We start from the raw sequence: 142,869 nt of genomic DNA on the forward strand, positions 1-142,869 counted from the left end.
TGCACCAAGAATGCATCCGCTCCCCAAGCAATCTCTCGTCTTGCCTGAATCGCCGATATAATCATTGGCCTTTCTTTTAATCTACTCCCCGCAAATTCCAGACAATCACCATCTGGAAGCTGAAAGCTAATTATCCGACTTCTGCAATTAATACTCGCAGAATATCGGTATAGCCAATCCATCCCGAGGATGATATCAAAACCCAACAGCTTGAACACCACCAAATCAGCATCCAGGAATCTTCCCTCAAAATTTAACGGGCATCCCAAAGCAACCTTGGAACACCACACCATCTCGCCATCGGGTAGAGCCACTACCATAGCCTTCGGCAACAGTTCCGTGACCAAATTACACACCCGAGCAAACGTGGAAGATACAAACGATCGTGAAGCACCGGAATCAAACAAAGTACAAGCATAAAACTCATACAAACGGACTCTTCCTGAACCAAACACACAACCCATGAAATCCAAAAAAAAACAACGAAGAAACCAAATGCACCAAAAATTAAATCCAACTTAAAAATTAAATTAATCCATACCTGTGATTACTCCAGCATCATGGGTCGCTGGTGCCTCATCATCCACCTCTCCGGGTGTAACAGCATAAACCCGGGCTTGCACTGCTTGTCTCGGGTTGGTTCTTCCACCGTGTCTACCTCCACGGCTTCCTTGAACTCTGACGGGGCAATCCCGAGCAATATGTCCCACTTGGCCGCACCGATAACACTGGGGTCCGCTACTCGTCCGACACTCGCCCTCATGAGCTCTATTACAAGCTCCACAAACAGGCACACGTCCTCCCATGCGAACACTTGAGGATGCTTGAGGTCGAGTTCCGGTCCGCTGAACGAATTTCTGGGGCGAACCCGAGCTACTTCCTTCACCCGAGAAACTCTGCCTCTTATGCCCTGGAGGGGAGCCCATACTCAGATTATTTTCCCGCTCTATAAGGGTGGCCACATCCACTAACTCCTGAAAGGTGGATATCCGATGGCTGACCACCATACGGCATATGTCATGACGCAGCCCCTCCTGGAAACGATCTGCTCGCATCTCCTCAGTGGCGACAAGGTGAGGAGCAAACCGCTCAAGTTCTATGAACCTCCGAGCGTATAGTTCCACTGTCGCACCCCCTTGGACCAGATTGGAGAACTCTCTTGCCTTTTGCTTCCTTACCGATGCGGGAAAGAAGCGGTCATTGAACTCCTTCTTGAAACGCTGCCAGGTCACCGCAGCGAAAGATCCCAGTTCAGATTCCAACAGCACCCTCTTGGTATCCCACCAATCAGAAGCGGTACCTTGCAAGAGATAGCTGGCGTAAAGTACTTGCTGCGCCTCAGTGCACCCACACACCTCAAAAGTCTTCTCCAGATCTTTGATCCATTTTCCAGCCTGAAGTGGATCCTCATTTCCAGTGAAGTGCGGAGTCCTATGCGCCAGGAAGCGCTCATAGGTGCATCCGGCTTGCACCATGCTACTGGACCCTCCTGGATACATCCAAGGCCCTCCCTGATATGGCCAGGGACCTCCTGGTTGTGGCCAATACCCTCCTTGTTGCGGACAAGGCTCTCCTGACGGTGGATAAGGCCCTCCTGATGGTGGACAAGGCCCTCCTGATGGTGGCCAAGGACCCCCTTGTGGTGGCCAAGGTCCTTGTGGTGGCCAAGGCCCTGCCTGTTGAGACCTCGCACTCTGTTGCATAAACTCCGTCATCTGCCGAATTGCTTCGGCTATGGAGTCATCCCTGGAGGTATTGTCCCGTGGCTCCTGAGTATTTTTCCTTGGTCTCCCTGGTCTCCCCATTTTCCTGTCACAACACCACTCTTGACCCTCCTTTAAGAAAACAAATAAAATTATCATAAAACCAAAAAAAACAAAACAACGCTACACAGCAAGAGATAAAAGAAACCAACATGCCAAAACATAACTAAATAAATAAAAACAAGCAAATAAGCCCAAACAGATAAACAAATAAAACAAATCAAATAACAACTTTACTTAACATAAATTTTAAAACACAAACTTAAAAAAAAACATTCCGGTACTACCTACGGGACACGTGGTTTTACCCAGAGCCAAACCGCTCCGATACCACCTGTGACGCCCCCAAATCTCCACGCCCGAACATGGGGAAATTGAGAAGTCCGGATGGTGACAACCCGGGTCACCATCCCATCGACTGGTGCCGAGTGTGTGCAGGGCAACATATGTGTACAGAGAAACACGCAGCGGATAATGAAGTCATAACTAAGTACCAGAATTTTTTCTTAACGTAATACAAGTTGTTTAAAACGTACATAGATAAAATATTACAAAACACCACTACAGTTTTAAACAAATATAAAACATAGCATTAGCAACCCGGCGGAGCCGCATCCTCGGGCTCAGCCTCCTCCTCTTCATCCTCCAACTCTGCACCAAAAGCTACGGAACCAAAATGGTAACGCAGGTAAGTAAAACCCAAACACTACCAGATAAAAACACATAGAACTCAAACAAAATGCATGAAACATGCCCGATGCACAAAACCCAAAAACATAATTTTCCACACACGCCAAAAACCCATTTGGCCCAAAAACACATCCTTTCCAAAAAAACACGCCAAAAGTCACATTTGGCCTTTATCCGACTCAAATCATTATCCATATTAACCGCATGCACCATGACCTCCCCTAGTTGTCATCCGCACACCCTGGCTCCAGTGCCACACCGTAGAGTACCACCACGCGTGTGACACCTAACAAGCGATGCCCAGTTCCGCGCCCCGCGCGTGCGTAGCCAAGTATCCTCTAGCCCTCACCAGCGAAGGGCCACGGAGTCGGTGCGTAGGGCGATGCCCGGTTCCGCGCCCGGCGCGTTCGTAGCCAAGCAACCCCTAGCCCCCTCTCCATTCGTCTAGCGACAACTCAGGGGACATCACTCAGTTTATTCCGCTCCCGAGTGACCAGAGGAGCTCCACCGGGATAATACCCCATCCCGGCTTAGGGTCGTGATACACACGCACCCGTAAAACCACTCACGCCAATACACAGGCTTTTCACACAATTCCACCAACACACGTGCATGCACCATGCAATGCCATAACCATGCATAATAAAATAATCAAACAACATAAAACAATTAAACAGACAACTCCGTCCTCCATCCATCCGACCCCCGAAACTCCTCGGACTCAGTCCGGAATCAACAACCAACAACAATAAATAAATTGAATGAGCGATATATATTTAAATCTGAAAATAGGGTTTGGAAAATACTTACAGCGCTATACGGTAATTTTAGAAAACAAGCGGCGTTGCAAACGGCGGCGGAAAAGCAACGTCACAGTGAAAATTCACTGTGGCCGTGGGTTTGGAAAACCCACTTTCGAACGGGGACAAACTAGGACATGAAATTGGTAGGGAATGGTCTAGGGATGGTTGTGAAGCTATTGGAAGTGATGAACGGCCGTAGGTGGCGGCGGAATCGCCGGAAAATGGCCAAAAAAACCCAAATCGGAAACTAAGCTCGTAGGAGCTGTTCCGGTGGTCGTTGGAGGCCGGAAATGGGTGGGTTAGGACGGCAAGGAGTTGGTGATGAAGTGGTGAAGAAGTAGTGGCCGGAGGTGGAGCGACGGCGGCGGATCGGAGCAAAATCCGTGCGCCCTTCTTGGAGCTTTTCCGGCCAAACGGCCGGCCGGTTGGGGGTGGGCTTTGGAGGGGTGGTGCGCCGGAGGGAGAGGAAGAAAATGGGACCAGTGGCGAGCCGAGTGGTGGCCGGACGGTGGCGGTCTGAGCTGTTGAAGGGACGTCCGGCGTGAGGGAGAGGGAAGAGAGAGAGAGAGAGCTCGGGGGGGGTTCGGACGCGGGGGAGAGAAAGAAAAAAAAAAAGAAAAAGAAGAAAAAAGAAAAAGAAAGGAAAAAGAAAAGAAGGGAAAAAGAAAAAAGGAAAAAAGAGAAAAAGGAAAAAGATGTGAAAAGAAATGAGGTCCAATCCTCACTCCGAGAAAACGAAACAAACCGCCGAAAAAGATTAAAAACCACAAAAACAACTAAAAGAAATAAAACACAACATCAATTAAATTAAAAACCAATTTTAAAACGCAAATAAATTAAAATAATTAACTGATATATTAATTAAAATAAAACAACCATTTCAGCGAAAATACACTCAAAAGCGGGTCATCACATCCTCCCCTCCTTAAAAACAATTTCGTCCTCGAAATTGCAAATCAACCACCATCTTAAAGCAAGCCACAAGAAAGCACGTAAACCAACTGTGATCAAGATTAAGACACATACCTTCCTTATTCGAACAAATACGGGTACTGCTCCCTCATGTCCGCTGCTCGCTCCCAAGAGAAGTCTTGTGCCAACGGATCTCCCCAAGCCACTTTAACCAAGGTATCGTCTTAGACCTCAACTGAACCCAATCCAAAATCTGCGACGGAACAACTTCGTAAGTGAGATCCGGTTGCAACTGAATACCTGCTGGGTCGACGAAGCGAGGCTCTTGCTGTCCAAAGCTCTTCTTCAGGGATGATACGTGGAAGACATCATGAACATCCCCAAAATAATCTGGCAAAGCAACTCTATAGGCGACGGACCCTACTCTCTCCAGAATCTGAAAAGGGCCGACGTACCTCGGATCCAACTTCCTCTTCTTACCAAAACGCTTAACACCTCTCATGGGAGAGACTTTAAGGTAAACCCAATCACCAACTTCAAAAGACAACTCTCTCCTCCGGGTGTCAGCGTAGCTTTTCTGGCGACTCTGAGCTGCCGCCATTTTGTCTCTGATGATCCGGACTTGGCTTTGCATTTCTTGAATTATTTCGGGTCCAATTACCCTACTCTCCCCAACTTCATCCCAACACAAGGGTGACCTGCACTTTCTCCCATAAAGAGCTTCATAGGGAGCCATCTGAATGGTCGCATGAAAGCTGTTATTGTAGGCAAACTCGATGAGCGGCAAATGATTTTCCCAACTCCCTTGGAATTCCAGGACACATGCTCGCAACATGTCTTCCAGGGTCTGAATGGTGCGCTCTGACTGGCCGTTTGTCTACGGGTGATAAGCAGTACTGAACTTCAACTTAGTACCCAAAGCTGCCTGCAAACTCTTCCAGAACTGCGACGTAAACCTCGGGTCTCGATCCGACACTATACTCTTTGGTACGCCGTGTAGTCGCACTATCTCTTTGACATACAAACGGGTCAACTTAACCAAAGAGTCGGTGTTATTAACAGGCAGAAAATGAGCACTCTTCGTTAACCGGTCCACAATCACCCAAACAGAATTCTTCCCACTAGGCGTTCTCGGCAAACCCACCACGAAGTCCATCGTGATGTCATCCCATTTCCACTCAGGAATAGGGAGGGGTTGGAGCATACCTGCAGGTCTCTGATGCTCGGCCTTCACCTGACGGCACGTGTGGCATTTCTCCACATATAAGGCAACGTCCTTCTTCATTCCATCCCACCAGTAATTTTTCTTCAAGTCTTGATACATCTTTGTACTGCCGGGATGAACTGAATACGGGGCCGCATGAGCTTCCGCCATGATCCGTTCTTTGAAATCTGAGTCCTTTGGGACCACTCTGCGATCTCGAAACCGAAGTATCCCATCATTATCCATGCTATAATGCAACGGCCCTCGAGATTTTCGGACTCTTTTCCTGATGTTCAGCAGCTTCGAATCCTTTCTTTGGAGAGTTTTCAATTCTTCAAAATCAGTTACCCGAATATCAAGAACTGAAGACAAAATCTCTACTTGCTGCGAACTCTCTATAAGGAGCCTTCTCATCCCACAAAGCAACGATTCCAATTCTGACGGCTCGGCTTCATCTTCCAAATGTGACTTCCGGCTCAAAGCATCAGCAACTATATTAGCCTTCCCCGGATGGTGCTTGATCTCACACTGATAGTCACTGATTAGCTCCAGCCATCGCCTCTGCCTCATATTCAAATTTTTCTGGGAAAACAAATGCTTCAAGCTCTTATGATCAGTAAATACCTCGCAAGCTTCCCCATACAAGAAGTGTCGCCAGATCTTAAGGGCAAAAACAATCGCAGCCAATTCTAGATCATGCGTCGGATAATTCTTTTCATGGTCCTTTAGCTGACGAGATGCATAGGCTACAACCCGTCCTTCCTGCATAAGGACACAACCCAAACCAAACTTAGACGCATCACTGAAGACTACGAATGGCTTATGCGGTTCTGGGAGTGCTAACACTGGTGCCGTTGTCAACCTGTTCTTCAATTCCTGGAAGCTTCTCTCACACTTCTCTAACCAAACAAATTCTGTATTCTTCCGAGTCAAAGCTGTGAGAGGTCCGAATAGGCGAGCAAAACCCTCTACAAATCTTCGGTAGTAACCGGCGAGCCCCAAGAAACTCCTGATCTCACGTACTGTAGTCGGGCGCTGCCATGACAAAATGGCTTCTACCTTACTAGGATCAACTGCCACTTCGCCCCGGGAAATTACATGCCCAAGGAATTTGACTTCTTCTAACCAGAACTCACACTTGCTGAGCTTGGCGTATAGCTAGTGTTCTCTCAATCTCTCAAGTACCAGACTAAGATGATACACATGCTCTTCAACATCTCGGGAATAAATCAGTATATCATCAATAAATACTACCACAAAGGAATCCAGATAAGGTCGAAACACTCGATTCATCAAATCCATGAACGCTGCAGGGGCATTAGCTAACCCAAACGGCATCACCTTAAATTCATAATGCCCATACCTCGACCTGAAAGCAGTTTTAGGCACATCCTGGTCTCTGATTCTCAGCTGGTAGTATCCCGACCTCAGATCAATCTTAGAGAACATGGCTGCTCCTTGAAGCTGGTCAAACAAATCATCAATCCGCGGGAGAGGGTATTTATTTTTGATGGTCACCTTGTTCAATTCCCGATAATCAATGCACATACGGAGGGTTCCATCTTTCTTCTTAACAAATAAAACTGGTGCACCCCACGGCGACGTACTAGGCTGAATAAATCCCTTCTCTACCAGTTCTTGCAACTGAGTCTTCAACTCTTTCAACTCAGCCGGTGCCATGCGATAAGGAGCTTTATGCACAGGAGCCGCTCCAGGTTCCAAGTCTATGACAAACTCCATCTCCCGAACAGGGGGTAGTCCGGGCAAGTCATCCATAAACACATCGGGGAATTCTTCCACAACTGGAATGTCTGCCAAAGACTTTTTCTCAGACGGCGTGGACACCATCTGCACCAAGAATGCATCCGCTCCCCAAGCAATCTCTCGTCTTGCCTGAATCGCCGATATAATCATTGGCCTTTCTTTTAATCTACTCCCCGCAAATTCCAGACAATCACCATCTGGAAGCTGAAAGCTAATTATCCGACTTCTGCAATTAATACTCGCAGAATATCGGTATAGCCAATCCATCCCGAGGATGATATCAAAACCCAACAGCTTGAACACCACCAAATCAGCATCCAGGAATCTTCCCTCAAAATTTAACGGGCATCCCAAAGCAACCTTGGAACACCACACCATCTCGCCATCGGGTAGAGCCACTACCATAGCCTTCGGCAACAGTTCCGTGACCAAATTACACACCCGAGCAAACGTGGAAGATACAAACGATCGTGAAGCACCGGAATCAAACAAAGTACAAGCATAAAACTCATACAAACGGACTCTTCCTGAACCAAACACACAACCCATGAAATCCAAAAAAAAACAACGAAGAAACCAAATGCACCAAAAATTAAATCCAACTTAAAAATTAAATTAATCCATACCTGTGATTACTCCAGCATCATGGGTCGCTGGTGCCTCATCATCCACCTCTCCGGGTGTAACAGCATAAACCCGGGCTTGCACTGCTTGTCTCGGGTTGGTTCTTCCACCGTGTCTACCTCCACGGCTTCCTTGAACTCTGACGGGGCAATCCCGAGCAATATGTCCCACTTGGCCGCACCGATAACACTGGGGTCCGCTACTCGTCCGACACTCGCCCTCATGAGCTCTATTACAAGCTCCACAAACAGGCACACGTCCTCCCATGCGAACACTTGAGGATGCTTGAGGTCGAGTTCCGGTCCGCTGAACGAATTTCTGGGGCGAACCCGAGCTACTTCCTTCACCCGAGAAACTCTGCCTCTTATGCCCTGGAGGGGAGCCCATACTCAGATTATTTTCCCGCTCTATAAGGGTGGCCACATCCACTAACTCCTGAAAGGTGGATATCCGATGGCTGACCACCATACGGCATATGTCATGACGCAGCCCCTCCTGGAAACGATCTGCTCGCATCTCCTCAGTGGCGACAAGGTGAGGAGCAAACCGCTCAAGTTCTATGAACCTCCGAGCGTATAGTTCCACTGTCGCACCCCCTTGGACCAGATTGGAGAACTCTCTTGCCTTTTGCTTCCTTACCGATGCGGGAAAGAAGCGGTCATTGAACTCCTTCTTGAAACGCTGCCAGGTCACCGCAGCGAAAGATCCCAGTTCAGATTCCAACAGCACCCTCTTGGTATCCCACCAATCAGAAGCGGTACCTTGCAAGAGATAGCTGGCGTAAAGTACTTGCTGCGCCTCAGTGCACCCACACACCTCAAAAGTCTTCTCCAGATCTTTGATCCATTTTCCAGCCTGAAGTGGATCCTCATTTCCAGTGAAGTGCGGAGTCCTATGCGCCAGGAAGCGCTCATAGGTGCATCCGGCTTGCACCATGCTACTGGACCCTCCTGGATACATCCAAGGCCCTCCCTGATATGGCCAGGGACCTCCTGGTTGTGGCCAATACCCTCCTTGTTGCGGACAAGGCTCTCCTGACGGTGGATAAGGCCCTCCTGATGGTGGACAAGGCCCTCCTGATGGTGGCCAAGGACCCCCTTGTGGTGGCCAAGGTCCTTGTGGTGGCCAAGGCCCTGCCTGTTGAGACCTCGCACTCTGTTGCATAAACTCCGTCATCTGCCGAATTGCTTCGGCTATGGAGTCATCCCTGGAGGTATTGTCCCGTGGCTCCTGAGTATTTTTCCTTGGTCTCCCTGGTCTCCCCATTTTCCTGTCACAACACCACTCTTGACCCTCCTTTAAGAAAACAAATAAAATTATCATAAAACCAAAAAAAACAAAACAACGCTACACAGCAAGAGATAAAAGAAACCAACATGCCAAAACATAACTAAATAAATAAAAACAAGCAAATAAGCCCAAACAGATAAACAAATAAAACAAATCAAATAACAACTTTACTTAACATAAATTTTAAAACACAAACTTAAAAAAAAACATTCCGGTACTACCTACGGGACACGTGGTTTTACCCAGAGCCAAACCGCTCCGATACCACCTGTGACGCCCCCAAATCTCCACGCCCGAACATGGGGAAATTGAGAAGTCCGGATGGTGACAACCCGGGTCACCATCCCATCGACTGGTGCCGAGTGTGTGCAGGGCAACATATGTGTACAGAGAAACACGCAGCGGATAATGAAGTCATAACTAAGTACCAGAATTTTTTCTTAACGTAATACAAGTTGTTTAAAACGTACATAGATAAAATATTACAAAACACCACTACAGTTTTAAACAAATATAAAACATAGCATTAGCAACCCGGCGGAGCCGCATCCTCGGGCTCAGCCTCCTCCTCTTCATCCTCCAACTCTGCACCAAAAGCTACGGAACCAAAATGGTAACGCAGGTAAGTAAAACCCAAACACTACCAGATAAAAACACATAGAACTCAAACAAAATGCATGAAACATGCCCGATGCACAAAACCCAAAAACATAATTTTCCACACACGCCAAAAACCCATTTGGCCCAAAAACACATCCTTTCCAAAAAAACACGCCAAAAGTCACATTTGGCCTTTATCCGACTCAAATCATTATCCATATTAACCGCATGCACCATGACCTCCCCTAGTTGTCATCCGCACACCCTGGCTCCAGTGCCACACCGTAGAGTACCACCACGCGTGTGACACCTAACAAGCGATGCCCAGTTCCGCGCCCCGCGCGTGCGTAGCCAAGTATCCTCTAGCCCTCACCAGCGAAGGGCCACGGAGTCGGTGCGTAGGGCGATGCCCGGTTCCGCGCCCGGCGCGTTCGTAGCCAAGCAACCCCTAGCCCCCTCTCCATTCGTCTAGCGACAACTCAGGGGACATCACTCAGTTTATTCCGCTCCCGAGTGACCAGAGGAGCTCCACCGGGATAATACCCCATCCCGGCTTAGGGTCGTGATACACACGCACCCGTAAAACCACTCACGCCAATACACAGGCTTTTCACACAATTCCACCAACACACGTGCATGCACCATGCAATGCCATAACCATGCATAATAAAATAATCAAACAACATAAAACAATTAAACAGACAACTCCGTCCTCCATCCATCCGACCCCCGAAACTCCTCGGACTCAGTCCGGAATCAACAACCAACAACAATAAATAAATTGAATGAGCGATATATATTTAAATCTGAAAATAGGGTTTGGAAAATACTTACAGCGCTATACGGTAATTTTAGAAAACAAGCGGCGTTGCAAACGGCGGCGGAAAAGCAACGTCACAGTGAAAATTCACTGTGGCCGTGGGTTTGGAAAACCCACTTTCGAACGGGGACAAACTAGGACATGAAATTGGTAGGGAATGGTCTAGGGATGGTTGTGAAGCTATTGGAAGTGATGAACGGCCGTAGGTGGCGGCGGAATCGCCGGAAAATGGCCAAAAAAACCCAAATCGGAAACTAAGCTCGTAGGAGCTGTTCCGGTGGTCGTTGGAGGCCGGAAATGGGTGGGTTAGGACGGCAAGGAGTTGGTGATGAAGTGGTGAAGAAGTAGTGGCCGGAGGTGGAGCGACGGCGGCGGATCGGAGCAAAATCCGTGCGCCCTTCTTGGAGCTTTTCCGGCCAAACGGCCGGCCGGTTGGGGGTGGGCTTTGGAGGGGTGGTGCGCCGGAGGGAGAGGAAGAAAATGGGACCAGTGGCGAGCCGAGTGGTGGCCGGACGGTGGCGGTCTGAGCTGTTGAAGGGACGTCCGGCGTGAGGGAGAGGGAAGAGAGAGAGAGAGAGCTCGGGGGGGGTTCGGACGCGGGGGAGAGAAAGAAAAAAAAAAAGAAAAAGAAGAAAAAAGAAAAAGAAAGGAAAAAGAAAAGAAGGGAAAAAGAAAAAAGGAAAAAAGAGAAAAAGGAAAAAGATGTGAAAAGAAATGAGGTCCAATCCTCACTCCGGGAAAACGAAACAAACCGCCGAAAAAGATTAAAAACCACAAAAACAACTAAAAGAAATAAAACACAACATCAATTAAATTAAAAACCAATTTTAAAACGCAAATAAATTAAAATAATTAACTGATATATTAATTAAAATAAAACAACCATTTCAGCGAAAATACACTCAAAAGCGGGTCATCACATCCTCCCCTCCTTAAAAACAATTTCGTCCTCGAAATTGCAAATCAACCACCATCTTAAAGCAAGCCACAAGAAAGCACGTAAACCAACTGTGATCAAGATTAAGACACATACCTTCCTTATTCGAACAAATACGGGTACTGCTCCCTCATGTCCGCTGCTCGCTCCCAAGAGAAGTCTTGTGCCAACGGATCTCCCCAAGCCACTTTAACCAAGGTATCGTCTTAGACCTCAACTGAACCCAATCCAAAATCTGCGACGGAACAACTTCGTAAGTGAGATCCGGTTGCAACTGAATACCTGCTGGGTCGACGAAGCGAGGCTCTTGCTGTCCAAAGCTCTTCTTCAGGGATGATACGTGGAAGACATCATGAACATCCCCAAAATAATCTGGCAAAGCAACTCTATAGGCGACGGACCCTACTCTCTCCAGAATCTGAAAAGGGCCGACGTACCTCGGATCCAACTTCCTCTTCTTACCAAAACGCTTAACACCTCTCATGGGAGAGACTTTAAGGTAAACCCAATCACCAACTTCAAAAGACAACTCTCTCCTCCGGGTGTCAGCGTAGCTTTTCTGGCGACTCTGAGCTGCCGCCATTTTGTCTCTGATGATCCGGACTTGGCTTTGCATTTCTTGAATTATTTCGGGTCCAATTACCCTACTCTCCCCAACTTCATCCCAACACAAGGGTGACCTGCACTTTCTCCCATAAAGAGCTTCATAGGGAGCCATCTGAATGGTCGCATGAAAGCTGTTATTGTAGGCAAACTCGATGAGCGGCAAATGATTTTCCCAACTCCCTTGGAATTCCAGGACACATGCTCGCAACATGTCTTCCAGGGTCTGAATGGTGCGCTCTGACTGGCCGTTTGTCTACGGGTGATAAGCAGTACTGAACTTCAACTTAGTACCCAAAGCTGCCTGCAAACTCTTCCAGAACTGCGACGTAAACCTCGGGTCTCGATCCGACACTATACTCTTTGGTACGCCGTGTAGTCGCACTATCTCTTTGACATACAAACGGGTCAACTTAACCAAAGAGTCGGTGTTATTAACAGGCAGAAAATGAGCACTCTTCGTTAACCGGTCCACAATCACCCAAACAGAATTCTTCCCACTAGGCGTTCTCGGCAAACCCACCACGAAGTCCATCGTGATGTCATCCCATTTCCACTCAGGAATAGGGAGGGGTTGGAGCATACCTGCAGGTCTCTGATGCTCGGCCTTCACCTGACGGCACGTGTGGCATTTCTCCACATATAAGGCAACGTCCTTCTTCATTCCATCCCACCAGTAATTTTTCTTCAAGTCTTGATACATCTTTGTACTGCCGGGATGAACTGAATACGGGGCCGCATGAGCTTCCGCCATGATCCGTTCTTTGAAATCTGAGTCCTTTGGGACCACTCTGCGATCTCGAAACCGAAGTATCCCATCATTATCCATGCTATAATGCAACGGCCCTCGAGATTTTCGGACTCTTTTCCTGATGTTCAGCAGCTTCGAATCCTTTCTTTGGAGAGTTTTCAATTCTTCAAAATCAGTTACCCGAATATCAAGAACTGAAGACAAAATCTCTACTTGCTGCGAACTCTCTATAAGGAGCCTTCTCATCCCACAAAGCAACGATTCCAATTCTGACGGCTCGGCTTCATCTTCCAAATGTGACTTCCGGCTCAAAGCATCAGCAACTATATTAGCCTTCCCCGGATGGTGCTTGATCTCACACTGATAGTCACTGATTAGCTCCAGCCATCGCCTCTGCCTCATATTCAAATTTTTCTGGGAAAACAAATGCTTCAAGCTCTTATGATCAGTAAATACCTCGCAAGCTTCCCCATACAAGAAGTGTCGCCAGATCTTAAGGGCAAAAACAATCGCAGCCAATTCTAGATCATGCGTCGGATAATTCTTTTCATGGTCCTTTAGCTGACGAGATGCATAGGCTACAACCCGTCCTTCCTGCATAAGGACACAACCCAAACCAAACTTAGACGCATCACTGAAGACTACGAATGGCTTATGCGGTTCTGGGAGTGCTAACACTGGTGCCGTTGTCAACCTGTTCTTCAATTCCTGGAAGCTTCTCTCACACTTCTCTAACCAAACAAATTCTGTATTCTTCCGAGTCAAAGCTGTGAGAGGTCCGAATAGGCGAGCAAAACCCTCTACAAATCTTCGGTAGTAACCGGCGAGCCCCAAGAAACTCCTGATCTCACGTACTGTAGTCGGGCGCTGCCATGACAAAATGGCTTCTACCTTACTAGGATCAACTGCCACTTCGCCCCGGGAAATTACATGCCCAAGGAATTTGACTTCTTCTAACCAGAACTCACACTTGCTGAGCTTGGCGTATAGCTAGTGTTCTCTCAATCTCTCAAGTACCAGACTAAGATGATACACATGCTCTTCAACATCTCGGGAATAAATCAGTATATCATCAATAAATACTACCACAAAGGAATCCAGATAAGGTCGAAACACTCGATTCATCAAATCCATGAACGCTGCAGGGGCATTAGCTAACCCAAACGGCATCACCTTAAATTCATAATGCCCATACCTCGACCTGAAAGCAGTTTTAGGCACATCCTGGTCTCTGATTCTCAGCTGGTAGTATCCCGACCTCAGATCAATCTTAGAGAACATGGCTGCTCCTTGAAGCTGGTCAAACAAATCATCAATCCGCGGGAGAGGGTATTTATTTTTGATGGTCACCTTGTTCAATTCCCGATAATCAATGCACATACGGAGGGTTCCATCTTTCTTCTTAACAAATAAAACTGGTGCACCCCACGGCGACGTACTAGGCTGAATAAATCCCTTCTCTACCAGTTCTTGCAACTGAGTCTTCAACTCTTTCAACTCAGCCGGTGCCATGCGATAAGGAGCTTTATGCACAGGAGCCGCTCCAGGTTCCAAGTCTATGACAAACTCCATCTCCCGAACAGGGGGTAGTCCGGGCAAGTCATCCATAAACACATCGGGGAATTCTTCCACAACTGGAATGTCTGCCAAAGACTTTTTCTCAGACGGCGTGGACACCATCTGCACCAAGAATGCATCCGCTCCCCAAGCAATCTCTCGTCTTGCCTGAATCGCCGATATAATCATTGGCCTTTCTTTTAATCTACTCCCCGCAAATTCCAGACAATCACCATCTGGAAGCTGAAAGCTAATTATCCGACTTCTGCAATTAATACTCGCAGAATATCGGTATAGCCAATCCATCCCGAGGATGATATCAAAACCCAACAGCTTGAACACCACCAAATCAGCATCCAGGAATCTTCCCTCAAAATTTAACGGGCATCCCAAAGCAACCTTGGAACACCACACCATCTCGCCATCGGGTAGAGCCACTACCATAGCCTTCGGCAACAGTTCCGTGACCAAATTACACACCCGAGCAAACGTGGAAGATACAAACGATCGTGAAGCACCGGAATCAAACAAAGTACAAGCATAAAACTCATACAAACGGACTCTTCCTGAACCAAACACACAACCCATGAAATCCAAAAAAAAACAACGAAGAAACCAAATGCACCAAAAATTAAATCCAACTTAAAAATTAAATTAATCCATACCTGTGATTACTCCAGCATCATGGGTCGCTGGTGCCTCATCATCCACCTCTCCGGGTGTAACAGCATAAACCCGGGCTTGCACTGCTTGTCTCGGGTTGGTTCTTCCACCGTGTCTACCTCCACGGCTTCCTTGAACTCTGACGGGGCAATCCCGAGCAATATGTCCCACTTGGCCGCACCGATAACACTGGGGTCCGCTACTCGTCCGACACTCGCCCTCATGAGCTCTATTACAAGCTCCACAAACAGGCACACGTCCTCCCATGCGAACACTTGAGGATGCTTGAGGTCGAGTTCCGGTCCGCTGAACGAATTTCTGGGGCGAACCCGAGCTACTTCCTTCACCCGAGAAACTCTGCCTCTTATGCCCTGGAGGGGAGCCCATACTCAGATTATTTTCCCGCTCTATAAGGGTGGCCACATCCACTAACTCCTGAAAGGTGGATATCCGATGGCTGACCACCATACGGCATATGTCATGACGCAGCCCCTCCTGGAAACGATCTGCTCGCATCTCCTCAGTGGCGACAAGGTGAGGAGCAAACCGCTCAAGTTCTATGAACCTCCGAGCGTATAGTTCCACTGTCGCACCCCCTTGGACCAGATTGGAGAACTCTCTTGCCTTTTGCTTCCTTACCGATGCGGGAAAGAAGCGGTCATTGAACTCCTTCTTGAAACGCTGCCAGGTCACCGCAGCGAAAGATCCCAGTTCAGATTCCAACAGCACCCTCTTGGTATCCCACCAATCAGAAGCGGTACCTTGCAAGAGATAGCTGGCGTAAAGTACTTGCTGCGCCTCAGTGCACCCACACACCTCAAAAGTCTTCTCCAGATCTTTGATCCATTTTCCAGCCTGAAGTGGATCCTCATTTCCAGTGAAGTGCGGAGTCCTATGCGCCAGGAAGCGCTCATAGGTGCATCCGGCTTGCACCATGCTACTGGACCCTCCTGGATACATCCAAGGCCCTCCCTGATATGGCCAGGGACCTCCTGGTTGTGGCCAATACCCTCCTTGTTGCGGACAAGGCTCTCCTGACGGTGGATAAGGCCCTCCTGATGGTGGACAAGGCCCTCCTGATGGTGGCCAAGGACCCCCTTGTGGTGGCCAAGGTCCTTGTGGTGGCCAAGGCCCTGCCTGTTGAGACCTCGCACTCTGTTGCATAAACTCCGTCATCTGCCGAATTGCTTCGGCTATGGAGTCATCCCTGGAGGTATTGTCCCGTGGCTCCTGAGTATTTTTCCTTGGTCTCCCTGGTCTCCCCATTTTCCTGTCACAACACCACTCTTGACCCTCCTTTAAGAAAACAAATAAAATTATCATAAAACCAAAAAAAACAAAACAACGCTACACAGCAAGAGATAAAAGAAACCAACATGCCAAAACATAACTAAATAAATAAAAACAAGCAAATAAGCCCAAACAGATAAACAAATAAAACAAATCAAATAACAACTTTACTTAACATAAATTTTAAAACACAAACTTAAAAAAAAACATTCCGGTACTACCTACGGGACACGTGGTTTTACCCAGAGCCAAACCGCTCCGATACCACCTGTGACGCCCCCAAATCTCCACGCCCGAACATGGGGAAATTGAGAAGTCCGGATGGTGACAACCCGGGTCACCATCCCATCGACTGGTGCCGAGTGTGTGCAGGGCAACATATGTGTACAGAGAAACACGCAGCGGATAATGAAGTCATAACTAAGTACCAGAATTTTTTCTTAACGTAATACAAGTTGTTTAAAACGTACATAGATAAAATATTACAAAACACCACTACAGTTTTAAACAAATATAAAACATAGCATTAGCAACCCGGCGGAGCCGCATCCTCGGGCTCAGCCTCCTCCTCTTCATCCTCCAACTCTGCACCAAAAGCTACGGAACCAAAATGGTAACGCAGGTAAGTAAAACCCAAACACTACCAGATAAAAACACATAAAACTCAAACAAAATGCATGAAACATGCCCGATGCACAAAACCCAAAAACATAATTTTCCACACACGCCAAAAACCCATTTGGCCCAAAAACACATCCTTTCCAAAAAAACACGCCAAAAGTCACATTTGGCCTTTATCCGACTCAAATCATTATTCATATTAACCGCATGCACCATGACCTCCCCTAGTTGTCATCCGCACACCCTGGCTCCAGTGCCACACCGTAGAGTACCACCACGCGTGTGACACCTAACAAGCGATGCCCAGTTCCGCGCCCCGCGCGTGCGTAGCCAAGTATCCTCTAGCCCTCACCAGCGAAGGGCCACGGAGTCGGTGCGTAGGGCGATGCCCGGTTCCGCGCCCGGCGCGTTCGTAGCCAAGCAACCCCTAGCCCCCTCTCCATTCGTCTAGCGACAACTCAGGGGACATCACTCAGTTTATTCCGCTCCCGAGTGACCAGAGGAGCTCCACCGGGATAATACCCCATCCCGGCTTAGGGTCGTGATACACACGCACCCGTAAAACCACTCACGCCAATACACAGGCTTTTCACACAATTCCACCAACACACGTGCATGCACCATGCAATGCCATAACCATGCATAATAAAATAATCAAACAACATAAAACAATTAAACAGACAACTCCGTCCTCCATCCATCCGACCCCCGAAACTCCTCGGACTCAGTCCGGAATCAACAACCAACAACAATAAATAAATTGAATGAGCGATATATATTTAAATCTGAAAATAGGGTTTGGAAAATACTTACAGCGCTATACGGTAATTTTAGAAAACAAGCGGCGTTGCAAACGGCGGCGGAAAAGCAACGTCACAGTGAAAATTCACTGTGGCCGTGGGTTTGGAAAACCCACTTTCGAACGGGGACAAACTAGGACATGAAATTGGTAGGGAATGGTCTAGGGATGGTTGTGAAGCTATTGGAAGTGATGAACGGCCGTAGGTGGCGGCGGAATCGCCGGAAAATGGCCAAAAAAACCCAAATCGGAAACTAAGCTCGTAGGAGCTGTTCCGGTGGTCGTTGGAGGCCGGAAATGGGTGGGTTAGGACGGCAAGGAGTTGGTGATGAAGTGGTGAAGAAGTAGTGGCCGGAGGTGGAGCGACGGCGGCGGATCGGAGCAAAATCCGTGCGCCCTTCTTGGAGCTTTTCCGGCCAAACGGCCGGCCGGTTGGGGGTGGGCTTTGGAGGGGTGGTGCGCCGGAGGGAGAGGAAGAAAATGGGACCAGTGGCGAGCCGAGTGGTGGCCGGACGGTGGCGGTCTGAGCTGTTGAAGGGACGTCCGGCGTGAGGGAGAGGGAAGAGAGAGAGAGAGAGCTCGGGGGGGGTTCGGACGCGGGGGAGAGAAAGAAAAAAAAAAGAAAAAGAAGAAAAAAGAAAAAGAAAGGAAAAAGAAAAGAAGGGAAAAAGAAAAAAGGAAAAAAGAGAAAAAGGAAAAAGATGTGAAAAGAAATGAGGTCCAATCCTCACTCCGGGAAAACGAAACAAACCGCCGAAAAAGATTAAAAACCACAAAAACAACTAAAAGAAATAAAACACAACATCAATTAAATTAAAAACCAATTTTAAAACGCAAATAAATTAAAATAATTAACTGATATATTAATTAAAATAAAACAACCATTTCAGCGAAAATACACTCAAAAGCGGGTCATCACAGCTCGAGCAATGAGCTTCAGACATTTGCATACATTTTCTATTTGCTCCACTGCAGTTGCGTCCACCATAACAAAATTAAACATGTGATGTGGTTGTATCTCATTGTCCTAGTTTTACACCACATCTGACCCCAAAGGGCTCTCATTTTTTAAACATTATGGCAGTGCTTGATCATATAAACAAACAAACAATACTCAAACCCAAGGATGAGCAAACAATGCTCTCAGCCTAATGTGAGCAAAAATGCTCAAACTTAGGGTGAGAAATGAATGCTTGCCTGGGTGTGGCACCCTAGGTGGGTAAAGAGTGCCCGAATCCTAGGACAAGCAACAACATTTGATACACAACAAGCAACAACATCCGATACACAAGGTGAGAGAAAGTACTTGCATTCGAGGCGAACACCATGAAAGAAAACGTAGGCTCAACCAAGGGTCACTAAAATTGCTTGCTTCAAGCAAGGACTATGTTAGCCAACAAAAGTGTCATAACACCCTCTTTGGCAAGTATTATATTGATCAGAATTGCCCGCACCTCAGAACTCAAGCAAAAGTGCTTGGCCAGGAAGGGCAAGTAAAAGTGCTCAAACTACAAGCAAAGCAATAGTTCTCCCACTTGGCAAACAGAACAGAAACAAAAGTACTAGGTATGGCGAACATTATGTCAAGCAAAAATGGTCACCACCCTTATAGCGAGCACCATGGAAAGGGAATGTAGGATAAGATAATGAACTTAGAATAGAAAAATAAATTCCAAACAGAACAGTATGTGACCTTGGAAGAATAGGCCTATGGGCTTTAATCAACAAGGCTAGGGTCGAATGGATATAAGCCTGGCCAAACTGGTTCTATCTTAGGAATTAAGGCTGAAAGTCAAACTAGTCGATTTGGTTTTGGCCCCAAACCGAAACTGACCGACCAGTGGTTTTTCACTGTGAAAATAGGCCAAAATCGACTGATATAGAGGGGTGAAACCGGCTAGATCGGTTTAGGGTGGTTCTCGATCGGTTTAGCTGGTTTGGGCCACTTCTTTTGGGCCTTTATTTTTTCCCAATTCAATATCTTTTTGGGCATTTTTTTTTTGGCTCAATTCAATATCTTTTTAGGCTTTTTTTTAGTTGATTTCAAATTCTAATTTGCTAAATTTTTAAAACCCATTTTAAATATTCAATTTCATTTTAATTTTAATGTCATTTGTAATGCTAGCCTTAAGTTAAAAAAAATTAATTTACAATAGTAAAATAATAATGTCGTGAAGGCATAAGTACTAACTAGTAATTAATAAATAATACTACTATACTAATTACTAAATAATTTTAAAAAAATAAAAACTCTACTAGATATTTAATACAAATTATAAATAAAAACAAATTGTCCTAAGCAACAATGCAACTAAAAAAAATAAAATAAATAAATTGCAATAATTCTTTATCTTTTTTGGTTTTTAATTTTCAATAATTGTGATGCCTGATTGTGCTTCCAATTCTATATAAAAACATTAATAAGATTAAAACATCAAATATTATTGAATTTGGACGGTGAAAAATACTAAAATTAATTTATAAAAGCAAATGAATATTGAATGTGGAAAACATTATCAAATTCTACCACAAAATTCTCCACATTATCAATGGAATCTTGGATATCAATTGGTGTCGATAAATGTCGTAACTAATTATAAACATAAATAAGTGCTTCAACGGTTCTCAGAGTTAATGAACTCTGACAATGATCAAGTACATAACCTCTTGTACTAAATACTTGTTGCTCAAATGACTAACACAAAGGAAAGTGAATTGAGTTGCATTTAAAAAATTAATAATTATAAATCAAATACACAATATAAAATATAAACAAAATACGAAGTATCAATAAATATAAAGAGTAAGGATAAGAGAGAAGCAAACTCAGTATATTAACGAAAATCGGCTCCACTACCTATGTCCTCACCTCAAGCTACCAATTGAGGATTTCCAAATTCACTATTTAACCTCCTTCAGGTGGAGATAAAAATCTATTACACTTTTGAACAACACCGCTACAAAAGATCCATGTAGAACACTCTCTACACTTGCAATTACCTTACATATAGTGATTCAACTATTCCCTTTGTAGAACACTTTCTATACGCACAAGGGTTATACACACCCTTTTACTAATATAAGAGCTGATAGTAGGTAGGTTATTAGAAAACACTCATCAATGATTGAAATAAAAACAATACAGTGCAAACTATATCTCTCTCAAAATGAATAAGGTTTAAGGCTCAATGTTTAGACAATAGAGAATAAAAGTTTTGAATGAATATTGTATACTCTTGGTATTGTGAATATGAAGTTTTCAAATAATCTATTTATAGGCATATGAGACTTCATATTTAAATTTAAAAAGATTCACATGTCAAAAACAACGTAATTCATTTTTTCAAAAAATTCAAATAAAAGTTTCTTCTTTTTCATTTGTCAAAGACAACATCATTCACTTTTCAAAAATTTCAAACCTAATATTTTTACCTTTCGCATATGACAAAAATAGTATTATTTATTTTTCAAAAATTTCAGACAAAATCATCTACCTTTTGCATAAGTCAAAAAGAGCATCAATCACTTTTGAAAATATTTAAATAAAGCATGTGATTACGTCCAAAGAATAACGCGGTAGTTGTAGCACAGCTTTGGGGTGTCGATTCCACAGGGAGACAAATTAAAAGAATAGCAAGATGAACAAAGAATCTAAAAAAAATATTAAATAAGTAATAGAGAACAAAGATTAACTTTAAATGTAAATTAAAGTGAAGCAATGTGATTAACGGAAAAAGTATTCAAATTTGATGAAAAGTAGAGCGTCGGGAATCCCTTGCACAAATCTGGTATTTTAATTATTCTTAATTTATTGGATAACTCAATTAGGAACTCAATTCTCGAAATTCTCAATCGGAAGGTATATATTTATAAACCAGACTTAAATCAAATGTAACCCTTTGAAAAAGCATTCATCACTTTTAAAAAAATGTAAATTACTACCCCTATTGAGAAAATCCAATGACAACAATATACTCAAGGAACGATATTGCAGCAAAAAACTAAATCAATATAGATAAATAATTGATCCAAACATAATAAAAAAACTAATACATTCAATAGAAAAAGTATGACTGAATCCATAAACAGAATAAATTCTATGATTATTCGGAGAAGAAAACATCAACGATGAATTAAGAATGATAAAATAAAAGAGTTTTAACAATTAAAGATCAAATACATGAATTAAAAATAAATTAGAAATACCATCTAATGTGCAAGTTCATCCCTAACCCTACTTGAGAATTTAGTTACCCAAAAATATAATGGACAACAAAAATCTCCAGAGAAAACTGAAGCGAACGGTGGCCATGGAAGTGATTTTCTCCTCTCTTTAGATCTGCCTCTTGTGCCTCTTACTCCCCTCCATTTTGTGCTAATGATATGTTTATATAGGGTAAGAAAGAAACCCTAATGTTCTCTTGATTTCCGCATAAAAAAATCGCCTAAATTTTAGGACTTATCTTGGCAGCCACGTACACCCTCCAGGAGTTCGAATTTGGAAATTCTTATTAGAGACAAAGTTATAGCCCTTTAAGATATCTTTCTAATGTATCAAGAATTGCATCAATCCAATATGTGAGTAAAAGGATACAGTCAAAAGACTAAAAGTATGTCCAGACTGTCCCTAGCGAATTTCGGACTTGGACTTCTTGTGGTCTCATTTTGTGATCTTTTTCTTTTTCTTTTCTTCCAAATTGCTTTCAAACCCCATGAATGTCCTCCTTTGAATTTGACTGGGCTTGACTTGCTCTTTTATAAACTCTGAAATTAGACATAAAAATAAGCTGCTTAGTAGTATCCCAACGTAAATAGAAATTCAATTTAAGAATACACATTAATTCCTATAATTTCTAACCACATTTTAGCATTTTAGTCCAATAATAGGGTATATAGAGTGCACTTTCGCACACTCATCATACCCCCCAACTTACTCATTGCTAGTCCCTAGCAATTTTCATGTCAAAACAATGAAAAAGACCAAAGAAAATCACATATAAAGGCCATCAAGTTACACTTTCCAGATTCACATATCAAAACAATCTAAGGAATCCAATAACCCATCAAGATCAATCCACCTATAGCAATCCACAGAGTGTGTGTGTGTTCTCCAAGCCATAACCATTGTACCATTAACCTTGACACATGCAACATCAAGAACATCTCAAGCAAAAGGTTCAACTCCATAACTCACGGGTATAATAGTGTTTCGTATAAGGGCTCTCTCTATGGAGTTGACAATGGGTGTATACACACTCTCATGGAAAATTAGGCAATTATGTATAAGCAACAAGCAAACATTGATCTTATGATAGGAACACTAACAAATGAGACTTCCATCAATCTTTCCAACAGCTTACTTAGGATCAGAATGGTCAACACAAAAGGTTGTAATGTGGCTTGGTTTTAGAGTTATATGAAAAAAAAAAAAGATGAAAGGGATTCAAAAACTTCCAAGTACATACAAAGGGAATTTTATTAAATATCTCAATAGACCACACTTATCACTTGATTATACTCTCCAACTTTTCAAATCATCAAATAATAATGTTTTTCCTTCTCCTTCCTCTTTTTTTTTTTTTTTTAACAATTTGATGGACAAACACATGCCACTTTTGTATTCTTTCCATCTCTACCAACTTTTTTTTTTTTTTTTGGAGCTCACTCAATTGAACACTTTGCAACTTGTACTCTTCTCTTTTTTTCCGTCATCTTCTTCTTCTTCTTCTTTTTAATTGAAAATGATAAAATTAAAGAAAGAAAATACAAATTCCACACCTAGTATACACTTGGAAGTAAAAAGGGTAAGAAAATCTGTGTATAGGTTATATTCCAATGTGGAGAGGCATGGATGATATGGGCATATAAAAAGAAAAAGCTACAAGTATTTTATTGGCTCAAAGTTGACTACTAGGGGTCTATGATGGAAAGGATAGCTTGAAAGGCTCAAACATTAATCCTAAGTTGACCTTTGTCATATCCCAAGTATATCCACCATTGTACCGCAAATCATGTAATGATATTCTAAAAAAAAATGCCCAATTCAACAGATCAATGAACGCTTATCACAATTTACTGTATTTGTGTGCTCTCAATCCTCTTCAAACTCAAATGAATACTTAAGCAAAAGAGTTCTCTAGCTACATGTATCAAACCACCATCTTACCACAAAACTTGGATAAGTGCATTAAGGGTTCTGTGAATGCTTCAGTAAAAATGATTATGGTGGGTTTGATGAATTCACGAAGATGGCTATGAATGAGAATGAGTACACATGTGAAAATGATGCACGTGTGATGCAAATTAAAAAAAAAATTGACACATGAAAATATGCCACAGAGTTCCAACAAGCATTTTAAATACTGAATTTGCACCATCACCCCCAACTTAAATGAAACATTGTCCTCAATGTTTAAGAATCAAAATTGAATGGGGAGTAACTGAAAATGGTAGAATACACCTGATGAGTGACGTGGGTAGCTCACTAAACACCAACTATGGTAATTTGAAATGATGAAATGAAACTATCCTGTAATCAAAAACAAAGAAAACAACAACAAACAAAAAGGAAAAGAAAGAAAATAAGAAAAAACAAAAACAAAAAAAAGCAAAACAAAATAAATAAAAAAACACATACCTTGGTGGTGTGGTCAAGATTGATAGACTGGATCCACAAGTGGAATGTCTTCCACTTCCGGAACTTGCCTATCAATTAATATTTTAAGGCGTTGACCATTTACTTTAAAGATCCTTAGAATCTTCTATTTCTATCGCCCCATTTACAAAAACACTCCTTGCTAAAAAAGGGTCAGTCTACCTAGACCGAAGTTTTCTTGGGTGCTTATGGAGTCTAGAATCATATAAAAACACTCGATTATTAAGCTTAAACGTTTTTCTCAAAATATTTTTATCATGAAACGCTTTCATTTTAGCCTTATAGATTCTAGAGCTCTCATAAGCATCATTTCTCAACTCCTCTAACTCGGTCAACTGAAATTTTCTAAGCTTACCTGCTTCTCCCATATCAAAATTAAAATGCTTGATGGCCCAATAAGCTCGATGCTCGAGCTCCACAGATAAGTGGCAAGGCTTCCCAAAAACAAGCCTATAAGGTGACATACCTAAAGGAGTTTTGAAAGTTGTACGAGAAGCCCAAAGCGCATCAACTAGTCTTAAAAACCAATCTTTGCAATCTGGATTGACCGTTTTTTCTAAAATTTGCTTAATTTCCCTGTTTGCAAGTTCTACCTGTCCACTTGTCTGGGGGTGGTAGGCAGTAGAAATCTTATGTACCACCCCATATTTTTTCATCAAAGCCTCAAAAGAACGGTTGCAAAAATGTGTACCCCGATCACTAATGATAGCACGTGGTGTACCAAATCGAGATAACACATTCTCTTTGAGAAATTTGATTACCGTCCTATTATCATTGCTCCTGCAAGCTGCTGCCTCTACCCATTTTGACACATAATCTACTGTCACAAAAATATATTGATATCCAAAAGAAGGAGGAAATGGTCCCATAAAATCAATGCCCCAACAATCAAAAATTTCAATCACTAAAATTGGGTTTAAGGGCAACATATTACGACGGGATATAACTCCTAACTTTTGACACTTTTCACATGAGTGACAATAGATGTTTGCATCCTTAAATATGGTGGGCCAATAAAATCCACATTGCAGAATTTTTGCAGCGGTTTTCTTCATTGAAAAGTGGCCCCCACAAGCTTGAGAGTGACAAAATTCCAAGACGCTAGCAATCTCTTCATCAAGGATGCAACGCCTTAAAATTTGGTCAGGGCAGTATTTGAAAAGAAAAGGATCATCCTAATAGAAATTACGTACCTCAGTTATGAACTTCCTCTTATCCTGAGCGCTCCAATCCACCGGTATCTCACCTGCAGCCAAATAATTCACAATATGAGCAAACTATGGTAGAGAAGTAATAGATAGTAAATGCTCATCGGGAAAATCATCCCTAATTGGCAGGTGGTCAGAGGTGTCCTCAAATGTAAGCCTCGAGAGATGGTCAGCCACTACGTTCTCCACTCCTTTCTTGTCTTTGATAGTGATGTCAAATTCCTGTAAAAGTAAAATCCATCGTATTAATCGTGCCTTAGCATCCTTCTTTGTAAGAAGGTACTTAAGGGCTGCATGATCCGTAAAAATAATAATAGGAGAACCAATCACGTAAGCACGAAACTTATCCAAAGCAAACACTACAGCTAGCAACTCTTTTTCAGTGGTGGAGTAATTCATCTGAGCTCTATTTAGAGTTCTATTAGCATAGTAAATGACAAAAGGCTTTCCCTCCCTTCGCTGTCCAAGTACATCACCTACAGCAAAATCACTTGCATCACACATAATCTCAAAAGGTAAAGTCCAATCAGGTGGCTGCATTATGGGTGCTGAGGTAAGCTTGCCAATTAGCGTTTTAAAGGCCTCTTGACAATCTTGTGTCCACTCAAATGGGGCATCTTTAGTTAGGAGGTCACATAGTGGTCTAGATATGGTGGAAAAATTCTGTATGAACCTCCTATAAAAGCCCGCATGACCAAGAAAGGATCTCACGTCCTTTACTGTCCTAGGTGTAGGCAACTTATAGATTAATTCAATCTTAGATTGATCTACCTCTATCCCCCTAGAAGAAATAATATGCCCTAACACAATACCTGAAAGTATCATAAAGTGGCATTTTTTCCAATTTAAAACCAATTCCTTCTCCTCACAGCGAGTCAACACCTTCTCTAAATTCAATAAGCATGCATCAAAAGTAGATCCAAAAACAGTCAAGTCATCCATAAAAACTTCCATGCAATTTTCAACCATGTCACTAAAAATGCTCATCATGCAACGTTGAAAAGTAGCAGGTGCATTACACAATCCAAATGGCATTCTACGAAAAGCATAAGTATCGAAAGGACAAGTGAAAATGGTTTTATCCTGGTCTTCTAATGCAATTTCAATTTGATAATAACCAGAATAACCATCCAAGAAATAATAGAAAGGATGACCAGCCACACGCTCAAGAATTTGATCAATAAAAGGGAGAGGAAAATGGTCTTTTCGGGTGGCAGCATTCAATTTTCTATAATCAATGCACATCCGCCACCTAGTCACAAGTTTTATAGGGACTAGCTCTCCCAGGTCATTCTTCACCACAGTAACATCTGACTTCTTAGGAACAACCTGTGTAAGACTTACCCATTTACTATCAGTAATAGGATATATGATTCCTGCATCTAATAGTTTCAACACTTCATTTTTCACCACTTCTTTCATAGTAGGATTAAGCCTACGCTGGGGTCTCTACGAGGGCTAGTTCCTTCCTCCAAATTAATTTTATGATAACAGACCAGGGGACTAACACCTTTTATATCAGCAATGCTCCAACCTAAGGCTGACTTATGCTCACTTAGGATCCGAATTAATTTCTCACCTTGAGACTCAGACAATTCAGATGAGATAATAACAGGAAAAATATTACCCGGACTAAGGAAAACATGCTTTAAACCCTTAGGCAGAGGTTTCAGTTCAACTTTGGGTGCTTCCACACTTGAAGGATTTTGCTTTTCCTCTCTCTCAGGCAACTCCTCAAACTTCGGTTGCCAGGCCCGACTGCCATAATCCTGAGTTCTATCAAAGATAGCACAAATATCAACTACATCAGATGGATTACTGATAGAATCAAACTCAGAATTAACAAGAAAATACTCAAGGGGGTCAAAATCATGAGCTATAGAAACTCCATTTTCTATGAGTGAGTCAATCATGTATGTCTGGTGGCTCTCGTCATCATCTTCTGGCTGTCTTGCAATATGGAAAATATTCACCTCGAGAGTCATGTTTTCAAAAAAAAGCTTCATGAGCCCATTCCTGCAATTAATAAGAGCATTAGCAGTGGCAAGAAAAGGCCTACCTAAAATCACAGGAATTTTAGAAGTAGTATCAACAACAGAGCTAGTGTCAAGGATTAGGAAATCAACAGGATAATAAAATTTATCAATTTGAATTAGAACATCCTCTACCACACCCCGGGGTACTTTGACTGAACAGTCAACCAATTGTAATACCACAGTGGTTGGTTTGATTTCTCCCAACCCCAACTGCAAATAAATAGAATATGGCATTAGATTCACGCTAGCTCCTAAATCTAGCAAAGTTTGCCTAAACTCATGATTTCCAATGCTGCATGCAATGGTTGGACAACCAGGATCCTTGTACTTGGGAAGAATCCGCTACTCAATTAGAGCACTAACTTGCTCTGTTAGAAATGTTGTCTTCTTAACATGGTGCTTCCTCTTGACTGTACACAAATCTTTAAGAACTTTTGCGTAAGTAGGAACTTGTTTAATAATATGCAAAAGAGGGAGGTTAATCTTACCTGCTTGAGATTCTCCAAGATTTCATTGTTAGGATCCAAAGTTCGCTTATTCAGTTTTAAAGCTTGAGGAAATGATACCTTAACTGGGCTCTTTATTACCTCGCTTCTTTGGGCAGCTCGGCACCACTATTGCTTTGATCCTCTTCCACATCCTCTGATTTGTTCGTTGTTGGGATGTGTAATGACTTACCACTTCGTGTTACAATGGCATTCGCATCCTTCAAATTCTCTTGTGCCATGTGTTGACCATGGGGTACGGATTGAGCTTGAGAAGGAAACTTACCTCGCTCATTCATACTCAAGGAGCTCATCAATTTGGACACTTGACTTTTTATCTCCTTATTTTCTTGAACAACCTGCGTAATTAAAGATTCAAACTTTTGGTTAGTCTTACCTTGTGCCTCAATAAAAGCACGTAAAGTATCTTCTAAGGAGCTCCTAGAAGATGAAGGTGCATGATATGGTGTAGGATATGATCTAGGGGGTTGTGCAGGCGGCTGGTTTTCAGACTTCCAACTAAAATTGGGGTGATTACGCCACCCCGGATTATAGGTGTCAGAGAAATGTGTAAAAGGCTTCTACTACATACCTAAGGCATTGTGGGACACTCTTAGGCAAGGTGATCTACCCCACCACACACAAAACATGGTCCAAAAGACTCTGCATGATTAGCCACGTGTGTTGGCTTTAAGTCCTTAGTCTTCAACGCCTCTAGCTCTTTGGTGAGCATCTCAACCTTAGCTTTTAGCTTATCTTCTTCCTTGAGATGGTAAATTCCACCACCATTTAGGTTTCCTGCAGGTCGTGACCTATTTGTGCTCTCAGTAGCACTAGGTCCAGTCCAAGTGTGAGCTTTTTCAGCAAGCTCATTGAGGTATTCTATGGCCTCATCAGGATCTTTCTGTAAGAACTCACCATTACACATCATCTCTACAAATTGACGCTCTCTAGGTGTAAGTCCCTCATAAAAATAGCTCATTAAGTGCCAATTCTCATACCCATGGTGAGGACACATACTCAATAGCTCCTTAAATCTCTCCCAAGACTGATACAAAGTCTCACTGTCCTTTTGTACAAAGATGGAGATTTGCCTTTTTAAAGCATTGGTCTTATATTGGGAAAAGTATTTATTAAAGAAGACCTGAGTCATCTCATTCCATGATCCAATAGATCGTGGTCTCAATGAGTATAGCCAACTTTTAGCTCTATCCTTCAAAGAGAAAGGAAAGAACTTAAGTCTCACAATGTCATCAGTTGCATTTTGACTATGAAAAGTCGCAACTACTTCCTCAAACTCCCTAATGTGCACATATAGATTTTCATTTTCCAAGTCATGAAAAGTAGGGAGTAACTGTATCATCCCTGTTTTAAAATCCAATTGGCGAATATTAGCTGGAAACATGATGCATGATGGTGTGGCTGTGCGTGTAGGGTGGAGGTAATCCTGAAGGGTCCTAGTGGGTTGATCTTCGTGTTCACTCATTTTCTCAGAATTAGAAGAATTATCAAACAAATGATCAGAAAAATTAAATTCGGACTCTGACACAGGTCTACAAGCAAACCGACCCAAGGCATCTCTATACCTGTGCATGCAAGGTAGAGAAAACGCAACACTAAAAAAAACTATAAAAAGAAAAAGAAAATAAAAAAAAGATGCAGCAAGCTAAAATAGGGAACGAAGTTACCGCCTTTACAAACTGTTGAAAAGAAAAATTATCTCACAATTCTTTTACCGTCTCCCCGGCAATGACGCCAAAATTTGATTACGCCCAAAGAATAACGTGGTAGTTGTAGCACAGCTTTGGGTGTCGATTCCACAGAGAGACAAATTAAAAGAATAGCAAGAGGAACAAAGACTCTAAAGAAAAATATTAAATAAGTAATAGAGAACAAAGATTAATTTTAAATGTAAATTAAAGTGAAACAATGTGATTAACGGAAAAAGTACTCAAATTTGACGAACAGTAGAGCGTCGTGAATCCCTTGCACAAATCTGGTATTATAATTATTCTTAATTCATTGGATAACTCAATTAGGAACTCAATTCTCGAAATTCTCAATCGGAAGGTATAGATTTATAAACCAGACTTAAATCAAATGTAACCCTTTGAAAAAACATTCACCACTTTTAAAAAAACGTAAATTACTACCCCTATTAAGAAAATCCAATGATGACAATATACTCAAGGAGCGATATTGCAGCAAAAAACTAAATCAATATAGATAAATAATTGATCCAAACATAATCAAAGAACTAATTCATTCAATAGAAAAAGCATGACTGAATCCATAAACAGAATAAATTCTATGATTATTCGAAAAAAAAAAAAAATCAACGATGAATTGAGAATGATAAAACAAAAGAGTTTTAGCAATTGAAGATCAAATACATGGATTAAAAATAAATTAGAAATATCATCTAATGTGCAAGTTCATCCCTAACCCTACTTGAGAATTTAGTTACCGATAAATATAATGGACAACAAAAATCTCAAGAGAAAACTGAAGCGAACGGTAGCCATGGAAGTGATTTTTTCTTCTCTTCAGATCTGCCTCTTGTGCCTCTTACTCCCCTCCATTTCGTGCTAATGATATGTTTATATAGGGTAAGAAAGAAACCCTAATGTCCTCTTGATTTCCGCATAAAAAAATCGCTTAAATTTTAGGACTTATCTTGGCAGCCACGTACACCCTTCAGGAGTTTGAATTTGGAAATTCTTATTAGAGACAAAGTTATAGCCCTTTAAGATATCTTTCTAATTCATTAAGAATTGCATCAATCCGATATGTGAGTAAAAAGATATATTCAAAAGACTAAAAGTATGTCCAGACTGTCCCTAGTGAATTTCAGACTTGGATTTCTTGTGGTCTCATTTTGTGAATTTTATTCTTTTTCTTTTCTTCCAAATTGCTCTCAAACCCCATGAATGTCCTCCTTTGAATTTGACCGGGCTTGACTTGCTCTTTTGTAAACTCTGAAATTAGACATAAAAAAAAACTGTTTAGGAGTATCTCAACGTAAATAGAAATTCAATTTAAGAATACACATTAATCCCTATGATTTCTATCCACATTTTAGCATTTTAGTCTAATAATAGGGTATATAGAGTGCACTTTCGCACACTCATTAGCATGCATATGTGAAAGATGACAATCAATCATCTTTAATATTTTAAAAATTTTCAAACAAAATCATCTACTTTTTATATAAGTCAAAAAGAGCATCAATCATTTTTGAAAATATTCAAATACAATATGCACTTGTGAAAGATGACAATCAATCATCTTTAATATTTTTAAAATTCAAACCTTTAATCATGTCATGCACATGTGAAAGGTGACAATCAATCATCTTTCAAAATTTTTAAATTTAATTTTTAAAATATTCATGCATTAAATTTATTCATACACATGTAAAAAATGTATTTTAATATTTTATAATAAAATATTAATTTTGAATTTTAATCCTAATTTCAAATTTTTAAGAGATTTACAACATTACTCTATGATCTTTAATGTGAATTTATTCCCTTCTTGCTTATACTTGGTTCCTTGATGTGCTTGACTACATTGTGTAGACAACTTGAGTTTGAGACTCATTTATTCTTTAAATTCATTTGTTATCATCAAAATCAATGTGCAGATATATAATTGCATGAAATTTGAAACCTTAGGTTTAACAATAGTGACTCCAACGCAATCGTGGAAACAAGCATGGCCAACAAGTCTCATGTAATCCTTACAAGTATAGAATAGTTAGGCTCATTAATTTTTTACCAAATCAACAGGTCAAAAGTTGAGTTGAGTGCCTCATAGCCGTCTAATAAATATCAGTCCACCAATGTTTTGGCAACTGTAGATTCAGTGGCAAAAGATGCTTGATACCACTCATAAAATCATTTTTTTCCATTATTGTCTTTACCATCTTTTATTGTTGTAGATGTCGGAGGGGGCTCACATTCTCAGCTAGTTGAGGTAGAATTGAACATAACATTATACCCTACATACAAGTCTGCTAATAATTGTCTCAACTCGACTCTAACTCTTCAACACAAGTTTCATCGTGAATTTTCTTTAGGTGAAAAGTAAGAAACCCTAACTTACTATGTGGATTAAATATAACTGCAATCAATATCAACAAATTCATCCCAATGCTTATCATATTTTATTATCACGTTTATAGTCATGTTCATCAAACAACTACTATTATTCTCACTCGGCCTAACCAACTTTTTCTAGAGCATACAAATTTTCAAAAAACTGGTGTTGGCCATAATATATAAAGACCTAGAAAATCTTATAGTAGTATTATAAAATATTTTTAAAAAGTTTACAAAAACCCATACCATCTCCCATTCCTTTGCTTTAAGAGGCTCCATGTGTCCATCATTAAAGTAAGAGAGGAAATTGTGGTCCTCAATTTCCATCCACCTAAAAGCTTTAACAAAGTTTTTAGCCGCTTCTAACATTAAGTAACTTAAATTCCATCGAGTTTGTACATCAAGAGATAGAATTTTCTTACAATCAATTTTCTTTCTCTGCACATCTCTTAAATTTGCCTAATTTTATAGGAAAGCGCATATATCTAACCACATTCTTAACCATTATGACGGTGTCATTACACTTATTCACAACAAGGTTCAAAATATAAGCACAACATCTCATGTGTATATACTTTCCCTCAACACATTTATCATAAAAAACTATCACCAATATGAAATTACAGTATCATTTGATATAGCATTATCAACAATAATAGTAAATATCTTATCAATGTCCCAATAAAGGAGGTACAATTCAATATATCTTCTAATAGTGTCCCCTCGATGATTATGCATTAAAAAAATTAATAATTTTATTTTTTTTTTGCAATTTCCAATTTCTATCAATAAAATGTGCAGTTAGATACATATAATTAAGATTTTGTAATGATTTTCATGTATCGGTAGTCAATGAAATCTTCATGACCCATCTTTAAACAATTTTTTAGCTTCCATTTTTCATTGCAAATAATTTTATATAATATTTTGCAACCATGACACGACATGATACTTTAAATTGAAATTTAAGCAACCAACACATCTTCCTAAATCTTTACTTTTCAATAATTTTAAATGGCAATTCATTGATAATTATCATCCCTACAATCAATAACTTCATAGTTTCTTCACTATACTTGTGGGTTACAAGATCTTTTACTGTACTACCATCACTCTCTCCAACCCCCTCCTTGGTTATTGCCTCACCCACCAATATTTTTTAGTATCAATCCAAACGCTCACGTTTACGAAGATTTTTAGGACATGAAAACAGATTGTACATCTTGGCACAATAATTGCACTTAGCCTTAGGATCACCTAAGGGACATCTCTTCACCTTTGTAAAATGGCCTCAAACAATCGACGGATCCTTCCCCTTCTGTTTCTTAGGCAGTAAACAATTACTATTGTTTGGGGCACTAGGGTATCTTGGTGTTTGCACTATTTGGATCTCTTTCAAATTAATGGTTTGTTCATTCAAATCAAGATCAAATGGAGTTGACAAAGACTCCATCTAATATGTGAAAATTTAAATACACAATTAATTACAAAACATAAAAAGTTAAAACAAACAAATAACAAATATCAACACAATTACATAGTAGCTAGCTTGCAATATGAAAAATATCACAAGTTTAAGACTCTAATCTAGACTTTAGCTCACTCATCAACCTCACAATTTATTCCAAAATAATACTACAACACAATTTATGCAAATAAATAAATAAATAAATCATCACCCAATATTAATAATTTGATCTAATACTCACAATGGGAATTAGGTCTCGGATCACTGTTTAAGGTCCCAAAAATTTGATCCAAAATTTTTAAATCCTTGTACATACACAATAAAAAATTTAGACAATAAATAATATGAAAAATAATTACCAACAATGAAAAAAAGTGAACAGTGAACACATCAAATCCAATACATTAAAATGCAAAAAAATGCCACTGGCGTGCAGTATGGCCGCATGAGAATAAAAACCAACCTCATAAGAGCAAGAGCCACCAGCATGCGGTGAAGATTGCTTGAGATTTATTGAAACTTGAGTCATGGAGAGATGAGACAAGCTTGGGAGAGTAGACTCAGGAGAGGATAGAAGACATGCATCAGTGTAGGGTTAGTTTGTATTGATAACGATGGTTTCCTCGATTTTTGTATAGCCGTATTAGGAACCTCCTTAAAACTTAACCCATAGCAAAGATGTTCTATCAAAAGGTTACTGAGGCATATATGCAAGAAAGAAGAAAGAATGGTCTTTGCTATTTTTGTGAGGACAAGTGGCATGAAGAGCATAAGTGTCTTAAGCCAAGGTTGTACTTATTGGAAGGTATGGAGTTGTTTGATGGTAGTGGCAATGAATCTAGCTGAGAATATGAACATGTGACAAAATGTGTAGAGGAAGAAGTTGAGGAGTGTGGACAGATTGCCTCAATTTTACTTCAAGCTATTGTAGGCATTCCAATTTCTAAAATAATGAGGGTAGTTGGACAGCTGAGGAAGAAATTAGTAGTTATCTTGGTAGATACTAATTTTTATTGGCCTAACTTGAATACTAAAGTTAAAAAGTTTATTTAATAATATAAAGTGTGTCAGAGGAACAAGGTAGAGAATGTACATCTGATTGGTTTGTTACAACCTTTACCAACTCCACAACATATATGAACAAATATTTCAATAAATTTTGTAAAAGGCCTACATATTTCAAAGGGGATATTATGTAATTATGGTGGTGGTGATGGATAGATTATCAAAATATGCTAATTTTGATGGCCCTAAAACACCTATATACAATAGCCAAGGGAGCCTATCTCTTTATGGATAATGCTTTTAAATTGCATGGCATGCCTAAGAACATTGTTTCATATATAGAGCCCACATTTACTAGCTCCTGTTGAAGAAAGTTATTCAAGTTACAATGATTGAATTTATCTTATTCTCTTGCTTGTCACTCTTACAGTGGCAGACAGATTGAGGTTGTTAACAAATGTCTAGAGCATTTTTTGAAATGTTTTATAGGAGATAAACCACAACTTTAGTTTGATTGGTTGACCTTGGTTGAATGTTGGTATAACACCACTTTTCACTTCTCCACCAAGCTTACATCTTACGAAGTTGTCTATGGTATACCTCCTATCAAGCTACATACTAGAGTTGACACCTAATCATACAAGTGATGAATTGTTGAAAATAAGGAACCAAATTATGGCTACCTTGAAGACTAATTTGTTGCCTTCCTAAGAGAGGATGAAGTTATAATATAATAGACATTAATTGGGTTTATCTCGGACTTCAGCCTTATAGACAACATTCTTTAGCAGCTAGGTGAAATTTGAAACTTTCAACAAAGTTCTTTGGCCCATTACACATCACACAGGGTTGGTAAGGTAACTTACAAACTTAGTCGTCTTTCACGTACTCTACTTTATTATGTGTTCCACATTTCATGTTGAGGAAGCTAAGCCAACATGTCTCACTTCTCTATATACTTACACTATTTGAGTTGCAAGGAGAATTAATGCATGAGTTTAAGCAAATCCTCTAGCATCAAAGTAGGGAAGTAAACGACAGAGCCATGGTTGAGTTGTTAGTGTAGTGGAAATGTGTTGGTGTGGAGGATGCTACTTGGAAGCCCTATTGGCAGCTTCGTCAGAGATTTTCTCACTTTGTGGGCAATGTGCTTTGAATGGGAAGGGTACGTTATGGTTTGAGAACGGAGCTAAAGAGGGTGAGAATAAACAGTATAACAACGAGAATGAGAGAAAAAAATAAGGAAATGATAGTTAAATATATTAAACTTCGTAGTGTACAATGTTTTTTTTTTTTATTAGTAAGAACGATGTTGATTAGTATATGTTAATTCTGTAATAAGTGGAGAGGCATTGTTCTAATATGTTGCTTTTTGTAAGAATCAGATACTATGTCGTATAGCATAAGGAACGAGTCTATTATAAATGGAAAGGAAAAAGCTAGGGACATCTTCTCTCGAATTGCATTCAATTTGTTCTCTTTGTCTCAATCTCTAATTCTTGATTCTTAGACTTTGTTTGGATGCTAAGAGTAATTCAGATCATCTGTAAATAATAGTAAAATAGTTTATGAATAGTAATTAATAATTTGATCAACTATGTTCCTTAGGGACTGACTATCTCAAATTTAGTTACTTGAAGGGCCTATTACAAATTCAAAAGATGTGCGGTCTATGTTTGCTATTTTCAATTTTAGTCCATTTGTTGGTACACCATAAATCGGGAGTTTTTTTTTTCCCCTTATGCAAATGGAACTGTAAAGTGTATAATTTTTTTTTTCATTTTTCCTATCTCAGTACGCCTTTCCTCTATCATTTTTCCTCTTAGGTTCATATATTTTCATACACTTACTGCTCCACATTTTAGACAAGTTGATTTACTTATACATAGCAAAGTATACATGTTTAGTATTAGACTATGGTGATCTACAGTGTGATGGCCACACGCCTCTCTTTCTTTCGAAACCCTAGGCAGACCCTCTTGTCTTGTTCCTATGTAATTGAAATGGAATAGAATTCCATTTGGATTCTTTTTTTAGTCTATCATTTGTTAATCTGCTGACACCATATCCTAATTGCAAGACACCTATAAAAAAATTAAAAATATCCTAATTGCAAGATTTATTTCTATAGGTGCTCAACTATCACAGTTTCATAATGATTACAAGGCCTTAGTAACTAGTTTTATTTTATATGCTTGTTGGCCATGGGCCATTTATGTTTATATATTTAATTTTCATTACATGTTTGGGTCCTTGTTATTTAATTAGATATTATTTATAGTAGGTTGGGCTTGGGCGCTTTAGAGTAATTCTCATTTCAATTGTTTTAATGAGTTTTTAGTCTAGACTTGACTCACTCAAAAATGAGTAGCACTAATGCTATCCCAAGTGCAGGAGGATATCGTGTAATAATTAGGAATAAATTCCTAGATCGTCTCCTCAGGGAAAGTTGCTTAAAATTAAACTCGTTGAAAAAATGTGAAAAAACTTCACAAAGAGAAAATAAAATGATGGTATGTGCAATGGATGGAAAAGGGTACTAGTCATGGACTAGATTCATGTCTTTTGATTTTGATTGTCGGATTGAAATGTAAAAGACTAATAAATTAAACTCAGAAATTAATAAAACTAAATTAAGAATTAAACTAAATTAGAAAGTAATTGACAAAACATGAACTGAAAATTGAAAATGCCCAAAACTAAGATTCTAGAATCCATCTTTGTAATTAAATCACGAATTCTCAAAATAACACATAACAATTGTAATCACTATTAAATGAAAACTTAAAGAACTAAGAAAAATAAATAACACGAAATAAGTAAACAGAAACTCAAAAGTATTCTATAAACTTTAAACTGAAGTTAAATAAAATAGGGAACGAAAAGTCTAAACGAAAACTTCCTTTCACTATTCAATTAAAATTCAAAAGCAAAAAGGAACAATTTCTCACGTATCACTCTTGAAAATTAATCTCTAAACCTTTAATAAAAACTTTAGAACAATTCCTCTACTCTCCACGTATGATGTTTCAGAAAAATCAAAAACAAAAACAAAAACTTAAAACCAAACCTTTCTTGCAATAAATTAAGGTAACACAATTAATTAGAACTTCTAAAACAATTTCTTTTTGTTGCATGAAACAAACTAGCATACTTGATTAAAACTTCTAAAACAATTTCTTTTTGTTGCATGAAACAAAATAGCACACTTGATTAAAATTAAGGTATTACACTTAATGAAATAAAATTCTAGAACAAATCTTAATACACTTAATAAAAATGCTAAAACAACAAAGTATTGAAACTAAAAGGAGAAACAAAATTTTGAACACAAGAAAGAGCTAATTCTTTCAAGTACATAACAAAGAAATAACATAAGCAGAAAATTGTGTGTGTTGAGTTGTCTTTGTCTAAGTTTGAGTTGTGGCTTGTAAGCTTCGGACTGCACCCATTTTATAGCCGAACATCTTGGCTAGTTGCATCTCCATTCAATTGGTTTCACACTTCAATCTTGCATTCACACTTTAATTCTGCTACCTTTTGCATTCACGCCTTAATTGGTTTCACACCTCAATCTTGCATTCAATCTTTAATTGCCGTGTCTTGCATTCCTCCTCTCTCATTTTATTCAATTGGTTTCTTAATTCAAACTAAACAACCAAGTCCAACACGGTTTCTTCATGCCTAACTTATTGAAAATTCATTCAATCTGTTTTTGTTTCAATTCTGCCGTCCAGCCACTTTCCCACCTACTGCTCCCCTTTCTCTCTTATTTACGTACACTAATCCCAGCCGACCTCAACTCCTCTCTATCCAGCACACAATTCTCTCTAAGCATGCACCCACCGACTTTTCACATCATAAGCAGCCGACTCTCCTTAATACTTTTCACAAATCAACAACCTCAGCTGACTACTTCCCTCCAAAACAAATCCCAACCAATTAAATTTCTCCAGCACTTTCTTTCACTCACCCTCTCTATGGTTCTCAGCACAAAACTCCAGCACGTCTCTTTCTATTTATCAACTCACCTTCCCTCTCTTACGTAATCTGCCCCTCAACCCCTACACCGATTGCTCCCCACCTCTTGTTTTATTTACGTCCAGCAATATACATATATATAGCTGCTTCTAGTCGGTCCTCCTCACCATAATTCATTCACACGTCTCTCTCTATTTTATTCACCAACTCCCTCTCTTTACTTTCCAGCAACTCTCCTATTAGACTTCTCACTCAAACCTCACTCAAGTCAAACACGGCAGTGCATTTCTTCCTTCATTTCGGTGGACAGCAGTTGGTGGACAGCAGCAGCCTTTGTCTTCCAATCCATCACATGTTCCTCACCTTAATTTAGATTTATTTGGTTGGACGTGGCCATCCTTTCAAAATCCATGCATACTCCCGCATCATAACATCTTCTCACACTCTTGATACAAGGATGTTTGGGTGGTAGATAGGGGCTGCTTACAAAGAGAGAATTTGTTCTATATTTTCACAACCAATTATGAGTAACTTTTGGAGTTGAACCAAACTACTTGCTATGGGCACTGAAGATACATGCTTTAAACTCCTGCATGCAAATAATATGCAATATTAATTTGATGCTTTTAATCAATTAAAATCACAACTTTGATTTATCCTTATTAACCATTTTTCTATTTAAAACCAATAATAATGTCATGATGAATTTAAAATACATTGATTTTAAATAGCTAAAATGTGTAATATTTTAGCTCAATCAAGGCCTATATGTGGGCCAACCTTGTTAAGATTTTATTATATGTAAAGAGCCAGGGCCTCTACGAAATTTTATGCAGAAACATAATCAAAATCCTTATTTTCTTTTTCTCTCATAATATTTTTCCTCTCTTTTCTCTGGAGGTACTCCCTTAGAAGTGAGTGCTTTCAATGTATTTTTCTTCAAGTATTTTGAGGTATGTTGTAAAGTGGTATTAGAGAGACGCTAATCTCTATGTTATCATAGAAAAAAATTTTGTATCCCTTAACAAACTCAGAGAGTCTGCAAAACAAATATAAGAAAATCTCAAAATTCTCCACTAGTGTGTAATTGATAGTAGGAAGTATTTTTAAACAAAAATTTATCTATCTAGAGCAACAACTTTGTGCGTTACAAGAAGACAAAGAATATATAGTGACAATGGAAAAAAAAGAGAAGTCAATCCCAATGAGATTCCTTTTTCCTTTGTTCTAAAAATCTCTTCTATTCTTTTATTTCCTTTATTTTGAATGATTATACCAAGTAATAATCCGACAATTTTTAAAAATGGAGGAGACCCAGCATTCAAGACCATTCTTGGTGCCAACAACAAAGATTGCAACGTCTTTGATTTCCTGTTCACCAGTTGGAAGTTTGACCCTGGTGGTGTTTATTTTCCTTGTCTCTAGTCATTATATCCTCAAACAATTTTCGGGCCCATGAGAAAGGTAATCATTCAGATTTATTTCCTTTCGTATACTTTCTTGAGAAATAAACACATATTTTCTAAACTTTTCATTTTTTTACCCATGAAGCGTACCAATCATTTTCTCACCTTAGTAGCCAATAATGTCCCTCTATGAATAAAAGCCCCTAAAACCTTCATTCCCTCACTATTGCCATGACTCGGTCTCAAATGTGTTTTTTCAAGTGTAGAAGTGTCAAGTTGTATCAAGGATAAGTCCAAGATCGTATTCTACATTGACAAAGGGTTATCATAGTATTTGTGACATTTTTGTTGTAAAAGATATATCGACTACGAGAGATGAAAATAAATGTGAATCTATGTTTTTAAAATTATTAAGTACCAAGAGATTTAAGGAAAATGTGTAGAAGTTGAATTAAACTTGTAAGAAGTAATAAAACAAACACTTGGGATGCAATTTTTGCCCATTTCTAATTTGAAGTTGGATGTACCTCTAATTTCATATTCTCTCAACCATTTTCTTATTTCAATAGATTATGATTGGTTAATTAAACTATAAGCACACTTTTCAGTATAATCAAGGTGCTTGACAGATTTTATAACAAGTGTAAAAGTAAAAGAAAGCCATCAAAATCTTGTTATAAGTTCAAGCATCAATCGTGTCTTTATATCTACGATTGATTAAGTTCAAGAATATAGAACTTTAATCCTTCCTATAGGCAAAATGAAATACAATCTATTAAGTTAATCATTTAAAATTCCATAACCTTGAAGAAAATCCAACCCAAAATAGTCATGAGTTACTTATTAAATTCCAAACTAAAAATCTAGCTTATCATTTTTAAATTAGCAAAATGCCAAAAAATGATGAACCCTAACATTTCAAGTTGCTGTAGGAAAATAAATGCAGAAGAAAAATTAAATGTCGAATAGCCAATGATCGAAACCCAAAGGTCTGGAAAAGAAAGCGTAAAGCAAGAAATGAAAACTAGCCAAAAAAGTAAACTAAGAACCGAAAAAGAAATAAAAAACTGGGAACGAAAAGGATAGAACTTAAAGCAAGAAATGAAAACTAGCCAAAGAACCCCCAAGGTCTGGAACCGAAAACGTCAAATAAAAGATTAGAAATAAAATCTAAAAATGAGAGAGAGAGAGAGAGAGAGAGAGAGAGAGAGAGAGAGAGAGAGAGAGAGAGAGAGAGTGCTTCTACTGACTCAAACCAAAAACTAAAAACAAGAAAAGAAAAAAAAAATAAAGATAGCATCCGACCAAGAGAAAAACTCTCTTTCTTTGCCGTCTGAACCAAGTGATTCCCAATAAAAAGTCCCCCAAATGCTCCCTGTAGCCAAGAATCGAATTTGCCCCTTGAGTCTGTGTGATTCCTCTGTTGGCTGTGCCTCTGCCGTGCTGATTTCCTCTGCGTGACCTGCTCCACGTCCAGCCCCTGCATCTTCCTCTACCACCAATTTATTTGTGCATAGTTGGATATTTCCAAAAATACCCATTTGTTATAATATTTCTCTATTCTCAAATGGAGTGTAGGCAGCTCATGTATTTTTTTATTAGTGTCCTGCAACATTTAAGTAAAATACAAAATGAGTAAAATTAAGGTATTAATTCTAATGTGAAGTAACTATATTATAAATCATTTTAAGTGCAAAAATATTAGAATTTATCAATTTACTTAAATATCATAATCTACTTCATAATTAAGTTCTTAATTCATTTTGGTTAAACAATTTAGTCACTTTAGTAACTTAATTATGTAGTTTTGACACCTCATCACACTAGGATTTTTCTTCCCCACATATTAGGCGTTCACACACACACACACACACACACTCTCTCTCTCTCTCTCTCTCTCTCTCTCTCTAGCCATGGCAATTCATTCTTTATCTTGTATTCTCCCAAAAACTTTAATCTTAGGTATGGTTCTACATCCATCACCACCGATCCAATCTCATCCACAACAGTCCCATTCATCCATGGTGAACAAGGCAATCCCATCATCTTTTCCGTCACTTTTGTCGTAGCCAACTAGGGCCCTAAGCACACTAAACTTGCAGCTATTCTGGCTCCTAAACACAGCAACCTGTAGGAGCTCAATGGTCGACTGGCTCTCAAGTTACACAAAGGTGTCTTTCAACTTGTTGACTATAGAGATCACCGAGTGGCCCAAGGGATCAGAAATATGCACTCAGAGGCCGTTGTGCTGTAGTTGAGGCAGAAGAGAGGAAGTTAGACGGGATTTAGGTAGGGGCATCTTGATTTAGGCCAACAAAGGTACTTTGCAAACCTTGACCCTTCCTACTCCTCTTCATCCTAATGGAAATCTTGGCCCTCTTCCTGCATCTCAAGTGTTCTATGAGCAAAATGATGAAAAGCCATCAAACGAGGGATAGAACAAAGCTAGCTCAGCTCCTACAATGGTTGTAATTCATACAAGAACTATTGGAATTATTCGTCCTCCTCCATACATCAAAACTATTGTTGACAAAAACTTAGTTGAGGATTTTGGCAGCATTCTCAGTGATTGTGGAGAGGTAAAGAAGAGAAGTGCCATGAATATACTGGTACGTACCTATTTTAATTTCAAATTTCAATTAGTATCCAAATAAAGATTATATGTTTGTTGAGAAAATTTGTGAAAATTATTTTAACAACATTGGAAATATTTTTGGGATACTTAAATTTATTGGTGTTTCTCTTGTACTCTCTTGTGGTAAAGAGTGGAGACATTTTATGTGCTTGCAAATGCTAGAAGGTAGGGATATTGCACCTCAGTTGCATGATGAAATGTCACTTAGAGACTGTGTGGGTTTTGTTCAAATAGATCTCATCACAGTGGACCGTGCATTTGCTGAAAAGCATTATGTAAATCTATCTATAGATCCCTTTTCCCCTGGGTTGGTCAACTACATTACTTTTGGTGCTGCTGTTGTTATGGTGGGGGAGGGTAAGAGTGTAGTAACATTTGAGCAAACAACTATTGGAGTTACAAACCCATCGATTTCTGCCTTTAGAACAATTCGTGGTGATTTTACAGTTGAAATAGGCTGGAATGTTATTCACAGACGTGATGCGGTTGAAGGTTCAAGGAAAGAAATTTCTTAGCTTGTAGAGGTTAGCATTGGGGGGTCTTCCCAATGTTCATTTACAGAGTCCTTTCAACAAAAATAAAAAACACGAATCATAGACTTGTTCCAATACAAGTATGTTAAATGTGGAGGAGCCAATGCGATTGCATCTTGTACAAGCTTTATATGTGTCAAAGTTAGTTTTTCAAGTAGCATTGGAACGGTATCATTGGTCGTCACCCAAGTTCCAGTTGCTGCTGCAATTGTAATCTTGATGGAAAAATTGGAAAGATAACCATTTCTTATGATTTTTGTAACCTTAGTGAGCTTTTCTAGTGGCATACCCCATTAGATGATGGACTAGGATTGGAGAAAGAAAAATATACTTTTAGAGCTTGGATTAAGGCCACCTAATGTAATGTGCTTTTCAGAAGGTTAATAGAATCTTTGTGTAGCGCTGAGAGAAAATCTATAAATACGACTTGCTCCGAAAAAAGGAGCCGGAGTTGAATTTCATTATTAATTTTTTAGTCAGAGTCGGATTCAGAGTTAGAGGTATCGCTGGACAGACTCCGATTCCAATCTAATCCAACTCTGACTTTATGCTCCGACTCCGACTACGACTTTACCCTCCGACATTGATTTTGATTCTAAATCCGACTTCGATATTGTATATATGTTATAAAAATATGTATTTATCTATATATTTATCATATATACTAGTATAATTATATATTTATATAACTAGAACTTATATATACTTAAATTTAATAATATACTAGTATGAGCTAATTATTATAAAATAATATACTTATACTATAATATAAATAGACTAATGATAGTTTAGTATATGTAACCATTATAGTATTACTATCATACATAATCAAGTATAGAAATAAATTAGATACTAGTATTTAAATAAGCTTAATATAATAAGTTAATAATACATGATACTAATTTACTAAAGTATAATATGTAATTAGACACTAGAAAATCTAGTATATGATTGAGTAATAAATAAGTTAGACATTAATATAATAACATGTAATTAGACAACATAGTATAAGTCTTTTATAGAAATAAATTAGACACTAGTATAGACATAACTAATAAGTCTAGTATAATAAGTTAATAATACATAATACCAATTTATTAAGATATAAACATGTAATTGTGCACTAAAAATAAGTCCAGTATAGAAATAAGTTATAAATAAATTAAACACTAGTATAATATAATAGCATGTAATACTATAGTATAATAGCATGTAATTAAACACTAAAAGTAATATGTAATACTATAGTATGATAACATGTAATTAGACACTATAGTACTTGTCTAGTATAAAAATATGTTAGATATTAGTATATAAATAAATTAGCAGTGAATGATTTAGCTTTAATTTTAATTTTTTCAAAAAATTGATATTTGAAAGCCCACAAAAATCCCTTTTTAAATGGGATAAATATTGAGTTAAAAAAAAAAAAAAAGAACCCAAAGTTAAAAGTTCAAATCTGACTTTGCTCCAACAAGTTGGAGTTGGAGTCGAATTGGAGTCTGCACAAGTCAAAGTTGGAGAATCCAACTTTGACTAAGTCGGTGCTCACCCCTATTTTTTTGGATAGTCATAGTTTTTATTCCCTTGCAAATGAATGTAATGGTGTGAAAACCCATGTGGAAGATAAATTTTTAGAACTTGTAACAACTGCAACAGTAGTTGATTTAATCAAGGATAGTAACGTTAGGGAAAAAAGTGGGGAAGTTTTAGCTTCAGAAGCAAAGTTTTTGGACAATGATTTCTTAGATATTGAGAAAGGTGGGGGTGGTGAGGAGTCTCACAAGAAATTGGCTTATCTAGAGTGGCAATGTTGAACATTATGGCCAAAGCCTATGTTGAATTTGTGGAGGTATCTATTACATGGAATAACTATCAACATTGGATATCCTAATCATCTTGTATGGGTGTTTAGCGAAGAGAAATGAGCTTGAGAGAATTTGGAGTATTGTGCAAGAACTCTCTCATGTTAACCCCTGAGAGTAGTTGGGACGTTGCTTTTAAACACCTGGTACCAATAAAAAAAAAAAAAAAAGAAAGAAAAAAACTCCCTCATGTTAGGTTTAAAGGTTTTGACTGGCAATCGAAGCAATTGGTAGAATTTGACATCTAAGTCAAGTTGAAGAGCTTTGGTTAGAAATGAAGTTGGCAAATGAGGTTTTTGATCATATATTTTTCCTAGATGTTGTGTCCTTAACGCTATGGGCCTTGCCTCAATATTTGCTTAGTCTGGAGGGCTTGCCCATAGGGCACAATTGAATGTGAATGTTATATTTTTGGATCTCACTAAGAAACTAGAAGCTGTTTGTGTTGTAGCTATGGAATCTGGAAAGATGAATAGGGGTAGGAAAAAGAACATCTTTGTTTTTTACTCGGGTGGGAGCATACTTGACGTCAAGATCTTAACAATTGATGCCAAAATCTTATCCAAGAAGCATAACCACATCTTCTAAATAAGGTGCTTTGAAGGGGAGGGTTTGTCACAGTCCCAGAACGATTACAAGGTCTCAGTAACTAGTTGGAATTTATATACTTTTTAGGCCATGGGCCACCTTACGTTTATGTAGTTAATTTTTATTACATGTTTGGGTCCTTGTTGTCTAATTGGACGTTGCTGTAGTGGGTTAATGGGCTTGGGCCATTTAGAATAATTGCTCATTTCAGTTATTTTAGTGAGCTTTTAGTCTAGGCCCATATGTGGGATAGTCTTGCTAAGACTACACCATATGTAAGGAGTCAAGTGCTCTACCAAATTTTTTGCAGAAATTTAATCAAAATCCTATTTTCTTTTCCTCTCATTATCTTCTTCCTCTTATTTTGTTTTTGGAGGTGCTTTTCTCGAAGTGAGTGATTTCAGTGTATTTTTCTTCAAGTTATTTGAGGTATGTTACATCAGCGTGGAGTTAGGCTCTGGGTTCGGAATTCAATGTTCTTCTCTGCAACGCAGTTTAACATTCTCAATATATTATCGAGTGCATCTTACATCAAGTATGATTTAAAATTTTTGGACTCAAGTTGTAGGTAATACCTTGGACAAGTGTGAACCGATCCATATCAACCTTTTTAAACTCCTTTCTGGAGAGTCATATCTAACGGACGATGCATGTTTTTTAATAACTTTACTTGTCATTTCCAACAAATGAATTGGTGGATCTTTAGCTTAAATGATATACTTCATGCTGTTTTTCACTTGGAAACTATGTGCAAAACTAATGGACCTGGAACAGTTGCAGCTGTTATGTTTAAGACAAATCAGGCAGTCTCGGTCTTGAAGACTCACATGGCATGTAATTTGGATAAGCTTAATATTTTATTCAAACGGTAGTTAAATTAGGCCTTTTTGGAGCATTTTATTCTATTGAACAGAAAATTACTTTTGTGATAAGAGGATAGAATTAGATCTGGTGGTGACAAGGACAATTGTAGAAATGTAGCCCAAGGATAATGTCCATCTATTACAGGTAACAGATATGTATAAATGCATGGTTGGTGCCAAAGGCATCATTGTTGGTATGTCTTCAGCTCATTGAGCAACCCTCAGAAGAGTTATGTCGAGGCACTGGGGTTCCTTGTGACCGGCAAATTTCCATCATAAGTGCATTTGAGGACATCTGGTTTCCTCACTATCCTGGGCCCAACTGGAACCTTCTTGTTTTTAGGACGAATGTCCTGCACAGACACACAACAACATTTTTAAAGAAGCCAATGTACAAATTATCAATAGCCTAATATCTGTTAACTTTACACCACTATCACTCGGTTATATTATGAATTTTTTTTTAGTTGTAGAACATTTTCCACCCCCTCGATTAAGTTCATTTAGCTTGGCATAGTCATGGAGGATATTTTAGAGAAGTAGAACAAGAAGTGATATGGCCCATTCCTTGCTGCTTAAGCTTATAAAGTTTTGAGGATCATGTGAAGTAATAATCATAGAGTAGTTCCAATTAACTTTTTCTTTGTTCTTCTTTTGTGGGGGCAGGGGGAGGTGGTTCAGGTCAAAAGCATCTTGCCACTCTTTCTTATGGTTCAGGGGGAGGAAAGGCTATGCTTTCAGTAAATGTGTTTACGACTTGTAATTTGGCAGGAAGCTCGTGACCCAGTAACTCGTTGCAATAGAATCTTGATCAATAATTTGCACATTGAAGTTTTAGTAATCTGATGGTTACTAGAGATAACGTGATAAAAGTAGAATGAATATTTGGTTTATGCTTGTTGAAAAATTAAAGGGAAAGAGTTACCTGGTCAAAGATTGCTGTTGGGATTGCAAGGGTAGCACAAGCATTGGGGGAATCAACTATTCCAGAAATTCTTCCTTCACAGGGGCAGCATGAAAGCAGAAGATAAACCTGATAATGACCATAGTATCTGCTAGTTCAGTAATGCTGTTCAAACCTAATATACCCTATGCATGTATATGGGTACTTCACTGTGCGTGCATGGAAATGTAAGGGTTATAGGAACAATTCATATGTTATGGAGGGGCATTAAACCTGTTCTTTGGAGGACCCAAATTTGGAGAGGTAGTCAATGGCATTGAGGACAGCTCGCTTGTAAGCAACACTTGCATCAAGGTAGTGTTGCCTTCCACTCTCGTCAACACTAATGCCCTCAAATACCAGCCATTCTGAAAATCTTGGCTCGACTGGACCTATCTCAAATATTGGATTCACATGGAGAGGAGTAGGACCCATTGGCGTAAGGTACTCTTTCATTCCTCCTCTGATAAGTTCACACCTGAAATAACAAGATTTGTGCTAGATGACGAATAAGCTGTGAACAATGTGCTAGAGATGGAGATAGCTGTTTGATTCTTTTATTCAATAAATATGAGCCTCAAATAATGGAGTAACTAACGTATTCGTTTTACTAAGTAATGATTGACCTAAATATGATGAAAGTGGTTTTCAATGGTGAAATCATGCAAGTCTTAGACATTTGAAATGTTCTGTGACAAGTTATTTAGTTGTTGACGAGGCACATAAATTTATTTTCCAGGTTAGTGAGATGGCCCAACATTGTGATTGACATCAAAAGTGAAACATTTCAGTGTTTGGAAGGGATATTCTAGATGATGTTTAGATGGTTCTGCTCTTAAGATGTTAAAGAATCCTAATTGGCTTTAGAAGGAAAAACCATTCCAGGAGATAAGAAGTGTGGGATATATTTCTGTGATAGTTTGATTGGAGTATCTAACACGCGGTATATATATAAAGACAAAGAAACTCCTGATATTCTTATCTTTGCCACTATGGTTAAAGCGTTCAAGTGGTGGATCACGTTGTTGCAGTGGTATCTGAAATAGCTGCTTCTTTAGCAAGAGTTGTTAACTCATCACAAGCTTCTCAGCTGCACTCAGTCATATCTTTTACTGGACACCAGAGCAGTTGCCAGTCATCTCTGTTTAGTGATTCTAGAGGTCAACTTATAGGGTGGACTGGACATGTGTTCTGGTTCCTTTAAATATCCTCACAATTTCTCTCAAACTGTTCCTCTTATTTTAGTAAGATCTTGTAACATTCATACCAAGAGCAATGGGATTGGGCCCTCCCCCAGCCCCTTCCAAGGCCTATAATAATAAATAATTGGTATCTCTTCTACTCATGAAACTACCATCAATATCACTACAAATCAGCTGCTCTGGTCAATGTTATCAATGCTTGTTCAGAATCCTGACATGGAAACCTAAATGTTAAGAGATACGAAATATACTTGAGTTCTAGGAAACCACTCATCTCGATTGCGCCACAGAATGAAACTTCACCGTCACCCTGAGAGAAGTGCATGTCACCAGTACTGAGATTTGCTCCATCTACAAATACAGGAAGGTATATCTTTGAACCTCTGCTGAGATTTTTTATGTCACAATTGCCACCATTTTCTCTTCCTGGAATTGTTCTTGCAGCCTCCTTAGCAATCTTATCCCATTCTGCGGTGCCTTCTTCAATCTACAAATGTCAGTGACACAGTGAGTAACTAATTAGTCTAATTGATTCAGTTCCAACTCTGGTGGCTAACATTAGCTACCAGAATTATATGAAAGTTCTTTCATGGTCACTTGGGTACTCTCCTGAGTATTCAATGAAGCATACCTTTCCTAGGCGGCAGCCTTTGGGTGTTGGTAGGTTTGCTAATGGTCGTGAATGCAAAACCTCACATAATTTGAGATTTTGGAGCCCATTTTCTTCAACATCTCTTTCCCTTTTGTTCCATATGTCAAGCAGTTCCATTGAAGGGGCAGTTCCAATTACTCCCGGGTGAGTTAAGCCTGGAAATCGTACTCCTGCAATGCATGGCATAATATATGAAATAGAATCTATTCCTTTTCTCCGCAATATATTTAGAGAAGTACCCTATGAAGCTTTTAGGGGCATGCTGCTAGGGAGGTGGGAAAAAAAGGGTAGAAACTTTACCTGGTATGTGAGGAGAGTAGGCATATATTCCTTCAAAATACCAAATAGCTTTGGTTGCGCAAGGAAAATGGTCAGTCAGGAAACCACCTCCATTTTCTCTGTCAAAAGTTGCTGTATAACCCCATTCATCTCCAGGAAGAGGACCCAAGTTCAATATTTCAACCACCAGAAGATCACCTGGCTTGGCCGCTATCCCATCCTCACCCACAACCCTGATCGGCCCGCTGAGATAATGAACCTGTGCCAGTTTCCAGATCTTTAATCATTAACCTACTCAAAATGATCATGCTCATAGGATATGCTAATATGTCAGTCTCAATTAGTAGTTTCTTCTAATCAGGTTGATAGCAACAATCCCCTCTAGAGTCAAGTTTCTCCTCAGTAGATATGTTAAAGTTCATACTTACAGCTGAGAGGTCTATGGATTTTATATCAAGTGCAGAATCATCATCTTTAATTACACCTCCAGTCCAGTCGGACATCTCCACTCTAAAGAGCTCGCCAACTTTTACCTCTGCAACCGGGGGTATATAAGGATGCCAACGGTTGTGTAGAGGGAGTTTTTGCTCCCATGGCTTCTTTGTCAAGTCTATGGTCACCACTTGCTTTGGAGTCGGAGGAGCCATGGGTGAAGAAGTGGAAGAGCGGAGAGCATGGGATTATTGTTGTAGACTTGTAGGGTTAAGCTAATTGCATATTTGGACAAAGCTGGTTGGCGTCCGAGAATGGGGCCCAATTTAAAATACACGGTGGCGATGTGCAGGGGGGCTCCCTGATGACTGGTGAGGATCTTTGGCAGGATTAAAATGAGGAAATATTGATATACAAATTGATGGAGGTTGAGCACCTACATAGGTAGATGACAAATGAGCGTGACAATTTTTCCAAAAGGTCCCCGACGAATTTTCTTCTTAGGCTTGGTACTGGTACCAAGACCGAAGCAGCATCTCCAGTTGGTGGGGAGGTAGAAAACCATCCAAATATTGGGTTTACTTGAAAAAACAGAAGAGGGAAATGAACGATTAAACCCCTCAAGCTAAGATGTCTAGAGGTAATTTCCAACTGCAAGAAGCTGTACCCACCAACCTGATTAAGAATCCTTTTTTCATCTTCTAATATTTGAGAGAAAAATAAAAGCTATACAAGGGTGTTCATCAAAGAAGGTGTTTCATCAGTGTGCATGCAGTTTGTTGAACCAGAACTTGAAAAATTGTTCAAATATTGTACAAAGCTAAAGGGAACTCACAATAGATGGATCAGCATGCTTGATATCCTCTGCAGTGTAGTCCTGTGTGATACCACCTCCACTGAAGTCCACCATCTCTACTCTAAAAACCTCTCCTGTTTTAACCTCAGCAACAGGAGGTATGTCCGGGTGCCACCGGTTATGGAGAGGAAGTTTCTGCTCCCGTGGCTTTTTCTTGACATCAATAGGCACAACCAGTCTTGGACCATAGGGAGCCATGGCTGATGGTTCTGTCCAAGTTTTCAGTTTGGTCTCAAGGCAATGAAAGTTGGGTATCTTAAAATCAAGAGATTCTTTGAGGAAAAAAGCAGAGTCTTCTAAGGTTTCCCTTTTATATGGAAGTTTTGACACCCATGATGCGCACTATTGGGTTTTTTTTTTTTCGTCTCCGCTGTGGATGGACCACCTAGACTTGATTGAACTTCTGGCACAGTTTTCATTTTGGTCGTATAGAGCAATGTGCTTTGGTCCGTAATTTAAAGATATACTGATCTTACTGTATTTAATATTGAAATCCATAATATTAAGCAATAATGCGTGCACTTACTGCTGGAACTTTATCCAGATAATCAAAGCTGATTTAGCTGGTATCTGATCTGATCTGATCTGACATTATAATTGGTACTGGAGTTACCGACAGGTTAACGGAAGTAAGGATTTGGTTACAATCATCATTTTGGAATAGAAACTGGGTTCAAGCTAACCCAACTTGCTTCACTCAAGGACCCCACATATCGGAATGTTCAATATATAACCTGCAAATTCATGCTAGATTTTTATTAAAAAATGACTGGCTTACGGAAGATTTACATCAAAAACAAAAACTGGGGGGCAACTTTTTCCCTCTAGCTCTTGTTTGTTAGTTAGGGAGAGAAGAAAGCGCTTTGTTTTGCTTCACTCGAGGCATTTTCCCCAAAAGCTATTCATAGGCAGTGTTGTTACCTGATTGTTGTTGTTTTTTTGTGGGGAAGAGGGGGTAGGCATCACATGGTTGTTCATGTCATCCAGCTGTACTTATAGCCTGTAGGTGCTTTTGTATATACTAGGTTCATACCACTGAGTATTTTCAACCCATCTCGTACTCTTTTAATTAAGAGTCTTTTGCCTCGAAAAACCTTGGGAAAATAATGTCATTTTCCATGCTAAAAAGAAGTAGAGTAATTTAGAAAGGTGAAATAGTACATAAATGAGAAACTGTGATTGCAGAAACTTGGGTTGTCCATTTGGTTAGGCAGAATTTAAAAGGAATAAACAGAATTTAAAACGCTAAGATTAAAAAGGAATAAATAAGAACACAGCTGCCTTATTATGAGAAATCCATTACTGAATATGTTTTGTTGCTTACTACTGGGTTGGAGTTGTTAGTGAGAGAGAGATCCCGAAGTGTCTCTCATTTCATTGATTTGGAATGAATGGTATGGGTTCAGTCTGTCTATTGCGTGTGTGGGGCCTCTTGCAAAGCCTTGATTTGAGTGCTGCCTTTGGTGCTTGTACAGCTGCCTTTTGAGCTTGCCCCTCCTACGTTAAAAAAAGATTATAAAAAAAAAAAAAGATAGAGAATTTGTGTAGTGCTAGTATGAGGGAGAGCCCCACATTGATGGTAGAAGATAAGGATGCCTTATCATCTCTAAGTAAGACATTGTTTCATGAAATATATATATCTATCTATAATAATAAGCGCCTATCGCGCTTCTACAGGAATGAGCAGGAATGAGCAGTAAATTATTGCGTTCTATTTTTTTCTTCCGTTTTTATTGCATAGTTACCTTTTTAACCTTTTGTTTTCTTCCTTTGTGTCCGTTTATATCAGGATGTTTTAGTCTTTAGTGAGATTGTGTCATTCAAAAAAATTTCAGACCACACAAATCTTTCATTCTCGTCTTCGTATTCCTCCCAAGTTCTCTCTCTAAACTCAGACCCATCCTCTATTCTCTCTCTATCTCGCGACTCTCAATTTCTCTTCATCTTGTTGAACCTCTCTCTCTCTCTCTCCGTTTTTGAATTTATATATTATTTTGTTTATGAATTTGATTATCTGTGATTTTTGTTTGCAGAAGGAACATATCACTCCGATTGGCTTGAAGATCGTGGTAATTTCAACTCCATGTCTTTTTGCTTTTGAACTCCTCCTCAGGAGAAGAAAAAGAGCAGCTCTTCTTCTTCTCCTCCTCCTCTTCTTCTCCTTCGTCGATGAAGTCCAATATTTACCGGCTCTTTGGGAGGGAAAACCTGTGCATAAGATTTTCAGTGGTGGCAAACGTACGTTAAAAAACTCCTCTTTTCTATGATTGCCTCATGAAATGATATGGAAATTGTTTTCGAGTTCTTTTTTTTTTTTGTTTCTTTGCTTGTCTATTCTAATTTTATTTCTGGTGTGGAAATTGCTGTTGGTGGCGCTTCTGCTGCTGCTACTGTTGGAGCTACGGCTGTTGGGGGATGGCAAGAAAGACGGATTTGCGTTCTGAGTTTCTTGATATCTTGGAGAGATTGACTCCATCGATGCCCTCTAAGATGCTTCAAAAACACGCGGAGAGAGAGAGAGAGAGAGACAACACCAAAAACCTTCCGGGGTGACTGCAATTGGGACATTTCTGATCTTCGTCTGGCCTTGTTCTACCCTTGTAAGTCTAATTTCAGCCATATTTAAGAAGAATTCGCAGCAATATTCACTCAAGATGGGGCATTTACAATGAAAAATACACTGAAGCCCGGTGGATTATTAGAGTCACTCGAACTTTATAGAAGTGAATAAAATCCCGAGAAATTAAGAACTGCTTCTTTGACAACAAAACTCTTCTTCTCCAAAACAGCCTCGGTACCTTGTAAACACACAGATATGAAAACTGGAAAGCTGTGTTTTATGTTGACTCTAGGATAATAATTAGAGTGGTAGTGGCTCTTTAATTTGTAAAGTTCAAGAATTTACCGGAAGGATTCCCCTCCCCAAAAAAAAAGTGAAAGTTAAAGAGGCGATGGCTATGAGGCTGGTGTTTCCTACTGCTTTAGCAATTTGTCTACCTCTACTTTTGATGATTGTGGGATTGTGGGTCACCTAAAAAGAAAATTAGTCATATTAATATATTAATATTAAAAGTTTGATAAAATAAATAATAAATAATAAATTAAAGGTACACAAACCTTTAATTTAAGTCTTTCTTTTCTTTTCTAAGATTAACAATAATTTAAGTGAAAGATTTTCATAAAAATAATTTAAGATCAACTCAATCATATATATATATATATATATATATATATCTTATATGTATGTCCTTGTCGGAATAAAAATATTAATTAAGGAAACTAGGTACGAAAATAGTTGATATGTATGTCCTTGTCGGAATAAAAATATTAATTAAGAAAACAGGGTACGAAAATAGTTGGTCTACTTTTGATGATTGTGGGATTGTGGGTCACCTAAAAAGAAAATTAGTCATATATCGTTTTACCCCGACAATATCTATCCTACTTGTACACACAAGATATGAATGATCCTTTGCTTTTGATATTTTCACTATAAAGATATCCTAGCAAACCCATCTTCTCACTATTCTGGAGTTGATGCCATGTGAAGATGCTTTGTTCGGTTGCCGAGTCTAATCGCATCTTCTCACTTATTTTATTTTATTTGATGACAGAGAGCATCAATAGCTGGCACACACCCATGCATTTTAAATTATTGAATTAAGTTCTAATATATCAAGTTTTAATATATCGAAAGTTATAATCTATTACTTTAATATAATATTATTTGATCTCGAAAACGGGCGGTTGATTCTACAATGTAACTGCTGGCCTTGCCACGTGACAAGACAAAGAGCTGATATATATCGTTTTACCCCGACAATATCTATCCTACTTGTACACACAAGATATGAATGATCCTTTGCTTTTGATATTTTCACTATAAAGACTTCTTAAAATAATCCATGATAAGTTTCAAAATAATCCATGATATGTAAAAGCATTATTCTCATGCAAAAAATATGTTACATATAGATATAATAATAGTTATAAAAATATGGAATCATTATCATGATCGATGTTGAATTATTGCACTGCGTACGTACTGGCCTACCTTATAGGAAACAAACATGAAAAGCGACAAAAATTCATCAGGCAAATGTCATACAAATATGACTACAGTAATAGATTATAAGTCATCATGAATCCGTAAAGAGATTTGGTTGCAGCAGTAGTTTGACAGGATGATAGGACGTCTGGATGATTAAGAATAACAGGCACCTTAAAACGGTCTTTATGACATGATGATTAACAAAACTCTTCTTCTCCAAAACAGCCTCGGTACCTTGTAAACACACAGATATGAAAACTGGAAAGCTGTGTTTTATGTTGACTCTAGGATAATAATTAGAGTGGTAGTGGCTCTTTAATTTGTAAAGTTCAAGAATTTACCGGAAGGATTCCCCTCCCCAAAAAAAAAGTGAAAGTTAAAGAGGCGATGGCTATGAGGCTGGTGTTTCCTACTGCTTTAGCAATTTGTCTACCTCTACTTTTGATGATTGTGGGATTGTGGGTCACCTAAAAAGAAAATTAGTCATATTAATATATTAATATTAAAAGTTTGATAAAATAAATAATAAATAATAAATTAAAGGTACACAAACCTTTAATTTAAGTCTTTCTTTTCTTTTCTAAGATTAACAATAATTTAAGTGAAAGATTTTCATAAAAATAATTTAAGATCAACTCAATCATATATATATATATCTTATATGTATGTCCTTGTCGGAATAAAAATATTAATTAAGGAAACTAGGTACGAAAATAGTTGATATGTATGTCCTTGTCGAAATAAAAATATTAATTAAGAAAACAGGGTACGAAAATAGTTGGTCTACTTTTGATGATTGTGGGATTGTGGGTCACCTAAAAAAAAAATTAGTCATATATCGTTTTACCCCGACAATATCTATCCTACTTGTACACACAAGATATGAATGATCCTTTGCTTTTGATATTTTCACTATAAAGATATCCTAGCAAACCCATCTTCTCACTATTCTGGAGTTGATGCCATGTGAAGATGCTTTGTTCGGTTGCCGAGTCTAATCGCATCTTCTCACTTATTTTATTTTATTTGATGACAGAGAGCATCAATAGCTGGCACACACCCATGCATTTTAAATTATTGAATTAAGTTTTAATATATCAAGTTTTAATATATCGAAAGTTACAATCTATTACTCTAATATAATATTATTTGATCTCGAAAACGGGCGATTGATTCTACAATGTAACTGCTGGCCTTGCCACGTGACAAGACAAAGAGCTGATATATATCGTTTTACCCCGACAATATCTATCCTACTTGTACACACAAGATATGAATGATCCTTTGCTTTTGATATTTTCACTATAAAGACTTCTTAAAATAATCCATGATAAGTTTCAAAATAATCCATGATATGTAAAACCATTATTCTCATGCAAAAAATATGTTACATATAGATATAATAATAGTTATAAAAATATGGAATCATTATCATGATCGATGTTGAATTATTGCACTGCGTACGTACTGGCCTACCTTATAGGAAACAAACATGAAAAGCGACAAAAATTCATCAGGCAAATGTCATACAAATATGACTACAGTAATAGATTATAAGTCATCATGAATCCGTAAAGAGATTTGGTTGCAGCAGTAGTTTGACAGGATGATAGGACGTCTGGATGATTAAGAATAACAGGCACCTTAAAACGGTCTTTATGGCTCATTTTTGTTCACTTCTAACTTGCTCTCGCATAGCTAATTCGGTTTTTGTTTCAGAATTTGTGTTCACTTCTAACTTGGTCTCGCATAGCTGATTCGGTTTTTGTTTCAGAAGGTACGTATTTCCTTAGTTTTATTTTTTTTAATGGTAAGGAAAATCTGCCTACACATAATCTGCCTGTGTATATATATGTATATATATATATATATAATACAATTAAAACTTACGATGCCTTTTGTGTCTAAACAGGAATTGTCCTCATCAAGAGATCTAAATATATAAAAGACTCTCTATTGTTCATTTCAAGACCTGTAAGTGCCTTTATATATATATATATATATATATATATTATATATCTCTTTTTGCTGGTCCCTACTTATAATTTTTTTGTGAATCCTTGCTTTGAATGGCAAATTAATTTTGAGAAATATTTTATTCAAGAATTTTGATATGTGATATCGATCTACGCTTTTTATAAGTTCCATTTTCATGGTATTTTTCCATTTCATGTGTTATTTTCTTATATTCATTTCCTTGTTGATTTAAAGTATACATCAAACTTTCATTCAAATATATTTGAATACAATATTTGGATTACCATTCTATTGACTCCTCAGTATATAATCGAAATGCAATGCACGTTGATTAAGTATTATTATTAATAATTAATAATAATAGAATATGATGAAACATATGCTTCCCACCAAGGAGACAAGGGAGGCCCCCCAATCTTTGAAAGCTAGCTATTGAAATACGTCTCCAATATCGCATAAATGCAAAGCTTGAACGCTAAAAGATCTTTTGCTTGCTTTTGTTATGGGCGGGGTACGTAATTTCATTACTTATTTTCCATTAGGGATCATAAGCTTTGATTTTATTTAATAATATATGTCATAGAACTTCATGGGAAGCTAAGGAAAGGTAGAGGAACATGTGGTGGAGCTGTGGTGGCGAGGTGGTGGCCATACGGTGGCTCACGGCGGCGGGTCGGCCGTTTGAAGCTATTCTCGGTCTTGGAGAGTGAGGGAGAGTGACAGCTCTACATAGCTCCGTTGGTCATGCAATTTCTTGGGGAAGTTCGTGGTGATGAGAGGAACAAGGTGGTGGTGGTGAAACACCATGGGTGGCCGTGTACGGTGGTGCACGGCGGTGCAACCGAACATGTGTGTGTGGAGACCCATCGGAGAAAGAGTGAGAGTTAGGGAGAAAGAAGGACATGGAGAGGAAGCTCTTGACATGGTGGTTTCGTTGGTGGTGCTTGGTGACCGTTTCGGCCGTGTATGGTGGTCCAAAGAGGTGAAAAAGGGTTGAAGACCCATTTGTTTGGAAGAGAAAAAAGAGAGATCGGGTGGCCGGTAAAGCACACCACCGGTGAGGTTGTGTTCGCCGGTGAGGGAGGAACACGCCGGTGAGGGAGGTGAGGCACGGCGGCTGGAGGTGGCACCGTCTAGAGCTTAGACCGAACGGTGGAGGAAGTTCATGCACAGTGATCGGTTGGAAGCTTCACGAGGGAGAGAGAAAAGGGAGAAAGAAACAAAAGAAAAAGAGAAAAAGACTTAAGGGAAAGGGTAGGGGCCTGGGTATTTAATAAGAAAGAAAAGAAAAAGAGAAAAAAACTTAAGGGAAAGGGTAGGGGCCTGGGTATTTAATATCAGTCCTACGTTTCGGTATCTTCAAAAATATCTAACGATGAGTTTAAACACTGATTTGAAAACGAGTAAGTATTTTATTTAAAATAAACACTTTAATAAAACACTAAGAGAAATTAAGATAGAATATTATTTTATAAACTAAGGTTTATAAAATAATATTTTTTTCATCATTATATAAAATGATAAGGTATCATTAATTAATCAAAGTGCATAAAACACTGAGAGGGATTAAGATGATTTGAAAACACGTAAGTATTTTATTTAAAATAAACACTTTAATAAAACACTCAGAGAAATTAAGATAGAATATTATTTTATAAACTAAAGTTTATAAAATAATATTTTTTCCATCATTATATAAAATGATAAGGTATCATTAATTAATCAAAGTGCATAAAACACTGAGAGGAATTAAGATAGAATATTATTTTATAAACTAAAGTTTATAAAATAATATTTCTTCATCATTATCTAAATTGATAATGTATCATTAATCACTCAAAGCTTTGAGTGATTTTATTTAATAATATATGTTTGCCTTAATTATTAAAACCCTCCCAACTCTCATCAGCTTTTTCATATATATGGTCTTTCCCTCACTAAGAAATTAAACCCATCCGATCCTCCATCGACCATGTACGTAAGTGGTGGTTTGCAATTAGCTAGCTACTTCCATGATCATCATCACATTTTGGTGCTAAAAGTCAATTGTATATATATATATATATATAAGAAAAATATTTTATATATAAATAAATTATACAAAAGTAAACTTACAAGCTGATATAATTTGATATGATATATGAGATTGTAAAATTAATTTTATTATAACATAGATTTAAAAAATTATATTAATTTAGAAATTTATTTTTATGAAACTTTTAGACGCGACACTTCTCAATATATAATTCACCAACGGCGCCGACAAGCTCTTAATTTCGTGTACTTTAAATAATATCTTTCTCTGCGAGTATTGCAAGAAGATTAACCCTTGATTAAGAAAATCAGCCTCTAATAAGCCGGTCCCACAACACAGCATGTTGATTAGTTTTTTAATGGTGCTGAGTTGTGTTTGGGATTTTGACCCTATAACATTTTCTCACTAAATCATCTTCTATGTTTCAAAAGTTCCAAACAAAAATCTTTGTACAAGGTCTTCATTGAAAATCATTCTTTTGGTTGTGTGGAACAGTATCCAACTTTTGGAAGAATCATTTGCTTCGTTAACATAATGAGTAGTGGTAAGCTTGTGTTAATAAGTTATGTAGAATTTGTTTTGAAATAGTAATATTAGTTTTGTAAAAGTTAAGTTTGGAGACTATTTTTTTAAGATCAAAGAAAACAACGGTCCTGGTCCCTACTTATAATTTTTTTGTGGATCCTTGCTTTGAATGACAAATTAATTTTGAGAAATATTTTATTCAAGAATTTTGATATGTGATATCGATCTATGCTTTTCATAAGTTCCATTTTCATGGTATTTTTCCATTTCATGTGTTATTTTCTTATCTTCATTTCCTTGTTGATTTAAAGTATAAATAATTTGGTTGTATGTATTTTTCAACATATGAATCAACGAAATTGTTTATAGCATTTAAAATGCATCATGGACGTATGGATTTCACATTAAGCAATTATTATTTATTCATTTAATTTTGGTTGTGTGGAACAGTATCCAACTTTTGGAAGAATCATTTGCTTCGTTAACATAATGAGTAGTGGTAAGTTTGTGTTAATAAGTTATGTAGCATTTGTTTTGAAATAGTAATATTAGTTTTGTAAAAGTTAAGTTTGGAGACTATTTTTTGAAGATCAAAGAAAACAACGGGCGGAGAATATCCCGTATAAAGATTTACCAGAAGAGAAAAAGGAAGAACTCCGTAGAAAACGGAGAGAAATATATGCTAAAAAAAAGGCATCTAGCAGCGATTCTCTCCAATTAAAACATTCAACTTCGTTTGATGGTGATCAACTGACTATATCAATTGATGAACGTTCAAATGATGATGTCCAACATATAAACATCATTCAAGACTTTACTGTTCTACAAAAGGTGTCAAAGAGACAACGGATTTTCCATTCTGATATTGACATCGGTGAACTGATTTCATCTCATGAAGTATGTGTTCCTCCTGGTGTAAATCTCTGTGTGGTTGATTCAGAGGCAACTTCGTCATTAAACAATGTGACAGATCGTTCAAATTGTCCGAGTCATTCTATGGATTTTCTGACACGTAAATCAGGAAATATATACATAGATGAAACAACCGTCTCTAATCAGTTTCTGATTCAACAGGTTTTCCTGAAATTATTTTGTCATCTTTCGTATTCAAACATCCTTCTGTTCTTTTTCATTGAAATTTGGGAACATTCTATTCAAATAAGCTCCATGTGTTGTTCAGGAACAGTCAAGTTTTGAAACAAGTATATCGCCACCTTGTAGGGGTAAGAAACCAGTATAATTATATTATTCATTCTTGTGATTCCATTGTCAACTCTTGTCACTCTTCCAGTAGTGTTCTTGGTCAAATCATTCAAAAAACAATCGATGAGTTTACACCTATTGTCTTATATTCACTTTTGAACTCAATAGGTGAGGGGCATCGCCGCTCTGCTGGACTTAGGCAATTATTACAAGTCGTTCCATCTGAAGCATATTCTTTGCCGTATGTGCCTTGTTGCAGACATTGTAAAGCAAAGCGATTCTATCATGAAACAAACGGATTTTGTTGTGCTGATGGGACAATTTCTTTGGCCACAAATGCCGTCCCTGATCAACTTTATGATCTTTTCACATCTAACACAGATGAATCTGCGCATTTTAAGACCTATGTTCGGACTTATAATAACAAGTTCGCGTTTACATCTTTTGGAGTTAAATTCGATGAAGATCTTTGCAGACGGAATAGAGGAATTTATACCTTTCGAACTCAGGGACAGATCTATCACTATATCAATGATTTAATCCCTTTAAATGGTCGTCCTTCTTATCTTCAATTGTATTTCTATGATACGGAGCATGAATTAGAAAATCGCATTTCTGATTCAGACAGAATGAATCCATCAATTATAGCTCAACTCATCGATATTCTTCACATCAATCCATATTCTTTGTTCTTTCGATCTCTTGGTGATTTGTCAAATTTGGAAAATCAAGTAATCCATATAAGATCAGATGTTGGTCTAGATCAACGTGTATTCAATGTCCCGACATCTTCACAAGTTGCAGCAATATGGGTTGAAAATGAAGATGCAGATCAGCTAAGAGGACGAGACATTTATGTCTTTAGTCATTCTGGTGGAAGTCATATAGTTCAATATTATTTTGGCTGTTATGATCCACTTCAGTATCCGTTGTTATTTCCTCTTGGCGATACTGGTTGGCACCAAGGCATTCAAAGGGTCAATAGAGGAAGCACATTAACAAGTAACGAAACAACCCGATCAATAGATCCTCACCGATCAATATCAGCAGAAGAATTACTTAGAAGAGAACATCGAGGTTATAGTGTAATCTTAATCTTCTCATTTTGTACTTAGTTTATAGACATCCAATTTTATAATATTTCATTCCCCTACAACTTTTGCAGCATTGAACAGAAGAAGGAAGGATCCAATTGTTTCGTGTCGTGAATATTATTGCTACAAGTTACAAATTAGAGAAAATGTCAGATCAATTTTGTTACTGTCTGGTCGCCTATTGCAACAATTTGTTGTCGATATGTATGTTAAGATCGAGACGTCAAGATTAGATTATTTCCGTAGCAAACAACAACATATTCGATCTGAGTTATATCAAGGTATTGTTGATACTATTACACTTGGAGAAACTGATGCTTCTAATGTTGGAAAACGGATTATTCTACCTTCGTCATTTATTGGGGGTCCAAGAGATATGCGAAAAAGATATATGGAAGCAATGGCTTTAGTTCAGCGTTATGGTAAACCAGACATTTTTTTAACAATGACGTGCAATCCAAACTGGCAAGAAATTTCAAATGAATTACGCCTGCATGAGGAGAGTCAAAATCGGCCTGATTTGGTTGCTCGGGTCTTTCGTGCAAAATTAGAAGAATTAAAGGATCGATTATTCAAGCAGCAGATATTTGGAAAAGTCTCGGCATATGTTTATGTTATTGAGCACCAAAAAAGAGGGCTTCCACATGCGCATTTCTTAATTATATTACAGAGGAATTGGAAACTCTATGCGCCTGAATCTTTTGATGAGATCGTATCGGCAGAAATACCTGATAAAAATACAAATTTGCACTTGCATAATGCTGTTATCAAGCATATGATGCATGGACCATGTGGAGTGTTGAATCCAACAAATGTTTGCATGAAAAAAAATGGTTGTTGCAAAAGCCAATATCCAAAAAGTTATGCATCAAGTACGACTGTTGGAAATGATTGCTTCCCAATATATAAGCGTTCTGACAATGGAATAACTGTCAAACTGAGAGGCCATAATTTGGATAACCGTTGGGTCGTTCCATATAATCCATATTTGCTTGCAATATTTGACTGTCACATTAATGTGGAGATTTGTTCTACGATAAAAGTAGTCAAATATCTTTATAAGTACATTTACAAAGGGCATGATCGTGTTGCTTTCAATTTGGTTTCCAAACAAACCAATCAACAAATTGACGAAATCCAACAATTCCAATCGGCCCGATGGATTGCTCCACCTGAAGCTACGTGGAGAATATACGGCTTCATTGTTAATGAAATGTACCCATCAGTATATAGCTTACATTTACATCTTGAGGATAAACACCAAGTAACTTTTCGAGCAAATGAAGACTTAATCAATGTTCTCAACTCTGATCGATCTGCAAAATCAATGTTAACAGAATTCTTTGCATTAAACCAAGTAGATGAAAATGCCAGGACATTGTTATACAAAGAATTTCCAGAATTTTATGTTTGGAGCCAACAATACAAAGAGTGGACTCGTCGGAAAAAAAAAACTGTTATAGGTCGAATTATTACAGCAAATCCATTTGAAGGTGAGAGGTATTATCTGCGGATATTGCTAAATCATGTAAGAGGACCTTTGTCGTTTGAAGATCTTAGAACAGTTGATGGTGTCGTGGCTCCAACATTTCGTGAGGTAGCAACTATGCATGGTTTGCTAGAAAGAGACAGTAGCTTACAAGATTGTTTACATGAAGCATCTCTATATCAAATGCCATCCAGTTTGAGACGACTATTTGCAACTATTTTGGTTTATTGTAATCCAACCAATCCGAGAGAGCTTTGGGAACGTTTTGAGCAAGATATGTCAGTTGATTTTAGGTCGACTGAAAATTCTATGTCGGATGTAAGAATGCAAGTTTTGCGCTTAATCTCTTTTACACTTGAATCAATGGGGAAAGACATTAATTCGTTCCATCTTCTTGATGACAACATTTGTTTTGGTGAAGACCAACTCGAATCTAGGGAAATCGATGATGAATTGGCTGTTGAAATTCCAGAAGAAGATATTGTTGCATCAGAAGCCCTTAATAGTAAACAACGACATGTCTATAATTCAGTTTTGGAAAAGGTTTTTTCTAATGAAGCTGCTACATTCTTTGTCGATGGCCCTGCTGGGACGGGGAAGACATTCCTGTACAAGGCACTTCTTGCCGCAGTAAGATCAAGAAAATTAGTCGCACTTGCAACTGCTTCATCTGGTGTTGCTGCATCCATCCTTCCTGGAGGTCGAACAGCACACTCGCGCTTTAAGATTCCACTAGATACTGATGAACATAGCATATGTTGTGTCAGTAAACAAAGTGCCATCGCAAAGTTACTACGTGTGGCAAGGTTAATTATATGGGATGAGGCCCCTATGTCAAGAAAACAACATATTCAAGCATTAGATAAAATGCTACGAGACATTAATGATTCAGAGTTAACATTCGGTGGAAAAGTTGTCGTTTTTGGTGGAGATTTTCGCCAGGTTTTACCTGTGGTTCGTAAAGGAACAAGACAAGAACATGTTGACGCCAGTTTGGTTTCTTCTTACTTGTGGCCTACATTGATCAAGTTTCATTTGACTGAAAATATGCGAGCAAGATTGGATCCAGTCTTTTCAGAATATGTGTTAGAATTGGGCAACGGAATGCCACCAATCACAGTTGATGAAACTATAAAAATTCTTGATGGCATGCTTGTTCCTTACGAAGATGACTGTACTTCTTTGGATCATTTAATAGATGCTGTTTTCCATGATATTCATGAATATTCAATAAATATTTCAGCTATGATGAATCGGGCCATATTAACACCAAAGAACAGCTATGTTGATGAAATAAATGCATTGCTAATTCATAGATTTCCTGGTGAGCTTAAGCGATATTATAGCTTTGATGAAGCAATAGATACATCTGAACAGTCAATTATGGAAGATTTTTTAAATACTCTAACCCCAAATGGACTTCCTCCTCATGAATTGTTACTGAAGATAAACTGTCCTATCATGCTGCTTAGAAACATTAATCCTTCAGAAGGACTATGCAACGGAACACGTCTAATTTGTCAGGCTTTTGATCAAAATGTCATTGATGCAAAAATCGCAGTTGGGCATCACAGCGGAAAAAGGGTCTTTATTCCAAGGATCCCATTCTTACCAAATGTTGATGAAAATAGTGGCTTCCCATTCAAACGAACTCAGTTCCCTATCAGATTAAGTTTTGCAATGACTATAAATAAGTCACAAGGGCAAACATTAGATTTTGTTGGAATATATTTACCTCAACCTGTTTTCTCACACGGTCAATTATATGTGGCTTTATCAAGGGCAAAGACTGCATCTACAGTAAGGATTTTAATACGGCCAGTGTCAACTGAGCGATCAGAAAAGAACTGCACAAAAAATATTGTCTATACGGAATTATTAAGATTAGCATCTTCAGATTAATGTTAAATAGGTAATGATTCGATTGTATAATTTCAGTTTAATTACTTCAACAACATTGTGCACTTAATAGAATTTTCTTTTCTGTATATTTAGTATTGTATTTTTTAATTTATTATACTCTTAAATTCTCTTTGCAATTTTTTTTATTTAATATTGCGTTGACTATACTTACACATTTAATATTTTTGTGTGTGAACAGCTTTAAAGATGCGGACGGTTTATACATCAATAAAAGATATCACTCCAAGTACAAGAGACTGGAAAATCAAAATGATTGTGGCAGAAAAGTCACCCAAACGAACAGGCCAACGCTCACCAGTGAAGTACCAAAGCCTAACATTGATTGATCCAGAGGTATAATATTTATTTCTATCTATTGTTCTATATTTTTTTTAGTGGATTAAAAACTGGTAAATGATTTTGTTATTTTTGCATTCTATCTATTGAGTTTTGTTTTTATTTTTTATTTTTTTACTGCTAATTTGTTGGGTCTTTTGATGTTTGACTTTTTAAATCTTTGGCTTCCTTATATAAATGTCGACGATGTTCTATTAATTTAGTTATCTTCCTGTAACACATTTAAAAACAAAAATTTTACACATAACTCAAAACAATTTAAAATCAAAGAAAATCATTATAGTCAATTATTTATTACAATTTATTTTTTGTAAATTATCTGTTACAATTTTTTATATTATACAGGAAAATCAGCTGCAAGCTACAATATTTGATAAAGATATTGACTCGCGACAAGATACTTTGCACATTTTCCAGTCATATTACATCAGTAATGCATATGTGAAGCCATTGGATCCGAAGTATAGAATTGAAACATATGAATATCAATGGATCTTAAATGCTAAAACGATAATTGAGGAAGTTCCAAAGGATGAAGGACAACTGGAGCCACCAAAGTACCAACTCATTCCATTCAATGAATTAGATGCCTACAAGAATTCAATTGCAGAAATAGGTAATTCACTCTTTACTTTAGAATATTTAATTATCAATATACTAAAAATTTAAATCTTATTTGTCAGACATTTTAGCTCTTGCAATCCAAATCAAGCCATGTAGAGAGATAACTTTAGCACATGGACCAACAACTATTCAAGAGATATATGTTATCGATCAAGGGTAAAAATATTTTTTTAATAGTTCACTCTTTTTGAATTATGTTCCAATTTTTATTTATTGCATATTTTGCTAATTCTTTTTTTTTTATTCCAATTTTGTAGCTTAAACCCCATATGTTTAACTATGTGGGGTCGATTCGTGCAAGATGAATGCAAAAAAATCTCGGAAATGATTGAGACAAAGCCAATTATACTTGGAACCAAAATAAGAGTTGGTTCTTATAATGGTATTTTTAATAATTAACAATCTTATATTTTCTTTTACATTATATATGCTTGCATTAATTATGATGCCTATTTCTAATGAAGGATTATCTCTATCATCACGTCCGAAAAGTAAATTTATGATCAATCCTGTTATTCCTGAGGCAACTTCATTGCAAGAGTGGTAATCATTACAAATAAGTCATTATTTGTTTCATACAATTTGAATATTGAAATTTTCATATTTTTATTTCTTATTTTGTATTTGTTTTTATGAATTTTAAGGGCAGCGATTAATGATTTATTACTCAAGAGTATTATTGCAAAAAACTTGACACACCCATCTGCATCTCTATCTTCTGTTGGCATTCGGGAAATAATCAAGAATTGTGATGTTGCTGAATTCATCAAAAGTTTGCAACCCATGGCGGTAAAATCCTATTCTTAGTAACAGATTCAAATATTTATACAATCAATTCTTCTAAAAAATTGTCTCTAACTAATGTGATGCAGAAAACAAAATTTTGGATAAAGGCAAACATAATTGTGGTTGATTTGCGCCAGATATTTTTTTACATGTCATGTATTGGCTGTAATAAAGGAACTGGATATGATTACAATGATACATTCCTTTGTTACCATTGCAAACACGAAAGCATTTCCCAACCACGGTATGTATCTTTCAAATCTTTTATTTGATAATTTATGTAATAGATTTAATGTATAGTTTTTATTGATTCTAACTTAAAATGATATTTCCAACAAATTTATAGCTGCCGAGCATATGTTGAACTCGACGATAATACAGGAAGACTATCTGCTGTTATGTTTGGTGAAGTTGTAGAAGAAGCATTCGGTTGTTCAGCAGTTGAGCTTATGAATCATACTGGAGATGTACATCTTCTTATTTTCCATTCGCTTTATTGTTGCGAGTAAAAAAATCTATCTCAAAATTTTTAACATATTTAATACATTATCTATAAATACATTGAGGTTTATATTAAAAAAACTTTTAAAAGTAAATTATAACAAAAATCGTTGAAATTGATTTTTATATACTTGTCTATTATGTCAATTTTATTTTTATTTATAACATGCATAGTAATTTAATTAAAAACATTGCATTCAAAAATTTGTGTTAATTTAGAAGACATAAATTTTCAGCATATAAGTTATTTAAATTTTTATTAATTATGCAATTATAATTAAAAATTCCCTTTGCAGGAACATTTGTCATATATAGAAAATCTTGTGGCACAAGTTTCACAGAAAGAGTGGGAGATTGAACTTCTTGCAGACCTCGATCGACTCAACCAAAAGCAGTTCAAGAATTTCAATGTCGTCTCTATTAATGCTGTACAGGATGACACAAAATGATGGATTAGAGTAAAAACATCAAACTACTCATATATATATTTTTTTATCATTTTGTGTTAATTTAACAGTGAAGATTGTACATCAGACTTTCAACTATGGTCCATGTCTTTGGGTGCCACAATCTATTATTGTTGTAGAAAATAACTTGTTATGTTCCAATTTCTCAGACATACAGTTATTTTAATACAATTGTTGTATTTTTCTTTTATACTATTATTTACTTTCATGGAAAAGTTTTACATTTATAATCTACGCGCTTCTACAGGAATGAGCAGTGAATTGTTGCGTTCCGTTTTTTTTCTTCCGTTTTTATTGCATAGTTACTTTTTTAACCTTTTGTTTTCTTCCTTTGTGTCCGTTTATATAAGGATTTTTTGGTCTTTAGTAACTGTGTCAGGGTTGGCTCTTTATATTTTTCTTTCTACTTTTCTATTTTTTTCGATTCTTCTTCTCTTTGTCTCTCTCTTCTCTCATATCTCTCTCTCTCTCTCTCTCTCTCTGAAGCTCACGAACCCAGCTCTCTGCCAAAGCTTCAAGATCCACTCCACCCCACCGAAAAGTCCGAACTTTTTACTAACCAGAAGATTGCTCACCTGCAAAAGGATGTTTTTGAAGCTAAAGGAAAGAAGTTTTGGCCGTGGGTGGTGGTGGAAATGGCGGTCAAAGGCCAAAAAGGGGCTGATAGCACCGATGTCACCCAAGACCCTGATCTCGACGCGGTCGTTCAAGGAAGCGGTGACCACTTCGGTGCAGTTCGTCGGCTTAGGAGCTTCGGTGCTACTTTCTCCATCTCACGTTTTTCTCTTAAGATTCTTGATGGCTGTTTTATGTTAAGAGTTATTTCGGAAGGGCAAGCATGGACCCTCCGTTTTTTTCGTCGCCGATCTCCTCGGTCACGGAAGATCAGAGATCTCGCGGGTCCATGCTATTTTCGTCGCCGATCTCCTCGGTCACGGAAGATCCGAGATCTCGCCGGAAGTTTTAGAGCCTTTTTTTTTCTTTTTCTTTTCAAGTCTTTTGTTTTCTTGTTCAAATTTCAGCAGCTAACTTTGACTTTGCTAGCTGGCTAGGGACAACACATAAAACCGAAGACGGGTGGGTGGTATGCCGTGTCTTCAAGAAGAAGAATTTTCAGAAAGCAGCAGAGAGTCCTATCAGCCATTCGATCACGATCAGATGTTCACTGAAACACTGTTAATTTCAACTACTTTTCCTAATGATCAGACCATTGATATAGACAACTTAACTTTTGACAAATTGGTCCTAAGAGAACTAAATAATTATAAAGAGGACAAGGAATAGAACTGCTGTCATTAGTTTTGTAAGTATCTTTCATTTAAAAATAAAAAAATAAAATTTATTATTAAAAAATTAATTTTATTTAAAAAAAAAAAAGTGTCCGATCTTGGACATTTTATAAAACTATAAAATAAGATATATTTAAGAAAAAAATCACAGGTGACGTGGTTGGATAATTGAACAAACAGTATACGTGGCACTTTCAAATATAAATCCATGTTTTAAATACATTTTCTTAAAATAAAGGAATGCGGGCCCAAGCATGTGAATTACACTGACTTTTGTGGAAATCGACGAATGAAGAAAAATAATTTAATAAAATTAATAGCCAATGGGATATCGCCAAGTAGAGGGTCTTATCTTTGTGGGCTTGGTGGGCCAACTTTTAGGTGGTGAATGGGGCCGATAATGCGCGTAAATCACATGGTGTGTTGGTGGTCGAGCCTTACTTGTCTTATAGACAAAAATATTGAATTTAATATACTAAGGTGGATAGAAAGTTTTGCTATCCTTGTGCTGTTGCATGCTGTGTCATAGATTTAAATAAAGAGGCTTTATATAAAACTTCTTTATCTCAATAAATTATAACAATATTAATAATAAAAACACTGCATGTGGATTGCCATCTTCCACTAAATTTTATCTTCTGTAATGAAAACAATGGTGTCAAGTAATTGGCCAAACATCATACAAATATAACTAAAGGTATACAGTAATAGATTATAAGTCATCATGAATCCGCGAAAAGATTTGGTTGCAGCAGTAGTTTTGCAGGGTGATAGGACGTCTGGATGATTGAGGACAATAGAAAAGAAGAACGATGAAATATGTCTATGGTATAGTTTTTCTTTTCTTTTGTTTTCCGCACGCGTGTGGGTACGTGTTTTTTGAGAAATCTCTCTCTTTTTCACAATATTTGACTTGCTTGATGATATGGCCAAGCTTTTGAAAGTTTTATTGTAATATATTGCCATTGTCCAAAACAGCTAAATGCGTGTTTTTCAAAAAGGAAAAAGAAAACTCTCCCTTGCGTCCAAAAGCTGAAAGGGGCCTCCATGTGCTGATGATCTTTTCATTATTAAACACTAATATTTACACTAATATTTACAAGATGATCTTGACAATTAATCATGATTATCTTGATTTTATCATTATAAACAATTTCATTGTTTGTATGATCTTGTCCGTTCATACCATTAATTAATGGATAGGTGGAAGCTAATTAGTGATCTCATTTTACTAAATTTGTTCATATATACTGGTTTAAACCCGTATATGAACAAATATTTTTTTATTTTTATTAAATATTTAGTATATGAATAATAAATAAATAAAATAAATTAATTTAAAAAAATAAATGTAAAAAAATTTAAAAAAGAATTTAAAAAATAAAAATATGAAATGCCAATACTGTAATTGAATGATTGATTAATAATGAACGAATAGTCTAATGTATTAAATATGATGTTATATCATGTTAATGGTGTTGCGAGTAGAGTAGTTAATCTAGGGATCTAATGGGTCGGAGACATACTTAGTCGAGCATCCAAACAAGTCGTAATTCACCAAAAAAACAAAACCAAAAACCGCTTTAAGGACACCTGGTTTTCATTTGGTGGGAGAGAATCCACTTCTCAGCACAAATACATTGCATGTGGGTTTCCCTTGTGTGTATTATCACGTACACAAACCTCCCACATTCCTCTCACGAAATAAAACTGTTCTCCATCTACCCACCCAGACTCCTATCATTTCGCTCCTCACCTTCTCTTTCCTCTCACTTATTTTCTCTACTTTTTTTTGCCATATCTCATAGAATTTACATGTGGGTTTCCGTTTTTGTTGATAAAGCTATGTAAAAATAGATTTTGGCCGTTGTCTTTTTTGATTTTCTCTTTTTTGCTCTGTTTGGAGGGTTTTCTGATGGAAAACGGTGCGGATTCGACCTCCTGCGATTTTTTCAGCTGTATCCATGTCTAACATCTTCGGTTTCAGTGGTAAACTCTCGATCCTTTAAAAAAACATAAATGATATACTTTAAGTGTTCTTCTAAATAACATAATCAGTAAAGAATTCATCAAAATTAAACTGTTAACCTCTCTCTCTCTCTCTCTCTCTCTCTCTCTCTCTCTCTCTTTCAACAAAAACGATGACCCTCTGTTTTAGACCAGACAACTCTGATCCGTAAGATTTTTACAGGTCTTCTGTAGCTGTCAGGCGCCGCACCTATGATACTACATCGCTCTTCTGTATCTGTTAAGCGCCGTAGCTATGATGCTACATCTCTTGTCTCTTGTAGAGAGATGCCTCACGAAAGATGTTATGAAGCAATAGAGTGATACTTTGTCATAATTTTCTCTATAAAAGAATTATTCAGCTCATCTTTTTTCGCATCTCATCTTCTTCATTTTTCTAAATTTAGTCTGTATTCTTACTCTGTAATCTCTTTCTGCTTTCTCACTTTGCAATGGCTCAGCAATCTTCCCATCACCAATATATGAGGTATTCTGCACCTCGTTCACCAGTTGTTTCTGCTTCTTCTTCTTCCGTAGGTGCTATAATGCAATCCAATAATGATCTGACTAATAAGTCAGATAATGAAATTATCTACGAGCTTGTGAGTCTCGGTACCCGATACTCATCAACCCTTGTCGCATATTCTCAGCGATTACAATCTAGGACTGGTGGGGTTGACAAACTCCATGAGAATATTTTTATCCTTCAGCGGCTTCTTATGGAGTCCAACATGAAGATAGAAGCAGTAAAGCGAGAGAACAGAGATTTAAAATCTTTGCTTAACTCTTCTTTTCGAGTAGCTACTCCTTTAGATAGGAAAGGCATGCAGATTTTTGAAGAGCAAGAGCGTTTAAAGATTGAGGCAAAGAGTCTTAAATTTCTGTAATTTTACTTTGTGATAATAAAATAATACTTCACAAATATTCATATATGTGTTTCTATCTTATGTTAGATCTTCTGTGTGTTCCATTTTATTTCTTCTTTAATAATGCACAATTTCTTACAAAACCGTGATATGAATCTGAAATACTAATTGTATTTAAGAGATGGTATTTTAGATCTAATAATTTCATTCATCTCCTCCATGAATGTTATCTAAATCCCAACTGAAGCTTCTCATTTTATAAATTTTGTTAGTTACAGTTCACTTGTAAAATCTTTGCTTGTTATTTGGAAAAATTCCACGAGATCAAGATATCAACAATCATAACAGTGTTGCTGCTCTCCTTCTAAACAGGTTGATTCACATGAATAACATCAGTTATTTCAGTATACTGAATGAGATGTACTTATTTTTTCTGTTCTTTATTTTAGGGCATTTCACCCCTCTCTTACTTGCTGTTGAGCAGTGCATAGCGGTGTTGCTGATTGCTGAACGTGTTGCTGATTACTATTATTTACTTTCATGGGAAAGTTTTGCATAGTTACTTTTTTAACCTTTTGTTTCCTTTCTTTGTGTCCGTTTATATAAGGATGTTTTAGTCTTTAGTTAGATTGTGTCAGTGATATTTTTTCAAAAGAATTTCAGACCACACAAAATCTTTCATTCTCGGCTTCGTATTCCTCCCAAGTTCTCTCTCTAAAGTCAGACCCATCCTTATCTCGACGTTCCTTCCTTTATTATTTGTCTTTCTAATGCATTATTGATATGCCTGTGCTCGAGATCTGTGTGATATCTTCCAAAGTCATCACCAAATCTTGCACTTGTGTCTAAAACAAAGCAAATAATATATAAAACCAAATGAAAACAGGGTATGGGTATCCCAAGTGGGCAGCCCTAATTGAAATGATCTGTCATTTATTAAATGGATTCACGAAGTCTTTCCTCTTTTTCGTCTTTTATGTTTTTAATGAAAGGACGTCAGGCTGCAGCGTTTTCAAAAACAAAAAGTCACTTCACAGACTAAGCGAAAAAAAAAAACAAACTGTAACCTGTTGTATTTGGGACACGCTAAAAATATAGGTTGACAGTCTTATCCTAACACTCTTTTTTTGTCATTTTATTAAGATATAAGTTTATTTAAAATTACCTACTACTTAATTAATTAAATTAAATTTAAATTAAATTATGTCCGCTTAAAAAATTTACAGCAACAATACTTGCTAGAAATGATTGATTGAAACAGAAAAAAAAAAAAAAAAAAAAAAAAAAAAAAAAAAAAACAGGTTATGTACAGATGGATGACACATTGAATTATGAAAGCTTGAGGCAGCTTCAAGATCACAATTGGATTGCTTGCCTTTTAGTGCGTGTCACCTTTTTCCCTAAAATCTAATCCAATAAATTTCCATAAAAATTAAAATCCATCTACCAGGAGGGACTACAGACTGATGGTCCACTTGTTGAGAATTATTGACATTCGTATTAAGACAATTGGGCCCAGCTTTATGACTGCAGACCAGAGACGTACAAGCTAAAGGGACAGCTGCCGAAGAAAAGGATTTTTTTTTTCCCATGAAAAAGTTTTACATTTATAATTTGCCTCCACTAGGCAAACGTCCCTTGGACGTTTTAATTCTACTAGTATATATATATATATATATATATATATATATATATATATTTTAAGAATATTTATAAAAGAATAACGATAGAGACATAATTATTTCAAAATCAAATTTGTAAAAAAAATTGAAAAGATAGTTACATTTTGTCATTTTCTTGGTGGAAATTCAAAGATAAGGAGTGTGACACCAGATTCGAATTATATTGTTTCTTTTTTGCAAGGATGCAGGGAGATGAGATGATGTCCATTGACTTCAGAGTCATCAGACAGCAAAAGTCATTAAGACACGCGGGACTTGGGTTGATCGGCAAGTTTGGGCTCAACTCGAGCAGGACTTCGATTTTGGTTAACAAGAATCTTTAGTAAAGCAGCCAGATAGTCCGCGTTTGGATTTGTCTCCGAAGGAAAAATTTTATTTATAAGACAATATATTTAGTAAATATTTATGTGACATAATTTAAATAAATTAAAATAATTTAAATTTTATAGTCTAAATAATGTGGACGGTATACTTACGTCTTGATTTGAAAATAGAATAACTTTTTACAAAAATCTCAACTCGATCCAACTTTAGTTTAGTTTATGTGAAGCTATAATTTTTAAGAAAATGATTTATACCGTTTATTCAAGATTTGCTTATATTTTGTAAAAAAAAATAAATAAATTTGAGACCTATATGAAAAAATATTAAATAGTGTATCCTATTTGTTCGAAAGAGAGTTAGTGTAACTACACATCCTAAAATTATATTTAGTATTATTCTAAGAATAGTTTTATTTGAAGTAATTTATACCACACATTATCTATGTGAAATATTTTAAAATTTTAATTTTATAAATTAAATTATATCACAATATATAGTATAAAAAATTTTAAATGACACTGCTCTCATTCTAATTTTTAAAACTGAGCCCAATCGAAGAATGAAAAATAGAATCAGTAGCACTAAAATGGACATTTCAGTTGCATAAAAAATGCGAATGTTGTTCCAGCAAAGCCCATCGATGCCTCCAGTTAGTTAGAGTATGTATGGGCTCACTTGGGATATTTCCAACTGTCACTGCATCTTCATGGGTACTCAAACGGGCCTACTCCGATCTCTGCTCCAGCCCATCTTGGCCCCAGTTTGTGCATGATTTTCTGCTTTGCAACTCCAAAAAAGGCTACTGCTAGGATATTAATTTAGGGGTGAGAAAGTTAAACGAGTAAACCTTTTGTTAATGGTACTAAACCTTTTGATTTCATTTTTTTTTTTTTTTCAAAAAAAGACAGTACATGAATAAAAGGTCTTTTTAGGGTGATAAAGGTTGGGATAGATTGATAAAATAAAAAAATTGATATAGGCAATAGATGCATGCAAGCTGGTTATGCGTCACAGTCCAACCTACAAATAACGCACTGTTTAAGCTCCAGCGAAGTGCATCGATCGTTTTAATTGAAGACTACTATGAGAACACAACGTTTAGTTCCTTTAGATAATTTGCCTTCGAGTCCTATAGTGTTTTATCTTCCTGAAGTCTATTATTTTCCTATACACGTATTCTTTTCTTATTTGTATGATTGGTTATCCCTGCGAGGATATAGGAAAGGCGAACATTGAGAGTTGGGTATTCTGGAATCTTATATTGAACCTTGTAGTTTTCGTTTGAAGGCAAGGTACCTCGAATACCCATTATCATCTTCAAGTATAGTGATGAACATATGACCTATCATCTGTTTCATTCTCATTCATTTCCATTTTATTGTTCCATTTTTACAAGAGTTACCCAACAAGATCATAACAAGTGGTATCTAGATACGACGATCTTGATATGGTAGAATTGAGTAATGCTAAACTTCACTTCTGTTTTCAAAATTATCATCGTGCACTCTATGATGAATTATATAGAGATCTTGGGGAAATAGTGCTTATAGTGAAGTCTTTCAACAGTAAACATTTAAAAATCTTAGTTGAACCTTCCTACACTATTTACTACGTGAAGCTAAATATTGAATACGCATATGAAAGGCATATATATCCATTGGAGCAACATAAATTGATGTACAGAGAATTGCTCTTGGATGATGATGTTACGCTGAGAGAAACAAGGGTATTTGAGGATGTATATCTCTGTCGTGATATCAACATGAGTGAAAATTTGGACGCTATCGAATTAAGGGAAGAAATGAAAGGGGCTACAAATTCAACAGGAAGAAATGTAAAATCAGTAGTGATAGAAGAGATTCCAATTCTTGATTGTGAAACCTCATAGTCTCTAAGGTTGCCGGCTTTGATCACAGGAGAGAAACCTCATAACGCTTCTTGATGGCACCATATCTAGCCCTTTGGGCTATGTAAGAGTCATTGTTTGTCTCTGACGTTACAATTGTTTAGACAAGGAAAATCTTTATTTTTGATCCTGGTGGTGGGACCATTGTGGGCGAGGATATTGCACCTTATAGGCAAGGTGCTTTGATGGGGGAGGGTTTGTCATAGTCCAATCTACAAGGAACACACCATTTAAATTTGAAATCCTTGAAGTCATTATTGTCTGTGCCGATAAATTTGAAAGTCGACAAGGGCAATGTGATTCTTGTTTTTAGTAAAGGGTTTATGCATGCTGTTTCTAGCATTGATGGAGAAGTTTTAAAGGACAAGGATTTTTCAACTGAAAGCATAGAGGTTTATCAGATTATTCAGCTCCCTGAAAGATACGTAATCTATGCTGTAGGTTTCGTTGGTTCATCCTATTTTGATACCATAGAGGTTTGGCAATGCTCTCCTTGTGGGGATGAGCCAACTTGCAAGGCTACATTTAAGATCACATTGGATTTGCCATTTGAGCTGATGGCTCTTTCCAATATGCCAATAGTTGAAGAAAAACAGGATGGACATTTGAAGATAGCTTCTTATCAAGAATCACCAATAATGTCTACATTTTTTGTGGCAGTTGTTGGGTTGTTTGTTTATATGGAAGATCTTACATCATATGCGATCAAAGTTCAAGTATACTATTAGCTGGGCGAGGCAAATCAATGGAAAATTGCATTGAATTTTGTTGTTAGGATGCTTGAAGTATACAAAGGATACTTTGCTCTGGGTGTCCTAGCTTTAGAAGAAGCACTGGTTGGTGACTGTTTGGATCCAACGAAGGGTGGCGTCCTTGTAATTACAAGTGGTAAGCGGTACCTTATCTCCATTTCCAGTTTCTATCAAGATTCTAGTGCACAACATAATATTGAAAGTAATTTTGAGGTATATGATGTCTTTTACACTTTGTTGGTAATTGCTGGTGGAGGGCAATGGAAAATTATTACGAGGTTGCAAGTATCAGTAGATATGAACCTTACTCCTCACTTGTTTGATGTTTTGCCCCTTAAAGTTGTTTTTAGGCCCTTTGATAGGGGAAGAGAAACAAATCTTATGGGAACAAGAATAGGTTGTACTGGTCCCAAGTCTGTCATTGAAGTTCAGAATGAGTTGACAATTCTCAACTTAATTGTTATCCAAATTGAAAATCTTAATTCAAAGTACAGATGCAATGTTTCTTTGCTTTTAATGAACTCATTCAACACTCATGATGATACATTGAAGATTGTGATGGAAAAATATTTTGGCTCAAATGTTGAAATCCATACTTTGAGTCAGAGCCAGTATCCTCGTCTTGTTGTTGATGACTTTAGTCCACTGCAAAGCAAGGGTAGGACTGGCAAGGAGGGATAGTGTTCTCCTGACCATGGTGATGTGTTTCCATCCTTGAAGAACAGTGGCAAACTTGATACATTGTTATCACAAGGTGAGGAGTATGTATTTGTTGCCAACTTAGACAACTTGTGAGTTGTTGTTGACTTAAAAATCTTAAATCATTTAGTCCACAACAAAAAGGAATACTACATGGATGTGACATCCAAAACCTTAGCTAATGTGAAGGGTGGCACACTCATTTCTTATGAGGGAAGAGTTCAGCTTCTTGAAATAGCACAGGTTCCTGATGAACATGTCAATGAATTCAAGTCAATAGAGAAGTCCATAGTTTTCAATACAAATAATTTGTGGGTTAACTTGAAAGCAATTAAGAGGCTTTTGGAAGTCGATGCATTAAAGATGGAGATTATACCAAATCCGAAAGGTAGTGGAAGGAATCAAAATTTTTTAGATGAAAATTGCAGTTGGGGTAGCAATTAGGTTCTATGATAAGGCTATTAGTAGCAATGTACCTCAGTCTTGATTCCTTCCCGTGAGGGCAACTTCAGATTTGCTTCTTGTCTAACCCGATTTCTATATTTTGGAAGGTAGCTTTGTTATTTGGAATAAAGCTAGGACAAATCTTGCAAACCATTTTATTGAATTAGGGCCTAAATTTAAAAAGGTTAGCAACTTCTTGAACCAACTCAAGTCCATTCCTAGTATCATTGTGACCATGCGATCATTGACAAGGCCTATTGCTACTGGAGTTGGTGTTCCAATTGATTGCTCCAAGGGGCTCTCTCGAGTATATTTCATTGCTACCGAGGCATTTGAGGTAGTTGAACAGTTAGAGTGCATAAATGCTTTTCTTGGAGATACAAAATTATTGTTAGTTTCACCTGTTGCTGTTATCCATGGCTATACAATGGAAGATAGGGCCTAGATGGTATGGGAGCAGTCCTTAATGGTAGTGTTTTTCTAAAACATGGTGTGGGTCCTGAGACAAGGAAAATGTTCGTTTTTTTATCCTAGTGGTGGGACCATTAATTGTGGGTGAGGATATCACACCTTGTGGGCAAAGATATTGCACCTAGTGGGTAAGGTGCTTTGATGGGGGAGAGCTTGTCCCAGTCCAGCCTACAAGGAATGTACCATTTAAGCTCCAGCGAAGTGCATCGTTTTAATTGAAGACTGCTATGAGAGCGCATCGTTTGGCTTCTTTAGATAATTTGCCTTGGAGTACTCTTGTAGTGTTTTGTCTTTCTGAAGTATGTTATTTTACTGTACATGAATTCTTTTCTTATTTGTATGGTTGGTTATCCTTGCGACGATATGGGAAAGGAGAACATTGAGAGTTGGGTATTCTGGAATTTTATATTAAACCTTGTAGTTTTCGTCTAGAGGCAAGGTACCTCGAATACTCATTATCATCTTCAAGCTAAGTGACAAATATGAGTCTATAATCTGTTTCCTTCTCATTCATTTCCATTTTATTGTTCCATTTTTACTAGAGTTACCCAATAGGATCGTAACATTGTGACATGTAGCTAGGTATATGTATGTATGTATGTATGTTATATGGATGTATATGATATTATAATCTTCTGCATAACTTTGGACTAGTTTTCAGTATAATATTATATGTATAATTGAACCGTGTAGTTGGCCATAAATATCTTTATCTTTATTTCTTGAGAGAATATTTTAGCGGATAATATTTGTTTCCTGCTTTAACATGAATAACTTGGGAGAGACAAAATTATAAACATTTAAGACAAGTACTAAACATTCTCGTATACAAACAAGTTTGAGAGAGAGAGAGAGAGAGAGAGAGAGAGAGAGTGATGCAGATGGGTTTTGTCTGGTTTTGAAGAGCTGGGCAGCAGCCCCTTCATCATCTACACATTGAGTGTCTCGCCTGGCTATATATATATATATATATATATATAAACAATAAACCTCAGTACGGACGTACTTCACGGGGTGCAATTTGCGAACATTAATGGCGGGCTTTGAATTCCTAAAATCGAATGTTGACAAAAAACACTTGATGATGCATGAGTACTACAACATGCAGCAACAATGTAGGAATTGTCCAGAGTTATGTTTTCAGATTTTTTTAATTAATTATAATAATTAGCTGCATATATGTACAGGATTGGGAATATATATATGTTTATACATCCTCGGATATCCATTAACCAATTGGAGATTCATTAATTCGATCGAATATTAATGGTCGATCCGTAGTACGTACTATATATATATATATCTGATCAATTCAATCTCCAAAGAATCATTCACATTATCATTTTGGAAATAATTATTCTAAAATATTTATTTCCAAAATAATAATTAATTGCACCATCAAATTAAATATGATCATAACTGATATTTTACAGTACTACTGATCTCTATTAATATAAAGACATGAATAGTTTGATCAAATTGAGTGAGATCTGGTCGCATATATTGAACTGTTACATACATAAATCTATTAATTAATAGTTTCACTTTATTTATAATTCGTAGTCATATGAATTTAAGTGATTTATTTGTGAATATCAAAGTACAACATGATGATGGACCAATTATTATTCCGACATTAAAAATTAGCAGATCATGATCAGTTCATAGATCATCATGATCATATATTATATATATATATATATAGATGTGTATATATATATAGAGCTAGGGAAGGTAAATAGCTTATTGCACTTACCTTGGATATTGTCATACCTTGGTACATAGACATGTTGTAGCTGTCAATATTTCTCATAAGTTTACTCTTTTTTTAATATATTGTAACTAGCATATATATATATATATATATAGTTTTCTTAATGGTTTTTGGATGTAGGACACAGAAAAAACGTGTATGGATCATCGACCGTTGAATGCCTGAAATTAAAAAAGAGAAAGAAAAAGAAAAGATAAAATGTCATTTTCTACAACTCTGGTACGTAGTTATCAACAATTAGAAGACGCAACCTCTTCTTTTGCTATTTTCATGATCCCGCTGCATCATTTTTACAAGCTAAGACTTTTGGTTTTGATTTAATTTTGTAATAATCTCAAAACTTTTCAACTTTTGTCAATGGTATATATTCGATCCTCCGCCAAACACAAAATTTATAAAATATTTTAGGGTTAAGTCCTCATCTTTTTTTTTTTTTTCAAAAATAAAAAATAAATAAGAAGAAGATGCCATATTGTTCTCTCCTATATATTAATTCCTGATCTATATATGTTAGGTTCAAGATATATACAAAATAAATTGTTCGGAATGCCATATTGTTCTCATGTAAATTGTTGGCTTCCATATATTCTGGACAAGCTCCTCGTTAAACTACATATTATAATCCTTAATTAATAATAACGTCAGTGTGCTTATATTGCAAGATTTGAAGCAAAAAACAAATGATTATCAGTTTTGGGTATCTACAGCACGCACATGGTTACATTCCTTACTTTCATGCTTACGCCTATGTATTTTGTGTTGTCCAATGAAGGAAAAGCCGAAGACCATGGATGCAGGATGCCCCAAAATTCCCTTTCTCAGAAATTCCAAAACCTGCTTGCTTGAATTAATGCTTGCTTTTGCACGCATGTCCTTTAGTTCTTGTACCTCAACTTTATAAATCCTTCTCAAAATACTCGTGGAATTAAAAAAACCACTCCAGCTTTTAACTTATATGCGGGTTTTCCTGATCATACGCTTCACCCGGATTCTTTTTATAATATTTAATTAGCTGTATGATTTTTTTTTGATAGCCTCGCAAGGACGATAAAGAGTTATTAATTTGTTGCAATGATACAGTGTAAAGAATGGAAAAAAGTTTGTCAGCTTTAGAAAACAAACTTCTCTCATGATAAAGCTGAGACGACAAATTAACTACTGAAATTGAACAGTAAAAGTTTGGTGGTATGGAACTATGGTATAAGAAAACAAGCTGCTGCATGGAAAAACCATACAAGATAGATAGTTTAATAAACCAGTTGATGATGAGGACCTCTCTCTCTCTCTCTCTCTCTCTCTCTCTCTCTCTCTCTCTCTCTCTATATATATATATATATATATATTCTCATGCTCTGAGACAAGGGGATAATTATGTAGTACTTGAAAGCCATCAATCAACTGGGAAAAGTGGGTTATAATTGTCTTTTTGGTTTAAGCTAGCATTGTGTTCCAAATTTGGCATTTCTTTTGTTGTTATTGTTATTAATGCTGAGAAAAATGTTATCATTATCATTATCATCTTAATATGATAAAGTAGTACTGTTGGTGGCATGGACGAGTACTGGTACATTTAAAGTGGGGCTGCGGTTGGGAGGGGAACAAGTTTTTGAGTAAGGGAACAAAAGGAGTAATCACATGCATATGTAATATATGAGTAGTCAGTCATATACAGCTAATTATAAGAGGAACATTCTTACATAAGCTCATATATATATATATATATATAGGGACCAGTTGAAGCTGGGGCGTGCGACCTTCAGTACATGGTATTACCTACCGATCATGCTATATATTTCTCTTACATCCCATGTGTTCAAATTTCTATTGAATATCTGAAATGATCAAAACTGGTCCTCGATTTCAATTGTGGACTGATCATGGATAAGATCTTGGAAATCTGGGAGAGAGCGAGAGGAGAGAGGAAATTTCAAAAGAGATCAGATATATGTATATATATATTCCAGCCTCCTCCTAATTGATTGGCTTTGATAATGACCATTCTTTGTGTGTGTGTGTCTCTCTCTCTCTCTCAAGAATATATATATGTGTGTATATATATAGGTAGGAATACCTAGTAAATTAAACCACCCCATAACATGTATATGTCCTTGTAGCTCAACCCCACCAAGATGCATGGAGAAATGAAAATCAGACAAATGTGCGTAGAACGAGATAGATTATAAAAACTTAAAATATGGAAATAGTCATACCTGCATATATACAAAGCCAAAGTAGTGTTGTGAAAAACGATGAAAATAAAGAAAAAGTAAATAAGAAATAATTAAATAATCAATCACATAGACACAAGTTTACATGGTCGGTAACGTGTGTTTATCATGTCCACGGAGCTGTAGAAAATTGTAATATATTGAGGAATCACAATATATATTTTGGGGTGATTTTTCACTGTTCAGCACGACCATATTGTTCAAAATAAATATATTTATAAGGTTATATGATGGAAACTCTAATTTTCACTTTTATGTGATATTCGTTCAAATAGAGTGTTGAGCGCATCAAGTAAACTTTCTATTTGGTTTTCGCTTGAGTGTTGAGGCGAGCAATGTTGAATGAACTCTTTGCCTAAGCTTCACTTGAGCTCACTGTCGAGCGAGACTCGAGTGAACCTTTTGTCTCATTTTTGCTCAAGTTAAAAATCGAGTAAATATCAAGCAAACTTTCTATCTTAACCTTTCCTAAATCAAAAAAGTGCCAAAGCCTGTTTCTACCTATTGGCCCAAACTTGCGCTTTTTGAAACAAGTCTCATTGAAAATTTACTAAAAAACCATAACAAATTATTATCGGGTCGGATCAAATCGAGCCGCTACAACAATAAACTAGACTCTACAAACCCACCAAGTAATTAGAACATAAAATCGATCATTTGTTCATGATACGATGACCCGTGAGTGAGAGAGTAAGCCAAAGTTTAACTGCCTTCAATCCAAATACCCAGCCATTACATGACAAAATCACAAGTCCCGCATCCAGACAAACCCCTGGCCGGCCATTCAGATGCCTCCAAAATCCAACAGAAGCGCCCCTACATCCTACCTCTCCTTTATACCACACCTCTCCCCTCTCCTTCCTCTCTCTCTCTCTCTCTCTCTCTCTCTCTCGCTCACCTGATCAGGAAGATAGATAAGACCCTTTTGTAGCCATGAAAAAGGTTGTTCAATCACTGCTTCGATAACCTCATTGCACCCTGCATGGCAACTGAAAAGCCTGTGAAATAGCTTGGAAGGGTCTCTTTTGCACGATTTGACTCCCACCAAGTTTTTTTTTTTTTTAACAGGATTGAGAGTTTCGCCCCCTCTGATCTTTTCCCTTAGGAAGAACAATAAAGTCCTCCCAGATAAAGCTGTACTGTCAATTTTATTTGATTCACTTGCAGAATTCTCCCGAACCGTACTGGTAAATTTTACCACTAATGAATCGTTTCCCAATGGCAAAGGTACCCGCTAGGGCCACTACTAGTCTGGTCACTTTCTTTCTGCTACTTTCTGATTTCTGAATTCCATTTTTTTTTTTTTTGTGTGGCTTTCTTTCTCTTTTCTATAAGATTTTTGTACTCTCTCTGTCTCTCTCTCTCTCTCTCAATGATGCAATTCACGGAGGCTCCACCACAACCCTTACACCAAATGACTCCATTTTCCAATCCTACTATGAACAAAAGCCAGATTCATAAGACTCGGCCATGGCTTGGATTTCCCACATCGAAGTCCTTAGGGAGCTTTGGTGATGCCAATTGTATGGAGCAACTTCTCGTCCACTGTGCCAATGCAATTGAAAGCAACGATGCCACTCTTGCCCAACAAATTCTATGGGTCTTAAACAACATTGCACCCCCAGATGGGGACTCGAATCAGCGCCTTACTTGCGGCTTCCTCCGAGCTCTAATTGCATGCGCAGCCAAAAGTGGAAGCTGCAAAATGCTGGCTGCTATGGCAAACGCTCCCAGCAATCTTGCTATAGACACACACAAGTTCTCAGTCATTGAGCTTGCTAGCTTTGTGGACTTGACCCCTTGGCATCGGTTTGGTTTCACAGCAGCCAACGCAGCAATTTTAGAAGCCGTTGAAGGGTACTCGGTCATTCACATCGTCGATTTAAGCTTGACACATTGCATGCAGATTCCTACACTGATTGATGCCATAGCTAATCGTCACGAGGTCCCTCCTCTGGTCAAGCTCACCGTAGCCGCTGCCGTAGAAGACTTCCCGCCAAAGCTGGACCTTTCGTACGAGGAATTGGGTTCCAAGTTGGTTAATTTCGCCATGTCTAAGAATGTTATGATGGAGTTTAGAGTGAGTCCTTCAAGTTACAAAGACGGGTTTGCGGCCTTAATCGAACAACTTCGGGTTCAACATTTAGTCTATCCCGAAAGCAGCGAGGCACTGGTAATTAACTGCCATATGATGCTTCACTACATCCCGGAAGAAACCCTTGTATCTATTCCTAGTGCAAACTCAAACCCTTATGCTTTTGAATGTTCCTCCACAAGTACTACTTCCTCTTTTCGGACAATGTTTCTCAGTGCGCTTCGGAGTTTAGACCCAACCATTGTAATTCTAGTAGACGAAGATGTAGATTTGACATCGAATAATGTGGTGTGTAGGTTAAGATCAGCGTTTAACTATCTATGGATACCTTATGATACCATGGATACATTCCTTCCAAGGGGGAGTAAGGAGAGGCAGTGGTACGAAGCCGATATTTGCTGGAAGATTGAGAATGTGATAGCGCATGAGGGCCTTCAAAGGGTTGAGCGGCTTGAAACTAAAAGCCAGTGGGTGCAACGAATGAGAAATGCCAATTTTCATGGAGTTTCTTTCGGAGAAGAAGCAGTCTCGGAGGTGAAGACCATGCTAGATGAGCATGCAGCTGGGTGGGGATTGAAGAAGGAAGAAGAAGATCTTGTTCTTACATGGAAAGGACATAATGTTGTGTTTGCCACTGCTTGGTTGCCTGCTTGAAGATCATTTTCTTTCCACTTTTTATTTTTTTTATGTTCTTTTAATCTTCTTCTTTAATTAGCTTCTAATTCGATGATCTTCTTCTAGCACAACTATTTTTGGGAGTAGATGGTCAGAGCATATTGTGATGAAGGTTTTTGTCAAGTTGCCAATAATTTCATACTTGTTTCTTGTAAGTATGTTAACCAGTAACCTAATTAAAGAAGTCTCCCCCCCCCCCCCTTCCTCTCTCTCTGTGTCCATCAGAATTTGCCTTAATATTCTTTTTGAGATTCGCAAAATCTTGCAGAAGATGTCTTGCATTTGGACCAGAATCTTTTGCTTAAAAAAATTGGTGTAAATTATGTTCTAGCTGCGGTAATCAAGAAACATTGTAGCCAAATTTTCAACTTTAGTCGGGCGCTATGAAAAGTTTAATGCATGAGTCATGATCAATGATCTGCCATTTCAATCTATTCATATTAGGCAAGAGCCTAGTGGCATATAACCTAATTTTTCAAATAAAACTCTGAATTCGAATCCCACCCCTTATAAAAATAAAGAATAAAAAAATCTCTTCATATCTTTGGATTCAATTTCACGGCATTGACCACGCACTTAGTCTCTCTCTTGGGTCTCTCTCTAGCGTGAAGAAGGTGATTGAGGGGAAGAGTTTGCTTGAAGGCAATTTGTCTCCTTGGTTAAAACTAGAGGAGTTTGTAGAGAGTACTCATGTGATGGCAGAGGACTTAACATCATTATGTGGAAAATTGTTGTTAACTGAAAAGGAAAACCAAGGTCTTGTGATAGATAGAGAAGATGTTGAAGATACAATTGCAAGAGGAAAGTACTACCTAGTTGGAAAAGCGATATCAGAAAAGCCATTCCATTTTGAAGTGTTTTGTACTACGGTGATGAAGATATATATGGAAGGCATCGGGATCTATAACATTTGCAGATGTGGGTTGTAACACTTTACTCTTGGAATTTAATAGAGAGTCTGATCTACTCAAAGTTCAAAGTAGTTGCCCATGGATGTTTGATTGCAATTTGGTGATCCTTGAGGATTTTCTTGGTTACATTCCTATCAAGGAGATGACGTTTGATAGGAAGTTTTTTTGGTTTCAATTTCATAATCTTCCTCTCGGTGGTATGAATGAACATGTGGGAGAAAAGTTGGGTGGTGCTATTGGATCCTATCCAAAAGTTGAGGTTGACAAGAATGGAAATGGGTGGGGTCAGTTCTTACGAGTCTGAGTACTGCTTGATTTACATAAACATTTGCCTAGGGGTCTAATGGTTAACGTTGGTGGGATTAATATGTGGGTTACATGCATATATGAGAGACTCCCAAAATTTTGTTTCTCTTGTGGTGTGATACTCCATGGTTAGAATGGATGCTCTCTGGAGGTATTGATGCCTTCTACTAAGTCACAACAAATGAAGCCTTATGGAGTTTGGCTTAGAGCTTCTTAGTCAACTATGAAAAAATCTAGTGGAAACAATTTGACTAGCATGATAGGGAAGGAGATGAACGTTTTCCCTCCGATAAGAAATGAAGAACATGCAACTAATATAGTTACTAGCAGTTGTTCGATGGTGGAGACTTTGGATAAGGTAACTGTTTCTATTCAAAATTTGAATTCTAAGTTTCCTATTGAAACTGTCCCAATGGTTATAACTAGAAAAAACCAACTCTTGCACCTATATACTTTGAATAATCTACAAACTAGTGGGAAGGAAAAAACTTTGGATGAGTGTAAGAGTGGAGATAATCATGGAATCATGGAGGCATTAAAGGAAAGATTATTAAGAGATGAGGAGTTTGGTGCCTTACAAAAGTAAAAGAATGAAAGGTTCATTCAGGATGAGAAGAAATCATAAATTAAGAATGGATTGAGATAATTGGGTATGAGATAGAATAACAAGATCATGGAAAAGAAGAGCACGAGTGAATGCTGATTAGACACTTATTACTGTAGGAGATTTATTGCATCAAAAAAGGAAGATTGAAGGGATAGTGACTGATAGTAGCCTAACCATTGCAGAGGAGAACAAAATGTTTAAACTGAGAAAGAAAGTAATTGCTAAAGATACGGTGGAGGCTGTTAAGCAGCCCTGCCAAATATTATGAATATATTAAGTAGGAATTGTCGGGGACTTGAGACACCCTGACCTGTTCGTGCTCTTCATCAAATAGTGAAGGAATATTGTCCTAACATTCTCTTTCTTATAGAGACAAAATTGAATAGAAATAAAATGTCCTTGTTAAAGTCTAAATTGGGTTATCAAAATGTCTTTGTAGTGGACTGTGTTGGATGTAAAGGTGGTTTAGCTTTATTTTGGAAGGAAAATGTTTCTATATTCATCTAGAATTATTCATTACAACATGTTAATGCACAAGTTCTTGACACTAGTAATGGATTTTCTTAGAAGCTGACTGGTTTTTATGGTTATCTCAAAGTGACGCAAAGAGAAAAAGGTTGGAATTTGTTGAGAAATCTAAAGACTTTTGATCCAATTCCATAGTTATGCTTTGGTGATTTTTAATGAGATTTTGTGCCAATTTGAAAAGTATGGATCGATCTGCATGGAGACCTCATGGACAAATGAAGAAGTTTCAACAAGTATTGCATGATTGTGATCTAAGTTGTTTGGATTATAATGAGCCAAGATATACCTGGTGTAATAATAGAAAAGACGACTCCTTCACGAAGGAAACATTGGATAGAGTGATTGCAAATAGAAGTTAGATTAATAAATATCTTGATATGATAGTGATTGTGCTGCCAGCAACAAGTTCAAATCATAATCCTTTGTTGATGAGTTTAAAGGGGTAGAAAAGGTATGAAAAGAAAAGAAGACCTTTTCGTTTTGAATCAAGTTGGACTTTAGATGATGAATGTAAAAGAATTGTTGATAATGTATGAAAGAATGACTTAAGAATTACTAATAAGATGCAGGAAGTGCAGAATAAGTTGAGTACATGTAGACTGCAATTGAAAAACTGGAAGAGGGGCATTGGTAATCAAATGAGGAAGGATATTCATGAAAAGATAGAAATGTTGGCTTAGTATACTGATGATGGTGATGGAAGAATAGTGGAAGATGTTCAAACAATTCAAAAAGAGATTGATGTTTTGCTGGAATAGGAAGATGTGGTATGGAAGCAGAGAACAAAACAACATTAGTTAAAAGATGGGATAGAAATTCAAAGTACTTTCATCAGTGTGCTAATCACAGAAGGAAAATTACTCTAATTGAGTGTGACAGATGCAAGGGGCAGAATGTATAATAGTCAAAAAGAGATAAAGAAGGTTTTTTTTTTTTTTTTTTTTTTTTTTTTTTTTTTTTTTTTAATCATTTCAAATCTGTTTATACTACCTCATCCTCAACAAGTACTGAAGAAATACTTCAAGATTTTTGAACAAGGGTGCTTAAAAACTTAAACAATAACTTAGACAACCCTTAGACCTCTAAAGAAGTCAAATATGCTCTCTTCCATATGGATCCTTTGAAATCTCCTGGCCCAGATTAATTTTTTGCTTGTTTCTATAAAAAATATTAGACTGTTGTAGGAGATCAGGTGTGTATGGCTATAATAAATTTATTAAATGGTGAAAGCACATAGGGGACTATAAATGAAACCTTCTTATGTTTGATTCCACCGAAAAAGAATTCTATGTATGTAACAAATTATAGACCAATCAGTTTATGTAATATAATATATAAACTTTTTTCAAAAGTGCTTGCAACTAGGCTCAAACCTTTGCTGCATTATGTTATTAGTCAATATCAAAGTGCGTTGGTGGTTGGTGGATTGATCTCATAAAATATACTAGTGGCTTAATTATGAGGCACTTCACTCTATGGCAACAAAGATAATAGGAATGGAGGACGATATGGTATTGAAGTTGGATATGAGTAAGGCTTACGATAGAATTGAATTGACCTTCATTGAAGTTGTATTAAGAAAAATAGGTTTTAAAAACAACTGAATCACCAGTACAATGATGTGCCTACAATTTGTATTACAGAAGGTGTTAGTCTATGGAATCCCAAGTCAAATGTTTCTTCCTTCAAGAGACATTTGACAAAGAGATCCACTATCTCTTTATATTTTTATACTGTGTACAAAATTTCTAAGTTCTTCTTTGATGATAGCTGGGCAACAAGGAGTTATACATGGTGTGCCAATTGGAGGGAATGGTTTTAGACTTATAATCATCTATTTTTTGCTGATGATAGCCTCATTTTCTGCAAAACTTCAATGCAAGAGTGGTGGTGTCTACAAAAGCTTTTGCAACCATATGAGCCAACTTCGGGGCAACAATTGAACAAAGACAAAACAACCATATTTTATAGTAGAAGTACTAGATAATAAACTCAAACTTATTTAACTAGCATTATTAGAGTGAAAGTAGCAAGTTATTTTGAGAAGTATTGGAGGCTTCCTATTATAATTGGTAGAGAAAAGAGAAGAACTTTTAAGTATATCCAAGATAGAGTATGGCAAAGAATAAGTAACTGGAAGACTAAATTTCTGTCATAAGCTGCCAAGTTGGGAAGAAGATTTTGATCAAAGCAGTAGTGCAAGCAATCCCAATATACAACATGAATGTTGTCCAATTTTCAAAGGAGTTGCTACATGAAATAACAGTAATGATAAAGAAATTTTGGTGGGGACAGCATCAGGATAAAAAAATTCATTGGGTTAAGTGGTCAATTTTCAGTAAGACAAAAGGCATAGGTGGTTTGGGTTTTAGGAACTTGATATGTTTTAACAAGGCCCTTGTTACTAAGCAAGGATGGAGACTACATCAAATGCCTAATTCACTAGTAGCAACAATTATAGAGCTGAAGTATTATAAGGAGGGAGATTTTTTGAACTCTAGACTAGGATATAAACCTTCATATGCATGGAGATCAATTCAAGGGGCAAAAAGTTTATTGGAGGAATGGATGATATGAAGAATTGGTAATTTTTGTACAGTCTCTATATGAAAAGATAAGTGTCTTCCTAAACGTGTGAATTATCCAACCCAGTCCATAAATTCTATACTTCCACTCTCAGCATTTAACACATATAAGAATATATATATATATATATATATATTATAAGTATTTAACTCATATAAGATTATATATGAGTGTGTGTTATCATAAATGGTGAGAATAGACATCTTTTAGTGTTGTATGCTATGCACATTACTTCTAAATACTAATACTTTACAATCCATTTGTAGCTTAGTTAGAACATTTGTATTTTAGTAAGAACTTAGGTGTACACATAACAGAAAGTACAAGACAACTGCAACAAACATTGCTGTAATCATCTGAAACTGTAGAGAAGACCGAAACTTGAGTTCAATGCAAGCATCATAAGATATTGTTTAAAAGAAACCAAACTCAGGAATGGTTATGTTGATTCCTCCCTCTCTTTGTCATTAGAGTGATGATTAGATAATGAAATCATGAACGAAAAGAGAAGCCATTCTCAGGAAAGTGCAAGTGCCAATATGTGGTATGAGCCATTTATGAACCATCGAAACAAATTTTTTTTTTTTTTCTGTTAATATCCATCCCAAAATGAAATTTAAAATACTTCTCTTAAGCTGATTTTACTGTGAATGTGATTATATCCTGAGAATTGAAATATTTGTGTTTACAGAGTGCACAATAGTCTAATCATCTTTGATGCAAATTTGAATGCAAGGGTTTCTAAAATCTAGTGATCTTGCTTGACTATACAATTTTCAATTTATTGAGAACTTAGACGTACCAATAGCAAAAAGTATTTATTACAAGATACATCTAGAAGGAACATTGCTGCGCATCCTCCATCTGAGACTGTTGATAGGATAGAAATGTGACTGCTATGAAAGTGCCACAAGTTGTTGTATTAGAGAAACTGTGCTCATGATTTGGTATCCATTTGTGTCTCCTGTCTATTTTTTATTGACAAGGTGATGATATGGACGTGATCCCAAGGATCAAAGGGAAGCCACTGCAAGGAAAGTGCAGCTGTAAGGAAAGTTGATGCGACTAGAAATCAGTAAGCAAACCTTTGAAATGAATTTATTTTGGTAATCTTTCAAGTTAAGTGCACTTCATATGCAATTTTAAGCAAATTTCCCTGTTAAAGTAAGTCATAAGGCCCAGGTTATAACTTGAGGTTGACAAACAACTTCAAGCAAACTCTTACAAGGCCTAGAAGTGGATTCGAACCACTAACAGAAGGAACTTTATTATCGTTTACGTCAGGATTAACACTATAAAGAAAAAACAGGCTTAGAGTTATAATGTCAATTTTGGTAAGTCCAACTCTAGGATCGATTTGGAGAATGTTCTCAATCATAAGCTTTGCGTTGCATTTGTCTTGATCTGACTATTTGCTATTGTCTTTGCAGGAAACAGGGAGGGACTTATGATGATGCAAAAATGAATACATCCTAATTAGCATGGTTTGTAAAGTAAGTTGTGTTGTGCCGTACTGTGAAGGTGCTAATACAACCAAACCTTTATTATTTATCTACCTTTAAAGCTCAATCACCTAAAAGGCTTCTCTATATTGCATGACGTGCTGGTTTTATTTTTCCAGATCCTCCTGAAAGCTTTTCATGTACATAATTTCTGTAACACCTTAAAGCCGATAATCCTTCTCTTATGAAGGGGTAAGGTAGATTGCAAGAATAATTGAATGGGAGAATAATAAATGGAGAAGCACTCAACACTATATTTATCATTTCTATAGTCCTCCCTTTATTTCCTCCTCCAAAGGTAAAATTGACGTGAAATAATACCGACATCATGTTTTTCTTTGTTTCATTGGTCTTTTACATAATTGATAAGGTAAATTCCCTTTCTTCCAAGACTTGCCGATCATAGGAGCCTCAAATTATAAATAATAAATTTGAGGAACTTGATCTTGGTATAATAAGTTAAGAAAAGGTGCTTATGAAAATACCACTCACTAGGAGTCTCTTTTTCTTGTATGCTTACTTCTTTATTGTAATGCCCTGTTCCCTGGGGGTCAGGGGGTTACTTTCTGTCACCTAGAAAATCATCTCCCACAATACAAATATAATTTTCAAAGACTATAAAACATAAATTCATCTATTTCAACCATATAAAATGTGTGTGTGTGTGTGTGTGTGTGTGTGTGTGTGTTCCTCTACAAGGATATCAATGAAATAATGTGATGAAATAAATCAACAACTCCACAAAGTCTCGATAATAATGTCAATCTCTCAAAATACCCAATCAACATAACAAGACAAATCTATTCGTTAAGGCTGTCCAATAATCATAGCACCCGTTTTATACTTAATCTACCGTGCTTGCCTAGCCTTGCCTATGCTTTTTATTCTTAATCCTCAGATGAAACATCCAAAATATTTGAATATATTGTGGTGATAAGATGTGAGTTATCAATAACTCAGTAAGCAGTGAATATATACTAATGTGTAAATATGATTCAGTAACAGAATGCAAAACCAAAACATGTTATAACAAATATTAGAGCGATAGTTAGAGATATTCATATTTAAAAGTCATTTGGCATAGCATAACTGAACATCATATTATAATAGAGATCACGTTTAATCCTCGTAGTAGAGTTGTGAAAACCCCAGCAGCCAACCGAGCAAAAATAGAATGTGAACATTTTCCCTTATCATTCTTGGAGTCTCGAATGTGCACACAGGAAAGACAATACAGAAAAATCACTTTGTTTCCAAAGTGGATATACTAGAGATAGAAAAGTTGTTAACAACCCAAATAGAGGCCATAGCTTAGCACTTGTAGTAAGACCAAAGCAAAACAAAAGCAGAATATCATATCAGAGGTTTTCAAATATCACATCATATCATATCATAGTATTGAACAGATTTAAAATCATTTTTTTCATAGTTACATAAAATTTTTAGATTTTATATTCCCTCTTTTTATACAACTGAGAACATAATGCAAAAAATAGCTCATATCTATACTAGTCATGACAAAAAATACTTTTCCCTTTTTATATAAATTTCATGAATAATGCAAATCAAATAATCAAGATTGTTTCAAATTTCTTTTCATAACAAAATATGTATATTTTTTTTTTTTATAAAATCAACCTCAATCAATTTCTTTTTATGTAAAATCTAGTATATGTGCCTCTCTTATCTAACTATTTAATTTTTTCAAAAATCCTCACAATAATGTCAAGCAAAAGTGATTGTCACATAAACATAATTAATACAAACTATTAACACAAATAAACTGACACCTTTAACATAAACGACACAATTAACTAACTCCACGACAACAATCTCATGTTTCCAAATCTTCTAATTATAAATAAGCACACTTAATCCATAAATCCATAAATCATGCCTCAGTTTCTAACCATTGCATAAGCACAACCATTCAATTCCAAGCACACCAATACTTAAATCCAAACTCTGAAGCTCCACTTTCCTAAACTCCACAAAAAGTCAACAAAACATCATACACTTGCCATGACAGACAAATAAACAGCTCATTCTCTTGACAAGTCCACAACCAACAACCCACAAACCAACGTATCAAGCACATCAAACAGTCCTCAAAGTTGCATGTTTTAAACAAACACCACCACCACTCATTTAAAGCACTTCACAAATCAAATACTCCCACCCTTCTCATGATTGGCCAATCCAATCAACACCAAATCAACCGTCATGGCTAAAATCCCAATTAACCAATCCAACCAATTTAATCCCTATCAACTTTTCAAACCAACCATCAATTAAGTCCATCAAAGAGTCTTGAAATTACCTATTATTCCATAATGGTAGCTTCACACTAAAACAAAACAGTGCTGTGGAATTGGGACAACAATGTCAGTAATAGAGCCCACGAACAGGGGAGGTGATGTATTGTGTTATCAACCAAAAAATAAAATATTAGGTGTAGGGGAATAAAAAGTGAGAGAGAGAGAGAGCTTATCAGCTTGGTCACGTATGGCGGTGGATCGGCGTGGATGAAGTAGTGCTATGTGGTTGGGCTTGGCACGATGGAGTATTTTTTTTTTTTCTAATCAAGCTTGTATATATAATAATTAAGTTACAAAGTTTAAGGAGGATCCTTTCCACTATCAATAAACAACAAGCATCTAGACAGTAAATCAAGGGGTATACAGCCAAAAATAGAGTTGGTTGCTGCCCATTGTGCCTCTGCATGCGCACGTCAATTTGCAGATCGATGAATTTTTGCAAAGATCCAACTCCTAAAAGGAGTTGATAAAAGCTTTATGTCTTCAATGATGGGTTCAATTTGCCAGAGAATATTGGTTCTTGTACTATCCAAAGAGTTTATTACCAATTGCGAGTCCCCTTTCATAATTGCCATTTCTTGTTCCTTTGGGAGGCCATTTTCGATGCTAGTAGAGCTGCCTTTGCTTTTGCTACCAGAGGATTAGACGAGAGGATCTTTTCTATTTGAATTTCTAAAATTTTTCCGTGATGATCTCTACAGACTACAGATGCCACTGAGAAAAAGTATCTAACTGCTGCATCAAAAGAAAAGCTCTGGTGGTTGATGGGGGGTGCTTCCAAATTGTAATCTGTGTTTGCTTTTTGATTGACCATGCTTCCTTGTATTCCTAGTAAGTTCTATTCAGTTGGATTTTTGTTGTTTCAAGAGACAAGAGAGTGTGGTTGTGGAGTATATCATTTCTTTGTTTCCATATGAAGTCCAACATTATAACTGCAAACAACTGAAAGTGATGTTCATCTTCTTCTCTCAGTCCCAATTCTTTACCCGGAGAAATGATGATTTTTATCCAGTCTGTCATGGTTTGGTATGATAGAGTTGCATCAATGGGGTACGACGTGATTGGCATCAGCGATATGGATGACACACTAGAGTAGCAAGAGAGGGCCCTACAATGCATGAAATTGCTACAGTGTCACGATGGAGTGGCTTGATTGTGATGGTAGTGTGGGTACACAATGACTACGACAACCAGAGAGATAAAAGAGAGTCAACTTGGAATGGACGAATGGATCCTAACCGATGTGAACTCAAGCAATGTCATATGGACCATTTTGCAGGGAATTGATGAAAAGGCTTTCTCGAGGAGTGGAACAAGTATTAATGTAAGAATGTTTGAATATTTGGGGGAGTCAACTTAGAATTTGTTAGAGTGAAACCCAAGGGTAGTGATGATTAAAGCATTTGCAACAAAGAGAGTTGAAATTCATTTCCTCAACTCCTACACGTGTCAATATATACAAGTGAACATATTTACGATGAAGGCATTCCTAATCACAACTTAATCCAAGTTGGACCCAACTAGTTGAAAGGTCCAACTTGGATTAAGTTAGCACATCCCATCTAAAATAAACAGTAAGCCCAAAAGTTCCAATGCCATCCCAAACATCTAAACAGTGCACCTATAAATTCAACCCCACAACATAGGGTATCCAAACAAATATCCGTTTAGCATCCGTCAAAATCTTAACAGAAGTTTAATTTAGTCCCAGCTAATCTACCCAAACAAACTTTCATCTTAGCTTGATCACCTCCTATATTATCAAATATAAGATATCATCTCCAATAGTTTGTTATACCGCTATCTTTAGATTTGACAAAATTTATATCCTTGAATTTGGAAAACCCATAGCCTTGCACCTTATAAGAACAATATCCTAAAGTTCACATAATCAATAATCTTTTAACTAAGATAAGAATCATTTCCTAGAATGTGTAGAAACTATAACCTTAAATTTGATAATAACTCCCAAAAGCCTCCAGAGTTCATAACCATAAATCTGATCATAATTATTCCCTAAAGTCTAAAAAATCTATAACCACGGATTTCATATAAATCATTCATTAAAAGTCTGTAGAATCTACAAACTCATATTTGACCAACTCTATACTCTAAAACTTGGCATTTGATTTGGCATTTGATCAAGCTTATATACATCTTCAAAATCTAAACCTTAAATCTTATCAAGCTCATTTCATAATGTCTATAGAATAAGCCTACAGACTCTAAATCCCCAATTTTCACGAAAATCATTTTTGAAGTCTGCAAAATTTAAAACCTCAAATCTAGTTTACAGAATTTAAAACTTTAAGTATCATCAAAATCATCTCTTGGGGTCTGGAGAATTTTAAAACTCTAGATCTCACCAAAAAATCATTTTTAAAGTCTGTAAAATCTCAAACTTAGCTTTTATACCAATTGTAATGTCCAAATAAAAGACCAAAATCACATAGCTTCTAATTTAAAATAACTAGTTAATGATATAATTGAAGCCCCATTGGAATCCTATAGAGAGCAAGAAGTACTTCTCCTTCCAAAATAATGTGGGATCTCATATACGGCCACCTACCCTTATCCTTATCATATGAGATATCACATTTATATTCTTTAGACTCTTTAATATATACTACCTTTGCAAGTTGGAGACACAATAGATTTATCTAATTAGTCTATTATTGCAAATAATATGTGCATGTATTCAGTGTCCTTGTATCCGCCTACAAATCTTATTCATCAATTTGGGTAGCAATTAAAGTTATGGCCTCCCCAAAACATCTAGTATGTTTTCATGCATTATGATCAAACAATCAGTGCGCATCTTTCGTTCAAAATTGCAATAGAAAATATCATTTTTATAGTGCTTTATAAACTAAGTATGAGAACCTTGAGTGACATGAATTCAAGATTCAAAGGCTCAGGAGTCAATTGACAGTTATGAGCAGTTTACAGAGGATCCTCTCCATTTTCAATAAAAATGAACAACTCATCCATTTAGTGCAAAAATAAGTTATTTTGGTCATTATGTTTCTATTAATTAGGAATAGATAAATAAGTAAAATGACCAAAAACGTCATATGTTTTTACTAAGCAGATACTATCAATTTACAGTGAAATGGAGACAATGATCTTAATCCATTTAAAGTAAAACTTTAAATGCTTAATTAACTACTTGAAGTCCTCTGTGGTCCAGCTCTTGAGTCCTTGACAATGAACTGGTGGATGACTTTGGAACTGATATTGATTGGCAATGAAATGCAAGAGGTAGCACATGATGTTTGTCTCTGTCTCTCCTTGTAATTAATTTGAGATCGCTTTATGCATGTGCCATGCATGCCTCTTTGATCGACGATGACACTATGATTTACGTTTACTAATGCAATATTTGACCATTTCATAAACTATTAATTCCACAGATTTAAACACAACAAGAGTCAAGAACTTTTGCCATTGTCGAAAAGAGTCAAGTCAATGACATTCTAAATTAAAGAACTTTAGCCCTTAATCTCCCAACATGATTGCTTAAAAGTAAGAATAATAACGAGAAAACCGATCTTAACATTATTCATAAAGCAATGCGTGCGAATTCATTATAATTTATTCCATACGTAAGGACAGTTTACATTGCCTATTTTTATTTTTGTTATTTATGTTTTTTGTTCTTACATTTGATATTTAACTGTAAATGTAAAATATAAATAATTAAACCTACTTACATTTTCTCATCAAATTAAACTTTTGAAATAAGTAGAGATTTAATTATATTTTTTTAGCTTCGACCAGCTTCTAACTCATGAATTTTTTGGCCCGGGCGTAGTATTTTCAATTAAAAGCTGAACAATCACGACGAATGTTGCCATTCTTCCCTGTCTTAACCCCGACGCGACCGAGCTTGGTGATGGCGGAGACAAAGGCGGTTTCAAAGGCAGAAGTGCTAACTGCCCAATTGTTTACAGTTGGCCTGGACCTTGTGTCCGTGAACAGAACTTGGTCCAAGCTGAACAGTCCCTTGCCTTGTTGCAGATTCTTAAAGTATGCTTTATCGAACGTATTGGGTGAGATTGGGTCCATGGTGACGACTATCGTGGGGTCCACATTCTTAGGACACTGTGATTGCAGCTGAGCCGCATAATTCTTGTCCAGCGTAGCGTCCACCGGGTTTTGACGGCTGAAATTGTATAACCGGTTTGCAAATTGACCGCAGTGAGAGAATCCGACGGTGTGTGCAGCTGCATCAGATAAAACATGCAAATCATACACTTTCTAAAAAAATCTAGTTATAAACATTAAAAAAATCTAGTATAAACGTAATTACGTATTAATATATATACCAATCTAATATAATTGATCAAAAAGTAGATTTTATTAAAAATAATATTAATTTAAATTTTAAATATAAAAAAATTAATATTAATACACAAATTAATACGCGACTTTGTTTATAAATAACAAAACTCTATAATTTTTTCCCCCATGATCACATTCTTATTATTTATCACGCATATATAGCGAATGAATCATGCAAAAAGACAGTTTGAGTAGTACTACGTACGCTCTGAAAATAAAGTTGGAAAGTAATTAAGGATCATACGTCGTATTCTATTTCGGAAGACGACGAATGTCGATGATGGACCCCATATATATATACATCATTCACAGTTTAGATCAATATTAATGTACGTCCGAATTTGGAATGTAATGCTTGGTGACATATATAGAATTTAAAAATATTTCATCGAATTCGTAAAGAAGAATATTTTATAATCAGTGAGAAATTCTTTTGAGTTCTATGAAAACTGTATTTATTTTGTTTGTTACAAAAATTAAGGTAAGATGTTTTGATGGGTGAGATTATCTTGGTTTAAAGACGCGTGGATTGATTTTTTTTTTTTTTTTTTTTGAGAATTTAATAATAATAATAATAAATCTGTTCCAAAGATCACGTACGTCTAGATGATCACATGAGTCTGTACTAGAATTTGCAGTTGCACTTTGTAAAATCTAGGATCTCGGTGCACACGGAGATCACAGTAGTAGTGGAGGGTGTTGCGTAGTGCATGCATGCGTACCTGAGAGAGCAACCATATCCGTCTGGGAGAGACCATTGGCAGCAAACATTGTATTGAGCTGGTCCAAATTGAAGAATGGCTTTGGCAGCTTCCCTTCTACGCTCGTTGCATTTGAGCTCACCCCATCCATTCTTCCCAACTCCACAGCATAAGAAGGCCCCCCAGACTACACCTCATCATCATCATATCAGCAATGCATCATCATTTAACCCAGCAGTACCACATTTAGATATTGTCATTACCTTTTTTATTATTGAGAGCAGAAAAAAGAAACGAAAAATCTAAACTCATCATTCTCTTATGATTCCATGATTTGATGATCTAAAAACTATTTATTATATTTTATTTATCTACGTATATCAATGCTTATAAAGAGATCGAAGTATAATTTATAATGAGATCAAGAATGAAAGACTCTGGACTCTATGAGAACGTTGAAGCAACCAACCAGTGTAATGACGTCTCGGGTTGCCATTGCGAGAATATCAGCGCAGGAGACTTTGTTTTTGCAGCTTGGGACTGCATCAACAGCTGCTTTGGCTTTGATCACGGTGTCAAAGCCATCTCCTGCCAAGGACAGATTATCAGGGTGGTCCTTCTCCGCCTTGTTGCTTCCAGTAGACTGTATAATTACAGAGGCATCACAACCCTACAATTTTTAATTGTGAGTTATTTACTTACCATCAGACACAGCTAGCATGCACCCGGAAATGAGCAAATGGAGAGCCGGTTATAGCGTTCAATATGAAATGATCTCTATCGTTGTTATGTGTCATTTTTTAAATTTTACCTGGACAAAGCAGTCATGAAAAAATAGACGGATAGTTGCAGCAACTGCGACCGAAGTTTGTTTAACTTTCTTTCCAACTGCATCTCTTACGATGGTTTCAACATTGGGGCAGACGTTGGCATAGTAGTTTTGCTTCAGTTGTGCCGACACTGTGTAAGGGAAGAGGCCGCAGAAACCTAAGATCAAAAGTGACCACGCAAGAACAAACCGAGCATCCATTTGAGGGGCCAATTCGAAGCTCGATTTTGCACTATCGGACTATTTCTATTTCTATATACCAGTGCTATCTATATGGGTGTCTACTACTCGATGCATGGTTTGGAGTAAATTAAAAGGGACGTATATATAGAAAGATCAAAGGAGCTGTAGTGGATGAGTGGTCACAAACTGCAACCACTTGATAAATTAGAATCTTCTCGTCTCTTTAGCCAAGAACATATTGCTGTTGTTTTTTCTTTTTTTTTTGATAGGAAATATCAGCCTTTCATTAAAATATTGCTGTTGTTATTAGAACATAAACTATGCCATTAAATTCAACTCATGTCCATGTATTATCAGTTCGAACCAATTAATTATTATTGTTAAAGCGGAAATGATCAGTTTGATTAAGACATTGATTTTGGGTCTGTTAATTTACATATATACGTAGATTAGCCACCTCGGATAAATGTCTTATCCAGAAACTATATACAACCACATATTTGAGTACTTTCGGAGCACGATCGAGAAGTATGAAAACCCAGAACGAGTTCTTTTAAGATCGAGGAGAATATCTTGGAACGTGGTCTAGACTCCAAAGAGAAATACATGTGTGGGTGCGAGACAGAGAAATGAGTGGCTAAAAAAGTGAGTACCACCCCCACCACCACAACAACATTTTAGGATGCACGCTACGAACGACTCGTTCCTGGCGACTTCTTGGCTTTAGAAATGAGCAATATTAATTTAGCAGCCATGGTTTTTCTTTTCTTTTCTTTTCTTTTTTTTTTCTTTTTGCTTTTGTCAGAATCTTACCAACCACGCATGCTCAATATCGTCAGATCATGTCATACATATAAGTTATAACACTTCCATATATAAGGTTGCAAGATCACCATCATTATGGGACTAATACTTCGGCCCATAAGAAACTAGCTAGCTAGAAAAGAAACATGAGAGAGCCAAAAACAGAAATGAAATGTGAATGAAAACTGAACTTCTGTATTAATAGCGCACCAAGATGTAAATCTGTGATCTTTTGTCAATTATCCACCAGCTGTTGAAAACAACCACCAAGTGTGAAGCCAAAGTCAGGAAAGGCTGCTCTGCACCTCCAAGCTAGGCTCTGCACCGTCCAAATGTTGTTGAAGGTTGAACATAACTCCAGCAGCTCCCCACTGTCTCATTTAGTATAGCTTCTCCTATAAAAAGAGAAATCTGATGTGTGAATGAGAGTGTGGGAAACAAACAGAGGGCGTGATAGAGAGAGTCGCTGAGTGTCTGTAAACTTATACAAACTTAGTGAATTTTGACTCCAATGGATATAGGTAATTGCTGAACCACTTAAAATATCGTCTTTGATGTGTTTTGGGCAGTTTTGTGCGTAACACCAGCTAGCTAAATGAACTAACTAAGAATTACATGAGTTGGAAGCTGTCTATCTTGCTTGTAGTTGCTGATCTGTGACTGAATACTGAAAAGAGGGAGGGGGAGACCCATTCCTTGAGAGGAGACCTGTTCTGCTCTTCAAGGGAGACACAGGGGCTCCTAGTCCTCAGATGAGACTCGGTCCACTCCTTTCTCCAATAAGGATGCCCTATAACTTATTGCATTTAAAGTTTTTTTGTTAGTTCAAGAGATTTTGTGCGCTGTATTTCTCTCATTTTTGGATGTGTTCATGTACTTGTTCTTCTCTATCCATTGACAAACTTGCTTTGTAGGATGTGGTAGGTTAAGAATGAGAGTAATGAAAAACACCGACATATAAGAAACACAGAGCAAAAAACAGATCAAAAGAGATGTCGATGAAAACTGTTTTGGATGAGAAAAACTGGTATTCTATTCTAGAGGGGAGAGAGGAGAGACTATTTCTAAAATTTCTCTAACTGAATTATATCTCAAGTGGCTTACTTTATGCCAATGCATACATCGGTATTTATAGGCTTGTAGATTCACTTAGCATTTACTCTAATAGATACATTCACTCTAGTTCATGAATCTACCAAAAGACACAACTCTTCATCGAACATTTACTAAATTATGTTTATTATTCAACAAACTGAACTCTTTCTATTGACACACCAAGCTGTAACTGAACCATCGACAGTCACCAACATGCATGACGCATGCATGCTACTGTATCAGATGTTAACCAAATTTCATGGACATTGGTTTATTTATATACATAGCTTTGATGATCTGTTCTTATATTATGAACCAAGAATTTACAGTCGGAAGATAACTGACTTGCTGACTTGGAGTTGCTGATGTGTAACTGTGAACTGCTGAATATATAGATGTTGTACGATAATAATTCATGTGGGTGGAACCTGCTTATTAGGCCGGGGTAAAATGCAACCGCATTTGACATTAACAATATGAGCATACCTATTATTATTTTACTTCCAAATAAACATTTAATTGAGAAGATTTAAGTCAGATTCCCAGTGGTCCTCCTTAGAGAGAGAAGCTCCTCCTTCTCTCTAAGGAAAAAAGGGATTAGACCGTCTGACGGGGGTGGGAGCTACGGCTCCCCCCTCCCTCCATCCAGTTTGTTTTAGTCTAGTTTCACTTTTCCCGGTTTTAATAAGCGTGGGTCGGCGGCGATCATGGTGGCCGGAATGCGTTTTTCTCTACATGGTCAAGGACACGGAAGCCGATTACCTTTTTTTCTTTCAACCGGACGGGATGGAAGCGGTTTTACACGATGAAGAGGGAGGGCTATTTTATTCCAATCGGACTTTGAAGCCACCTATTCTTATTCCAATCGGACGGGATGAAAGGCTTTTTACAAGATAGAGGTGGAGGGTTTCGATGTTTTTTTGGCCGTGAATGTGATTCGGTTGAAAGAGTGACCACCATGGACAACCACGTAGATGGGCGTGGTGGTGAAGGGGAGGGTTTTCAGTGGGTAGAGCCACGGATTTCGAGTTTCAGAAGCCTTGGTATGCATGCGTTTCTGGGGTGTTCTCCCGACGGGTTCATTGACTCTGTTTTAGCCATGGAAAACAGAGGTGTTTTTTTGGGATGAACGGCTGAAATGCATGGGGGTTGATGGAGGTTTTCTGGGGTAAAAGTCCATGTTTGAACTCACGGTGGATTTTCTCTTGTTTGGTGGCCGGATTGGGGGGACGCACCGTTTTTTTTTTTTTTTGTTTTCATTTTTGTCTTGTTGTTGGTTTGCTGTTTAGCTTTTGTTTTAGTTTATGGAGGTTGTTGTTGGTCTCTGGCTTTGTATCTGGTCTCCGTCTCTTCTAGCCGAAGCGGAGAATGGCTGGTTCTTGGAAGGTTTGGGCTGGTGTTGGTGACGGTGACGGAGCTAGCATTGGTGAGAAGCCGGTTGCTTAGCGTGGTGAAGATTTGGGGTAATGGCATGAGGGCAAATGGCGACATGAGGCCTTCTTGTACGCTGGTGCAGGGGATTCGGCGGGGGAAGATGCAGAGGAGGGACAGAGGGGATACGGATGGCGGCGGCAGATGGTGATTTGGAAACCCTAACGGGTTTGGGCCGGGCCCCTCAAGCACTCAGTCTGGGCTTTTGTCTCAGGCTGGGCCTTTTAATTTTATAGTCCATAAGCTTCAGTTTTATTTGTTGTCTGTTTTGTTTGGTTTGTTTTAGTTTAGCTTAGTTTTTTAATAAAAAAGGAATAGATTTGAGTCCCACTCCTTTTTTGGAGGATGAATGTGGGGGTTAGTCCTACTCCTCCTTTGGAGGAAGGTAGGTGTTTTGTACTCTTCCTCCTTGGGAGGAGAGAGTGGGGTAGTACTCCTCCTCCTTGGGAGGATGGAGCGTGAGGATACCTCTCTTCTTTGGAAGATAGGTCGTTAGCTCTGGTTTGACAGAGCGCTTTCTCTTTTGACTGTTGTCAGAAGAAAAGGTGTAGAAGTTTAGACAATGTCCGTCACAAAGAAATTTGTTGTCGGGGGAGCTCATGAGCAGTTGCGTTAGTTGACTTATAGTCTGGTTTTTCCTGTATTGATAAGTCACAGTTGTAACTTCGATTATTAATGAATGCAGTAGCATATTTCCATCAAAAAAAAATTGAGAAGATTTAATAAATAAATAAATAAATAAAGGAAGAAAATTCAGATTTCAGTCTGAATATGCTTGCCAGCCTCACGGCACTACAAGAAAAACAGGCAATTGCGACCAATTTATAGCAATGAAAAGAGCGACCAATACTCTTTTCATTGCTATAAATTGGTCGCAATTGCCTGTTTTTCTTGTAGTGCGGTCAAAGTCTTGATTTATTATTAATTACTTTATTTTGTGCATAAAATAATGTTTGGTTTTAGGGCTTTCTCTGTTCAATTGAAAGCAGTACAATCACGACGAATATTCCCATTGGTGCCCGTCTTGACTCCGACCCGGCCTAATCTGGTTATGGCATTGACGAAGACTTGCTGGAAGGCCGTCGAATTTCTTGCCCATCTATTAACAAAGGGCCTGGACCTTGAGTCTGTGAATAGAACTTGGTCCGAGGTGAAGAGGCCCATTCCCTGCACAAGGTTTTTGAAGTACATATTATCGAAGATCTGGGCCGTGTTTGGGTCCATGTTGATGGCAATTCTTGGGTCCACATCCTTCGGGCAGTCCGATTGAAGTTGAGCCGCATACGTCTTGTTTAGTGTTGGGTCTACCGGATTTTGAGGGCTAAAATTGTATATCCGGTTTGCAAACCGACTACAATGAGAGAATCCGACCGTGTGAGCCGCTGCAAAACACAACATTCCATGGTTCATGTTAGATTTCTATCGTGCATCCATATCCATCCATGCATGCAACATTACAAGTGCTAATTTTGTATCGGGGAATAAATTTTATATTGTTTATGAACAAGGTCTTGAACATGTTCATAAAGTTGGTGTAAACCTTTCTCTTTGAAATGTTTTATGAGATGAGTTATACCCATGAATTTTTTTCATGGTATTAGAGTCTGCCATAGGACGAATTGGAAGCCATACTACTTACCCCGTGATAAAAACTAGAAAAAATACTGACACATGAAAAAAGATGTTAAGCAATAAATCTCATATTATATGTAGACAATGTCTTGAACATGTTTATAAGGTTAGAGCAAATTTATCTCTGTGAACTGGTTTTATGAAATGAATTAGATTCATAAATTTCATCATTTTGAAATGCATCATTATCACTAAACTATTGATGAGATGACGATGACAATGGCGATGACAATGATGATGAATTATGATCAATTGCATAGTATATTCCTCAAAAAAAAAATGTTATATATTATATTCCCATCTCATATTTACAAAAGAGCTGACCTAAGGGTTGATAGACATTGCTATACGAGCATAATATGATGAACTCGAAAGAGTGTAATATATAGCAAAACTATTTTTCCAATATATTATTGGGTACCGATATAATATATATATATATATATATATATATATATATAATCCAATGGCACACTGCGTGTAGAATATATCAAAAAAAGCTGTCGTATGTGAAGATCATATGATTCCAACTTATAAAACCAATAATGAACCACTTATTCTAAAAATAACTTATCGAAATTCTAATGATTGATAAAAATTAAAATAAAATAAATAAAATAAAAAACCCTCGATGTCCAAAAAAAAAATGGTTTAAAAACCAGAGAAACATTTTTTACAAGAAGCCATACCTGAGAGAGCAATCATATCCTTTTGGGAGAGCCCATTGGCAGCAAACAGGGAAGTGAGCTGATCTAAATTGAAGGTTGGCGAAGGCAGCTTCCCATTTACACTTGCAGCTGTTGAACTTAGCCCATCCAACCTTCCCAACTCAACCGCATATGAAGGTCCACCCGACTGCACCAATCATGCATTTTTCAGCACATCAATACATATTATATCTACTTAAAAAATAAAAAAAACGTGCGTATAGATCAGGATTAACGTCGGTGAACAGACCAGTTGAATCACATCTCGGGTCGCCATTGCGAGTATGTCAGCACAAGAGACCTTATTCTTGCATGTTGGTACCGCATCAACAGCTGCTTTGGCTTTGATCACTGTGTCGAATCCATCTCCTGCCAGTGAAAGATTGTCGGAGTTGTCCTTCTCGGCGTTGTTATTTGCAGTCGATGCAATTATCACCGACGCATCACAACCCTGTAATCTTATATATTAATTATAAGGAACCAACTCAACGCCCGAGTTTAACATATATATATATATATATAAATTACCTGGACAAAGCAATCATGGAAGAAGAGACGGATGGTTGCAGGAACTGTAACAAAGGTTTGTTGAAATTTCTGTCTGACGGCTTCTTTGACAATGTTTTCGACATCGGGGCAGGTATTGGCATAGTAATTTCGTTGTAGCTTTGCTGCTGTTGGGTAAGGGAAGAGGCACAAACTGACGATGATGATGCAAAGTGATGACAACACTACCAAATGATTAAACCGAAACATGATTTGATGATCAAAAGTTTCAAGTTTCAACGTACCTAGAAATTGAAACGGTGCATAGATTTTATATACGCAGTATATAGGGGTTGAACTTGAATTATATATAATTAATTAGAGATCAGAACTAAACATATAAATAATTGTTAAGGTGCCGGGGAAAATGACTACTGTACAGAGAAGAGGTCTTCGGTCATGATCACTGATTATAAGCTTAGCCAGTTGGCCGATTAGATCAGAATCTCACGATCATGATGATCAGGCAGTACTGGACGTTGGAGATCAAAATTGTAATTATTATATATTTGATGATGATGCATGACTGATGATCAGTTAATGGCTGCCTGGTTGTCAAAATATTATTCGATTTAGGTTTATTTATTCAATTAATTTAGCATACGATCGATCGATAGAAACTTCACTACGTACAGCTCAGGGAAAAACAAAAAAAAAAGGGTATAATGTGAATGCAGAAGCTGCTCCCAAAACCTTATCTGGTTATTTGAATTTGACCCTGATCAGAATGGCTGCAGCTTCCCGTGGGCTTCCAAATCCTACGAGTACGCGTATACAAATAAAGTGTCGTGAAAATTATTACGTGTTTACATTGTAGATTTTTTTATAAGAAAAATTATAATTTTAGTTATAAGTGTATAAGTATTGTATAATTATTTTAAAAAATATAAATAAATATAAAATTTGTATGAAAAATTAATAATTTAATAATAAATTTTATTCTTTTTTAAAACGACAGCATAGTACACATTAGATATTTTTCTTTCTTTTTACAAACCTTTTTTGTTTCTCAAAACTTTTTTATTTTTTTTATTTTTTTTTATTTTTACTAGATCATGATTTTGTAAGGGTTGGCTGTCCTTTAAGAAATATACTACGACTTTGTTAGTCGAATACTCGAAAAGGTTTCGTATAAACCCTCCGATTAAAGTCCAATTAAACACATCCGTACTCATGAAAGTTCATAATTTCTGGCCTCTTCAATGAATATGAATCCTTAATGACTGGCATTGATGAGATCACAACTGAATCAAATCGGAGTAGATCGATGATGGTACAGCTAGGTGCTAGCTTGCAAGTTAGGCGTCTTAGACCATGAGTTGGGAGCACAAAAGACGGAGGGGGTGGCGCGGCTACGTACTAGGGATGCAACGACAGATCTATGATCTGACTTTGAATTAAGGAGTTTTCGTATGTTATAATATATTGCATGCGTGATAATTGGTAGAACAAAAGATAATTAATTATATATTATTATATTGATAATAATTAGTGCGTTAATATAGAAAGTCATAGGTTGTGTTAGTCTCCACGAACAACTCATGATTACCTAAAATTGAAAACATATATAATAACACTACTAAGATTAATTAGAATACTATACATGTATTTTGTATTTTCAAAGACTTAGATCATATAATTCTCGCAATGTATGTAGATACATATATATGTATATTAATCTTTACATTAATTTGATGTAATTGGTCAAAAAATAAATTTTATTAAAAATAATTTTAATTTTAATTATATATAAAAGAATCAGTATTGATATGTAGATTAATACGCGACTTTACTTGTATGTAGCAAAATTCATATATATATATATATAAAAGATTTATTACAAGAAAAATATATATGTATGATTAATATTTTATAATTAAAATACCTATTTGTCGACGAGTATTAATTATCCATTCTCTTAATTTCATGAGTTCTCTGTTTTTGGAAAGTGAGTTGGACCCGACCCTGCATCGATTTCTAGCTAGCTCAGCTGTGTACGTGGGTAGACATTGTTGCTTACGTACTCACTCACACTCGCCCAGCACCCTCATTCTTTATTACTGTAAATTAAGCTATATTAATAGACGAGGGAAGTTGTTTAGTTTTTGTTCCCTCTCTCTGAGATAATGCAAAGCCGATCGAGACATCTCAGTGGACAGGGAAAAGCCATGGTAAAGAATATTGGATTGTAGTCATGGTAAAATTGTTGTTCTTTCCTTGACTCTTATCTTTATTCTTTTGGCTTCTTCATACCATATTTAATTAGCTAGGGGAGGGGAGATCGGGGAGGGGGGGTTTGCAAAAGAAGAGAACGGTGGAAATTATAAGCTATGTACGTGCTTCCGTTATTTTTTTAATTGCTTTCTATATATTTTAGTTATTATTATTACTATTTGTTTTGTTTTGTTTTTTTTTTTTTTTTTTTTTTTTTTTTTGAAAGCAATGGGGTTTGAATTTACCAATCATTAGTCGTATTTCGCATATGGTCAATAATCCCATTGAGATGCCCTTTTTTTTTTTTTTTTGAGAAAAGTGAGCTGTCCATGATGAAATTATATATTTTATAGTAATATACTATATCTATATGCTAGTCAACTTTGGTTACTTATAAATTAATGGAAAGATGCATGCATGATGATCAATATATATATCAGCAATGCTATATATAGTCGTAGAATTGCAAACGCCGCGTAATCGCTTTGAAAAAGAGTGGAATCCACGATTAAAAAGTTAGTTTTTTTTTTCATGTGGGTTCCATATTAATTCATTTTTTTCAAAGTGACTGCACGCCGCTTGCACAACCACGACTGCAAATATTATTTCTCATATATATATATATAGAGAGAGAGAGAGAGAGAGAGAGAGAGAGAGAGAGAGAGAGAGAGAGAGAGAGAGAGCTAGGTATACCCAAAATATATATCTCCACGTGCAAGCCATGAGATCGATATATATTGCGATGGTACTTGCATATATCATATATATGTTTATGGATTGGAACGATCGAGATCAATTTTATATAGCCGAGAAAATGATTGAATTTTGTGGGTTTAAAACGGAATAGCCTTGAGATCTTGAAAAAACCAAAAAAAAAAAAAAAAAAAAGATCGGGTCCCGGGGAAGTTTTCATTCAAGGATTCATTACTTGGCGCAGTAGTAATATTACCATCGAAGGAGATATTAATTAATACGTACTAAACTGGATATGTTAGAATGTGTGTAGGGATGCGCCTTGAGAGTGTGTTTAATTTTCCAAGGCTGTAAAAATAGTACGTAGGTGTTGCTTTTCGGCTTCGATCGATCTACTTGTAATGCATTAATTATTCCATGTATGGTTTAGATTCATGACAGGGTGGTAATTATCAGAGTAATTTTAGGTATAGTCGTGTAATACTTAAGTTTCGTGTATATTTTTTTTTAAATAGTGAAATTTATTAATAAAAATTATTTTTTTATTATGTTTTTTAAATAAATATACGCCTCTTACAAGTTCTGTAACAGATAATATCATTTCTCAGTATTCAGTCGTCCAGCTACCTAGTCATTTTGGAACGGACAACCATGATGGATGTAGGCCAGTATGTAACTTCTGACAACCATGATGGATGTAGGCCAGTATGTAACTTCTGACACCCATATATAGCCATAGGGAGCTCTCTGTTGCTGATCCTGTGGGTGTGTTTAAGTTGTTGCTTAAACGCAAACACCCAAACCCAACCTTAAGGGTGTGTTTATGTTGTTACTTAAACGCAAAAGTGACCATCTAATGTTGATGTTATAACCCCCGTTGCGGCGGGGCCATTTCCTTACTAATTTTTCCTTAATATGACACATGACTGACCCCTGCGAGATTCTTCCTTTCTTAAACTTAAACTTGACGCAGGCGCGACATTATAATTAAGTAGCGTGATGAGTGACATGAAAATATTTTCATGGGAATTAAGTTTTTTTTCCTCTAATCAGGCGTGGCATCTTAATCACCCAAAAGAGAGAGATCAGAGGAATAATTATTTAAAAAGAAAAAAGAACAAGCATTTTGAAAGTTTTGTGTATATTATATAGAGTAATAATTAAGATTCGAGGCATGAAAGTCTTGGTGTATGGAAGAAGGGTGCTGGATTCTTGACCCATTTATTTACAGTGTCTTGATTTATATATATGGTAGGTGAATAGTCTCGTCCCTTGCACAAGATTCATGAACCATGCACGTAGGGGCGAAGTGAGGAATATATTTTAAAAGGAGTCAAATAAAATTAGAACAATATATTTAATATATTTTTTTATTTTATTTTTATATAATTTTTTTATGATATATAATAATCTGATATGAAGATTTATAATAAAAATAAAATATGTTTAATAAATCTTATGTATTAAAAAAATATTTGATATGTCAAGAATAATATGTCCTTAAAATAATATAAAGATATTCATATAAATATATTAAACAAAAAAAAATACATAGTATCAATATTGTACCTTGCGTTCTTTTAAACAAATAAAATCATCAAGTATTGAATCTAAATCAAAATTCTTAGTTATTTTTCTTTCAATATAGACAACTAAATTATTTGTTAAGAATTCATATTCAATTTTATTGCGAAACCTTATTTTAAGAATTTTCATAACTGAAAATGCTCATTCATTAGTTGTTGTAGACATTGGAATAGTTAAAATTAGATGAATTAATCTATCAATAAGATAGTATATCTTTGATTTCTCTGTCTCTACCAATCTTTGACATAAATTTACAATAGATCTCAAATCTCAAAACTTTGGATTGCTAAGGACGTCAAATTCATAATACTTCAATTGAAACCTTAAATTGATTTTTTCATTCTCAGAAAAATCAAGAGGATAATAATATTCCACAAGACAACATATATTATCAATATTAAGGGATTTATACCCTTCATTTGGATCCAAAACTGAGTTAAGAGTTAAAAGATTTGTCGTTCTTTCACCAAACCTATTGTCAAGCTTTTGCATTTAAAAATCTATAGTAGCATTAAATATTTCAAAATGATAATGATGTTCTATCGTAATGTGATCTCGTTGATGACAACCACAACCTTATACATAACGAGAGCTCAATTTTGGGGTGTCAATATCAAATTAATCTTCTTTCAAATTTCTAAATCTTATGATAGTAAATATATCTCATCTAGAACGTTGAGATGCTTTCATTGTAAAAAAATTACAAGGTAAATAATATGCAACATCATTTGATGGAGAATACTCTAATCAAGATCAAAATTGTACTAACCATGAAACTTGAAAGCGATGAGGATGCTTTTCAGAACTAGAAAATAGATATTTTGATAGATGTATTTGATATGGACCCATTTTTAAATAAGCTCTTTTTATTTCATCATACTGATTGACTGGATAATCTCATATAGTAGAACATAATCCCGGATTTCGTTGTACGGAAGATATATCTATCCCTTTAGAATTAGAGAAATGATTTTTGCAGTCGGTAAATGCAGTCGGCGTGCAGTCGCTTTGAAAAAAATGAATTAATATGGGACTTATATGGAAAAAAAATTATTTTTATAACTTTTTTTTATTCATTCCGTACACCCATGAAAATTTTTTTATTTATTTATTCTGTACAGCCGTTTGCATGCCGACTGCATCTAGCAAAGCCCTTAGAATTAAGTGTTGACGATGTAAAATGAATTCTTTCAGATTTCAAAATTGGAAAGTTAAGATCAAGATTTTCCTCAGGTTCAATCCTTGGAAGTTTAGAAGAATTTTTTGAAAGATCAACTTCTTTTTTTTTTTTTTTTTTTTTTTTTTTTTTTTTTTTTTTTTTTTTTTTTTTTTAAGAATGAGTTAATAGTTTTTAATTTTCATTCATGAACCTAAATTTAAAATCAAATTGAAACATATAAAATAAAGTTAGAAATTTAGATAAACTTTATAGATATTCTAATAACAATATCTCAAATTAAAATTAAACAATCTAAAATGGAAAATCAAACAATTTATTAATACACATAATCTTATAAAAGAAATAAAAAAACAACTTAAATTAGTACATACAACCATACACAATTAATATATGTAATATATATATATAATATGATCAATATCAATATAAAATTTTTATAAAGAAAAAAGACATACTCTCGTACAGATAAAGGAGTAAGGTGTAAGGAAATAGTGCTCCGTGGGACTGTGAGATGAGAACTGGTAGGAGCTATCAAATATGTTTGCTAATCTACTAAAAAATAAAATGTCAGTTTACTATATAGAAAAAAATTATTAATCTACTAAATAAATAAAAGTATTAATCTACTAAAAGTATTAATCTATTAAATAAATGAATAAATAATATTATGAAATTTGTTAGATGTGAGTAACTACTGTTGAGATTAGAAAAGAAAAAAATAGATTAGAAAAAAGCATGTCGAGACAAAAGGGGCCAAGTTCCATCTTTGACTATTTGACTATCTCATGATCTTATCAATCTGGAAGTTTCAAAAATAAAAAGGCCGAACCTTTTAGCATGGAAATGCGATAAAGCGAGTCTGTGAAAGCAAGAGCGATTGAGCGAGGTTGCGAACTTGCGTGAGAGAGAGAGAGAGATCATGCGTCGATGCGAGAAGGCGAGAAAATTCTTGATCCTGGAAACTGGAAATGATCCATTGGCAGTCGCAGCGTTGCGCCTCACAGTCGAGCAAGAGAGCAGGTAAAATCTCATGCTTCATTTTTTCTTCGTTTTGATAATGAAAAATGGAGAAAATAAAATGTGAAGGACTAGATGTGTTTTGATGTTGGAAAATAGAGAAAACAAAATGTAAAAGATAAGATGTGAAAGTATGGTGTTGTGCCGTGTGCGAAGGAAATGTAGTCTATAAAAGGCAGTCTAGTAGATAGTCGTAAGCCATAACTTAGAGATTGAAATGCTTTAAAAAATGGAAATAGACTAGAAATACTACCAGTTATAGTTAGAATATTTTTTTTAATTATATTTATAATAAAAATATATATTTTATTTTATATGAGATGTGTTTTATTTATTTCATTTTTATATCAGATTAAATTTTATTGAGGGACTAAAATAATATTTAGAGGAGGGGCCAACACATGATAAATTAATCTTATTTTATTAAATTAAAAAAATTAACATATATTTTTTTTCAAAATTAACATAGCCCCCCTTTGGCCCTAACGTGGCTCCGCCACTGCATGCACGCACATATATTATCTAAGAGAGTTGCTGCGTATAGTCCTCTCTTGAGACTCCTTTGCAGTCCTACACACGTGCGCATGCGTGTCTCAAGTAATTGTCTAAATGCCCTGGTCAATTGTTGTGCCACAACCTAAAAATCCAAACTGATTCTTGCAATTTTTCCCTCTCAAGCTCTCAACGCCCAACAATCGACGACCTCCTCCACCAACCTCCTCTACCATCGATGGGATGACCTCCTCCACCATCCACGGAGTCACATACTCAACTACCCATCGACGACCTCCTCTACCATCTACAGATTTGAAGTGCTCTTCTCCTTCATTGGTCATTGTCGATCTCCTCCACCTTTCATGGAGTCACAATGCTATTCTCCTCCACAAGTAAGGAATTAAGAACCAAAAATCAAAATAAATCAGATGCTTGTGTTTTGGGTATGTCAGGTGCTCGTGTTTTGTGGTTGTCATTGGTGCTTGTATTTTGTGGTTGTTCTGGGTGTTTGTGAGTTACAATGTGTTCTGGGTGCTTGTATGCTGCAATGTATTATGGGTGCTTGTGTTTTGCCCCGACGTTCTTTGATATTTAGTTGTTTTCCAACATATCATTTTTGTCCATGGTATCGTTGAATGTTTGGGTTAGCGAGCTTATGTAACCTTGTCTTTATGAGGAAAATCACAAGAAAAAGGTTCTTGAATTACCTCTTGCATAACTCAGTTACATATCGTGATCTATTGTAAAGAATGAACCACATCAACACAATCACCAGAGCATCTGAAAAATTTTAGGAATTAAAAAAGGCAATATCACAATGACAGACAGAAAGGGCTCAAAATTGATTGAATGGTAGCATATGAAAGCAAAAAAGTACTCATTAACTCTTTTGTAAATCAACCTCTAAAAAGTTCTATTTTTCCTTTTTGGAAATTCATACTACTGATTATTTAGATTATAGTCGTCTTCACAGATATCATAATGGTATGTAACCCAAGTAAATCTTGGTTGAACTATTGCATAAAGTAAAAAATAAGTAAAAAATAAGCATACATCATGTAAAACCAATAACTAAAATAAGGAGGGATACAATGGAGGATACTAAAAAGATAATGCTCCCACCAATCCAACATGCAAAGCCCAAAAGTGACATTGTAAAGATAGATCTTCGTTGAATCCAATTCATTGCTCTAACATCTAGGAACAATAAGCATATTGCTACAATCATAAACACATTTTTGTAATGCACTTCTTTTTATGTATGTCGTCCACATGTTTGTGAAATTGTAAAATTCCATATGTATTCAACTTCAATTCGACTGATTGTCATTTTATTTTAGTATCAAGTTTATAAAATAAAAAATATAATTTGTTAAAAATCATGTCTTCCTTAGACTTGTGCTTCGTGATGTTAGAATAAGCAAGTGTGGTTTTTTGTTTGAAACAAAAGTTATCTTCCCATACCAAAATTTTATACTTATTTAATTTTTTTTTAATCTCGTGTTATGCTTAAATATATCAAAATTGTTTTTGATAGAGAAAAGGGAATAAAACACATCTACTAGGCAATCGCATTTTTTTTTTTTTTTGAAAGCAATACTTATATGGATACTCTAAATGTGAGAGATGATGAGGAATAATTGATAATCATGTGATTTTAGAGCTAACGCCAGGGAATGATGATGATAATGGGGTTGTAGAGCAAATAATTGGGAATGATAATCATGGAACACTAGGAAATGATGATGATGGGGTTTCAAAGCCAATGTTGGGAATGTTTTTTTAAAACTAAGTAAGAACTCATTGGCTACTATAAGCAAAATGAGAAACATAATAGATTTGGGTTAATGACCCAAAGGAATAAAATGGAAGATAATGATAGTGTAAGATATATAACACTCGGTTGTACTCATAGTGTTATGGCAAGAAACCATATTTCCAACTTTCTAAACCACGCACGGCAACAAAGACCAATTATAAGGTGAAGATTAATGTAATCTTGGTTGGTGGTGTCTGAGGCATAACTACTTTTCAAAATACACACAATCATAGTCTAAGTCCACGAAAGACAAGATTTTTTGGATATAATAGAACTATTGATGATTTCTTAAAGAGGCAATTAAATATTAACAACAAGGCAGGCATAGGTATGGCCAAAAGTTTTAACGTATTGGCTGTCGAGGCTGGTGGATTTGAGAAACTTCTATTTATTGAGAAAGATGCATAGAATTATATTGATAAGACTCGACACCTTAGACTTGGCAAGCAAAGCAGCATATGGGTATTTTGGAGATGTTGTGACATTTGATAAAGATACCTAATAAATATATATGACACGTCATTCACCCCATTTGTTGGTGTTAACCACCATGGACAGTCAATACTTTTAGGAACATGTTTGATATCAAGTGAAAATATTGAAACTTTTGTTAGGTTATTTGAGACTTGGTTGAAATGTATAGACGGGAGAGCGCGAAAAACTATCATTATTGATCAAGACAGGGCTATAAAAAATGCTATTGTAATAGTTTTTTCAAACACCTAGCATAGATACTACTTGTGGCACATAATGTGAAAATTGAAAGAGAAGTTGGGCTCGCATACTGAATATAAGTGTAGTTTGAAGAGTGCGTTGCAAAAATGTGTTTATGATTCTCAGACTTTTGACAAGTTTGAGAAGTCTTGGGAAGTGTTTCTTGACATTTACAATTTGCTTGAGAATGCATGGTTGGAAAGTCTTTATAATGAGTAAATTGATTGGGTTTCTGTGTACCTAAAATATACATTCTGAGCATTTTGACTATTTTAAAATGTGAGAAGACATTGTAAATATGCACTATTTTCCTTGCTCTTCCCTTATATTTTATGGTTAATGAAATGCTATTTATATTTTCCTAGCTTAGTTGTATTTAATTTAACACTTCTTAAATAGTTTTAATATTTATAGAGTTCAACTAGTATTCTAGTTTTCCTATCACAAGTACTCATACGTTTGTCTACTAATTTTTCATGCAAGTTTCAATAAATGAAAATCATATTGCATGTGAAATTAGTATTGGTATCATCTCTCTCTAGTTCCACACCTGAAGTTTATACCCTTTTGAGAAGAAAGTTTTAGTTGTTGCAACAAAGTATTCATCTGTATTATCAATTGATAGTAATACTGGAAATACACTTGATAGTAATACTACAACAAAGTTTTTGTATTTCAGATTTGTTCATATATTTCAAAGTTTTAGTACTCCAGATTTGTTCATGATATTGTTGCAGGTGGAGACAAAAACAGTGAACAGTGCACCGAAAGACACCGAATGCACCGTTGCACCGTTTGCTCTTTTGTATTGTTAGGCACCTCTCTCCAAGAATCATGCAGCAAATTGCTGCAACGTAGTGATCTGCTCTCCTATAAATAGGAGAGCTTAAGGGTGCAGATAGTGTGTGCAGCAGAGAGTGCAGACAGAGTGTAGAAGAGAGAAATAAGAGAGGAAGAGAGTGGGTGAGCAGAGAAAATTTTTCTGTAAAAATTATTTTCATAGTGAAATTACAGCATCTGTGGACGTAGGCAATTACCGAACCACGTTAAATTTCGTTCCTAATTTATTTAGAATCGTCTCTGTGTCAGAACAGCTCCCAACAACTGGTATCAGAGCACTGGTTCGAGCTGTCCAAAAATTCAAGTGTTCAAAATCAATTTTTGACAACTCCACGGTGTTCCTCGCATCGAGACGAATTCGTTGCCGCAAACGGAATCGAAAACGGAGGTCGGACGAGCCTACACGCGCCCCTAGAAGATTGGCGCGTGCATCTGCTGCAACCCACGCGCCCCACGCGCTCCGGAGGTTGAAGACGCGTGAAGGACACGCCCCCACACGCGCCAGAGGTTGAAGACGCGTGAAGGACACGCGCCCACGCGCCCCCACGCGCCCTACAGAGGTTCGGCTCGTGTGTCACACGCGCCTCACTCTCCCCCACGCGCCACAGTACTGTAGCGCGTGTATTACACGCGCCCTGTGCATTGCAACACGTGCAACACGCGCACTGTGCAACACGTGTATCTCACGCGCCAGACAGATCAGAACCGTCCATTTCAGATCTATTTTTGGCTAGATCTAAGCCATTCGGAGTCCGATTTCGACGATCAAATAGTGCTTTCCAACTATTTGGATCATTTTGGACTCATCCGTACGGTCAAAATTTTGAGATTCGGCATCAGTACATTGGATCTGAACCATCCACGTGTTGCAGATCATTTTGGGCTAGATCACGCCAGTTGTAGTTCCATCGCGACGATCAAATAGTGCTGACAAACTATTTGGATCATTCCAGACTCGTTTCCAGCTAATTCAAGTGTTTCGGACGCAACGGTGATCTTTGTTTGTTTGAATTTGAACTCATTTGTAAAGTTATGGCTGGAGAAGAAGCTAAAGGTGTTGGTATCGAGAAATTTGAGGGTACAGACTTTGCCTACTGGAGAATGCAGATAGAGGATTATCTCTATGGGAAGAAACTACATCTTCCACTCCTAGGAAGAAAGCCAGATGATATGAGCAATGAAGATTGGAGTTTCCTTGATAGACAAGTATTGGGAGTCATTCGACTAACACTGTCAAGATCAGTTGCACACAATGTGGGAAAGGAAAAGACCACGGCGGATTTGATGAAAGCTCTATCGGACATGTACGAGCAGCCATCAGCCAATAACAAAGTGCATTTGATGTACAAGCTATTCTACTTGAGAATGACAGAAGGAACTCCAGTTATTCAGCATCTGAATGAGTTCAACACCATCATCAATCAATTAGCTTTAGTGGGGATTGAATTTGATGGTGAAGTACGTGCACTGATTGCTCTAGCTCAATTGCCAAAGAGTTGGGAGGCCATGAGAACAGCTGTCAGCAATTCTTATGGCAAAACAAAGATGAAGTATCAAGATATTCGGGATCATATTCTTAGCGAGGAAGTTCGCAGAAGAGATACAGGAGAAGCATCAACTTCCAATTCTGCCTTAAACCTCGAGACGAGAGGTAGAGGAGCTAGTAGAAGTTCAAATCGGGGCAGATCGAAGTCCCGAAGAGGCCGAAGTAAATCTAGGTCCGGAAAACAAGTACAATGCTGGAATTGTGGCAAGATTGGCCACTTCAAAAATAATTGCAAGGAAGCAAAGAAGAAGAATGAGCATGACTCTGTTAATGCCACAACAGAAGATCTCCAAGATGCCTTACTTCTTTCAGTCGACAACCAAATTGAATCTTGGGTGTTAGATTCAGGAGCCTCGTTCTACACTACAACACACCGAGAAATCATGCAGAATTATGTCACTGGTGATTTCGGGAAGGTGTACTTAGCAGATGGTGAAGCGTTGGAAATCGAAGGCATGGGAGATGTACCAATCAATCTGCCCAATGGAAGTGCATGGTTGTTACAGAAGGTGCGACATGTTCCCAAGCTCATGAGGAACCTGATTTCTGTAGGACAACTTGATGCTGATAGGCATTTGGTACTATTTACCGTTGGCACGTGGAAGATAACAAAAGGAGCTATGGTAGTAGCTCGAGGCACAAAAACAGGTACTCTATACATGACTTCAAGTATTAGAGATACTATTGCAATTGCTGATGCAAATGCCAATCTATGGCATCAAAGGCTTCGTCATATGAGTGAGAAAGGAATGAAAGTACTATTATCCAAGGGGAAGTTACCAAAGTTGGAATCAACTAATTTTGACATGTGTGAAGGTTGCATTTTTGGGAAGCAGAAAAATGTTAGTTTCCTGAAAAATGGTAGAACTCCAAAATCTACAAAGTTGGAGTTGGTACACACAGATTTGTGGGGGCCATCCCCAGTCGCTTTTCTTGGAGGATCGCGGTACTATGTTTCCTTTATTGATGACTCAAGCAGGAAAGTATGGGTTTATTTTTTGAAAAAAAAAATCTGACACATTTGATACTTTCAAGAAGTGGAGAGCCATGGTTGAAAATGAAACAGGCTTGAAGTTAAAATGTCTGAGGTCAGACAATGGAGGAGAGTACATCGACGGAGAGTTCAAAGAATTCTGTGCTGCAAATGGGATTAGATTTCAGAAGACTATTCCCGGGACACCGCAGCAGAATGGCGTAGCTGAACGTATGATCAGAACTCTCAAAGAACGTGCCAGAAGCATGAGGCTAAATTCAGGATTGCCTGAATGTTTTTAGGCTGATGCAGTTAACACTGCAGCCTATTTGATTAATCGGGGACCTTCAGTTCCCTTAAAGTTCAATCTACCAGAGGAAGTCTGAAGCGGAAAGAAGGTAAATCTTTCCCATTTGAAAGTTTTTGGCTGTTTATCATATGTTCACATAGATTCTACTGATCGTAACAAGTTAGAAGCCAAATCTAGAAAATGTTTTTTCATTGGTTATGGTGATGAAGAATTTGGCTATCGATTTTGGGATGATAAAAATCGCAAAATCATCAGAAGTAGAAATGTGATATTTAATGAGCAGATTCTGTACAAAGCTAAGTTACACGCTGAATCTGAGGAATAGCCAAAGAAACCTGAGGTTGTTGACTTTGATGTTACTCGAGTCAACACTGATCAGAACGAGGATCAAGAAAATGATGATACACAGATTGAACAACGTACACCACTCACTGTTACTCGAAGATCTTCAAGAACAATTAGGCCACCACAGCGGTTCTCACCATCTCTATACTACATCTTGCTAACAGATAGTGGTGAGCCGGAAAGTTATGATGAAGCTCTACGAATTGAAGATTCGATCAAGTGGGAGAAAGCCATGCAAGATGAGATGGAGTCACTGATGTCAAATTAGACATGGGAGCTAACTAAGCTTCCAAAAGGCAAGAAGGCTTTGCACAATAAATGGGTGTACAGAATTAAGGAAGAGCATAATGGTAGCAAGCGCTACAAAGCCAGAATGATCGTGAAGGGGTTTCAACAAAAGGAAGGTGTCGACTACACAGAAATTTTCTCTCCAGTTGTAAAATTGACAACGATCAGGCTAGTGTTGGCAATTGTGGCTGCAGAGAATTTACATCTTGAGTAGTTAGATGTGAAGACTGCATTCCTTCATGGTGATTTGGAGGAAGACATCTATATGCACCAGCCACAAGGATTCTCAGTGAAGGGAAAAGAGAATCTAGTTTGCAAACTGAAGAAGAGCTTGTATGGCCTAAAACAAGCTCCACGACAATGGTACCGGAAGTTTGACAACTTCATGTGCAGTAATGGATTTACAAGACTGCAAGCTGACCATTGTTGCTATATGAAGAACTTTGACAACTCTTATATTATCCTACTATTATATGTGGATGATATGCTCGTTGCAGGGTCAAGCATCGAGGAAATCAATGAACTGAAGAAGCAGTTGTCAAAGCGGTTTGAGATGAAGGATTTGGGTGCTGCAAAACAAATCCTTGGTATGAGAATTATTAGAGACAGGTCTAATGATACTCTCAAGCTCTCCCAGGAGGAGTATGTAAAGAAGGTGCTCAGAAGGTTTAACATGGACAAGGCAAAACCAGTGAGCACACCTTTAGCTAGTCACTTTCGACTAACTAAGGATCAGTCGCCAAAGACGGAGGAAGAGCAAGAATGCATGGACAGAATATCCTATGCATCTGCTATTGGTAGTCTTATGTACGCCATGGTCTGTACAAGGCCAGATATTGCACAAGCAGTGAAAGCTGTGAGCAGGTACATGAGTAATCCAGGAAAGCAGCATTGGGAAGCAGTCAAGTGGATTTTAAGATATCTACAAGGCTCTTCAAATACGTCACTATGCTTTACAAAAGCAGGTTTAAAACTACAGGGATATGTAGATGCTGATTTAGCAGGTGACGTTGACAGCAGAAAAAGTACTACTGGATTTGTGTATACGCTGGGTGATACAGCTGTATCGTGGGCTTCTAAGTTACAGAAGATTGTTGCTCTCTCAACTACAGAAGCGGAATACATTGCTATAACTGAAGCAGGGAAGGAAATGGCTTGGTTACAGTCATTCTTAGAGGAATTGGGAAAGAAGAATGAAAAAGGCATTCTGCACAGTGATAGTCAGAGTGCTATTTTTCTTGCAAAGAATCCAGCCTTTCATTCCAGAACAAAACACATACAGTTGCGATACCATTTTATCCGATCTCTTCTCGATAGTGGACAGTTGATACTTGAGAAGATTCGAGGAACAGAGAACCCAGCAGACATGTTCACAAAAGTAGTTACTGCTGACAAACTGAAGCTGTGTATAGTTTTAGTTGGACTTCGTACTTAAAGGCATGACTTGAAGTTGCTATGAAGATATGTAGACTCATTTGTCTCCAAGTGGGAGATTGTTGCAGGTGGAGACAAAAACAGTGAACAGTGCACCGAAAGACACCGAATGCATCGTTGCACCGTTTGCTCTTTTGTATTGTTAGGCACCTCTCTCCAAGAATCATGCAGCAAATTGCTGCAACGTAATGATCTGCTCTCCAATAAATAGGAGAGCTTAAGGGTGCAGATAGTGTGTGCAGCAGAGAGTGCAGACAGAGTGTAGAAGAGAGAAAGAAGAGAGGAAGAGAAGAGAGGAAGAGAGTGGGTGAACAGAGAAAATTTTTCTGTAAAAATTATTTTCATAGTGAAATTACAGCATCTGTGGACGTAGGCAATTGCCGAACCACGTTAAATTTCGTCCCTAATTTATTTAGAATCGTCTCTGTGTCAGAACAGCTCCCAACAGATATTGCAACAAAGTTTTAGTATTCTAGATTTGTATGAGTACAGTTCACGTTGTAGAGAGCGCATTTTCGTTGTATTGTTGATGACGTTGGATATTTTAACCATTTTATAATATTTTGAGTATTAAAAACATATTAATCCAAACTGTCTTAAAAGATGACAACACTTTATAATATATTTTAAATATCATAAGTTCTAAGTGTTTCATACACAACTGCTAGGTCTGAATATTACAATTTTGATAAAGGATCTAAACCTATTACAACCTATCCAAGCATATTACATAGTTTGGTATACATTGACTTAATCTATAATTGTTTTTGATCCTATCCAACAACATGATATTAGAATTGAAAGTCTCCAATACACGTAGAGTAGCATGCGTGCATGGCTAATATATTTCATTTGACCATAAAACTCATTCCAATCATTTTGGATGTCCTCCTCATTTTTTTGAATCTCTTCCCTTGCACATTGTAGTTCTTTCTCTCTCTTTTGGAGTTCTTCTATTCTTTTTTGGAGACAACTTTCTCTTTCCCAAACAACTTTTCCTTCATTTTCTACTTCAATATCTATCCATAAAAAGTAATCGTAATATGGCCTTCCTTGCAGTAAACAACATGTACAAAAGCATTGTGGAAAATTACAATTAATACAATGTCTGAAAATAATAGTACACAAACAAGATTAGAGTAATTAGTGTTGATCTTCTTATTGTAATTTGGACATGAATAAAAAGATTGTCTTGGATTTCTTAGGGTATTCGAGAATTTTAGACATGTCATCTCTCCACATAAACATTGTGGAGTATGATTCAAAGAACGATCAACTAGACAAGATGAAGAATGCGATGAAGATATTGCATATAAAAAACATAAACACCCTTGAAATAAGTAGAGATGCTACTGCAAGGGTTACAAAGTATTTGGTTAAGGATGCCACTACTACTTTGGTTAAGGATTACAAAATATTTGGTTAAGGAAATTTTCTCTGAGTCTAACTTTGCGATCATTAGTAGACTACCTCTTAGTCTATGCAAGAATTCAGATAAGCTGGCATGGAGATGTACTGGTGATGGTAAATTTTTAATTAAAAGCGCATATCACCTTCAAGTGGAACTCATGGAAAGTTCTAAGGGTCAACTCTTTAGCAGCACTGTCTCAAATGACTTTTGGTCCAAAATATGGAAGCTTAAGGCCCCTAATGTTGTTAGAGTATTAATCCTCTAGAGAGTTAGTCACAAGGCTCTTCCTACTAAACTAAACTTATTTAAACATAGAGTGGGTGGAGTTCCCTAACTACCCTATTTGTTGTATGGAGACAAAAACTGTATCTCATATCTTATGAAATTGCAGGTTAGCACAAGATATATAGGGCTCATGCTTGAGAAGACTACTAAAATGCACTATTGAGAAAATTTCTTTTTTGGAACTCTTGATAAAATTCTCTTCATCCATGCAAGTTGAGGATTTAGAAGAAATTGCATTTATAGCCCACCAACTATGGAGAGAATGGATAATTTTATTTCTAAAGAGGCGTTTACCTCTTCTCTCACTTTGGTCTCATAAGCTCCTTCACAGGATACATGTAAGATTAATTGAGGTGCTGTCATAGACAAAATTCATTGCAAGGTTGGAATAGGGGTTATAGTTAGAAATTGGGAAGGCAAAGTAATTACTACACTAAGATCATCTCATGTGACTTCCAGATCCTTAGTTGGGTGAATCAGCTGCTCTCCTAAAAGCCACAATACTTTGTATTGAAATGGGATTGGAGAAAATGCAATTTGAATGAGATGCTTTATTAATGGTCAATGCACTTAACAAAAATCAAGAGAAATGGGCTTTAGCTGGGATGATGATTAAAGATATCAAACAGTTACTGGGAAAGGTGCCTCACTGGTCTATCATGTATGTTCCAAGGACTTCTAACAATGTTGCTTGTAACAGCCCGCTAGAAATTCAATTGTGAAATTTCTATTAACTTAGGAACCTCGTGAAAACCCCATAAGTTTTCACGAATCCATTAATCGTATAGGTTTTTGTCTAACTATATAGTTAGTGTTATTATTTACTATAGTATCATAAATGTATTTTTGATTATTGGAGATAGTTAGAAGTGTCAAAATGTATTATGGTTTGTGCCATTAGACTCGGAGGGTTATTTAAAGTCTTATGGCGCAATAACATTTTTTCATATTTTTGGACAAAACGTCTGTTCAAAACTGTAGATATTATTGGATAAAAAGAAATATCTTGAGGTAATTTTCGTGAATATTATTGGGTAAAAATATTTTGAGTTGATAGATATTATTAGATAAAAATATCTTAAGTTGATTTTTTTTTAGATATTATTGGATAGAATATTATAAGATAATCATTTATAGATTTTTTTTAGGTAGGAGAAAACTACACTCAACTCTCAACTCCAGCCTCATCTCTTTCATATCTCATCCATAAGTATCTCCAGCCACCTCTCCCCACGAAATTATCTTCATTTACACTTTCCATTGAAAGAATATCAAACACTCTCTCTCGGATAGCTTTTAGGAGGTCTTTTGTATACCCATTTCGAAGCTTTTGTAAGTGTTTTATCATAAAGTCTCCTTCATATAAGTTGTTCCTTTTTGAGTTTAGTTTACATGGATATCTTATTTGCCCCATTTGAAGATCATTTGGTCAGTCAAATATTGTGTAAACTATAAAAAGGTCATTCTGGGAGATAAACTGGAGAATATGTTATAGTTTGGAGTTTTTGACCAAGCTAATGGATAGATATTGATCCAAAATTTGTATGGAGTATTGTTAACATGTATATGTGACTATTGGTTGAGGATTTTTGCATGATTAAAGGTTTTGATGAAAGATTTTCTTAGATTTAGAAACTTAGAAACTGGAAGAAGAAAAACAGTTTCTGTTTTGAGAAAGTTTAACTCTTTGGTGGTCTAAACCTATTCTAATGACTTTAATAATTTTATTGGAGGATCTTAAGTATCTTATATACATATTATATTATTATTTTGAAAATATTTGATGTTAGTGTCAAAGATATGAAATTTTATGCAAAGAGATATTCAAATAAGCCAAAGTGTGGATATTCTTGGCTAAATTTATGTTTTGGTTAATTTCTAACCATGTGATCTTGAATTAGAAGCTTATATATGTTTTAGGACATCTTTTTAAACCATGTGATGGTTTAGTTTGAAGATCATATATTTATAAGTCATAGATCAAGAGATTTATCAAAACTAGTTGAGGAAAAAGTTTCTGTTTTTGGACTAAGTGTAAAACCAAAAACTCCAAATGTTATTTTGTGATTTTGGTGACTTTAGTTTGATGATTTAAAGCATGGTTGATGTTAGGATGATATTATGAATATGTTAGAAGTAAGATTTGATTTTTGAAATTCTTGGAGATGTTTTGATTTAAGGTCAAAACTTGTGATTCAAGTGTTTGGATCTTTTTACAAAAAAGTTTGGTGTTAATTATTAGCTTTTTCTAAATGGATGTTTTAAATATGGTTTTGAACTTAGGATTGGAAGATGTTTGTTGCAAAATTTTGGTTTAAGCATGAGTTTTGAAGTTGGAAGGAATTGCAACAAAAATCAAGGGAAATGGCCTATGGATGTTTCGGCCATAGTGTGTTCTTCATAGTTGTGTTTTGTTTTAAATTTTTCTGAGTTGATATTTAAATTTAGGACAAAATTTACATGAGAAATGTAAATTTTGGAAACTTTTGGAGTTAGTATGCAAAATCCTTAAGTTATGGGTAAAACGGTCATTTTCCCACATGTAGAGAGTAAAATAAAAATTTTACTCTTTAAGTTAGTATTTTTCATATTTCAAATTTTTAGTGATTTAGTTCTAACTTTTAGAATCACTAATTACAGTTCCTCGTGATCGCACTTGAAGTTTTATAAGAAATGCGGAGATCGAGGTAAGTTAGCTTTTAACTTACTAGCAGTCTACTGTGTATGTGTGCTAAGTAAAAGAACTACAGTGTATGTATGTGTGTTATCATATATGTCATGCCATGCCAAGTTATCACGTAATTGTCTATTATACAGAATTTATTCTGTCATCAATTTTTATCTGTTACATAATATATTTTGTTATGTATTACTGTACATTAAAAGTACGTCATGCTAAATATGCCATCTATTACATGTATGTCAAGTCATGTAATATTCACTGTTGCAAATATGTCATGTTAAATATGTTGTCTATTATATGTTATGTCATGTTATGAAATGTTTCTATCTCAAGTTGGTCATGTATTTCAAGTTATGTTCAAGTCACGTTATGTTACGTCAAGGCTTCAGTTCTTTTGTATTCCAGTCACGTTTCATCTTGAGTACATTATGTTTGTGTAGAATACATGGGGCTACAACAACTGTGGAGTATGTATTTAACTACAATTGTGATGCGTAGAATACATGGGGCCACAACAACTATGGAGTATGTATTTACACGTAGAATACATGGGGCCAAAACAACTGTGGAATATGTATTTTTCATGTTAAGTCAAGTTTGTGTAGAATACATGGGGCCACAACAACTGTAGAGTATGTATTTATACGTATAATACATGGAGCCACAACAACTATGGAGTATGTATTTTTCATGTTAAGTCAAGTTTGCGTAGAATACATGAGGCCACAACAACTGTGGAGTATGTATTTACACGTAAAATATATAGGGCCACAACAACTGTGGAGTATGTATTTTTCATGTTAATTCAAGTTTCAAAGCAAGTTCATGCTAAGTCAAGTTTCAGATCAAGTTCATGTCAAGTCAAGTTCAGTTCATGTTTCAATTTAAGTTATGTCAATTATGCTATGTTGTACTCCAAGTTATGCTTTAATTACTTATGAATTTGATTATGCATTTATGCTTTTACTGTCATCCATGCATCATTAGCTTGTGTGGAAGTTTTTTGTTAACTTACTGAGATTTGTAATCAAATCTCACTTTGGTAGTCCCAACTACCATTCCCCCCGAATGGTAGATCTTGTTACAGGACCTGAAGGAGAATCAGGAGCTGATCAACTAGACACAGTTGACTAAGTAACGGTGCGACATAAATGTTGATATAGTAATTAACGTAAATTACTACTTGTACGATTGAGTTGCATCTCTACTACTTTTTGGATCATAACCATTTTGGACTAGTGTTGTGATCTTAGTTGGACTAGTGTTGTGATCTTAGTTGTTCAATGGATTTTTATGTATGAAGTATGTTTTAAGCATTTGGGATATTTTCAATTTGGTGCATAGTATTGCTAAAGAAAAAATTTATCCGCTGCGAATATTGCATATTGTTAGATGCATGTTAGGAATATTGCATCTTATATGTCATGAACGGGGGCAGGTAACCTTGTGTTGCATGTCTCGACGCTTCAAATGTCCGTCCGATCCCAAACGAAATTTGGGGATGTCACATTGCTCATGTATTAGTTAAGAATGCTCTACTCCTCACTGAGGATATCATTCAACTGGAGGATATTCCTCCATGTATTCACTCATTGTTTAATTGAAAGTAATGAGATCAATCATTTTATTAAATAAAAAAATATAGTAATGTTGAAGCTAGGGTTTGTAATGTACAAAAAGTGAACTATAAAGACATTGTGTATATACAAGAGAGAATCATGGACATAATCAAGTACTCATGCGGACTGCTATCTAGAAGATCATGATTTGCTGATTATGTGGGCCTAGAATCATACTGGCTGTCCTAATCTTTATAACTGATCATGTAATGTTGTCAATAATAACACCTAGCTAGGATGCTGAGAGGAGCTCCTCCCTTCCACCTTCCTCTACTAATATTTGGGAGTTCAATCATTTTCTCCCTTTTCTTATGTTGGTAATTAATTTTAGTTCATTCTTTTCCCTCTAGTTTTTATTTTTTTTTTATTTTTTCACTAAGAGAAGTTGAGGTTAAGATGTGCATGAATCTCCAACCACCAAAGATGCATAAACCATGTTGGTGAGTTCTTGGAGTCTATATCTTGATCTTAGGTCAAACTCCAAATGCATGGGTCACATGCGTCGACACTCATGGTGTGTGAAGCTCTACCATCAAATTCTCAATTTCAATTTTCCTTTTTGTCAAGAGTTTCAAACTCCTACCAACAATGTAGAAATTGAAATCAATAACAATCAACTTGATCCAAATGTATAGGTCACATGAATCATCCCTCAGGGCATGCCAACCTCTACCATCAAATCCTCAAATATAAGGAAGAGAAAAGCTCCCAACCGGATGGGTACAAATCTAATTTTCATGCCAAACCAATAGAATATTGACACGTAAGATATATAACAAATCTTTATTTACACTCATATACACTAGATTGCTGCTTTATTTTTATCTTTTCCCTCTCCCCTCTCTTTATCTCTCAACCCACCCCATTGCAACTCTCATTCTCTTTAAAATACTCTGTCTCTTCTCTGCAGGCCGAGCAATTTACTGTCAATCTCCTTCTAGTCGAAATTTCATGTTTGTTTCTTAAACAAAGTTTGTCTGTGGTCTCAATTTCAAATGATAAAAATAAAAATCTAGAAATTCAACATAAATTTGATATGTATCCAAAAATCACTAATCTCTTTTCCCCAGTAATTTCTCCTTCACCAATTCCCTCATACATTTAGTAAAGCTAATTGTTTTAAATCTAAGTATACACATAAGATGCAGGTAAAATAAATTTTTTAAAGTATGCTAAATGGATTATTTCGAAGTATAGTTTATAGTTTTAATTGGACAACTAATGGCAATGGTGGAAAACGAGAAAATCTCTTTTTACTATTAGATAAAAATCACTGCAGGAGGACTTGAAAGGAAGGACCTGCAGATAGTACAATTTCTTTAATTTAATAGACAGTTTTATAACTTTATTGATGAAAAATCAAAAGAGATTTCTCGGCCTGCAAAGGAAGGAGAGAGAGAGAGAGAGAGAGAGAGAGAGAGAGGGGGGAAGTTGTAGGAGGCCGTAGGGTGGGTTGATAGAAAAAGAGAGGAGAGAAAAAAGATGAAAAATAAAGAATAAATCTAGTATATATGAATATAAATAGAAATTTGATATATATCTTAAGTATTAGTATTTTATTAGTTTGGCATGAAAATTGGATTTGTACTGGGTGGGAGGTTTTCTCTTAAAAAAAGAAATATTATAAAAATAAATTTATAAATTAAAATAATTTGATTTGATATATAAAATTTTAAATATTTTTATTATAAAATATATCTAATATAACATATAAAATATAAATTTATCTTTATGATACGTTTTTGCCTACAATTTCTGTAAATTTACGGAGGCTGGACACTGGAGTCTGGAGTACTCTGGACAACACAGGACAGGACATCATGTAAAAGTGTTTAAAACTTCGATGGAGCTATAGCTGATGGCAGAGGCGCCAGGCCGACAGCAACATGGCATTGGCAGGCGGCAGCTATGATCTACCCCACATGAGTTGCCTATCCTCATGCTATGAAAACCTCAGACACTCGCACTCAAATATGCCTCTGTGCTACTGGAACCTCTCTCCCAGAACTATGCAACTTTTAAAATTATTGATCTCGTCGATTCCTTTGTTTCCATTGTGATTTTTGCCTGTTCTTTTATGGAAGGTGTCAAGGTGAGACCAAAGGACAGCGCAAGGCAGTGGCTCAGCCTTTTTCCTCCAAAACCCAATGGGCCCACCGCCCCATACCGCTGCCCCAACAACGCGTGCTTCCATCTTCACCCTCTCTTTTATTTATTTATTTATTTATCTAATTTAGATCAGCAACTTCTGTTAATTATCCTAAGAAGCATGTGATCATCCTTCTCGATATTTGTTTTAGGATTTTAAAAATAAAAAATTCCTTCTGGCTATTAAAAAAAAACATACGTAGATTTATTTTTGCAACTATATAAACTCTGATCTTGATCTTCCAATCTGTCTGTACATGCAACTGTAGCTTCATAATGACAAGTATTGCTGATCCTTCGGAACAAGACCATTTATCCTTTGCCACTGAGACCAATTCGAAAATTATACTTTGCTATTTTGACCGTTCGTGTATTTTATTTTTTATTTATTTTTTAATTTTTTAATAATTAAGAAAATGATTACTAGTGAATTAATTTACTAGTGATTACTATGTAATAAAAAAGTATTACATAGTATAGACATATCTTGAATCTATCCTATAGTAATAATAACAATAAAATAATGGCAATAATAGTGCATTAATATATTATGTGTGACATAATTAAGACAACTACTGTTAGTTGTAGCTAGCATATATAATTCTTGGGTGCATGTGATTCAGCTTGGCTGGCTAAGCTGTTCCTCTGATGATTGTCTTGAGCAATGCAAGGCCTTGTGATCCTCAAAAACTATATTATTATTATTACCATCTAAATATAATTAAGAATATAGGGATGAAGCTTTTGTTATCATATCCAGTTTTATATGTCTGCATAGCTGGACCAGTGTCAGGCATCTCTTCCACAATTCTTGCATCGCATTGGCTAAGGCACTGAGATTTGTTTGGCATGCCTCAAACCCCCAAATGCAAAGACAGCACCTCGGTTTCTGTGTGGGGAGAGAGAATGGAATCTTAAATCCATGTTTCAGTTCTTATTTTAATTATTTGATCTTTTTGCTGTATATACTAATGGGGGAATGCGAAGGCAAGTTCGTTCTTTTTCTAAGAAAGCTATTAGTCTAGTTGCGGTGTCACAAGGATCTGCTTGCAGCTTGCATGCCTTTCCCTGAAAAGAGTCCTTTTCACTCTGTTTCTTCTTCTTCTTCTTCTTCTTCTTCAGGACAACACAAGTTGTGATCTCCTCGGCTCATGTAACTCTTACAGGTCAGAAGGGTCAGTCTTATCCATTTTAGCCAGTACCTTTTGCATGTATATCGCTTCAATGGCGTAGTGTATGAAAAGATACAGTCTGGGCATAGAAACTTATACAGACTCGCTTTTGATCGATATAATGATGCATATGAGTGCGTCCATGTGTTTTACTCTCTCTGATCTCTCTCTCTCTCTCTTTACTGGCGTTAATGATGTTTTCTTGATAGTCAACTTGTTGAGTTTGCACCACTGAAACTTACGACCTGGAATTTCTTACCATGAACGTCTATGATAATTAACAATTAATGCACAGAGTACTTGTTAATTGAATATGCAATAGTACTCATATGAAAGTTCTGTTCTATCGTATTTAGTTTTCTTACCACTGTGCCCCCCAAAAAGAAAAGTCCACAAGCACAATAGAGAGCATTGTTATACATAAATAGACATGTTCAGCATGTGAGTGAGAGAAATATTCGTTTCTTCAAGTCCTACAACAGGCGAAATAGTAGAATGGTCTTCATAGCGTACGTATTGTTTCCAAAATAAAAAACATGGTATAAATTTGTAACTGTGCTGATGACTATATGATTCCCTGCCATGTTGTAAGATATTTCATATGGGAAATTACTGTTGTGGCTCAAAATGACTTACTACTCAGAAGAATAGGAATAAGAATACAGACAAATTATACTCATGAAAAGTTGTTGATCTTATCAATTCATATCCATTGGACCATTGCTGCTCGAAAATTATTCGATAATGCTTGCCATACATATCTAGTCTCTTTGCTTAAGAAGAACTAATAATTGATGCGTTCTTGGCTCTGAACCTCTTTGATATTTCCTCATTCACAGGTTTAGGTGTGAGGAACTAATTTATTGGAGAGGATATGAGATCCAGATGCATAACTGAGCACTAGTTCGTAAAAAACGAAAGATTCCCAACTGTTACCGTTCGTGTATATTCTTGAACTTCAATGGAGAAGTTTCTGAAGCCATATGACAGGGAATACATGAGATTGGCCATGATAAAACATGAAGAGACATTCAAGGAGCAGGTACTTTTCTTCCTCTATTTCACACCTCTAGCTAGAGGCCTTTTTCATACGGCTCGGTTGAGTTGTGTTTGTTTTGAACTTTGAGAATGATCTTGCAGGTATGTGAACTTCATCGTCTATATCGGATCCAGAAGATGTTAATGAAAAACATTGGAAGCAGCAGGCCAAATGGACGGAGTCAAGAACGATGGAATTTGAGGAATGAACTTATTTATATTCAGGCTAATCATCATCATCGTGGAGCCCAACAGTACTACAAGCCACAAAGGAAACTTGATCTGGAGCGGCCTGCTGAGGATTACATTGCAGAATCAGATGGTAATGGAGCTGTAGAGATTATAGAGGAGAGTGAGATTGAGCTGACTCTGGGCCCATCAAGTTTCAATCGAGGAAAGAAACCCGAGACTCCCCTAACCTCAGATTCCGGACCAAGCTTCTCTTCTTCCTCTACCGGATCAAGTCGGATAAATAGGACTAGTTCATGGACCCGCCAAATGACAAGAGACGAATTCAATGTCCATGAACTGGGGCTTGTCCAGATGCCTTTAGACATGACAACGGGGTACCATAGAAGAAGCAAAAACAATATTGATGTTGAAGAACAATTAAGACAGGAAATCGAGAGACGAAACCAGCCTCCTTGGCTTTTTCAAGTTTTGAGTTTGAACATCACCTGAAAAAGTCATCCAAGTCTAGGTGATATGTTATGAAACTCATTATAGTCGGCTAATCCAATGACTAATGTTTTGCGTGGAGTTGTCTGCTTAGTTTTCAGTATAATGGGTGATGGGGTCTGGTGTAAAGTAATTTTCCTGACTTGAAAATCCATCACAAATTTACAACTGACCTCATTTAAGTTTTTCAATGATCATTCGTGAGTCATATCCATACAACATCATCAATACTGCCTAAGCCCTTAAAAATGTCTTCGACCGAGTTGATACTGCTTCCTGGCAAAGCTTCAAACAAATAGGTCGGGCTAAACTAATAGCTTATAGCTAACAGTCGCAAAGGGGCAGAAGGAAGCAAGGAGCTTAGGCAATAGTTCACTCAACCTCCTTACTAGATGTACGGTCGAGCGAGCGAGCGATATTAGCGCACCTCAAGTGAAGGCGAAGTAGGATCTCACTCAAGAGTACTACTAGTTCACTCGACTCTTATTCAAGGCATAGTCCAGCAATATTTGCGATTCCAATTCGCTAAAAGTACTGTTGTATACATCTCAGTTGAGCAAATGTACTCGATTACTTTTTATTTTTAAGAATGTTGACTTTTAATATATATCAATTTAGTTTTGTATGGTTCGTAACGGTATTTAAAAGCATTTTGTGTTTCTTTTGGGCGAATAGATCATAGATCAGTGAGTTTCTTTATTTCCAGTGATCTTAGAGTGAGTTTCTTTACAACTTCATGACAGTTGTGTAATTGTTATATTCATTGAGATGAAATATTATACTGACAGTCATTACTGACTCATTAGGACTGTTCATATAGGTCGGGTTTTACACAGCCTAGACCGGAACCTGGAAAATCTGGGGTAGAATCTGGATTTAAAAACCTAGATGAATCCGGGCCGAGTACCAGGTTTAAAACATGACACCCGGGTTTTAAACTCGGTACCCGAGTTTTATAAAACGAAAAGAGAAACCCTAATTCGCATGAGTAGCCACTCCCTCCCTTGAGATTTTGTCTTCCTAGAGTCCCAGACTTCCCTCCTCTCTCTCTCTCTCTGCTCTGCGAAGTGCAATGCCCTACACCTCCCGAAACCTGGTTTCATTTCTCTCATCTGCTCTCTCTCTCTCTCTCTCTCTCTCTCTCTCTCTCTCTCTCTCTCTGTGTGTGGTTTGCATTTGCATTTGTGTTTGCGATGCCCTAGCCCTCCCTAAATCACTCTCTCATCTGCTCTATCTCTCAATCTGCTATCTGCGATGACAAACTGTGAAAGTGCTTGAACTTGGGATCCAAGAGATTAGAAAGTATTTTTCATTTAGGTATGTTTTCTTTCTTCCCCCTATTTTGTTCTTTTTTTCATTTTCATTTTTTTTTTCTGAGAATGTTTGAGGAGGATTTTTATAGGTTAAATCCGTTTGAATGTTTGAAGAGTATTTGTGTAGATCTCGTAGATCTAGTGGTTTTGTTCTCTATGTTAGATGTAGTTGCAGTGTTTTACTTTTGTCGTTGTCGTGGTGGTGGTGCTATCAACATTGCAACTTTTTTTGAATCTATCTGGGAGTGCTCATCTACAAGGGTGTTTGCCAATGGATCAATCACCACTTCAGTTGTCTTTAAAATTTGTTGTGCCGTTTCCTTTCCACACTTAAATGTTATTTGTTTGGGGTAACTATACAACTTGATATTTCCAACAGTCAATGGCTCTTCTATGTCCCTATTTACTCACTTAAATGTTATTTGAAATAATGAGATTTTTACTATCTGAACTCTTTTATGCCATTATGCTCTGTTGACGACTGGGTGGAGCACATTTATGAACCACAAGAAGCTGGTTTTAGGGAACTCGGTTGTGTTCTTAAGAGCTAAAAATGGTGATCTTTGTATCTTTACCATAAATTTCCATCTATATGTCTGTATAGTTGCTTGAGTACATGGGTTTTTGTTTGATTTTACATGTCTCCGTGATGCTTGGACAAGCTGATTGAAGAATGAAAGGAGGCCAACCCTTAAGTAGTAGTACTGAACATTATAGTTTGTCTTGCTGGTAAAAGTTTCATATTAATATAGAACCCCCTTTTTACATGTCTCAACTGCAATGTTTTTTCTATTCGTCATTTTTTAGGTTGAACCTCAAGTAAAAGTATTTTATGAAAATTGTGCTTGTACTTGCAGATTTCTTATTTGGAAAGCCTTGATTTATCTACTCATGGTTTCACTAATAAGGTGATCCTTGAAACAAATGGCGTTGCTAGGATTGTCTATTTTTTTTTCTTTATTCTTCAAGTTATCATTTTTCTTGTCCATTGTTTCAGCTATAAGACCAACTCATGGGGGGGGGGGGGGGGGGGGGGGGAATACTATTCAAATCAGTTAAGGCCAAAAAACATATCACTTGAACTTGCTACTTGCTGGAATTATTTTGTAATTTAAATCTTGTAGTTTTGTATTTTGTATTGTAATGTGATGTATAAATAACAAAATAATATAATATGTAATGGATTGCATGCATTTTAGTTTTTCTTTTTTATATATTTTTAATATTTTGGAAATGTTAATATTATGCTTTTTATTGAATTAGAAAAACCTTTTATATAATATAGTCTTTTATAAAAAAAAGTATGATTTTCAACACTTTTTTTAATTTTTTAAATAAATATAAGAAAATTATGCTTTTCAACATTTTCATATAAATATAGGTTTTTATTAAAAAAAAATATGCTTCTAAAACAGACGTTCATAATTTTTTTTTTCTTTTAAAAAAAATCGGGTACAATTCGGTACCTAGATTTCTAGGTTGTTAAAACCCAGATTAAGCCAGGTTTCAGCCCAGGTCATAACTGGGTATACCCGGGTCGAGTTCCAGCCTGGATTTGAAACCCAGGTTTCGGGCCGGGAATACCTGGATACCCAGTCCAGTACTGAGCTGAACACCCCTAACCGTCATTATAGATATGATCCTATTGCCTGAGAATTTGTTAATGAACTAAGATTTCCATTGGATATGGGAAGTTGGATTAGTCCCTTCCACTTAGAAATAATCATTATCTCTTAAATTTGTTGTTATCTCAATTTTTGAATTAGGGAAATAATTTGGTCATCTGGCTACCATAGCCACTCACAGTGGCCATGTTCTAGGGTGGCCAGAACTGATCGACCTTTATCTGGCTACCACTGATTGATGGCTAGATCTAGCCTTATTTGGGCCACCCTCTAGTTATCGAGATCTAGCCACCATTCGATGTAGAGAAACTTGCTAACACAAAGGTCGGTCGGTTATCACCACCCTAGTGGTATCCAAAGCATGGCCACTATTAGTGGTTGCATTGGTTGCTACTATCGATGGCTACCATCTTCTTCTTTTTGTTTTAATTTCCAAATTTTTAGTAATAAATTTTTTTAGCATTATCAAAATTATTTTTGGTTAAAAATATTTGATTTAATTTTTTAAAAGATTATAGATGACACATGACTGTTTGTGATTGGGTCATGCATTTCCCATTAATGATAATGGATGAAAAAGTTGACTATGGGACCTATTTCGAAATAACTGAAAACAAAATAAGGTATTTCTCAAAAAAGAAAAAACACAAGAAGCTAATCCAAAGTTAGTTATGGCACAAAGAGTGTGTAACCAAACTTCCCTTTGAATTATCCCCAATCTCTCATAAATAGTAGTATATAATGTAAATTTAAATTCAAAATAATAAAAATGTAGCTCTGAAAGTTCTTGGCCTCTCTCATTCATCAATTTTCTAATTAAAATCTATTATATTTCAAATTCTATCATAGCATCAAAGCTCTCGGCTAATGTCAAGTTCAATCTGAACTAATTATGTTGAGTATTTCTTTTACTATATTTAATTTTCACATGCCGCCTCTCTCATGAAATCCTCTTTTTTGTTCAACTATATTTTGTCTAGCATAATAGTTTTGAATATAGCAGTTGAAAACCTACTGTAACACCAAGCCCATCAGGCCCAGGCTTACAAAGCCTAGTCGACTGAAGGAAGGAAACGATGTTGTTTCCTTTGGGGTTAGTACCTTCTCTTTTCCCTCTTCTTCTTTATTTCTTTCTTCCCCCCTCCCACAATGGTTCTTCCTTCCCCATATTTTTCTCTCCTTCCCGATACTTTCCTTACCCTTTCACACCACTTCTATTTCCTTTCAACAAATTTCTCTCTCTTGCAATTTGCCCTCCTCCCTTCTCCCATCGTGTACCGCTCCCTTCAAGACATCATCATTAGTTACCCTCTCACATTGATACCAAAACACCACGAGCCACAATCATCAATCCCACCGAGCATCTCGGTTTTTCTCCCTTCTTATATGTCCTTTTCCTCTTTCCCGTGAGTTTCTCCACCTTTAGCCACTACGCATCGTCGCAAATCACCACATGAGAACCTAGACTAGCTATTCCCTTTACCGTACATGGATTTGACACCACTGCCATTGCTCCATACTGTAGCACATGCGTAAAGATTCTCTCTCTTTCTCTGCCTCAATTGACTTTTGATCTCCTCTATGCCAAGCCACCAACCCCTATCTCATTGACTGGTAAGCTTAACTCTCTCTCTCTCTCTCTCTCTCTCTCTCTCTCTCTCTCTCTCTCTCTCATTTTATTTTTCCTCTATCTTTGTCTCTGTCTTTCATTTCGTGACTATGCCTTCACACCACTCCTTCCAAGTACGAGCACACCTCCAAGCCACTTCGTTGTGAGATTGTAGCTAATTGCTGCATTGTAAGGCCTATTGCCTCCTACACTTCATTGGGTTATAATCTAGATAAGCCTCTCTCGGTTTCTCTTTTCCCCTCTCTTTTTCTCTCTCTGCCTAACATGTTTCAATTTGATATCATCATCTGCAGTTGTTGTCCCTCACCGCTACTCCTTTTAGTGTGAAGCTCTATCATCGAACAATAGGTAATTTAAAGACTCTTTGATGGACTTAATTGACGATTGGTTTAAACAATTGTTAGGGATTGAAATGGTTGGATTGGGTTAGTAGGGATCTTAGTTGTGGCAGTTGATTTGGTGTCGATTGGATTAGTCGAGTGTGAGAATGGTGGGAGTATTTGATTTTTGAAGTGTCTAAAATGGGTGGCGGTGGTGATTGTTTAAAATAAGTGATTTTGAGGGTTGTCTGCCATTTAGATGTATTGGATTATAGTGGGGTTCTAGCTCTTGTAGAAGTTAATTTCACGAAGTTGGGTTCAAGTGTCGATTGTTAGTTTAAAAATTGGAGTCTTTGGTGTAAACATATTTGGTAAGATGTTATTAAATGTGTTCTAAATGGGTTGGCCTGTTAACGAGCAAGTGCTTATGGAATATATGAATGGACATTTCATAATTGGAGTAGTTCTAACTAGTTATAAGCAAAGTTTATGAAGTTATTTTGTTGGTTTGGAATTGAGTAGTAACTAGGTTAGAAGAAATGAAACCATGGTGTTATTGTCATGGAATCGCTTAGTTGCGTCATTTTGATTTTTTTATATGTTCACATTTATTTGTATTAACTAATAGTATGTTTAATTATGTTTAGATGATGATCAATTTTGTTTAACTCTATTGTGAGGATTTTTTAGGAAAAGTTGAAGAGTTCGGTAAGCAATACTCTTATGTTAGACTTTGCATAAAAAGAATAGACTAAAGTTGAGTTTATGATAACATGCGTTTTGTTCTATTATGAAAAACTTGTAAACAACATCAGTAATTTTATCTGCATTACTCATGATATCTGTATAAAAAGAGAAAATATTGTCTATCATGACTGGTGTAAACATGAAAAAATTTTGGCATTATGTTCTTAATTGTATAAATAGAGTAGCAGAGCCGCTTCTAAACAGTCGGGTCAATTTTCACCTAATAACAGCCTTCCACTGACATTATGCCACCTCAGAAATGACACCAAAATCACCCCACACTCGTTCACATGTGATAGAAAAGGGCAAAGAGAACATAGATGGGAAACTGAGGAGAAGCTTCACGTTTTGATTTACGTTGACTGTAGTTTCACACCGACTAGACTTCCACTGCCAGCATCCACCTCCACCAGTCCTCCACCACCATTCCGACACCGAGTATTGCCCACCATCTCAGTCATTCACTCACCCAGGTCGATTTCACCCCACGAATCCATCATCCATGGCTTCTTTTGAACTATTTCTCATGTTTTAATAAACACCCAACCCACCCGGATAATTAAATTGAGATGTGATTGTGATATGCTAAAATCATGTTCTCACGAGTCTCAGTTCAGTTGATTTACACCATTTGAAATCTTGAGAAAACTAGTTTTCAGAATCCAACTGGTGAGGGACGAGAGAGAGAGATGTCAGAGGCATAAATTGATTTACCCAAAACAGATTTATGCTAGTCGAGCAAACAAACCCAGTTGCAAAGATATAGAGAATGACCAAAAATCTCAAAAATTTTGAACAAACCCAGATTTGAAACAAACCCAGGCGAAATCTCAAAGATACACCGAATGTTGTACGTCAAGCATCTCTCTCTGTCCCTGTTTTGCTTTTCTTTACAACTTTGTCACTCAGATAGTTTTTCTTACAGATTTTCTCGGAGTGCTGTCACTCTTGCTGCAAAGCTTTTAGATATGTTTCATGACTCAACTGGGAGAACAAAGATGCAGCGAATTGGGCCAAACCAATAATCTGTAGGTGGGCGATGGAACAAATTGGGGATTTAAAATGTAATTTCGTTTAAAATGTAATACGTGGACACTTCATGTTGATCGATTGAAGTTTTTGTCTGAATAAATGGAGTTGAAAGAGATGAGAGTAGGGGAAGGGACTGTGAAGGGGAGGGGGCCTACATCTCTTTTGCCGTTGGGTTGATAATCCCATGTAGTGCTGGTTCACATTAACTTTAAAGGAAAGCCTAAGTGTCTAAAAATTATTGGCAGGCTGTTATATGTGGATTTTTAGCTAGACCGGCTTTAAGGAATTCTCATAGAGTAAATATGAAATTTGAAAATTTGTGCATAACTATGTAAAGATGATCGGAATTCGTTTTGATTATATGAAGATGGTTTGAATCTATTCAGTACTTTGTTATGATATGATGTGGCATTTGAAAATCTCTTGCATAACATTTTGTTTTTGTTTCCATCATGACTTTATCATGGATATAAAACTATGGTCTCTGTTTGGGTTGGTAATAACTTTTCTATTTTTGGTGCATCTACTTTGAAAACAAAGTGATTTTCTGTATGGTCTTTCCTGTATACATACTCGAGACTTCGAGAAGAATAAATGAATGATTTCACATTCTGTTTCTGCTCGGTTGGCAACTGGTACAACCCTACCAGGAGAGTTAAATATAGAATTATGTTTTGATATGATGATGTTTCAGTTATGCTATGCCAAAAGATTTTTTAATATGAATATTTTGAATTGTCACTCTGATATTTTTGATAACATGTTTTGTTCTGCATTCTGTTACTGGCTTATATTTACATACTGGTATATGTATATTGCTTATTGAGTTGTTGATAACTCACCCCTTATTTCTACAATATTTTCAAATGTTTTGAATGTTTTAGTTAATGATCAAGAATAGGAAACATGTGCAAGGCAATGTGAGCATAGTGGATTAAGTACAAAGAGGGTACTTTGATTGTTGGAGAGTTTTATTAGTAGATTTGTTTTGTTCTGTTGACTTGGTATTTTGGAAGGTTGACGTTTATTTTGAGATTTTATGGTGTTTTAAATTAACTATATTGGAGTAGTTTATTTGAAACAATGAATTTTATATTCTACAGAGACTTTGGAGTATATGTATATATATATATATATATATATATATATTATGTTGTTGGGAGATGATTTTAAGTAATATAAACTAACTGCCCTGAACTCTTGGTATGGGGCGTTACACCTATTCAGCAATTGATAGGATGGCAAAAAATCAGCCAAAAAGAAGCTCTAGCATGCCCACAAAATCTTACTGCGCTGCGCCAATGACTCAATTTAGCTTTTCCTAATCTTGACAATTTGTGTTTATGGGGTTCATCTAAGTTTACCTCTAAACTATGTTCTTTAGTCCTTTGAAAGTATCCTAGGATCTTATCTAGAAAAATGGCTCAAGTAGTCATATGTTGACGTGGATAATTTGTTGGCCATTTTTTGGCTTCTATTTTATTGGTTATTGACCAGGGCTTCCCATATCCAGCTCAATATCACCTCATTTTTAGCTTGTTGTTAGCTTTGGATTTAGTAAACCCATTTTGTCTCATATCAATCCAAACTAGGCTACAATTTTAGCGAGAATTGTCTTGGGACATGTTTGTCTTACTTCCGCACTTCCATATCCATAGCGATCAGCATCCGCATGCACTTCACGAAGGCTGTCCTTTGAGTTAATTTTACTTTTTGTAAAGGCCAATCTTTATCATAAAGGTAAATAATTTGAATACAGACCCCACTGGGTGTAGTGTTATTATCGGGATAATGTTTTCAATACACGTTCTCTGTAACACCCGGATCCAGTGCCATGCTATTTAAAAAAATTAAATTAGATTTATATTTGTGAAAAGCCCATCTGAGTTTTCAAATATATATATATATATATATTTTAGTAGACTAGGGATCTAAATCTCTTTTGGTGAATTATGATTTCCTTTGACTTGGATATTTTGGTTAAAATTTTTTCTTATAGGTCGAGATAATTTTTTTAAACAAGTTGAATTAATTTTTTTAGATTGATTTGAGATCCAAAATCAAGAGAAAAATCCCTTTTATTTCTTTATTTATTTTCATCACTTAATTTTCACGTGTTGCACAAGTTCACACACAGCTCCATAGACTTCACTTCATGCATGCTTCGATCACGTCTGTTTGCCTCTTAATACACATCTCTTTCCCTATGGTTTATTTTTGGTTCCCTATATATACTGCAGTTAGATTTTTCTTGCATGAAGAAACCTTAAGCCGCAACCTCCCTCTGCATACAAAGCACCCACCCTCTAATTCTCCCCCACCGTAAGCATTGCAAACCCACCAACTAGTCAGTCATGGCCCTAACCTGTTTAGCCGTTTGGTATCACCTTTGTTTTGACATCATCGAACAGCAGTAGTTTCAGAACAACCCTTCCTCCTTCCACAGCCACACAACACCATAGCTCAGCCACTGCCTTGCACCACCACGCATCCATTTTAATCGCAAACAACCCAGAAAGCAACTCCAATCCATCGCGCAGCATCAGCCTAAACAGAAAACTCGTGTGCTGAGATCTCCTCCATATGACGGAAGCCACAAGCCACTGCCAGCCATCGTGTAACCCAGCCGAACCACCCAACTCATCCCATGTGTCCCCTATTTTTCCATACCCCAAACAGAGCATCCACCTCTCCTTTTTGCCAAGCACTGCAACCACCACACCGAGAGCCCCACCACGTTGAGACTCCACAGAAACCACCACCTGGAAATTTTTGGCCCCCGGTCAGTCATGACTCACGGTGAGCTTCATCTCTCTCTCTCTCTCTCTCTCTCTCTCTCTCTCTCACACACACACACACACACACACACACACTTAGTGCCCCAGCTCCGCCGAGCCTCCGTTGCATTCTCTTCCCTCTCAGTAAGCCTTTGTCACTGCCTCTTCCCTCTACTTTTAAACTCAAGGTTATTGGTTAGCTTTTCCTAATGGTTCTACGTAAAGTATGGTAAAACTTTTGTTAGTAAATTATAATTTTATCCTAAATTTTTAAAACACAATGTCTTAAGGATTTATTTCAATGGGTTTGTTTTTATTTGGTTCTATTTTTTATATTTTTTTTAGTGTGTTACATTAAGTGATTTTTGAAGTAAAATGCTTTTGGGTTGAGTTCGGGTTCTAAATTATTTTTTGGTCAGATAATATTTTTATTTCAACGACTTTTCATTTTTTAAACGGGTTGGGTGTTAATTTTTTTTTTTTAAATTAACATTGTGAATAAGGGGGAATTAAGTTAAGTGAATAATAAGTGGACATCGATGAATTTGGGAAGTGATGATATTTTAAGATTACGAGAGTTGTAGATTATTTTGTTTAAGGAAAAATCGATTACTTAGTCCTTCAGGTTTAAGCTTTGATATACGTGTTCGATTGAAAATTTATGAGAGCACGTGACTGTTTTATAGATGACGATTAATATTTGCACTGCAGTGTTAAGGAAATTTTTTGAAAGGCTAAGAAGTCTAGATAGGTGGAATTCCTATGCTAGGTTTTACACAAATTATTGACACTGATAT

At 36.7% G+C, this 142,869-nt stretch overlaps 7 protein-coding genes, 1 long non-coding RNA gene, 1 other non-coding gene and 2 pseudogenes across 13 annotated transcripts; 7 read left to right on the top strand and 4 right to left on the bottom strand.

The window, feature by feature from the left end:
• The first annotated feature begins 29,073 nt into the window (after nt 1-29,073).
• Nucleotides 29,074-29,181, top strand: LOC122302020. Its single transcript, XR_006240271.1, has one exon. It is a non-coding gene; the product is annotated as a small nucleolar RNA R71 (small nucleolar RNA).
• A 17,316-nt stretch (nt 29,182-46,497) lies between these two features.
• LOC122296032 (formamidase-like) lies at nt 46,498-51,196 on the bottom strand. Of its 2 annotated transcripts, none has more exons than XM_043105418.1 (7): nt 50,866-51,196; nt 49,620-49,857; nt 49,299-49,489; nt 48,919-49,154; nt 47,700-47,943; nt 47,448-47,555; nt 46,498-46,875 (listed from the first exon to the last, which is right to left on the bottom strand). In XM_043105418.1, the coding sequence occupies exons 1-7, from the start codon at nt 51,082-51,084 to the stop codon at nt 46,753-46,755; spliced, it is 1,359 nt and encodes a 452-aa protein (XP_042961352.1). In that variant the 5' UTR covers nt 51,085-51,196; the 3' UTR covers nt 46,498-46,752. The 2 variants fall into 2 exon arrangements, with proteins under 2 accessions (XP_042961352.1, XP_042961354.1); XM_043105420.1 differs by lacking the exon at nt 50,866-51,196 and adding an exon at nt 50,027-50,672.
• Nucleotides 51,197-52,566: 1,370 nt separating this feature from the next.
• Nucleotides 52,567-53,862, top strand: LOC122301945. The gene is made up of 2 exons (XR_006240228.1): nt 52,567-52,833; nt 52,920-53,862. It is a non-coding gene; the product is annotated as an uncharacterized LOC122301945 (long non-coding RNA).
• A 2,985-nt stretch (nt 53,863-56,847) lies between these two features.
• LOC122301946 (replication protein A 70 kDa DNA-binding subunit B-like) lies at nt 56,848-68,068 on the top strand. Its single transcript, XM_043113290.1, has 10 exons — nt 56,848-56,911; nt 65,362-65,516; nt 65,865-66,135; nt 66,203-66,299; nt 66,401-66,525; nt 66,608-66,686; nt 66,788-66,932; nt 67,016-67,173; nt 67,276-67,396; nt 67,727-68,068. Exons 2-10 carry the CDS (start codon nt 65,370-65,372, stop codon nt 67,877-67,879), a joined length of 1,296 nt encoding a protein of 431 aa, XP_042969224.1. The 5' UTR covers nt 56,848-56,911; nt 65,362-65,369; the 3' UTR covers nt 67,880-68,068.
• LOC122301587 lies at nt 59,964-65,162 on the top strand. The gene is made up of 5 exons (XM_043112998.1): nt 59,964-59,973; nt 60,064-60,548; nt 60,655-60,697; nt 60,846-61,754; nt 61,843-65,162. Exons 1-5 carry the CDS (start codon nt 59,964-59,966, stop codon nt 65,160-65,162), a joined length of 4,767 nt encoding a protein of 1,588 aa, XP_042968932.1.
• Nucleotides 68,069-76,747: 8,679 nt separating the features above from the next.
• LOC122301588 lies at nt 76,748-78,311 on the top strand (annotated as a pseudogene).
• A 4,875-nt stretch (nt 78,312-83,186) lies between these two features.
• Nucleotides 83,187-85,252, top strand: LOC122296042 (scarecrow-like protein 32). The gene is made up of 2 exons (XM_043105426.1): nt 83,187-83,566; nt 83,675-85,252. Exon 2 carries the CDS (start codon nt 83,712-83,714, stop codon nt 85,086-85,088), a length of 1,377 nt encoding a protein of 458 aa, XP_042961360.1. The 5' UTR covers nt 83,187-83,566; nt 83,675-83,711; the 3' UTR covers nt 85,089-85,252.
• A 12,071-nt stretch (nt 85,253-97,323) lies between these two features.
• On the bottom strand, nt 97,324-100,037 carry LOC122301947 (peroxidase 35-like). 2 transcript variants are annotated; one of them, XM_043113292.1, is made up of 4 exons: nt 99,724-100,037; nt 99,382-99,555; nt 98,934-99,099; nt 97,324-98,093 (listed from the first exon to the last, which is right to left on the bottom strand). In XM_043113292.1, exons 1-4 carry the CDS (start codon nt 99,940-99,942, stop codon nt 97,687-97,689), a joined length of 966 nt encoding a protein of 321 aa, XP_042969226.1. In that variant the 5' UTR covers nt 99,943-100,037; the 3' UTR covers nt 97,324-97,686. The 2 variants fall into 2 exon arrangements, with proteins under 2 accessions (XP_042969226.1, XP_042969225.1); XM_043113291.1 differs by having other exon boundaries at nt 99,382-99,582; nt 99,724-100,036.
• Nucleotides 100,038-104,111: 4,074 nt separating this feature from the next.
• On the bottom strand, nt 104,112-106,529 carry LOC122301948 (peroxidase 51-like). The gene is made up of 4 exons (XM_043113293.1): nt 106,122-106,529; nt 105,844-106,044; nt 105,576-105,741; nt 104,112-104,636 (listed from the first exon to the last, which is right to left on the bottom strand). Exons 1-4 carry the CDS (start codon nt 106,347-106,349, stop codon nt 104,230-104,232), a joined length of 1,002 nt encoding a protein of 333 aa, XP_042969227.1. The 5' UTR covers nt 106,350-106,529; the 3' UTR covers nt 104,112-104,229.
• Nucleotides 106,530-114,028: 7,499 nt separating this feature from the next.
• On the bottom strand, nt 114,029-114,511 carry LOC122299877 (annotated as a pseudogene).
• A 16,028-nt stretch (nt 114,512-130,539) lies between these two features.
• LOC122296048 lies at nt 130,540-132,819 on the top strand. Of its 3 annotated transcripts, none has more exons than XM_043105455.1 (3): nt 130,540-130,915; nt 131,752-131,954; nt 132,053-132,819. In XM_043105455.1, exons 2-3 carry the CDS (start codon nt 131,874-131,876, stop codon nt 132,629-132,631), a joined length of 660 nt encoding a protein of 219 aa, XP_042961389.1. In that variant the 5' UTR covers nt 130,540-130,915; nt 131,752-131,873; the 3' UTR covers nt 132,632-132,819. The 3 variants fall into 3 exon arrangements, with proteins under 3 accessions (XP_042961389.1, XP_042961372.1, XP_042961380.1); XM_043105438.1 differs by having other exon boundaries at nt 130,540-130,906; XM_043105446.1 differs by lacking the exon at nt 130,540-130,915 and having other exon boundaries at nt 131,370-131,954.
• The last annotated feature ends 10,050 nt before the right edge of the window (nt 132,820-142,869 follow it).

This window comes from Carya illinoinensis, chromosome 2 (genome assembly GCF_018687715.1).
Source record: "Carya illinoinensis cultivar Pawnee chromosome 2, C.illinoinensisPawnee_v1, whole genome shotgun sequence".
In the NCBI taxonomy this organism is placed as follows: Eukaryota; Viridiplantae; Streptophyta; class Magnoliopsida; order Fagales; family Juglandaceae; genus Carya; species Carya illinoinensis.

Coding starts and splice junctions, on each gene's coding strand:
- LOC122296032 (XM_043105418.1), bottom strand. CDS start 51,084: ATGGCTCCCTATGGTCCAAGACTGGTTGTGCCTATTGATGTCAAGAAA. Junction 49,858..50,865: donor AGCATGCTGATCCATCTATT/GTGAGTTCCCTT, acceptor AAACTGGCACAG/GTTCATTATCTCAGCGGGCC. Junction 47,556..47,699: donor TTGGGTCCTCCAAAGAACAG/GTTTAATGCCCC, acceptor GGTCATTATCAG/GTTTATCTTCTGCTTTCATG.
- LOC122301946 (XM_043113290.1), top strand. CDS start 65,370: ATGCGGACGGTTTATACATCAATAAAAGATATCACTCCAAGTACAAGA. Junction 65,517..65,864: donor TAACATTGATTGATCCAGAG/GTATAATATTTA, acceptor TATATTATACAG/GAAAATCAGCTGCAAGCTAC. Junction 67,397..67,726: donor TTATGAATCATACTGGAGAT/GTACATCTTCTT, acceptor TTCCCTTTGCAG/GAACATTTGTCATATATAGA.
- LOC122301587 (XM_043112998.1), top strand. Junction 60,698..60,845: donor TATATCGCCACCTTGTAGGG/GTAAGAAACCAG, acceptor TGAACTCAATAG/GTGAGGGGCATCGCCGCTCT. Junction 61,755..61,842: donor ACTTAGAAGAGAACATCGAG/GTTATAGTGTAA, acceptor CAACTTTTGCAG/CATTGAACAGAAGAAGGAAG.
- LOC122301948 (XM_043113293.1), bottom strand. CDS start 106,349: ATGTTTCGGTTTAATCATTTGGTAGTGTTGTCATCACTTTGCATCATC. Junction 106,045..106,121: donor TCCATGATTGCTTTGTCCAG/GTAATTTATATA, acceptor ATAAGATTACAG/GGTTGTGATGCGTCGGTGAT. Junction 105,742..105,843: donor CCCGAGATGTGATTCAACTG/GTCTGTTCACCG, acceptor TGATTGGTGCAG/TCGGGTGGACCTTCATATGC.
- LOC122296048 (XM_043105455.1), top strand. CDS start 131,874: ATGGAGAAGTTTCTGAAGCCATATGACAGGGAATACATGAGATTGGCC. Junction 131,955..132,052: donor AAGAGACATTCAAGGAGCAG/GTACTTTTCTTC, acceptor ATGATCTTGCAG/GTATGTGAACTTCATCGTCT.
- LOC122301947 (XM_043113291.1), bottom strand. CDS start 99,942: ATGGATGCTCGGTTTGTTCTTGCGTGGTCACTTTTGATCTTAGGTTTC. Junction 99,583..99,723: donor TTCATGACTGCTTTGTCCAG/GTAAAATTTAAA, acceptor TAAAAATTGTAG/GGTTGTGATGCCTCTGTAAT. Junction 99,100..99,381: donor CCCGAGACGTCATTACACTG/GTTGGTTGCTTC, acceptor GATGAGGTGTAG/TCTGGGGGGCCTTCTTATGC.
- LOC122296042 (XM_043105426.1), top strand. CDS start 83,712: ATGATGCAATTCACGGAGGCTCCACCACAACCCTTACACCAAATGACT.